General features: G+C 45.8%; 5 protein-coding genes and 1 long non-coding RNA gene across 8 annotated transcripts; 3 read left to right on the forward strand and 3 right to left on the reverse strand.

The window, feature by feature from the left end:
- Positions 1-1115: 1115 nt before the first annotated feature.
- LOC1272367 (myosin heavy chain 95F) lies at positions 1116-25245 on the reverse strand. Of its 2 annotated transcripts, XM_061661170.1 has the most exons (14): positions 24338-25245; positions 13733-13837; positions 12151-12410; positions 11943-12072; positions 10865-11854; positions 10610-10774; positions 8700-8923; positions 7957-8596; positions 7313-7775; positions 6463-6553; positions 6173-6312; positions 4302-4349; positions 3184-3422; positions 1116-3089 (listed from the first exon to the last, which is right to left on the reverse strand). In XM_061661170.1, exons 3-14 carry the CDS (start codon positions 12406-12408, stop codon positions 2698-2700), a joined length of 3780 nt encoding a protein of 1259 aa, XP_061517154.1. In that variant the 5' UTR covers positions 12409-12410; positions 13733-13837; positions 24338-25245; the 3' UTR covers positions 1116-2697. The 2 variants fall into 2 exon arrangements, with proteins under 2 accessions (XP_061517154.1, XP_061517162.1); XM_061661178.1 differs by lacking the exon at positions 4302-4349.
- Positions 25246-29529: 4284 nt separating this feature from the next.
- On the forward strand, positions 29530-31101 carry LOC3289751 (circumsporozoite protein). The gene is made up of 3 exons (XM_061651419.1): positions 29530-29914; positions 30016-30345; positions 30433-31101. The coding sequence occupies exons 1-3, from the start codon at positions 29894-29896 to the stop codon at positions 30685-30687; spliced, it is 606 nt and encodes a 201-aa protein (XP_061507403.1). The 5' UTR covers positions 29530-29893; the 3' UTR covers positions 30688-31101.
- Positions 31102-32089: 988 nt separating this feature from the next.
- On the forward strand, positions 32090-33936 carry LOC133392185 (uncharacterized). The gene is made up of 2 exons (XM_061651413.1): positions 32090-32816; positions 32927-33936. The coding sequence occupies exons 1-2, from the start codon at positions 32798-32800 to the stop codon at positions 33691-33693; spliced, it is 786 nt and encodes a 261-aa protein (XP_061507397.1). The 5' UTR covers positions 32090-32797; the 3' UTR covers positions 33694-33936.
- A 6535-nt stretch (positions 33937-40471) lies between these two features.
- On the reverse strand, positions 40472-44565 carry LOC1272368 (transmembrane protein 181). The gene is made up of 5 exons (XM_311316.5): positions 43638-44565; positions 42214-42491; positions 42006-42108; positions 41705-41929; positions 40472-41631 (listed from the first exon to the last, which is right to left on the reverse strand). The coding sequence occupies exons 1-5, from the start codon at positions 44563-44565 to the stop codon at positions 41492-41494; spliced, it is 1674 nt and encodes a 557-aa protein (XP_311316.3). The 3' UTR covers positions 40472-41491.
- Positions 41324-47458, forward strand: LOC133395041 (uncharacterized). Its single transcript, XR_009767144.1, has 3 exons — positions 41324-41449; positions 41526-42065; positions 42188-47458. It is a non-coding gene; the product is annotated as an uncharacterized LOC133395041 (long non-coding RNA).
- Positions 47459-47572: 114 nt separating this feature from the next.
- Positions 47573-74006, reverse strand: LOC1272369 (zinc finger protein 1). 2 transcript variants are annotated; one of them, XM_061663279.1, is made up of 6 exons: positions 73094-74006; positions 71041-71895; positions 66759-66868; positions 62394-63035; positions 55160-58211; positions 47573-54920 (listed from the first exon to the last, which is right to left on the reverse strand). In XM_061663279.1, exons 2-6 carry the CDS (start codon positions 71123-71125, stop codon positions 54721-54723), a joined length of 4089 nt encoding a protein of 1362 aa, XP_061519263.1. In that variant the 5' UTR covers positions 71126-71895; positions 73094-74006; the 3' UTR covers positions 47573-54720. The 2 variants fall into 2 exon arrangements, with proteins under 2 accessions (XP_061519263.1, XP_061519264.1); XM_061663280.1 differs by having other exon boundaries at positions 73105-73537.
- Between the last annotated feature and the right edge of the window lie 70173 nt (positions 74007-144179).

The raw sequence follows: 144179 nt of genomic DNA on the forward strand, positions 1-144179 counted from the left end.
TTGAATCAAACACACTTAAATGGTTTGCTGGCGGGGGGGGGGGGGGGGGGGTGCTTAGAATCCCTGTACTGGGCCCCTAGTTTATGAGTCCCTTCATCCATGGGGCCCCTAACTAGCACAGAAGCTCTTGCTGACACTACTGTACACATTGTTCTATATGCTGGAATTTCCTTACTCGGGGCCCCTACATTGACGGGGCCCCCCGCGGCCGCTCAGTTCGTTAAATCCGCCACTGACTGTAACTGATATTGAAATACTATGAAATTGGTGTTCGCAATCGTGCTGGGTACAGAGTAAAACCTTTGACAGTTGCAACTGCGCACGTTTTAAACGCAGCTATTTTCGTATTTTAAAATATTACCTCAAAACACGAAACAATTCTTTGCTAACAGTGATGCGTATGAAAATGTTATGTTATCTGTCCCAATTTATTTACAAACTTGTGAGCGGCTCCGTGGCAAAGTCGACAACTAGCACGACTTAACGAAATTACCATCGTAAATTCAAGCCCCCTATGAACCGAGAGCCTCTCCTCCCCCTCCCACGTATCGGTACTGACTGTCCTATAATGAATTAGTCCAATAAGGACCAATAAATTAAGATAGATAGTAAGCCCATCTGTAATATATAGGCAGGCTTACATAGACTAAGGGTGTTGCAGCAAAGAAAAATAAATACAAGCTACCATAAATTTAAATTTCGTTCAATTTTTTACAAGAAAATTATATTAACAATCAAGTATCATCAGCAATCAGTAGGGCAATAATAATTTTGGTGTAAACAATATTAAAAACAGAAAAGCAAATCATGTGGTTATTCTTATTTGCGAGCTCTTCAATGCCACTGTTCGTCGGCTTTATTATGGTTCTGAATTACATGTTGAAATAGATTAGTGTAAAACCGTTTTAGAACACAGACAGACCATTAAAATAAATAAGACTTCACATTAGCTTCACTCAAATGCACAAGAACTAAAAAAAACCGTTTCACAATGCTTCTTTAACTAAAATAAAACTGCACACACATTCACACCACACACAAAACCAAACAAAAAAAAAAAAAAACAAATAAAACCCCCACCGCCGGAAGGTTTGGAAATCACTTTCGCACACTCCTTCTCGCGCTCTAAATCGGTATTGTTTAGTGTTGGTTCGTTTATTTGTTTTTTAGAGTTCCGTATCTTAGACTTTGTCGGCAAGCGCCTTTCGCACGGCCGTTTTGCGTTTTGCCTCTCCCGTGTTAAATATAGGCATTCAAAATAAATTCTCCTATTACATTCTGGTTCGCATCTGCATCTTCTTCTCCCTTCGCCAAGTAAATATATGTATAGATTAATAATATAATAAAGGGTTCACATCAGCGCCTGGCAGCAACAGCAGTAGTAGTAAAAACCAGTCTCGATGGAAACGTTTGACGTTATTGGTTATAGTTTTTGTTGTTGTTTTTGTTGTTGTTTCTCTTAGTTGCTTCATTTCAATTCTCCTGCATTAACGATTTTGTTTCTACTCTACCCTTTTGCCCTACTGCAGTTCCTAGTCTTCTGTTTTGATTATCCTCACAAAACGCCAAAGTTTATGCGCGCTTTCGGTCCAGACAGAAAAAAAACAACAACACCGCATTGCACCCTACCCACGTGTTTGGGACTGTCCGTTTGGTATTGCCTGGTATTCCGGTGGTGTGCTACAGGAGTGTGTGCAAATATACTGTTTAATCTCTTCGCTGCATTCTCAGCTGCCAATAGCCAATAACGTTAGCTAACTGTATGGGTGTTATAATTATCGTTTACTGATTTTTTTTTAAAAAGGCACCAAAACCAACACACACACACACACTCCGCACGCACCTACCCGGGGATTGAACCGGGTGATGGGTGAAGAAGAGCACCTAAAGCTATCCCACACACACACACACACACAAGTAGTAAATAGGCACGCTGGCACTGGAGCGTTTATTGCGCAATTTTCGAAATGATGCCAAAATTACGATTGGCAAAAAGTGTGCCGCGCTTCAACGGGTTTTGCGTGGAAACCGCTACTAAGGTACTCTTCTTCTCCTTGTAACACACACTTTGTCCCTGGAGGGAAACGGATTGGGGATTTTTTTCTTTTATCCAGTAGCACCATTTGGTTTGGCGTTGTTAGGACCTTGGAATGAGACAAAATGCATACAGGCAATAACATATTTATGTATAATATGCGTATAAATATATGCCGGGGGCCCGGGAAAATACGTTTTGTTTTTAAACGCTCTAGCACCGCCTAAGGGCCAGAATGTTGCACGTCATTTACACAGCTTGGTCTGGGGGGGAAAACTGATATTCTGCCTGGGCAGCGCGCCAAGTAGCCGTGGTGTAATAGTAACTATAATATTAATAATACTCCATTCTTTCGTAATAAAAGTTAGTGAATGCTGGCGGAATGGAATAAAGCAATAAAGGATACTGATTAAGAATATTTAGAAGTCAACCTAGGCGCAACGTGTCTGCGACCGGGTCGGCGGATTATCATATTATTAGTCAGCCCGTGTGCCCGTGCAGCAACTTTGTTGTTTCTGCAAACGCCACCTGGGTAGGGGTTGACTTAAATTTAGCTAAAACAAAAAAAAAAGAACCTCGCAAGATGGGGTTGGCGGCACCCTGGGGGAGCAGGGGAACCGGAATCGCCCACCGGGCCAGTCCATCGAACGCCCGCCCGTCGACTACTTCCTAGCGCTCAGTCGGTTGTACGGTTTGCCGCCGTGCTGCTCCCACTCGCGGTTAAACTCGTGCTCCAGGATTTCGGCCCCGCGCTTCCGCGTCAGCGCCGTCTCCTCCAGGCTGAGCTCGCACATCTGCATGTCGTCCTTGCCGGCCACCAGCAGTATCGGTGGCTTGTCCGTGTGCAGCTCCATCTGGCGGGCCACGTACTGGCCGTCGAAGTGGGCGAACCACCAGCTGCGCTTGCTGTCGTCCGCGTTGGCCGCCGCCGTGCCGATCTCGGCCGGGCCGCCACCATTGCTCGGCCGCACGAACGGTATGCGGAAGTAGCGATGCACGCTGCCCGTCGGCACGATTTCCTGCTTCGGCGTTAGTCTCGGCGGCGAGCGGGCCGCTAGAAGAAGACAACAACACCAACGGAGAAAAAAAAACCACCCCCGTTAATGGTTGCTGGGGGGAAGAGCTCCACAGCGTCTCAATCCACTTACCGGCCTCCATGACGCTGCGCGGTGCCCGCTCGTTCTCGTCCATCGTCGTGCGCTTGCGGTTCTTTGCCTTCCAGGCGTGGTACACCTTCAGCCGGCGGTGGAACTCGTGGCGGCACGCCTCGAGCAGCTCGATGTCGCAGCTAGTGTTGATCGCGTCCCGCAGCTCCGAGTACTTCCACTTGGACAGGTCGTGCTTCTGCTTCTCAACCAGCTGCTGTTGTGCACGGATCGCTTCGGATCTGGCGTAATATCATTGGCATGGAATAGGGGGGGGAGAGGAGTGAAAAAGAAAGATATTAGCGACAATTGTTCACTACTTTGTTGCCGACAGATTGTATGGTCAGAAACAATACGGCACCCTTTTTTAATTTTGCAATAAATTAGACAAAAAAAAAAGAGATGCCGTAGTGTTTTGGGAGTGACAAAGAAAGTAAGAGATAGTGAGAGAGCGAGAAAAATGAAAGGAGATGGATTTAAAAAAAGATGAATGAATTAGATTAGGGTATGTACGTAAAAATATATCTTAAATAAATCATTTTCAAAAAGGAGCTGTATGAAAAGGAAATAAAAGAAAAACAAAAAATCAACTTATCAAACAAAAAACACTCGCTTTTTCATATTTTTTTTTGTATGTACAGCCTTGTTTTTGTACAGGAAACACATTTGCAAAGGAAACGGAAAAGATTTAAGCGCTCCTGCACTTAAAAATATTAATTTCGTACAACTGTGCAACAAAGCATCTCCAAATGGGATAGGAGACACAAAGCGTTTTATGTTTTCTTCAATCGAATGTACACAATTAAATTTCAATAAAATCAAAACAAAACCATATCGTACATTGTAAACCCTTAATAAGTAAAACAAAGTGGAAAAAATAACACAAGAATATAGAAAAATTACAAAAAATAGATAAACAATCGAACTTAAATGATACAAAAACTGTATGAAAAATATTTCTGCACAAAACAAAAACAGAGACAGGGGAAAAAGAAGAAAGACAGGAAGGAAAACACGGGACAGAGGAAAACGGGAACGATAGGTGCACATGTGTGTGTGTGTGTTTTGGTGAGATAGAGAGAGAGAGAGTGTGTGTGTAATGTAGTATTTTACAAATGTACCTTATCAATCGGTTTGCGTTGCCCAATGGCGTGACCTCTGGCGTACCGCTGGAGAAAATGGGAGTTGAAACAAACGCATTGAAACAAAACGGAGTTAAAATAGAAATTCGGGTGATTGTGATTTTTTTGTACTGGCGGGGTCGGTGCGAAGAGCTATAAATGTGTAGGTGTCGGTGTCGGTGTGTGTGTGCGTGTGTCTGTTGTTAAACTATTGCGTACAGCTAGGAGAGCATACGATACGACCCAGATGGCAGGAGCGGCGCCGAGTAGTGGAGTTAGAAACAGTATGCAGTCGTTAGGCGTCATCCAACAATTATGTAACGCTGATAGGCGGGGGGAGGGGAGGTGTCGTCAAACGTTACGATTTGTTACATGAGGGAGAGGGGGAGGGGGAGGTTTATCTTTTGTTACGTAACGCAAAATAAAATGTATGATGTTGTTTCGAATAACAAATGAGTAATAAACGAGGGATCTTCTTCGTGCCTTTACAACCTTCGCGGTTATGTCGGCCTCAAAAAGATCTCGCTACTTTTTATGTACTACGCAGCCGAATAGTCCGTCATTTGGACGGAACAACTTCAAATGAACTTGAACTTGAAACAAATTGTTTCAAACAAATTGGAGAGGGAGTTGATGCAGTCAGGCGCTTTTTTCGTCAGAGTTTATGATTGGTCGTAATTTTATAAATACATCGAAAATGAAGCCGATTCTCTTACAAACATTACCGATTTCGATCGTATTTTATATATGATGATACAACATCTAAATCCAGAGAAACATTTCTGGAAAGATGGACATATTTATGGAGGACCAGGAAGATGGCTGGGTGAAAAACGCTTCTAATGATTGTGAGGCAAGAACAATGCAAACCGTGCTGAGGATCCGATTATCAGAATCCTTTTTAATTTGATTGCTGCATGGGACAACTTTACTTTATATAAAATATAGTGCAATTTGTTTTTGCTTCATTTAAAACATTGTGAATATACCAGAAAACAGTTTTAAAAAACCTGATTTTGTTCAATAAACTAAGCTATTGGAGAGGGATAGGGTCAAGCAGTTACGTAATTATGGGGAAGGTGGGTTTCTCCAACGTTACAGTTTGTTACACCAGAGGGGGAGGGTGTCGAAAATTTGCAATTTTGCGTTACATAATTAATGGATAACGCCTTAGAGGAAACGAAACGTTGGTTAGGAGAGTGGAGCGGCTCTGCATACTCCCAAATACTAACCGGTAAACTATTGCAGATGCAAAGAGGTCTGACGGGGATTGTGAGATGGTGTGTTATTGTAACGAATAGTGGTTGGGTTAAGAGCGACAAAGGTACGGTGGTAATTACACAGCGGTTAGTGAAGAGAAGGGAGGCAGAGATAGCGGAGCAGGCAATTTAGAGTTCCTCCTAGAGCTACGCAAACGCTACATACAAGTTATCCATGGGAAGGTGGACACCAAACCCTCCAAAATCTACTACCGAATGATACGCCGTGATGGAAACCTACGTTACATACAAATGGAGCACACATTTACCCAACCAACAGACCCGAAATACCGCAACGTCAGCTACCCCACACCAATAAAATGTACAAAAAGCGGAGCTAGGCGGAAGCAATACGACCCAGGGGACAACACGCAAGTACACGCCGAAGCAGCCGTTGTTAGAGCGAAGCGAATGTTAGAACGAACTAAACGAACAATCGATTGATGCGCAAGATGGACCACCCCACCCACACCAAAATGGTTAGTGCTTTAGCGCTAAAGACACACAGACACACACACGCACGCGCAAACACGCACACACGGAGGATGGACCCGGTTCCAACCCAGCGTGGTGGTGTGGCGGCGGCGGCGGCGGCGATCGCGGTTTGCATACTTTCTCAGTGCGGGCGGGCTGTCCTCGACCTGCCCGTTCGATTCCTGCGCCAGACGGAGGGCCAGCTCGTGATCGCGACGCTCCTGCTCCAGCTGCTGCCGGTACTGTATGTCCTCCTGCGCTTCCTTTTCCAGCTGTGCCTGAGTAGGTGGTAGAACAGAGTGCCGATTAGCGTACGGTGGTGGTTCGGTGCGGTTCGTGCCGGTCAGTTGCCGTGCGCGCTCCTCCTGGTCGAGCAGCGACCGGAGCTCTTTGGCCGCCATATTAAACGCGAGGGCGGATGACAGTACCTGCAGTGCGAGGGCGGCCTTCCTGTCCTCACCCTCCTGGCGGAGGCGCTTCGCTTCCTCTTCCTTGCGGCGGGCCTCGATCTCCGTTTTGCTGTGCGGCGAAAGTGGAATAAAAAAAATGAATATTTTTTTCTACATTTATACTAAGAATCTTTAACATACAGGGTTTCCAAGTCAGTTTCAAATTCGAACATCATTATTCACCACAAGCTGATGATTTTCAACAGCTGTCATACATTGTATTCGTAACACAATAAAGTTTCAGTTCTTACACGTGATTTTTAACACATCACGAAGAATTGTCAAACTCAATCCAGCTTGAGACGTGTTGAAAATCATGTGGAAGAACTGAAACATTAGTGTGATACAAATACTAATAACAATTTACAGGATTTTTCCAAGTCAGTTTCGAATGTAACCGTTGTCATTCACCGCATGCAAGATGTTAATTCACATCAATCTTATAAGTCATTTTCATCATCATAATTTTTAATTTCCTCAGAATGACTTTCAACACGTCTCACGCTGGATTGAGTTTGACAGTTCTTTGTGATGTGTTGAAAATCATTTGTAAATTATGAAATTTCATTATGAAGCAAAAACACCATTTCACAGCTGTTGAAAAACATCTTGGAGGCGGTGAATAATTATGTGCACATTCGAATGTGACTTGGAAAACTCTGTAATAACAATACTAATAACAATGCAAATACTAATTGTCAAAACCATTTGACAGCTGTTGACAAACAATTCGCAAAGAATGAAAAATGCTGTAGACATTGGAAATTGTCTCGGCAAACCCTGTAAACCACATGCCAAAAGCAGTGACAGGCGGCTAGATTTCGCTTACCGTTTCCTGTTTTCTTCCTCCTCCCTGAGGCGCCGCTCTTCCTCCTCCTTCGCACGGCGCTCTGCCTCGAGCGCGAGCTTGATCTTGTTCAGCCGCTCCTGCTCCTCGGCATTGCGCTGCTCCTGCAGGCGGGCATTGATCAGCTTCATGTTGGTGTCGATGCTGCGCATAATGTCCGCGTACTGCTGGTCGATGGCGGCCGCCCCGATCGACGGGTTCGCCCGTATCTTTGCGACGGCAGCGGTCAGCGACGCCTGCACGTCCCGTATGTTGGCCTGCATCTTGTCCCGGTCCGCCTTCAGCTGCTCGGCGATCGCGTGCATCTTGCGCAGGTTGTCCTCGACCGCCTTGATCTTGGCGATGCCCCGGTAGCGGGGCTGGTGCTTCTTGCGCACCAGGTAGCCGCGGATCGTTTTCTGCAGCAGCACGACCGATTTGTTCCGGAAGATGATGCGATTTTTCACTGCACAGTGGTGGGGAAATGGGGGCAAACAAAAAATGCAATGTGTTAAGTGTTAGGGTTCGTACGCACGCGGTGAATGAACCGGTAGGAAAATAAAAGCACAAAAGTAAGAGCAAAAAGTAGAGATAGAAAAAAATAATAATAAACAAATCATATGCTGATGGGATGGAAGGCTGCCTACGTTTGATGACGCAGATCGCTGCGAACGCCGACTTGATCCAGCGGGAGCGGATCAGCCACTTCTTCACCTTCGCCACAATCGCCTGCAGGTTCTCCGGGTCCGAGCGCATAATGCGATCGAACTCGACGAACTTGCCGGGGCGGAAGAACACCTTCGTGATGCCGAACTTGAACTCGTTCGAGTTGAGCTTGAGCGACATCAGCATCGCCTCGCAGAAGGTGCGGGGCGCCAGCCGCGCCAGCTCCGGCGGCAGGTAGCTCTTGTACATGTTGTACAGCTCGTTGAACGGCACGCGGGACGGGTAGCCGTACTCCATCAGCTCCAGCACCGAGTTGGTGCCGGAGTACTTCAGCTGGGCCAGCGCCAGGCTGCCCTCGAACTCGTGATCGATCATGCGGCTGTTCGGCTTGATGCAGCGGATGAAGTTGGTACCGTTGTTGCGCAGCTTCTCCAGCAGCTCGCCCAGCTGCGACCGGAACTTCGACCCGACCGAGATGAACGACAGCTTGCCCACGTTCATGGGCGATTTGCCGGCGCCGCCCCCGCTGAACAGTGCGTTGAGCAGAGCGTTTTCCGACTCCTGCACCAGCCCCTCAAGGGACGCGTGCAGCGCATCGTTGTTCTTTTCGATGAATTGATTCTGGAGATGGTAGGTAGGCAAAATAGGCGAAATATAAGTGGGGTTGTGGCCATCAGAGAAAGGGGCAGAAAAGAGTGGTTTAAAAAAATATCACAATTCTTACCGTATTGTAGCACACGGCACCGGCAAAATGGCGCACCAGAAATCCTTCATCGTCGCGCAGCGACCGGTGCGCCTTCAGCCGGGACGCTCTCGGGAACGAGAGGCGGTAGTGGCCGTTCCAGGCCGAGTGTACCTCGTTCGTAAAGTGTGCGTACGACGGTCTCGGCAGCTTCGACTCTTCGTCCAGCAGCGTAAAGATGCCGTTCGACTTAGATTCAATCAGCTCTGTGAAGGTGGTGGAAAAGCGATATGCGACATTAAACCGTTGCTCTGCTTTCAATTTTAATTTTGTATTATTTATTTGCTTCAAAAATCCACATCCACATTGCTTATAGTCACATTTACATAGTTACATTTACATTTACAGTAAATTTGTAATTGCAGCATAACATTTACATTTAAAATAATCGACTCCAGTGTTATATTCTCGTTAATCATGTAGAGGAACTGAAACATTACTGTGATGAAAATACAATATTTGACAGCTTTTGAAAATATCTCGCAAGCAATGCAAAATATTGTTGACATTCTAAATTGACTCCGAAAACACTATATTACTAATGCCAGGTAATTAATTAATGAATAAATGTGTATTGATCTATATTGACGAGTGCAGTAGACTTTATGCTAATGAATTGATCGTAGTCTTTGAAATTTAAGTCGTGATTGAGCATATTTACACACATGTTTCAACTGTTAATGACTAACTGAGATAAAAAATCTAGCGGAAATGTCTAAATGAGCTGTTGCTCTCTTGAGCTCTTGCGTTTAAATGAGCTCTTCCTTGACACAAATTGATAAAATATCGTTTAACATTGTAATTGTTCTTCAATGCTAGTGGTAACTTGAAACTGTTTCCTTTTATTTCCGCAAGCATCATCTTCCCAACAATAACTATTATGAAGACATTGTTCATGTTTTCGGTTACATGTACGCCCTTGATATCAGCAGATTTGCGTGGGTAGACTAGTGTTGGTTAATTCAGATTCAGATTCATGAATCTGAATGAATCTTTGGATAATTTCAATGAATCTGAATCCCCATTGGAAAGATTCATGAATCTGCAAAGATTGATTGACGAATCTCGAAGGATTCATTAATCTCGAAAGATTCATGAATCTCGAAAGATTCATTATTCTCAAAAGATTTATGAATCTCAAAAGTTTCTTCTAGAAAGATTTACGAATCTCTAGGGATTTATGATACTCCAAGGATTCATAAGTTTCTAAATTTGTGAAGTTTGAGCTTTTTATTATTCTTCTTTTTTGCGTAACAACCTACGTGGTCATGCCAGCCTATACAGGCTTTTGGCACTTCTTGAAAAACACCACGCCGTTGAACCGACAACGGGGAAGTTGTAGGCGGGATTGGGCAAATTCAATATTTTGCAGATCATAGATCATGAATCCCAAGAGAAATATGAATTTTATTGGGTTTATGAATAAGTAGATTCATGAATCTTTAGAGATTCATGAATATTAAAAAACATGAATCTTTGAAGATTTGTGAATCTTTACAGATTCATGAATCTTTGAAGATTCGTGAATTTTTACAGATTCATGAATCTTTGAAAATTCGACTCGAGATTCGAATCACTTATCACTGAAGATTCATATGAATGAATCTCAACGAAAGATTCATGAAACCCAACACTAGGGTGGACCCATAAGTTCACTTTTCATACAAATTATATGACAAAAAGCCTCCCACATAGCGAGTGAGTCACTGGAATGGATAAACACGTTATGTGTGGTTCTACGGTATTTGCAATGTTCCGAGTTAAAATATTGGAAATCCTCATTTTCTCGAATAATGTGGAATATTTAGAGAGGTATTAACAATTTAATTTACATTAGTTAAATCATATCCATGACAATCATCGCGCCCTCAACCATCGTACCCAGTACGTACCTATGATGTCCTGATTGTCGGTGTACTTAATTTCCGGCACGTTGAGACCTTCGCGTGCGTACAGCACCTGTTCGGCCGCCAGAATGTTGTCGTCGAAGAACTTCTGCAGCTTCTCGTTACAGTAGTTGATGCAGAACTGCTCGAACGAGTTGACCGTGAAATATTCTGTTGGAAGGAAAGAAAAAGAAAAACCCCGGGAAAATCATTTAAACTGCAAAGAAAACAAAAACACGGACAGGCGGGTTCAGGCCGTACCGAAGCCGGCAATATCGAGCACGCCGATGTAGTAGCTGGACGCCTGGAACGGGATGTTCTGGTTGATCAGCGACACGATGTGGTCGAACAGCTTCGAGTAGAGCGCTTTCGCGAGCGCGTCCCGCGCATTGTTCGCCTCGTACACCTTCAGCATCACCATGATGACCGTGCCCTTGATGCCACCGCCCTTGCTCTTCATCACGCGCGACATCAGCGCCTGCCGCAGCTCGGACGGGTCGACCCCGATCAGCCGGGCGGTCACGTTCAGCGACGGTTGCGATTCCTGCGTGATGCGGCAGCCCCCGTTCGAGTCTTCCGGGTTTTCCTCGAACCGGATGTTGCCGAGGTGCAGGACGGCCGCCACCAGCGAGTAGATCTGCGTCCGCTCCGCCTCGCTCAGCCCGAGCCGGCCCAGTGCCTCGTCAAGCTGCCGGAAGTCCTCGTAGTCATCCAGGATCGGGTCCTTCAGCGGGCCCTTGGCCGCGTGCACGCGCGACTTGTGCCCGGCCGGTATGCGTGACTCGGTGTGCGGGTGCGTAAAGTACTGCGTGCACCCGCACAGATACCGGTAGTCGTCCGGCTTGGTGAGGGCCAGCCGCTCGCGCAGGGCGGGCGGGGCGCCGGCACACAGCAGATAGAACACGTGGTAGTTCCGCTCGTCCGGGCTCTGCGTGCAGATGCGGCTCTTCTCCAGCAGGTAGTGGGAGATGTGGCCGCCCACCACCTGGCACCGCTTGTCGTAGTGCACCTCGATGAACTTGCCGAACCGCGAGCTGTTGTTGTTGCGCGTCGTCTTCGCGTTGCCGAACGCCTCCAGGATCGGGTTCGCGTCCAGTATCTTCTGCTCGATCGGGCCGGCCGCCGCGACCGAGTCGCACAGGAACTTGAGCAGATACTTGGTGCTTTCCGTCTTGCCCGCGCCAGACTCACCGGACACGATGATCGACTGCGACATCTTCAACACGCGCATATCGCGAATCGCTTTGTCGGCTGGGCAAAAGCAAAAAAAAAGAAACGAAACAAACGAAGCGTGAGCGCGGACAGGCCAATGTGAACAGCGAAAGACACACGCCCTTACCGATTGCGTACACGTGCGGCGGCAGTTCACCGATCGATTTGCCGCTGTAACGCTTCAGCGTGGCCGTCGAGTACAGGTCCGGTATTTCCTTGTACGGATTGACCGCGATCAGAATGTTCGCCACATAGGTCTGTGCGGAAGTTAAACGAGAAGAAAAAAACAATATTAATCTCTGTTGCAAGTAAGAAGTAAGCATCAGCGCACTTACATAGATCTTGTCCTTGTAGTAGCGGTTCCGGATGTTATCCAGCAGTGTGGCCTCGTTCAGAAACATCAGCTCGCAGTTGTCATCGTTGTCCGAGGGCCGCTCGCACGAAGGAAAGATGTCCTCCGGGATGCAGCTTCGCTTCGGCAGCTTGCTGTCGACCGGCTGCACGTCGTACTCGGACGCACCGATCTCGGTGATGCGCCCCTGTATGTAGCCATCCTGTATGTCGCGGGCCCACACCAGCTGTGAGTCCAGCATCTCTGGAAAAGGCAACCAAACCATTTTAGAAAATTACGTATTCTACTACCTTTTCTTTCTCTCTTTTTTTGGGTTTACAAATGTTAAAACTAATTCAAAAGCATCCTAGTTTAACAATATAATAGCCATTTATGTTTTATTAAGAATTTGAAATGTAACTCTTTGCTCGTTTCAGCTTACGGGGTTTTCCAAGTCAGTTTCGAATGTAAACCTTTTTCACTGCATGCAAGATGTTAATCCATATAAATCTGACAATTCATTTCCATCATCATAATTTTTAATTTTTTCAGCATGATTTTCACCACACGTCTCAAGCTGGAGTTTTGTGATGTTTTCAAATCATGTGTAAGAACTGAAACTTTACAGGGTTTTGCAAGTCACTTTCGAATGTGCACATAATTATTCATCGCCTCCTCTTCTTCTGTTTTTTTTTTCTTTTTCCTCTGCTTCTTCTGTTAAGTTGTCTGTTAACCATTTTGAGTAATACTGTTGCTCAGTCTCTTTCGTAGGTGTCTAGATACTATACGTTTATGTTATTCACCGCTCCCAAGATGTTTTTCAACGGCTGTCAAATGGTGTATTTGCTGGGCAATGAAATTTAAGTTTTTACAGATGATTTTCAACACATCACAAAGCACTGTCAAACTCAATCCAGCTTGAGATGTGTTGAAAATCATGCTGAAGAAATTACAAATTATTATGTTGGAAATGAAATGTCAAACCCATGTGGAATAACATTTTGCACGCGGTGAATAACAATGTTTACAGTCGAAAGTGAATTGGAAAACCCTGTATTGATGTGCATATTCGAATATTACTGGGAAAACCCTGTCATTTTAATTTCTTCAGCATGGTTTTCAACGGTTCAACTGTTTGTTGCCATCGTTTTTTCACCAGATCTCATCACCAATTGAACGTTAAAGTGTTGAAAATCATGCTGAAGAAATTAAAAATTATGATGGTGGAAATGAAATATCAGAATGATGTGGATTAACATCTGGCACGTGGTGAATGAAAACGTTTACATTCGAACCTGACTTGGAAACCCCTGTATGTCTTCTGTCACTTTTTGTTTTTTTTTTTACATTGGTTTGTTCTATTAATGTGCTTTGCTCATTTCATTTACCAAATAATCTACTTCTATTATGATGGAAAGCTCTCTATTTTTTTTCAAATATTTTTTTTTATAATTATTAGTCCAGCTTTAAAGATACGACCTGACCATCAATTTTCAATTTCTAATTGGAATGTTTGTGATTTTCTGTTGCTGTACGTAGCCAGCAACTGCACGCAAGACTCGCAGTAAAGGTCACACACTACTTACTTGCAACTGCACGCTTGTTGGGCGGACCAGTTGGGCAGCTGCCTGTTTAGTCACTGTTGAACTGTAGCTACTATCTCCCCGGTCGCTTTTGGGGGGCGGTGGGCACTACACATGCGGATGAGGACGACGGCGACGACGACGGCGACGACCCGGTACACGGCGGACAGGGAGGAAAAAAGAGAAATCACACATTTGAAATTAAAACTTGATTCAAACGGTGGCGGAAAACTGGAACATACAGTTTCCCCACATGCACCCCCGCCTCCTCTCCCTTTCACAAGCGATACCCCCAATCATCCCCCTCGGTCGCTCCCGAGAGGTCGTTTGCTTGCTTTGTTGCGGGTTTTGCGGAAGTGAAAACACGTTTACACAAAAAAAAAGTCCACAGCCCGCCTCCGCCACACTCCCCCCAAACCACAACAACAAAAAAGCTTACCACAAACAAACTTTAAGCTCACACACATATACACGGAAGCATTCGCTTTTAAGGGAAATGAGCATACTTTTCCGATATTGGTTACGCTTCTTTCCTCATTTTCTCTTTCAAACCGTACAACCCCCCCCCTACCTCTATAACATCTCACCCAACAAGCCTGTAGATTGTGCTCCACACTGCCACAAATAAGCGGGAGGGGTGGGAGGGTGTGCAACCCTTGCACACCTGTGAATGGGGCAAATATTCATGCGCGTTTGGTCGCTCGCGCTTGCATCGCGCTGGACTGGGCGAGGGATCGCGCGCTCGATCTATTATCACACGCGGCGCACCAACACACACACACACACACACACACACACACACACACACACACACACACACACACACACACACACACACACACACACACACATACACAAACACACACGTATGCAATTGAATAGAAGGAGAAGGGGGCCAAAAGGCAACATCAAAAATATGAAAAAAATATGTCGAAAATATAAAGAGAAAATTTCTCTCCCCTCGCTCAATGTGTGATGAAGGTGATGGTTAGGATTGATGATAAGGCACTGAAGTGAGGGAAAAAAAGAAAAGTAAAGACTGCTTTATGCTCCAAAAATTGCTCCTTCATCGATCAAGCATTTCTAGAAGCATCCAAAGGTTACAGTGAATAAGCAGGGAAGAGGAGACCAGAGAGAGAGAGAGAGTTAGAGACCGTAAGGTATGGTGGCGGAAGAGGAGCAATGGTAAGTCTAACCTGATTAGGGCATAATGCCACAAACCGCACCACAAAAAAATATCGTAGCCCGGAACGGAACAGCGACTCTCTTCGACCGGTTTTGCACAATTAGCCCTCTGCATATAACCCCTTACATTTCTCCAGCCACACATACACACACACACATTCATGACTCATAATGATCTTCGGGGAAGCGTGTCAGCTCAGATCGTGTGAGTGAGGGCTTAATTCTATAAATTGAATGCCGTAAACTAACCCATTTTCCTATTGCGCATGCAAGCAAAAGTAATAGCGCGCTGTTCTGGCCGGGCCATGCTCGGGAGGGATCTTTTTAGCGGAGCATGATGCTGTGGACCGCAAACAAATGGGCGGTGAATCATCGCCATCATCATCATCATCGTCATCATCATTACCATTACCGGTGCTGTCGGGAAGGTGTTACAATATGGATACGGCTGCAACACTGCCAAACGGCGAGAACCAGTGAAGCAGTAGCTCTGTCACCAGTGGTTCGCAACGTTGTGGCGCAATCAGGTGGCAAATTGTGATGGTAAATAACATGTAATTTGTTTCGCAAATAATTTTAACAATGTTGTGTTCGATTTTGAAAAATACAGTTCGTCTGTATTCCGTATACGTCATACGCTTTTTTTTGGGTATACAGACTCAACTGTTTGAGGTGAGTCATTTGGAACCCGTTAGCGACGGCGGACCCTAAATCAGCTTTCGTTTTTTTTGAAACTCTTATTCATAATAATACGAAATAGAAAATACCCTACGTGCTGCCGTTCTTACGTAATTGTCATTGATCGTCCATCAATAGGTTAAAAAAGGCGGAAAAAAACTAAACAATATCCTTCCAAATACCACTTAAAATCAACAAATCAGTAAGATATTATGAAAATATAGGTGATCCCGAGATACGACTGTATTTGGGACCAACACAATGTGTCTAAGCAAGGTGTAAGTCGAATCAAAATCAAAGTCCAATATCCATCAATATATAGATTATAACGTATGCTTATAACCTAATCTATGATTTCGTTTTTTTGAACTAAAACAATGTTCGACAATGTATTCACTTTATTCCAAAAGTCGTTCACACGATATAAATATTCATGTTTGGGTAGTTGAAGAATCTTCATAAATGTGTATTTCTGACAGGTTATATGAGTTTGGTAAAGTTTGGCTGATGATCTTCTTGATTTATCTTGGCTTGCTTGTTGCCTTAAGACCCAGAAAAGAGCAAATAACAATAATAAAAAAGTAGTTACACACGGCGTGATGTATAGAACCTATAATTGTACTGACACATTCAAAGTGAAAAGCAAAACAAATTCTTTTTTGGTCGATTTAAAAAAAGTTAAGGTACTGTATTATAATCTTCAGTTGGAATAAGATCTATTAACTAATTTAGTGGCTCGGTCCATCATACTAGTAATGGGAGCTCGGAATCGGAACTACCCGATTTCGATTTCGTCTCCGAAAATGATTTCTATTCCAGTACTGAAATCAGAATAGGTTCGGAAATTAGCTCTGGAATCTGAATTGGCTCCGGAATCGGAGTTGGATCTAGAATCAGAATCGGATCCGGAATCGGAATCGACCACGAAATCGGCTCCGGAATCGGTATAGGTTCCGCAATCAGAATCGGCTCCGGAATCGGACTAGATCCCGGAATTAGAATCGGCTCTGGAATTCAGGCGCCGAAATCGGAATAGGTTCCGGTACCAGAATCGGCTCTGGAATCCTAATTGGTTCCGGAATACAAATCGGTTCCGTAATCAGAATCAGCTCCGGAATCGGAATAGATTCTGTAATCAGAATCGGCTCCAGAATCGAAATAGGTCCCGGAATCAGTGTTAAGGCCGGGGTACATTGGCCGTACTCGCTAGTGTAATTTTGAATTTCACTAGCGCATCTGGCGGCTGCTGACCGAAGCTTTTTGTGGTCATCGAGGAAATGGTCGTGCCGGATCTCAAATTTAAGTAGTTGTTTCACCGTTTTTATGCGAAAACGGCTGAGATACGTGCACAACATATATACAGTGAAATCTCTCTGAGACGAATCTTTAAGGGACCGTCAGCTTAGAGAGATATTCATACTGAAGAAAACTAATTAAGGTGTTGCTATGAAGTATCCCAGAAACCGCGGGAAAACATGGCATCCTTTGACCAATATTTCTATGAACTGTCATCCAAACATTCATCTTAGAGAATTTCGGCTACAAAATCGCATATGCAGCTTGAAGAACATTTGCTTTAATATGACGGGACCTTCAAAATGTTCATCTTATAGAAACAATTAATCTTGAAGAGACTGCATCTTAGAGAGATATTTCACTTCTTCTATTTGGCGTAACGTCCTACGCGGACATGCCGGCCTTTACAGGCTTTCAAGACTTAATTCATAACCATGCAGCCGGATAGTCAATCCTTGCTACGGGGGGACGGTCGATTCTAGGTTTGAACCCATGACGGACGTGTTATTGAGTCGTTCGAGAAGACGACTGTACAATGGGAGATTTCACTGTATCTTTCAATCAATTATAGGGCTTTTTCACCCCAGTTTAACTAAAAAAACATGTGAAAATAAAATATATTTTCTGAAACAGCTCCAAATTGTTTAGCAGAATGCATCCACCAGCCGCCGCCAGATGCGCTAGTGAAAATCAAAATTACACTAGCGTGTACGGCCAATGTACCCCGGCCTAAACACTTTTATTAATCTTAAAAAAAAAGTCGAACAAAACAATTTTCAACCTTTCTTGATACAATATTTATCCGTCAGCTAAAAAAAAAAAAAAATACAATCCTTCATGATCTCACCCGATCGCGCCCGCGACGGAATTTTGTTTGTTTACATATTTTTCAGGCTGAAATACTCAGGGTAGTTTTGCGTTTGGTTTTGTACGGAGTGTTGATATGATTTCAGTCGCGAACTGTCAAACTCCGTACCAAACAGCAGGCTGATAACGCAAAAGCCCCCATAATTGGAAGCTTAGGTATAAGTAGGATAGGTTTGGCAGGTTAATTTGATTTAGCAGCCGCCAAAACAATTCGGTCTAGCTTCAAACTAGCTTTTTTTTTTTTTTAACGGTCAATTCTTGCGCGTGTGCTCCCACGTGCTGGCGGGTAGTTGCTCACCACTGCCATTTCGGGGCGTAAGGTATAATGGCGTTAAAGTTCAGTCGCAACCAGCAGCGGCAACATCCCTCCGTGGCGAGGGACGCACGTATGCTTCCCACCTTCCTTGCCACGCTGCCCCCGCTCCCAATCGCTCATCGACCAACGCGTCGTCCGGCCGTTGCAACCGTCGGCTGCTGTTATTGCATCGCGTTTATGCCACCCGACCCCGACACGGTTGGATGGGTTTGCTGGAGCGCGGGCGCGCCCGCGGCCAAGCACAGCCATTGGAGGGGGGGGGGGGGGGGGGGGGAGGGGAGCGAGGCAAATTGAATGCGAGTGTGCGAGGAGCGAAAAAAAGAAAGAAAAAAATAACATACCCACACACACACACACACCGGTTAGGAGGGCACAATATAGGATAATAAACAATTGGCAGGCCCGGAGGAGTGCGCGTACCGGATTTGGATGTGCATTTGTATGGGCCCGAGCCACACACACACACACACACGCACGCGGACAAGACACCCATGTAAGTACATTTGGGGGTTGTGTGTGTGTGTGTGCGTATGCTTTTTTTTCTCTATTGTTGCTCTCCAGAGAGCTCATGATTGCCCCATTTTATGTAAAAAAAAGGTTTCACTGTGTCGTTCTTACCCCGCCCTCCTTCCTTCACTTTGGTGTTTGAAACCACAATATCGCCACCGCCACCGTTTCCCGCTCATTCCCCACCCGCAGCCCTGTTGTTTTATGATTTCGCTGCACCTGGTTTCGCATGTTGTTCGGGACAGCCCGCACAAAACAAAGCCGAAACTCCCACGTGAACACACCCCGGGCAAGCTAGTGGAGCCGGTGGGCCCCGCCAGTCGCCGCGATGAACAATTAGTGTAAGCAATGGCTGTGTGTCCGCGCCCGACCTGGTGTGTACGTGGTTTCCTGCCTATCGCTGTTCGGCTTCTTTCTCTTTCCCTCGCTCTCTGCCCTTTCTTCCAGCGCAGACTAGGCGCATGACGTCGATTCGGCAAAAGATAAAGGGTTACAATCATGTTACAGGAATCTCGTTTCTTTGAAATTGTGTGCCTTGTACCACGCGCCCTTCTTGTGGTGTGTTTTGCCGTTATTTGGTTTCGTTGGTGATGTGTGAAAGAAAAATTGACGGGCAAGAGATATGCTACCAGCGCCGCCAACTGTATCTTGATCACATGTTCGCAGCCGCGAGCCTGTTGGCGGCCTGCTCTGCCTTATCAACAAAGGCTGACCACCACTCGGGCTGAAAAGGAACCGGAAGCGACCGAAAAACGCAGCTCCGCTAGGCGTTTCAGTTTCTGCCCCCCCCCCCCCCCCCCCCCCCCCCACACTTTCGCATTCTGACCCAGCCACACTGGAATGGGGAAGAGAGCGGTATGGGGCGATCATCATCATCTCGGGGAGGAGCCCCAGCATTCTTCAACTTCTCGTCCGGCCGGTATATGGAGAGCCCCGTTTAAAACGGGCTTCCCTAAAAGCAAAAAGCAGAAAAAACTGGGTAAAATAATAACAAAAAAAAGATAGAAAAGAAAGTACTGAACCGGCCTGTGCGCCATACAGTCGTGCGCGGTACAAAAAACACCGCTAGGTTTTCTTGCCGTTTTCACCACCCTTCCCCCCCCCCCCCCCCCCTCAAACTCTACCGAATTTTCAGGAGGGAAATGGGCACATGGAGCAGGTTTTTGCTTTTTTTTTTTTTTGGCGGCCAATTCGGCACCCGAGCGCGTTCAGTCGATGGGGCGGAAACGATGGCACGGACGGTGGCCCAAAGTGTTTCGATTTTTCCCGATGTTGCCCTGGGCTTTTGGAAGTTGTCGATAGAGCAACGCCGCCGAACAGTGCGAGAGATAGGAAGTAATCATTTGATGGTGCGTTTTTGTTGTTTTTTGTTTTTTTCATTTTGTTAATGTGACACGTTGGGCAACGCGGTTGGCCGAAGCAGTGGGTCCCGGGCGACTTCGGCACCCCGTACCTTTACAGGGAATTTAACACAAATAGTAATAATATTTTGCACTTCAAGCAAACATTGTTTCGGCTTGATGGGTGTTTTGAACAAAGTAAATAATAACGTACAGGTCGGCTGAAAAAGTAACCGATCTCCACATATCGCCCGACCTCAAAACGAGACTTTTTTTTTGGCGAGGTTTACTAACATACAAACACAAGAAAGAAAGAAACAAACAAATAAATAAAGCTGCGTTTTGGTTTGGACAGTATAAATTCAAGCAGACAGTTTTGATAACATAGATGAGTGTGTGTTGGGTAAGTCTCATCAGAAAGGGTTGACTTGCAAATGAAAAAGGTGTACAGAAATAGCAAAGTGAACCAGTTTTGCTTCTAACTGTATCCGATATTAGGGTTGATTCTATTCTTTTACTGGATACGCGTCCAGTCGAGCAATTTGAATCGATTGCTTTTTTTTAATATGCTTATCGTGTAAGAAGTCTGGTAGATAAAATCAATCAAGACATGAAAGTCGCCTAAATTTCCAGAACACTCGGAGGTACGAAAATATGCTGAAAGAATTGAACCGTAAGCCAAAAATAAGCATTTTTAAATGGACAATCCAAACAAATAATCTATTCTAATCAAATTCCATCGAGCTATCGCTTTTATTTTCGTGTTTAAAATATCGCGTTTATGCCTTTAAATCTTTATCTTCTTTATAGTTGTGAATACTATTCGTTGGTCACTGTCAATGTCATAATTCTGACTGAAACAAAATATTTGTCACGTACTGAATTGTGATGATCAGAGGTGATACTCAAAACCAATTGGTGTGACCAATACATGTTTATGTTACCAATACGTGTACTTCGATCAACGCTTGGTCTGTCACTTTGTCGTGACTTTTTTTTATAGTGCTCAGTTCTTCAAAATATCACTGATATTGTCACTGACTAATTCCGACTGAAACAAAATCGTGTCAACGTCACGAGCTATACTGTGATGATCAGAGGCGAGGCCATCACATGCTTGGTGACATTGTGTGCAACCAACTTTTGGTCAGTCACTTAGTCGCAACATTTTCTGTCGGTGATCATCACGATAGTCATGAGAAGATATGCGGTTCCAAGAAAAAAAAAATGAGCATGCTTTTTGGCTCAAATGCTTTATCATTCAACTCAACAGACCATCGAAGCACTCAGAGCGAGACAGCACGCTCATTTTGTTGTTTGGGACCTCTCGCCAAGTATGCGCCACTGATTATCAAGGGAGAAAACGTCATGACCAAGTGAGTGAACAGGAGTTGAGTGCTACAACAAATGTCACCAAGCATGTGATTGGTCCACCAACAGTTTGAGTCTCACCCCTGATCGTCTCAGTTGTGTGCGTGAGCCGATTTGAGCTTCGCTTCAGTTATGAGTGTTGGTCACTGAAACGGTGGCATTTGGCAGCACTGTTCATAGCGATGGCAAAGTCATGATCATGCTTGCAGACGGCATTAAGCTCAGCTTGTCAGTCAGGGTATCGCGTTGGTCTCAAGCACTCGCATGCCGCACGTTCACTGAGGATCAGCAATGACCATAAAGCTACCACGGATATGTTCACTGTTTTCGTTGGTGATCGTCACGTGATGCTCATGTCCTTATGCAGCACTGACTACCAATCTGTTTGAGATCAAATTTGTTTACCTTTGCTGCCGTTTCTAGTACAAGTACAAAGGGTTCAGTTCAGTTTACCTTCAAGTTCTTTTGGTATTTTCTAAGTAAGTTTAGTGTTTGAATGTTTGAGGCTTAAGTGGTTTTTTTTATGAATTTGAATCACCAATTCAAAGAACGTTTCTTTGTTTGAGCGATGAATTGTTTCCTCATTTACCAAACTACTTTTCTTTTCTTATGCATTTCCTTCGCTTTTTGCAGAATTATCTTTGTAGATACTCATACACCAAACTATTTTTGTATAGTATCAAAGAATGCTATGTATATTAATTTCTCAGATGTAATAGAGAAATTATTACTCGTGTTTAACGACCCGCTTAACCTGATTTTGGTCATTTTGGACCTCAAACGGGGTCGTTGTACACCCATAAAATACAGTAGTTTAATTACGAGGTAAACCTTTCTTCCATAGCAACGTTCAACTCAGCGTTGAGACAAGTCAGAACTGTGGTTTGATCAAATAAAAATCAGTGTTAGCCTATACAGGCCGATACAAGCTTCGGGTTTTTGCTAAAAATATTTCACAACAGTTTACGTGGATTTTGTGACAATGAGCTCAGGGAGCATTAGTCTTGCCGGACGTCTAGATTTCATGCGCCCCGTATGCCTATTTATGTGGCAGCAACTGAACATAAAAACGTCTCGCGAAAGTGCTAAAACCCCCGACAATGTACCAGACAATTTGGCTTGAAATGTAACAATTTGCTTTGAACAGCAATAATTTGTGGTCGTAAAAACTCCCCATCGCAAGACCATCGCCGGGTGCTTCTTCCCGGTTCTCCAGTTCTTCGCCTTCGTCGCTCTGAGTCGCTCTCTTTTAGCGCTTATCTATCAAGGCGGGCAGGTGTGTAAGGGCCCCTCCTTGAGTCAGTTTGTCCTTATCAACCGTCCCACCCTTCCTTTCCCGCCGACCGATCGTTCGGTAGTATTTCGCGATTCCGCGATAAGGAAGCGCACACGGTACAATCTGTATGACGAACGTGGTGGTGATGATGATGATGATGATGATGATGTGATGTTGGCCAGTCCGCAGAAGTGTCAACCCCAGTCGGCTGCTTCCTACTCCTTTCACCCCTGCTGCCCACCAGCGGCGCGGTGGGTGGGGAGGTGGTTTGGGAAGCGATCGTACGTACCACTTTGCCACTTGACTTTCCGATTACCGGGAGTTGGTGTGTGTGTGTATGAGGACTTTGGTGTGGGATATAGTGGTGGGAGCTCGGAATCGGACCTACATGGTTCCGATTCCGTGTTTGGAATCAATTCCGGAGACGATATTGATGCTGGAATCGATTCCGATTCCGAATCTGATTCCGGGATTTACTCCGAAGCTGATTCCGGAGATGACTGTGGAACCGATTACGAGTTCCGGAGTTAGCTCCGGAATCGATTCCAGTCCGGAATCGACCTGGGAATCGAAATTTGCTCCGGTAACGGAATCAGAATTGACTCCAGAATTGGAATTAACTCCGAAATGAAAATCAGTCCATCAGTCTGAAGAAGTTTCAGAAGCGAAATCAGTCCAGGATTCTCCATGAGACTGGATCGTTCTCAAATATCATTAATTATCATTGGATCCAATCGTCTGTTCTTACATTGTTTTCCGGCTCAGTTTATAATGCGAACGGCATCATTCAACAATAGCGCGAGGTTTTGTTCACAAATAATGACAGCTGTTGAATTATATCTTACAAGTTTTGAATAATGCTGTTCGCATTGACAACTGAGCCGGAAAACAGTGTATGAGGATGCCCAAACCGAGCCGGAGCCAGTGTCGAAGTTACTTCCGGAGACGATCCCGGAACCAATTCCGGAGTCAATTCCGGAATCAACTTCGGAAACTGATTCCGGACCTACCGTCCGGAATAGATTCCAGAAAACTTCGGAGCTGTCCGGAATCGATTCCGACGAGAACTTCATTGTTCCCATCACTAGTGTGGATGAAGTGCCTCTATAGTGTCCCACTTCAATTTACGGGAACCACACACACACACACACATATGCACCATCGACGACTCTAGAACATTACCCGCCGGGCCCGCCGTCGAAGGAAATCGACCGTCTTTCTTTGAAGGGTGGCTTTGTTGCCGTCCCCCCCTCTCAGGTGTCTCAGGTCTCCCTGCGGCCGAAGAAGGGGCGCCACTCGAAAAGGGTTTCTTCAATCCGCCTACCACCTCCACCCTTCCGCTTCAACAACCACCCACCCATCCGGAGAGTTGGGTGTGGGGAACGGAATGGGAGATAATGCATCTCTCGTTTGCACTGCTGCTTCTTCCAACCGCTTTCCCCCTTCCCCGGTTGTCTCTTCAGCAATGGTGCGATACGATGGGCATATATGTGTGTGTTTGTGTGTGTGTAGTGGTTTTAAAAAGATGAAAACTGAAATGAATGAAAAGTCAGACAATCAAAAGCTACCCCAATCCCGGGGGAATAGGGGGAACACACATACAAAAGCATATATACACACAAAAACACACACGCATACAGCAAACCCTGTCATGGAGAGCACAAAAACGGTTGTAAAGAGCGGGATGGGTTGATGGCGGGCGGATTTCGGGAAAATAGGGCATTACTTTTATGATCATATGTGCTACTTGGCACGGCAATTGCTTCGCTTACCTTCTTACCGGGACGAATCGGCCGGTTTCCCGTTCCACTATCGGTTCCAGTACACACACACACACACTTGCAGCCGTACCGTTCTCTCGCCGAAGCCAGTTTAGTCATGCAGCGCAGCACCCGGGTGGATGTGGGGGGAGGCCCTGCCTGGGCCCGGTGGAAATGCAACCAGCCCTGTGTGGGCCCGGCTGTGCGTGTGTGCGTGGTGCTCGCTGTATAGCTGTGTACGTGTTGTGTGTTGGCGGTTGATTGATGGAAAATGGCTCGAAGTGGGGTGGTGTGCAGTGGACAGACACAGAATGCGGGGTCGATGGCAGCCCGGCCTTCGAGGTGGGAAGCCCTACGAGGCTGGCGCAGTTTTCGGAAAAACTCGAACCACGGCAGGAATCGGTACCGGCAGGGGCAGCAGGAAGAACACCCCTGGAAGCCGGAACGCGTCACACGACACCACCTACTTGCCCACTACCACACACACACACGCAAGCAACAAAAAAAAAACCCAAAACACAACAGAACGGCACAGAAATCACTCCGTTTTCTTGTTTTCCTTCGCGGTTCTTCTTCTCCCTCCCCGCCGCCCTCCGGTGCACCAAAAACCGGGCAGATGAGAGCAAAATACAGCAGCTGTTTCGCTCCGTGCTCCGTATATGTGTTTGTGTGTCGGGGCTGCTACTTCACATACTTCACGGACGATGGAAGCCGTGTTTTCCACCAACAAATAAGAAAGGGGCACAATTATATGGCCAGCACCAGCACCACAGTTGCCGCTGCGGGAGACACCGCGATGAGGAGACACGCACGCGTCCAACCTCCGGAAGACGAAACGTACGAATGAACGGGACGGCGAGTAAGCCAGTGAAAACTTTCCACGAAGGCATTCCCCCTCCCCGCCCTTTCTAACGAGCCAAGTGACAGCTGGGTGACAGCGCCGTCAGCACCGGCAGGTTGGGCCAGCCGCGTACCTGCTGACAGCTCTAGCAGGCGCGGCCATTTTCTTGATTCATGTTTTGAAAATCTTAACGGTTGTCGGTGATGTTTGATTTTTTTAACGTGCGCTGTTGTATTTTAATATAATAATGTTTGAAATATGAATGCATACTAGCTGCTGTATCTCCTTAAGATAACTTCAGCTAAAATTTAATCCTGTCATTGGCTACCAAAATCCCAAATAGCCAGAATTGCTTAAGCAGCTCATTTTGGCACGCTAAAGATCGCTGCTCTAATTCGCCTTTTGCAGTAGATAAACAGCATCAAAGTTCCAGGCGGTCCTTCTAAATAGCGCCTAAGCAGCTTCCTTAAGCTACGGTGCCGGGGATTATTTTTCTTTGTGTTTTATTTTCAAGCAAGCGTCATCGATGAAATAAACAACAGGATTTGTTTTGTTTGTGTACATGTGTATATTTTTCAATCCTTAATATTCATAAATTACACGAAACGTATCACAATTCCCAAATAGCCAGCTCGTACTTTATAGCTGATTTAGGGCTGTTTAACGAAAAATCGTTCCGATGTCGTACTTTGTGGCTGATTAAGAGATAGACGGTACTTTGCGGAACTATGGAGCTTTTTAACAGGCACATGGTACTCTTTGGAACTTTGCGGCTGATTAACACTATGTGTAGGGTTCATAATGGAACTTGAAGGCTTGTTAAGAAAGGGTACTGAACTTGGTGGAACTTTATAGCTTTTTAATGCATGACATCGGTTCAAGGTGGCTCTTGTCAAAGTGTCAAAGACGGACGCCGGCAATAATCTCATTGCTGCTGCACAAGTTAGATTCGTTACTTGAAGAATGAATATTGAGTGAAGCGATTGTGAATTATCAGTAAATTGTGTAAAAATTTGTGTAATTTATCAATACAAAAGATTTAAAAATATACATATGTGTTTAAACCAAACAAATTTTGTTGTTTATTTCATCGATGACGCTTGCTTGAAAATAAAACACAAAGAAAAATAATCCCTGGCATCGTGGCATAAGGAAGCTGCTTAGGCGCTGTTTGAAAGACCCACATAGAACTTTGATGCTGTTTATCTACTGCAAAAGGCGAATTAGAGCAGCGATCTTTAGCGTGCCAAAATGAGCTGCTTAAGCAATTCTGGCTATTTGGGTTTACTGTACATTAACAATCACTTCCTTCAAAATCCCTTCTTCAAAGAACTAATCTAACTTGTACAGCAGCAATGAGATGATTGGCGGCGTCTGTCTTTGACACTTTGACAAGACCCACCTTGTACCGATGTCATGCATTAAAAAGCTATAAAGTTCCACCAAGTTCGGTACACGTTCTTAACAAGCCTTAAAGTTCCATCATTAACCCTACACATAGTGTTAATCAGCCGCAAAGTTCCAAAGAGTACCATGTGCCTGTTAAAAAGCTCCATAGTTCCGCAAAGTACCGTCTATCTCTTAATCAGCCACAAAGTACGACATCGGAACGATTTTTCGTTAAACAGCCCTAAATCAGCTATAAAGTACGAGCTGGCTATTTGGGATAATATCAGGCCGAAAATACACGGACTGGAATTTCGCAGCCGCGGAATTCCGCCTGCTGAAAAATGTATGGATATGACAGTTCGGAAAAGTAGCCGTTGACCAAGGACCGTAAAGATATCAGGTCAAGTTATAAGCCCGTTTTGACAGCTAGGTGGAAGAAGAATCGACCAAGAAAACTGACAGTTAGTTTTCCGCGTTTGGCGAACGCTTCAAGTTCTCGAAGAAAAAAATCCATTTTAAATCACGGACTGTGTTCTAATAAACTAAAATATTCACCCAAATTGATCTCCAACAAATACTAAAGTGCCACAAATCCACTAAACGACCACTAAACGGCTTCTAAACGACTCAAGCACTCTACCTAAACGGAATATAGAAAGACTTCGTTTAGCAGACGGCAAACGACTCATGCATTCTAAAAATAGCAAAAAAGCTGGTGGCGCTATCTGTTGGTGGGATACCCCAACCAGCTGAGCTTCATCGCTTGGAGGAGAGCTTTCTCGTTTCCTCTGTACTGTTGTATGGTTTCGCATTGAAGTTATGCATCGCTAGAACTAGAACGGCGATACGATTGTTTAAATACTAAACTCCAACGGAAACCACCAGCACTGAAACAAGTGAGATTTGAGTAATGATCGTTGGTGTTGATACCCAGGTATCTGACCACACGACCCAAAGTGGGTTTATTATACAGGTGGGCTTATCCCGAACAATTTGACAGCCGTGCTGTAGAAAAATGAAAACGAAATGACAGGAGGGGATTCGATCATTTGTTGATGTATGCGTGAGAATTCCAATGGCTGTTTTGGTTGATGTGTCGTAGTGTGGGTGAAAAACTACGTATCACAATCGAATCCCCTCCTGTCATTCGTTCGTCCAATATGGCCTTCCCGCCAAACCTATAAGCCCACCTAGTCCATAAACCCACTTTGACACGACCATTCATATAGATTTTTGCTCAGAAAGTTAGAAGGCTATATAGGTCATGATAAGATGAAACTTGTCGAAACACATTGCAAGAAAAGGATAGCAATATAATGATGAGTTGTAATACGCCATCTATTGATCAAACCAATGAAGCTGTGGAGCTTTCATTTTTTTTATGGATATTCAATTTCCCAGTCGTTTAAGCTTAATCTGTGGCGCTTGGGTATTGACCATGCAAAACGTAAACAATCCATCAATACATATACAAGCGGAAAACCATCTGTCAAAATCGGAGCCCAGGGGGGGGATCGCCAAAAGCGCTATAACTACACCTCATTATACATTCCACCTTGCTTTTACCCTTTTTTTCAATTTCCCAAGTGACATTGGCTCGAAATTGTTTTCCCATATCTGCTCGATTAGTACTCGATACGCCTGAAATTGTGGATTTGTGTCTGATCAGGTGTGTTGAAAGCGCTAAAATTTGGTGAGTTCGTAAATTAGACTTGCTTCTATCAATTGACGATGCCGTCGAGCTCATTTTACACACATAGCTTAGATTTTTGATGAAAAACAAAAGCTAATTTTGTGTGACGTTATTTTATAAAAAATCAATATTATTTGAGTATAAAATGGCTACCTGACCAATTATAACGATAGGAAACATCATTTTCGAGCGAATCTAGAAGAAAACAACGAAACAGCCGCATCACAGTTGATTTTAAAGGCCTTTTTCTAATTTCCCTTAAACTGGTGCAGTTTAAGGGAAGTTTAAGGCTCCAGTTTAAGGGAATTTGCTCGAATTCCCGATTATTCGTGCTCGAAAATGTCAATTGGGTTGTTTCCTCAGCACGCAATGTCATCTTTGTCTTGAGCTGTCATTTCTCAATAGCACGGACCCAAATAGCCAGCTCGTACTTTATAGCTGATTTAAGGCTGTTTAACAAAAAATCGTTCCTATGTCGTACTTTGTGGCTGATTAAGAGATAGACGGTACTTTACGGAACTATGGAGCTTTTTAACAGGCACATGGTACTCTTTGGAACTTTGCGGCTGATTAGCACTATGCGTAGGGTTCATGATGGAACTTGAAGGCTTGTTAAGAAAGGGTACTGAACTTGGTGGAACTTTATAGCTTTTTAATGCATGACATCGGTACAAGGTGGCTCTTGTCAAAGTGTCAAAGACTGGTGCCGTCAATCATCTCGTTGCTGCTGCCCAAGCCAGTTAAGTTAATTGTAGGAGGAACATTATGTGAAGTGATTGTGATTGTATAGTAAATTGTGTGACATTTTGTATAATTCATGAATATTAAGGATTTAAAAATATACATATGTGTTTAAACGAAACAAATCTTGCTGTTTATTTCATCGATGACGCTTGCTTGAAAATAAAACACAAAGAAAAATAATCCCTGGCATCGTGGCATAAGGAAGCTGCTTAGGCGCTGTTTGAAAGACCCACATAGAACTTTGATGCTGTTTATCTACTGCAAAAGGCGAATTAGAGCAGCGATCTTTAGCGTGCCAAAATGAGCTGCTTAAGCAATTCTGGCTATTTGGGGATAATCGGACAGCCGGATGAACGGCCCGGGGAATGATTTTTTTTGCTACTTTGACCAGTCATTACTAATAAAATTGAAATGATAGAGTTATAATATTACTGATTTTTCTTAACTTACTATTAAAGTTGGTAATACAAAAATATTTTTTATATTTCAAAATATATTTTTTTTTACTTCCGACCGTGCTTGCCCCGCTGTGCAGTGGAAAACATGACGCCGCTGTCAAACAAATAAAACGTAAATAAAAACATAGCCTCCGATGGCGTCATATATCGCGCGCCTGGTGTTTAAATAGTTAAATAGAAATAAATAAAAACAGTAAAATAAAACTTCGATTTGTAGCTAATTTTACCAGGCCAGTGGACTTAAAAATTCTGGAAAAGGGTAGCATTTCCCAGGGGGAAAAGGTTTTCCTTTCGGGTCCGACTTGCCAACGGGCCAACAGTGCGACCGAGAACCGGGGAAGGAGTGGGCGAGAGTATGGCAACAAACCGGGGCGGTAGCACGGTGTACCTCGAAATGGACGGCCGGCGGGAGCAGCACGCCCTGCCGGAACAGGACGGCGAAAATGACGCCGATAGTGGTGAAGGCAAGCGAACCGATCGGTTATAGCAGCTGGGCCGCGTGTGGACACGTTTGTATAACACGGGTTTTTTTTTTGCATGTTCTCCTCCACCAACTTGCCGCAAGCCAACGACCAACCAGCTGACGTTTCTGCTGGAGGACAAGGAGGTGGACCACGATCTGAAGCTGATCTCGCGCAGCAAGCCGATCTCGGCGAGCCGAACGGCAGCAGCCGCGGCCGCAGCCTCCTCCACCGCCGCCGCCGCTCAACATTCCGTCAACGATGGGGCGAGCGGTAGCACCGGCGGCACGGGTGGAGGAACGCAAACGGGTGGTGGCGGAGGAGGAGGAGGAGGAGGAGGGGGCGGCGGCGGAGGAGCGAATGCTGCCGACCAGAACGGTGGATCTCAGCCGGCGGAGGGCTACGGTGGCAGTGGGGCAGCACCCACGGGAACGGTAAGTGTAGCTAGCGGATGTGTGTGTATGTGTGTGTGTGTGTGGTTTTGATTCAATTTCGGCTTGCGACGCGCTTTTTTTTTGCAGGGCGGACAATCGAACGCGCAACCGTCGACGGAAACGCGCATCGAGGATGGGAAGCTGTGGTACGAGCGGCTCTGGTTCCACCGCGGCCAGCCGGTGCACGTCGAGGGTCGGGACATACCGCGCTTTCCGGCCAACATCTCCGCGATCGGGACCGAGGCGATCTGCGTGAAGAAAACGTCCGACGGGCAGAAGGTGCGCATCTTTCTGTCGCATCTGCGCCGCGGCAAGGTGTCGATCAAGCGGCGGGCCAACTAAACTATGCGGACAATGGGAGGGAGGGAGGGAAAGAAGGGCTTTTTCGGTAGAGAGGCATGTTGGGCGTTTTTGCCGCCCGACGAGAACGAGAAGCGTTGTTTTGTGGTTTCCGAGCGCCACTGGACAAATTTGTTTGGTTAGAGATTTATAATAATTGCGTGCGTTTTTTTGTATAAGGAGATATGTGCGCTATTTGTGAGATAGGAAAAGGGCTGGGGCTGGGTGAAATAGCCAAAAACCGTACGACACTTACCCACGGGCCAAAGTCGATCTCGGATTACAGTTGAGCAATACACACACGCGCGCACACTAACAAAACCGCGAACTGCTAGGAGCTAACACGATAAAACTAAGAATTCGAGCTCGCGCTCGCTCACTCTTACCCCACGAAATACACACACGCACGCAAACACACACCAAGAGAGAAGTGTCGCCTGACTTCCTGACTGAAAAGATGTAAAAGTGCTTGAAGCCAACGGCCGGAAGTGTATAGAACCAGCGCGCGGAATTCGCAAGAAATTTCACATCCCTTGTTGTGCTCTAACGGTCTGTCGCACTACCACCAACACCATCGACACCACCACCAGCACCTCTAGCTCCACCCCCTTCGCAAATGAGATCGCACCAGCGACTAGTAATGGGCAAAACGGCTCCGACCGGCTCCAGACAATTTTGGAGCCGGCTCCGGAGCCGGCTCCGCTCCAACGGCTCCGGAGCCGGCTCCGCTCCGACGGCTCCGGAGCCGGCTCCGCTCCGAAGGCTCCGGAGCCGGCTCCGCACCAACGGCTCCAGAGCCGGTTTTAACACAAAGGACCAAAATAACTTTTTCAATGAAGTTTCAATCAAGAAACTCCGTAAATAGCGGAGTAGGTCATGTTTTAAAGAATTTACAGGGTTTATCTAGCCAATCCGGCATCGTCAAAGCGTTATCGGTCGCCGTAAATACTTTTTCGGGCGACGTAAACCCTCAATTGGGCACTGTCATCTCTATTCGAGCCTTGTGAAGTATGAATCGGGCATAGTACATATGAATGAAAGCGTCCTACTCTTGAAGGTGTCAAATCGGTCGCTCCGGTGTCCGCATTGATCCATCAAGTTGTTTAAAAATACGTATTTTGCATGTTGTTTAACTTATTATGTATTATTTTAAAATGTTTACCTAATTAAATCATCAAACATATTATATTATTAAAAAAATATAAAACTAAATTGCATTGTACGGGTTTGAAGTAAAAATTTTAAAAAAGGAATTTGAATATTTTTTTATGTGATTAAACTTAAAAATAGTGATTTTTCTTACATATCAGTTCAACTACTAGCAAAAAAGTATTGTTTTACAGCTAGAAAGCAACAAAATATAAAGTAGGCCCAATTGGTTCTGTACATTGCCCGATTCATACTTCACAAGGCCCGAATAGAAATGACAGTGCTCAATTGAGGGGTTACGTCGCCCGAAAAAGTATTTACGGCGACAGATAACGCTTTGACAATGCCGGATTGGCTAGGTAAACCCTGTATCAAAGAAGATATATTCGTTTGTTTTATTACGCTATCATACAATGATGTCTCTATTGAACCGTTAGTTCGGAGCCGTTGATCTGGAGCCGTTGAGTCGTCGCCGGCCCCGGAACGGTGGGCCTGTAGCTGGCTCCGCAGCCGTTGGAGCGGAGCCGTGAGTGCAGAGCCGTTATTCCGGAGCCGACTACGGAGCCGTTGGTGTGAAGCCGGCTCCGGAGCCGTCGGAGCAGAGCCGGCTCCGGAGCCATGGGTGCGGAGCCGGCTCCGGAGCCGTCGGAGCGGAGCCGGCTCCGGGAAAAAGTCGGAGCCGGCTCCGGAGCCGTTAGTCCGGAGCCGGCTCCGGAGCCGTTGGTGCGCTCCGAAACGCCCATCACTACCAGCGACTGTTGCCGGGAGCCGTTGGAGACGACGAAGGAGTTGAGCTTCCATTTCTGCACAGCTTCTCGAGGCGAGCGGACGTGTTTCTCCAAGCCCGTACGTGCTTTCAAGAACAAGTTCGCCAGTGTCAAGAACAAGTTGGTGTTGGTGCGTGTGTGTAGTCGCGATTGAAAAAAAATTCTTTTGATAGCGTCGCACATCTCTGTGTCCAATTATGGATCTAGGCAACAAAGGTAGGCAAAAAAGTGCACAATTTGGAAGAGTTTTCCCGCAATGATTTCCCTGCCCGGGTGGTGCGCGGTCCACTTTCCCGTCCATTTTCTAACCACACAAATTCACACAGACGCCACCGGCTCGGATTCGTCGAACGATGATTTGGCGTCGCCGAGCTTTTTTGATTTGTCATCGCCGATCTCGTCAATCTCGCCGATGGAAACGGAGGACGGGCCGGCGGCTTCGGCCTCACCCATTCCGCCGATGTCGGCGTCCCCGGAGCAGCAGCTGATGGATTTGTCGGTGGGCGGCGGGCAACCGGCGCGTCCACCGACGCGCCGACCGACGCGCAGAACGGCGATGACGACCGGGGCAGGGCCGGTGGACGCATCAGCGTCCTTTACGCGCCCGGTAGTGCTGCAGGACGAAGTGAGGTTGCGCTTGATAGAGCGTCACTACAGTGCGGTCAACTCGCGGCCCGACACGATTTTGGTGATCGTACACCCCCCGCCGATGGGTGCCGCGGGCCGCAGCGCGACACCGGCGCCCCCGCCAATGGGTGCCGCGGGCCGCAGCGCAACATCGTCGCGGCAGGCGGGGGATGGTTCGGGCGCGATCCGGCATCGTCGGCACAGTACGGTCGGCACATCGACGGCGGCAGGCGGGCAGCTGCGGCGATCCAGGCGCACGGGGCGCGAGACGGTGATGCCCCAGCTGGACGACATGGCGGCGGTGGAGTGGGAAGACACGCGCAGCGGTTTGTTCTCGCCGCGCCCGGTACGCTGGACGCCACTGCCGGCCGCTGCCGACCAGCAGGCAGAGGCGGCTAGCGACGACGAAATCATTGCGCGCAAGCAGCGCCAAGCGGACTCGGAGAAGGAGAACAAGCGCGAGTGAGCGCTTGTGTTCCGGAGGACGTTTTTTTTACTTAATGCGTTGATGAACTGCTTTCTTGCATAGAAATGAACTATCAAAAAATCGTTAATTTGAATTCAGGCCTCAATCGACACACAACCATTTTAAGATGCTAAGCGAGCCCGTTTGTGAGACACCCGATGTGCCATGACGAACAATGTGAATTACCAATAAAGATGAGTTCAACTACAAAGGTGTGTCGCTTGTGGGGCACCTGAAAAGCAACTGTTGTTTGATGATTTTTATTGAACTTTTTGTATTCTTTGCATCCCCGATCACATTCGAACGCAACATTAGGGAAATAACTATCATGTTAAATAGTCGCACATTTTTTAGCTTTTTCTAAAATCTCAACGGTAATAGGCACAAAGCACACAGGAGATAGGATGTGGGATTAAAATGATTTTTTTAAATTAAGTTTTCTCAAACAAAAGCTAAATCTCCTGAATGCATGTTGCTGCTCCATCCATCTCACATAATAAAGCTTAAAATATGAAATCTGCATGTACACGGTACTCTCCACACGCATGCCTTACCTTCGGGTCGTGATGAAAAGCAATTGGATAAGGTGTGTAACGGTTTATTTGAAATCCTATAGGTGATCCACGTGTTTTATCTCACCTGTCGAAAGCATGAGCACAAGACACGCTGAACAATGGCGCAAAGTAAGAACGGTGCCAACAGAGATACACACCTGTGGTAGTGACGATGAGAGGAGACTGAAATTGTATCGGAGACATACCCGCACCAGGTCCGAATGCCGTTCCGAATCCGAAACAGTTCCTGGTACTGTTCCAGAAAATAAATGTAACCGAGAGCTATTTCTGGATCTCTGGATCTGTGTGGATCTGTGGTTCATGATCGATTCCAGGATCGGTATGGGTTCAGAATCAGTTCCAGGTCTTTTATAGGTTTACTTTCAGTTCCAGGACCGGTATAGGACCAGTGTCAGTTCCAAATCCGATATGAATTCAGTATCAGTGTCAGGTCCGGTATAAGTTCATGATAGGTTCCAGGACCGGTATGGGTTCATGATAGGTTCCGGGACCGGTATGGGTTCATGATAGGTTCCGGAACCGGTATGGGTTCATAATCGAATCCAGGACCAGTATGGATTCATGATAAGTTCTCGGACCGGTATGGGTTCATCATCGAATCCAGGACCACCCAAGCGCCACAGATTAGGCTTAAACGACTGGAAAATTGAATATCCATAGAAAAAAAATGAAAGCTCCACAGCTTCATTGGTTTCATCAATAGATGGCGTATTACAACTCATCATTATATTGCTATCCTTTTCTTGCAATGTGTTTCGACAAGTTTCATCTAATCATGACCTATATAGCCTTCTCACTTTCTGAGCAAAAATCTACATGAATGGTCGTGTGGTCAGATACGTGGGTATCAACACCAACGACCATTACTCAAATCCAAGGTGTGTTTATTAAGGAGGTGAATTGTTAGCGCGTTTTCCGGGTGCCATCATTGAGTATTGTTATGTCAAATCGCATACAATTTTCTATACCCCCCTCCAGCCCTCCCCGATTTTAATACCGGAGCCCCCAGTATTGTTATGTCAAGTCGTGAAATGTCAATTTGCTCTGAAGCACTTCACCTCCTAATATCCATACACCTTGACTCAAATCTCACTTGCTTCAGTGCTCGTGATTTCCGTTGGAGTTTAGTATTTAAACAATCGTATCGCCGTTCTAGTTCTAGCGATGCATCCCAAATAGCCAGCTCGTACTTTATAGCTGATTTGGGGCTGTTTTACGAAAAATCGGGCCGATGTCGTACTTTGTGGCTGATTAAGAGATGAAACAGTACTTGGTGGAACCATAAAGCTTTTTAACTAGCACCCGGTACTCTTTGGAACTTTGCGGCTGATTAGCACTATGTGTAGGGTTCATGGTAGAACTTTAAGGCTTGTTAAGAATGTGTACCGAACTTGGTGGAACTTTATAGCTTTTTAATGCATGACATCGGTACAAGGTGGGTCTTGTCAAAGTGTCAAAGACAGACGCCGTCAATCATCTCATTGCTGCTGTACAAGTAAGATAAGTTAATTGAAGAAGGAATATTGAGTGAAGTGATTGTGATTTTTTAGTAAACTATGTAAAATTATGTGAAATTAAAGAGCTTTTGGAGTTTTAAAATAAACATGCACATAACAAAACACAAATCGTGTTGTTTATTTCATTGATGACGCCTTGCTTGAAAATAAAACACAAAGAAAAATAATCCCTGGCACCGTAGCATAATGAAGCTGCTTAGGCGCTGTTTGAAAGACCCGCATAGAACTTTGATGCTGTTTATCTACTGCAAAAGGCGAATTAGAGCAGCGATCTTTAGCGTGCCAAAATGAGCTGCTTAAGCAATTCTGGCTATTTGGGATAACTTCAATGCGAAACCATACAACAGTACAGCGGAAATGAGAAAGCTCTCCTCCAAGCGATGAAGCTCAACTGGTTGGGGTATCCAACCAACAGATAGCGCCACCAGCTTTTTCTCTATTTTTAGAATGCATGAGTCGTTTGCCGTCTGCTAAACGAAGTCTTTCTATATTCCGTTTAGGTAGAGAACTTGAGTCGTTTAGAAGCCGTTTAGTGGTCGTTTAGTGGATTTGTGGCACTTGGGCAGTATGGGTTGATGATAGGTTCCAAGACCAGTATGGGTTAATGATAGGTTCCTGGGCATGAATGGGTTCAGTTTCAGTTCCAGGACCGATATGGGTTGATGAAAGGTTCCAGGACCAGTATTGGTTCATGATAGGTTCTAGGGCAGGTATGGTTTCATGATAGGTTCCACGACCGGTATGAGTTCATGATAGGTTCCAGGGCAGGTATGGATTCATGATAGGTTCCAGAGCAGGTATGGATTCATGATAGGTTCCAGGGCAAGTTTGGGTTGATGATAAGTTCTAGGGCCGGTTTGGGTTCACGATTGGCTTTACAGGGTTTTTCAAGCCACTTCAATGTTGAAACTGAAAATTTCAATCACGTTAAATGTATGCTGAAGGCTGCACGGGTGAATTCAAGTCTGAAAAGCCAGTTCAATACAAAAAGTTTTGTTTTCAAAATCGTTAAACTATTTTTCAATTTCGGTATAAGCCAAGGACCGTAAAGATATCAGGTCAAGTTATAAGCCCGTTTTGACAGCTAGGTGGAAGAAGAATCGACGAAGAAAACTGACAGTTAGTTTTCCGCTTTTGGCGAACGCTTCAAGTTCTCGAAGGAAAAATTCCATTTTAAATCACGGACTGTGTTGTAGTACACTAAAATATTCACCCAAATTGATCTCCACCAAATATTGACCATGCAAAACGTAAACAATCCATCAATACATATACAAGCGGAAAACCATCTGTCAAAATCGGAGCCCTGGGGGGGGGGGGGGGGAGGATCACCAAAAGCGCTATAACTACACCTCATTATACATTCCACCTTGCCGTTGACAGTTTGTACATGGGTTTGACAGCATGCAGAATTCCGCGGCCGCGAAACTCCGGTCCTTATATTTTCGGCCTCATATTCGAAGCAGGGGCGCTACCCCCCAAATAGCCAGCTCGTACTTTATAGCTGATTTAGGGCTGTTTAACGAAAAATCGTTCCGATGTCGTACTTTGTGGCTGATTAAGAGATAGACGGTACTTTGCGGAACTATGGAGCTTTTTAACAGGCACATGGTACTCTTTGGAACTTTGCGGCTGATTAGCACTATGCGTAGGGTTCATGATGGAACTTGAAGGCTTGTTAAGAAAGGGTACTGAACTTGGTGGAACTTTATAGCTTTTTAATGCATGACATCGGTTCAAGGTGGCTCTTGTCAAAGTGTCAAAGACGGACGCCGGCAATAATCTCATTGCTGCTGCATAAGTTAGATTCGTTACTTGAAGAATGAATATTGAGTGAAGCGATTGTGAATTATCAGTAAATTGTGTAAAAATTTGTGTAATTTATCAATACAAAAGATTTAAAAATATACATATGTGTTTAAACCAAACAAATTTTGTTGTTTATTTCATCGATGACGCTTGCTTGAAAATAAAACACAAAGAAAAATAATCCCTGGCATCGTGGCATAAGGAAGCTGCTTAGGCGCTGTTTGAAAGACCCACATAGAACTTTGATGCTGTTTATCTACTGCAAAAGGCGAATTAGAGCAGCGATCTTTAGCGTGCCAAAATGAGCTGCTTAAGCAATTCTGGCTATTTGGGCCGTGTAGCCAGCGACTCAACCCTAATAGCCAAAACTGCTTAAGCAGCCAATTTTGGGATGCTAAAGATCGCTGCTTGAATTCGCCTTTTGCAGTAGATGCCCAAATAGCCAGCTCGTACTTTATAGCTGATTTGGAGCTGTTTAACAAAAAATAAAAAAAAAAATAATTTCAAAAATTAACAAAAAAATGTCGTACTTTGTGGGTGGTTAAGAGATAAACGGTACTTTGCGGAACTATGGAGCTTTAGGCCGAACAGGCACTCGGTACTCTCAGGAACCTTGTGGCTGCCCAAATAGCCAGCTCGTACTTTATAGCTGATTTAGGGCTGTTTAACGAAAAATCGTTCCAATGTCGTACTTTGTGGCTGATTAAGAGATAGACGGTACTTTGCGGAACTATGGAGCTTTTTAACAGGCACATGGTACTCTTTGGAACTTTGCGGCTGATTAATACTATGTGTAGGGTTCATGATGGAACTTTAAGGCTTGTTAAGAACGTGTACCGAACTTGGTGAAACTTCATAGCTTTTTAATGCATGACATCGGTACAAGGTGGGTCTTGTCAAAGTGTCAAAGACTGACGCCGTCAATCATCTCATTGCTGCTGTACAAGTTAGATGAGTTCTTTGAAGAAGGGATTTTGAAGGAAGTGATTGGGATTGTTCATTAAATTGTGATACGTTTCGTGTAATTTATGAATATTAAGGGTATAAAAATATACACATGTACACAAACAAAACAAATCCTGTTGTTTATTTCATCGATGACACTTGCTTGAAAATAAAACACAAAGAAAAATAATCCCCGCCACCGTAGCTTAAGGAAGCTGCTTAGGCGCTATTTAGAAGGACCGCCTGGAACTTTGATGCTGTTTATCTACTGCAAAAGGCGAATTAGAGCAGCGATCTTTAGCGTGCCAAAATGAGCTGCTTAAGCAATTCTGGCTATTTGGGTGATTAGCCTAGTGTGTATGGTTCACGAAGGAACATGAAGGCTTTTTCAGAAGGTGTGGAGAATTGACGCCCAGTCTTTGACACTTTGACAAGAGCCACCTCGTACCGATGTCACCCAAATAGCCAGCTCGTACTTTATAGCTGATTTAGGGCTGTTTAACGAAAAATCGTTCCAATGTCGTACTTTGTGGCTGATTAAGAGATAGACGGCACTTTGCGGAACTATGGAGCTTTTTAACAGGCACATGGTACTCTTTGGAACTTTGCGGCTGATTAACACTATGTGTAGGGTTCATGATGGAACTTTAAGGCTTGTTAAGAACGTGTGCCGAACTTGGTGGAACTTCATAGCTTTTTAATGCATGACATCGGTACAAGGTGGGTCTTGTCAAAGTGTCAAAGACAGACGCCGCCAATCATCTCATTGCTGCTGTACAAGTTAGATTAGTTCTTTGAAGAAGGGATTTTGAAGGAAGTGATTGTGATTGTACAGTAAATTGTGATACGTTTCGTGTAATTTATGAATTTTAAGGATTGAAAAATATACACATGTACACAAACAAAACAAATCCTGTTGTTTATTTCATCGATGACGCTTGCTTGAAAATAAAACACAAAGAAAAATAATCCCCGGCACCGTAGCTTAAGGAAGCTGCTTAGGCGCTATTTAGAAGGACCGCCTGGAACTTTGATGCTGTTTATCTACTGCAAAAGGCGAATTAGAGCAGCGATCTTTAGCGTGCCAAAATGAGCTGCTTAAGCAATTCTGGTTAATTGGGCATGCATTAAAAAGCTATGTAGTTCCACCAAGTTCGGTACGCTTTCTTAACAAGCCTTCAAGTTCCATCATGAACCATACACATCAGGCTAAACAGCCGCAAGATTCAAAAGAGTACCGAGTGCTTGTTAAAAAGCTTTATGGTTCCACCAAGTACCGTTTCATCTCTTAGACCCGTGTCTGTGCTCCATCGGATGCGATTTTATCGGAAGGCCTGTCAAAATTTTATATGGGATTTGTCAGATAACGTTGGACGTGTGATTTCGTCGTACGACAGAATCAAAAATTTTTGATTTCGTCGGACGCCGCATCCGATTTTATCTGTCAAACTAAATGTTTGGTGTTTTGTAGGAACAATCTCAACTTAATTTTTCATAATCGTTATATTATTAAAATCATCCAAATAATCGCAATATTATACGAAAAAGCGTTTGACAGCACGTGCGATAAAATCGCATGCGATGGACACAGACACGGGCCTTAATCACCCACAAAGTACGACATCGGAATGATTTTTCGTTAAACAGCCCCAAATCAGCTATGGAGTCCGAGCTGGCTATTTGGGCAGTTTCTTGGAGTAGGGTTATCTAACCTGGCGCTCTAGCAGCAATCGAACACGACATCGAACATGAAAAATGTATGGGATTTGAAATGTTCGATTTGTTGGTTAGCAATGTTTTTCATTTTCGATGTCGTGTTCGATTGCTGCTAGAGCGCTGCGTAAGTTGCAAATGACTTGAAGCAACGTTCTGCAGGGAATCAGCATAAACCATATCAATTCGGTGAGATACAAATGAACTTCCATCCACCACTTAGATTAGTCGTTATTTTATTTCATACATTATCTAATTGATGATTACATCGCAACCGTGAACCAGATATTTCTATATTACTGGACCTTGGTACGTGAGTCGGAATAATTCACATACCAGAAGTTTAATTGTTCTATTTTCCTATTTTCACTTTCTCTTTCTCTCTCTCGCTCTCTCGCTCTCTCTCTCTCCTTTCTCTCTCTCGCTCTCTCTCTCTCTCTGTATCTTTCTCTCTTACTCCTTTTCTCGCTCTCTATCTTGACTTTCTGCAAACAATTATTATCTTAGTTTCGCTAACGAACTTCATGTATTCATGCCAACCCGTGCGTACTTGAATGTTTATTCTTGCCTTAAAATTTTGGGAATGGGAGTAACCGGGTGGTTAACGTTTACTAGGCAAAAAGAAACTCAGACTCACACGCACACTCACACACGCACACGCACACACACGTACATTTACATAGTTTGTAACAACTAGACCTGCACACGCATATATCTGGCTGCAATTGGTTTAAAGATTGATTAGAATCGTTCTAGCAATGTCGAGGGAGCAAAGGGAGGAAAATGCCTGTTTTGCCAAAATTGTCGTCCGTTGGGTACACCGCTGCAAGCCGGCTGTCATTCGATGGCGCGTGAGAAACGCACCCGGGTTAAGGTAAACGGGCGCGTGCACGCCTCCGCCACGAAAACCAGCTGTCACAGAACGTAAACAAAGCGGGCTGTCCCTGTAAACAACCGCGTATCGTGGGCTGCACCAAAGCCGGAAAATGCATAAAAACGAGTGTGGTTGAAACTAATTGACGCGTTCACAACGTATTCTCTGTGGTGTCAACCTAATTAATTACCCTGCTTGAAAATGTCCTACCCTGGATGGCACCTACGCTGGCAGCGCATCAACCCGGACCGACAACGACACGAACCAAATGAACTGGGCGGCACGGACTCTTTTGCCGCCGGGTAAAGGAAGAGATGGGAATAGTAAGTTGCGCGTAATCTGCGCCAGTGGTGTCGCCAGTCGCCTTAATCGCTATCGTAATCGTTTCCCTTTCGGCAGGCGGAGTTCAGCGGCCGGCGGCTTTCCTCGTCCGAACCGTACATCACCTCCTCGTCCGAGTCGTTGATCATCGAGAACGTTGGATTATCCTTCGCTATGATCGGTTCTGCAAGGGCACCATGTGGAAAATAGAGAGAGGCGTGCTATTTTGCGTGTGAGCAAAGAGCCGACAAGCTTACCGTGCACGGCCGGACCGCTCGGCGAGTAGACGTAGGCCATCGCGTACAGATAGAAGTTCAGCAAACCGTAGAAGCACATAAACTGGGCCGAGCTTTTGTAGCTCGTGTACAGCTGCGCAATGAAGTTGTCTTCGAGCGTGTCGAAGCCGAAATGTTGCATCGTGACGATCAGCGAAATTGACAGCACGATCAGCATCAGCAGGGTGAGGATTTTTAGTCGCATATCTGCATTTGAAACAAAAAAACGAACGCGGTGAACAGTTTTGAAAATGCAGGATGAACCCCCTTCCCCCTTCCTTACCGAAATATGGCATCGATCGGAGCTCGGAGTACGCCTTCAGCATCAGCAGTCCCAGATAGAGTAAGTACATGGCGCCCGCAATCGATACGAACACCTTTAAACCCTGCGAAGCCGCCAAAGCGAGGAGAAACAGTGTTTGAAAGGCAAAATTAGTAACGTTTTTTCTCTTCTTTTGCTTTAAGGTCGGTTTCCGCTCCCGCCGACGTACGTTATAGTTTTCCGAGTCCTCGAAATGGCTGTACGTTGGGTCGTTCAGCTCATCGCACTTCTCCCAGATGCCGAGCACCACGGCGCACAGCCAGATCGGCAGCACGACGATCAGCTTCGGCAGGTAGAAGGTAAGCAGCTTGCGCTCGTTCTGCCGCAGCCCGTGGTACACGCACAGCCAGAACATGAGAATGCCGCAGAGGAAGGTGGTCTGGAGCAGGGCGTCGATCATGCCCGGCAGCCAGCTGTTCGCGATGAAGATGAGCGGAAACAGCGGATCTGTAACGGGAAAGGGAGTTTGAATGTGAATGGTAGCATCGCCGCCACCTTTTGATGCTTTTCAGTGGTTCATTTCAATAGCAAGCATGACTGCTACTACGTCCAGTTTCTTTTTAGCTACTTTAAAACATGTAAAACATGCTATCAGGCTACTAAAAGCGCAACCAATGCTGCAAAATTTCACTGTCAATGTCATAATACTGACTGAAACAAAATCTATTTTAGCGTCACGTACTCAATTGTGATAATCAGAGATAATGCTCAACAAGTTGTTGTGTTCAATACATTCTTCGTGACATTTTTGCGACCAACGCTTGGTCAGTCACTGTGTGATGACTTTTTTTTTACTGTGATCAGTTCTGCAAAATCTCACTGACATAGTCATGACTAATTCCGACTGAAACAAAATCATGTCAGCGTCACGAGGATCACACACGAGGATGTCATCATAGGAGAGGATCAGAGGTGAGACCATCACATGCTTGGTGACATTTTGTGCTCATTCAATTGGTCGCGACATTTTCTGTCGGTGTACATCACAATAGTCATGGATATGCGATGCGTGCGAGTGGTTTTAAGAAACAAAATGAGCATGGTTTCTCGCTCTGTTTGACTCGACAGTCCACCAGACAGAGACAACCAGACAGAGCGAGAAAGCAAGCATTTTGCTGTGTGGGACCGCGCGCCAAGTATATTCCAAGCTTGTCGTGATTATCATTGGGAGAAAATGTCATGACCAAGTGAGGGACCAAGAGTTAATTGCTATAAAAAATGTCACCAAGCATGTGATTGGTTCACCAGCTGTTTGAGTCTCACCACTGATCATCACAGTTTTGTACGTGAGCTGATTTGATCTTCGTTTCAGGCATGAGAGTTGGTGATTGAAGCAGTGGCATGTGACAGCACTGTTCACAGCCATAAAAAAGTAATGATTATGCTTGCGCCGGCATAGTCAGTCAGAGTATCCCGTTGGACACAAGCATTCGCATTTAGCGCTCGGCATGTCATGACGCACTTTCATGGAGTTTCGGCAACGAACATCAAGTTACCACATCAAGCTGATGGTCGTGACATTTTGCAGCAATGAGTACAACCAAGGTTACCCGAAGCAACGTACATAATCGAGACGAAAAAAAGTGTACGTACTGTTAAACAGCAGCAGCAGCGGCAACAGTATCGAGAGCCACTTCTGCTCGATCGACCAGTCGCCCATCGGGTACTTCCGCAGCGTGTGAGCAAACCAGCACGTGATGATGAACGTGAACAGCACGAAGATGAACCGGAACCAGATCTCGATCTGCGTGAACGCGGGATTGTACGACTTGAAGTAGAACTGCACGGTCCGGATGTTGTACCGCTGGTGGAACGCCTCCAGCCCGTAGAACTGCACCGTCACGATGTAGTGCGCGTAGTCGAGGAAGCCGATGTGCAGCACGGTAAACTCGTCGCACTCCTCGTAGCTGCAGGACAGGTGGCGGGTGCGGTTCCGCACGTCCGTGCCGCCATTGTGCGCGCCGCCGTACACCGGCATCGGCTTGTGGTCGACTGTCAGCCCCTCGATCTGCACGCTCAGGTGGAACTTTTTGTCCACCATCTCGTCGTCCGTGTTGTCGGTCGTCAGCTTGGCAATGATCCACAGCTGCTGCGAGTAGGTGGTCAGCAGCGGGGTGCGCATCACAAACGGGCCGCGGGCCAGGTAGGCGCCCGGTGCCCCGTCGCCGGCCGCCGCCGCCACCGTGCCGTTCGGCTGCAGCGAGCCGCCGCTCACCTTGCTCATCACCGTGATGGGCGGGCCGGCCAGCCCGATGAAGATGCCGAGCCCGAAGCAGGCGAAAAAGGCTAGGAAGACGGTCGCGAACTCGCGCTTGTTCATCGAGTACAGCCGCATGTGGACGGACCGCTCGCACCGGTCGTGATGGTACGCCGGGGCGATGTATTTGTTGAACTCGCTGAACAGATCGCTGAACTGGGCGAGACTCTGGCGCAACCGGAGGCACATCCCGGCGGGCGTGACGTACGAGTAGCCCAGCTTGGACGCATCCTCCGGCGGTTTGGACGCGCTGGAGGCAGCCATCGTACCGACCTGCCTATTGTTCGGTTGGTGGTGGTGGCGGTGGTGGTTGCTGCGGTTGATTGGGTTTGAGCCCGGTGGTGCCCGATTCCGATGCCGTCTGGCGCACTTTGGGGCAGCTACTGCGGGCAGCGCAAGGTACGAGCGACACCGTACCGTGTTGACATATGTTAAATATGTTGATGTTGAGCCGTGCCAGCCCGCACTGCCGCCTCGGCTCGCACTCGGCTCTCAAAAATAATGATTTGCGCCTCCTTACACGTATGCCATCGGTCGAGGCTGTGAAAACAGTGCCGTTTTTTGGGGTTTCGGGCGCGTGTTACACTTCACTTCACGTTGCAGTATTCTACCTTTTTCGTGGGCTAATGATTTTCGACGTCGCAATTAGTTCACATTATCTGCCTAGAAAGGGAGAGGGTGCACAATCACACACACACACACATACAGATGCACACGCGGGATGAGAGCCACTGTTTTGTGTTGCACTGTGTCCTCTGTCCGAGCGAAACCCCGTGGTCGCTTCGGATACTCCTAACGCGGAGCATGCGCATTCCCTATAGAGCCCACAGAAGAGGGGAAAAAATCGAGGAACGCTTGCATGCGTGTGACAAGCGAAAATGTAAACTTGCTGTAACACTGTTGTTGTGGAATTATGTGGAATGTACGTTACATGGTATCAAGAAGCGATGGATGATTTGTAAAATTATAAGAACAGCTTGTAAGTCTACCATTAATTTATTATAAATGAAACAAAATGTACAACACACAGACAGGCGACACACTGCAGTGGCATTTATTTATCGATTTAGTGTTTGAATTGATCATTTTCGAGCAGTCAGTGCAAACTTTAGTATCTCAAAGCACAAGCGGGCGAACAGTGAAAGCTTGCAGTAGACTGCTCGAAATCAATTTTTGAATTGAAGCTTTTGGCTTCTCACTGTTGAAGCTTAAAAAAAACTAGAAGAAAACTTGAAAAAGCGAATGTGAAAAAACAGATGATATTTCCTTTTCTTTCTGTATTATGTATAGCGCAACGTCAATAGTAAACAGTAAAGAAAAAAGCTCTTAGTATCTGCTGATGTATGAAAGGATACATAGACACAGGGGTTGAAATTGAAATACAATCTAGCAAGTAATCAAAACTGGCAAAAATGTGGCTGTGTTGAAAACAATCAACTAAAATGATGATGCTAGAGAAAGGTAAAACTGGAAGCTATTCTGCAAAATTGTAGAAGGGCTTGAAATTTATGTAAAGCCGTTCGAAAGTTTAGTAAAAGCAAAAGTTTAAATACACAACTATCAGGGGTTAAAATTCTCTCTCTCTCTTTCTCTCTCTCTCTCTCTCTCTCTCTTTCTCTCTCTCTCTCTCTTGTTGTTCTGCTCACTATGGAGCATGTCGCCGTGACATGCCCGGCCAAGGTCTCGCTTCACACCTTCTTGGAGGGGCATGAGTCCGGCATCCTCATGGCATGCCCTAGCCATCGTATCCTGCCAGCGTTCGCCACCGTCAGGATGCTTGGTTCGCCGTATATCTCAGCAAGATTGTGGTTTATCCTTCTCCTTCAAACTCTATGCTAGAACACACCGCCAAGGATGGCCCGGATGATGCGTCGCTCAAACACGTCCAGAGCATTTGCATCCTCCGCTCGAATAGTCCAAGACTTGTATCCATAGAGGAACACCGGATGAATCAATGTGCGATATATCTCAGATTTCGTGCGGGCTCAAAGTCTTTTGGATGTCAGCAGTCGGTGAAGCCCATAGTATGCACGATTCTCCTGCATAATGCGTCTCCGGATTTCGCTGCTGATGTCGTTGTCTGAAGTAACGACCGTCCCAAGATAGCAGAACTCTTCTATCATTTCCAGGGTAGTCGCCATCAACTAATACACTACGTTCCAGTTGGGCCTTATCACGGACTGAGTCTCCGCCAAGCAGATACTTCGTCATTGATTCTCAAATCCAATTCTTGCTACTTCGCGTTTGAGTCGGGTGTACGCCTCACAAACAGTCGCTGTCGTCGAATTACACCTTCCAGGGCGATGAAGAGCAGACAGGAGAGTCCGCCACCAGTGCCTCAGACCCCTGTGAGATTTGAACGATTCCGACGTCTAGTTCGATACTCTCACCTTGCACTGTACCCCGGTCATGGTAGTGTTGGTCATGAATATTTCGTTGAGATTCATTCATATGAATTTTCAGTGATGAGTGATTCGAATCTTGAGTCGCATCTTCAAAGATTCATGAATCTCTAAAGATTCACGAATCTTCAAAGATTACGAATTTGTAGCAAGGGTCGCAAGTCTGCAAAACAGGATATGGCACAGTATCTTGTAGACGGCATTGAGGACTGTGATGGCACTAAAATTCGAGAGTACCAGCCTGTAACCCTTTTTGTAGACTGAATGAATGACACCCAGCTTCCACTCCTCCGGTAGTTCCTCCTGCTCCCAGATTTTCATGATCAGCTGATGCATTTCGAAAAATCCTCCGGTCCCATTTTGAAGAGCTCGGCCGCCAGTCCATCACTGCCAGCAGACTTATTACTTTGAAGCTGGTTGATGGCGCTGGAAATCTCATCCAGAGATGGCGAAGGCATCTCGTCATCTGCATCATTGATGTCGCTGTTGTTGCTGCTATCCTGCTGTTGCAGTGGTGGTTGCCTATTCTGGTTGTTATTCTGCCACTTGCACCAGCCTTGAAAGCCTGGCGTTTGCTTTTTGTTGTTACCTGTTTCTATAATGCAATTTGATTGATCATGAAATGTATGTTTGAATTGTTTCTGAAAGTAGTGAAACGCCCTTTACATCATTAAGTTAAGAGTTGACTGGTCAATACTAAATTGTTAAATTTTGCGTTGCGTATTAAACAGACATTCTCAGCTAATAAAAAAAAACAACAATTCGGATGCTTTTCTGCAGCGCGGCAACAAATATCACAAAATAATGCGCCAGTGGAGTGAAAACGAGCAGCGACCCAGAACGCAAAAGTAAGCAAAACACGGTACATCGGGATGTTATTTAATTTTAGATTTTAACTTATATTGGTAAGTTTTGTTTTCATTTTTATTGTCTGACTTGGTACTTCTGTGTATTTTTCTAACGAATAGCATAGAAAAAATCTCTGGTCGTTTGGTTTCCACATTTGGTTGTGTTTGCTGTGTTATGTTTACGCTTCTCGCCTGTCCGCTCCTGTGCTACTACTGGGTCTACCTCATTCGCATTCTTTATCGTTTTTTTGCTTCATTTTCTCTTTCTCTTTTTCCACGATTCTTTTCTTATTTATTTTGTTTTCTTCTCTAACTGAGGATGTAACAAGTCAAATCAGTAAATATAACACATGTGTACGAGAGCTGACTGCGCTGGTAATATCTTATGTGTGACTGTGTGTGTATGGGTGTGGGCGTTTTTCCGTTTGTTTGTTTGCCTGTTTACTTCTGCTTCCCGTTGTATATATATTTTGTATATATAAGTATGTATATATATATATACTTTTCGGTATTTCGCCATTTTTATCTCTTCATTTTCTTCTTTTAGCTATATCTACTTTTCTCCTTTTCGTTTCCTTCCTTCCTTAGGTTGTCTTGTTTGGAATGATTAATTGTGTGCTTTTTGCTTGTGTCTGTTTTTTTCCATATGTATGTTCTGGTGTGTGTGTGTGTGTTTGTGTGCTTGGGATTGTTTTTTAAAGGGGGGGGGGGGGGGGGGCTGGGGATAAGGAGTTATGGTTGTTCCTTGCTCGATTGGATGGGTGTCTTTCTTGTTATTATTATTATTATTGTTTTACTTTGGCAATAACTCTCGAAAGCATGGATCGCACCCTTTTGCGATACGTATAATTTAGCATTCATAGTTCGTTGTTTTAATTATTTCTTTACTTTAATTTTTTTTCTCCCCTCCAGGCATTTCTTTTCCTTCGTACGAATGTGTATGTGTGTGTGTGTGTGAGTGTTCTGTTTTCAATAGAAATATTTAACAATAGTCACGATTCCTTACTGTTCCGTTTCGTTATGTTGCCCCGTATGCGCTTGGCATCTGCTTTTGCTGCTATTAGTGTGTGTCTCCGGCGTTACTTTTAACGCTGTTACTTCTTAACTACATTACCCTTTTCTGCCTATAGGGGCACATTTTGGGGGTGGTCAATCGACCACGTGTACCATTCACAAAAATAAACAGACAGACAGATTAGAGCGCTTGCTACTTAACGATCCGTTCCGATTTACACTAAGCCGCTTCATTACTTCAACATACTAACGCGTCCTACACATTTTCGCTCTTTATCTCTTGCTATCTTTCTCTCTTTCTTTTACTTTTTTTTATCTCTCTGTCTCTTTCTCTCTTTGTTCAATGGCACGATTCAATAATTTGTTGTCCTCTTACAAGAATTCCAATAGCTAAATTATTCCGGTTTTCCATAAATCACTAATTAATAGGCGTTTGCAATTAATGTAAATTCAATTAAAGACACTTTTTGTTCGTTTGTTATTATAATATTAATGTATAGTATATGTATATATATATAATATGTATATATAAACGATTTGCTTTTTTTTTTGGTTTGCAACAAAGACCACTCATGAACGAGGGGGGGGGCTTCGCATTTTGGCTTTTCGTTGTCTCTTCGTCCACATCCGCTTGCAACTTAGTAAGGTAAAGGAGAAGTAGTAAAGAATGTTAGTGCCGCACTTAGTGGTTCAACTTTTGGCTCAACCTCTGGCTGCACTGGCGCGGTGTGGCGACGTTTCTCGTATTGGGATTGTTTGGTTTGTTGTTTTGTTTTGCACGATTCAATAAGATTTGCCTTTGTTTTCACTTTCAACTAGAATGTTTGTTTCGCTTGTCAACAGTTTTGTTAGCCGGTTTGGTTTTGCTTTCTTTTCACTTGCTCTTTCCCTTTGTTTTCTTCTCTGGTGGTGTACGGTTACAGTGTGTGTGTGTGTGTGTGTTTGTATATAGATATAAAAAAAAACTCATCCTCTGCTGTATTGTAACACAAACGCGTGGTTTAATTGATGCTATACTCTCTGCTAGAAACTGTCCAGCTCTTTTTCCCATTGCTACTATTCCTTGCTCAATGCGTTTGCTGCTGTTTTTGTTTTAGCTTATTTGATCGCCTTTTCCATTTGGACGTGCTATGGATTATATTTTTCATCCGCCTGGCTGTGTTTTACATTTTTTGCCTGTTTTTGTTTTGCTCAAATGGCAACATTCCTATTGATTGTTTGTTTTATGTGCTTTTGATGTAAAAGTTGAATTCCAATTTACCAGTTTTCCGAAAAACAGATAATGGGGAAGGTTGGGAAGGCGGTCCCGAGGTAGGGATAGAGACAAGGGATCGGGGTGTTCCTTAACATGGAAAGTGCAACGTCTTTATTACTGGTATGTACAAGTGTTACTAACAACGTATCTCCTCATCGTTACTGCACCCGCCGCTCTCTCGATCGACTCCAGGGGCGGCCATAAAACAAATGAGCAAAACAGCAAAAGGGTAGCCGCGACCAGCAAACGGAGAGATTTGTAAATCTCGGGCATAGGTGTATGTGTGTGTGTGTGTGTGTGGAGGCATGGAAAAGAAAAAGGAGTAAAATCTCGTTGCTCGTATTTTTGGCTGGTTTTGGCACGTGTTCGTCTTAAATTTGTTGGCCTGTTTTGCTTGATTTACAAAGGATTATGTTTTTTTTCTTCTTCTTCGTAAAGAACTGTTTTTTTTTTGGGAATAGGAAGCGAGGAAGAAAGCTTTCGATTTATATAGCTGACGTTTAACCAATTTAATTTGTCGATATCGATATAGTTTACTGCGCAGTAGTTATGTTATTTTCTAATTCATGCGTGGCCTCTCACGCCTCTCCGCCCTATACATTTGCCCTAGCGTTGTGTTTGCTTGCCTGTTTGTTTGTTTGTTTTTTTTTTGTCTAGTGATTTTTTGTTTCTTTTCGTTTTCTCCTTCCCTTTTTTACCGTTACATCCTTCTCTAGCGCTTCCGCCTTTTGCTACCTCTTTGTGTGTTTTTAGTTTTTAGGTTTTAGTTTTGTTTTAGTAGTTATCTCATTTCTAGTTTTTAAGTCCACCATGAAACCTTGCTATAAAGTGTGTATGTGTTTTGTCTCTTTGCCGCTTCGTGATGCATTTTTAAAACCCACCATTGTTGATCCGCCCCACTACTGCGTTGCGTTGTTTGGGCTTAAGTCTTACAACGTTCTAGCTAAAAAGAAACTAAAAACCAACACAGTCTGCCTTTTTTGTTTAAAGGGGATTTTCCACCACCACCACCCTATATAGATGTTGAGAAAATAGTCCAATACCATTTGTTTGTTTAACCATTCGCTTGTGTTTGGAGTAGTCCCTTTAGAGAAATGTTCGCAGTAATTTTCCTGGGGTTCTCTCTCTCTCTCTCTCTCTCTCTCTCTCTCTCTCTCTCTCTTTCTTGCTTTCGTTTTCATTTAATAATATTTGATTTATATAAATGTGTAACAGTGAAGTAGGGATATTATTGAAGCTTTTTTTGTTCTTTTTTTCTCCTGTTCCATTCCTTTAGCATCGCTCGTTCATGCTCCATGTTATGCCTAATAGATGGTTTTCTTTGTGTGTAAATGTTTTTTTTTGTCATCTTTAGTAAGTGTTGGTTGTTTTTTCTTAAATTGTGTATTACTTTTTGTTGCTGGGGTTGTTGTAGTTGTAGGCAACCTCCAATGATGCAGATTTTATAGTGTTTTTATGATGAGAATGCAGAAACTTTGATACAATAATTTGGGTTAAAGTTTAGTGTACACATGCTTTTGTATGCTTTCTTCCTTATTTTTTTATCAACATATGTGTGTGTGTGTGTGTTTGACTTTTTTTTACGAACGATGTGGAATCCTGTGGCACAATAGTGACTGCTTTCCGTATTACAATCCCACTGTTTTAGCCTGTGTATTGTCTAAGTTAACACTTTCTGGTCCAAACAGACAGAAAAAAAACAAAAAAAAAACAAAAACCGAAACAAACGAACGCACCAACATGTCAAGCCACAGTTGCTAGCTTACGGAGCGTTTCGAAAGAGGCGCTCAGTAACTGTCAATATCACTTTTCAAAAATTGTGGGAGTGGTATAACCGGATTGGGAGAGGCGCGGCTTCACTAAGCGATTGTGTGTTACCGAGTCTTGGGGCCAGCTTGGGCCCCATACTGGACGACATTTACTATCAGGCCATGCAAAACCCCCGATTGGGAGGAAGGGAGGAGCAAAAGGAGGCTAACAATAATTACACGAAGGAGTGCAGTAAAAGATTTGGTTTGGTCCTAGCCTGTATGAGTGCGCCCTTGAGTGGTGTGCGCGATGGCACGGGCGGAACGTAACCTATAGGTATAGGTAAAGGAAGGTGCACGGTAGCTCTCAATGGGGAGGGGGCTATAATAATAATAAGGCAACTAAGACGAATAGTAGACACATCGAACATATCGGGTACAATTTTTAATAGCTACATCGTTAAACCTAATGGCTATGCGTTGACAGAATCGATGTCCCTTTGACCGCTTTATACATTTAGAGCTAGGCTTGTAGGTTTGCCCGTGAAGTGTTTCCGAGAATGCCCGGCTAATTTAACCTAGGTAGAATGGGAATAGTAAGTAACTGAATACACCTTTCCTCGGGCTCGTCTGTGCATTTTGTCGAGTTCTTTTTGTTGTTGCTTTTTTCCCCAAGGGAAAGAACGAGCTCTTCTTGTGTGTGTGAGTGTTTCGTTTTTTTTGTGTTTTTGGAAAATAGTCTCTAGATACACTAGACTTAATAGGAATGAGATACAATGTTTCGGGATTAAGAATAAAGGCGCCGGTGTACTGTGTGTCTCTAGCGTTGAGTACGCTTTTCACCCTACTCCGTACACTTTCTTTAGTAGTAGGTGAGTAGTAGATGGAGTAGAACTTTTTGGAGACATTGGAGAGAAGAAACAATCTGCGAATGCCCGACAGCTTTAGCTATCAATTGGCTTCCTCTCTTTCCAGAAAATAATGTAAAAAAATATATATATTATATAACTAATTGTATTCGTAGTATAAAAAAAAAACAATTTTAATATACAGTGCCCTCATCTTGTTCGAGGCTGACGCTAAAGAAGTAGTTTTGAATCGTTTCCCTCGTAAAATAGTCGTAAATTAATAGTAATAATAATAATAAATGCATTTCGTGTGGCACTTCCGTATGGCAAACTTCCCATCCTCTGTCTTCTGTCCGCTCTGTTAGTGAGCGCATGTTCCGATCGGACACCCAAGCGTTCCCACCCCGAGCTTCGAGATGGCCCAATTCTTAACCAAGGGAGAAAAAAAAGTTCATTTGCGATGCGTTAAGTACGACTTTAGGGAGGGAGACGCGAGGAAAGTGCGATACTACTGCTGCTTGCAAGCGGCGGCGGATCTAACGGTGCGGCGGACCAGGAGACCTCCAATCGATTTGATCCGCCACTGCTTCGGAAGAGAGCTCGATTTTGGGTACTGTTTCTTTTTAATTCAAGCAGTTTTCGAGCACTGGTTGAGTACGGGCCGAAACGCTTGGCTTCATATCCCAGCTCCGGTTTGCTTTTGTTTGGTTTCGGGAAATACTAAACAAGTGAAAAGTTAAGAACAGCTAACCACCACCAATTTGGACTCAAGTGTCCTCATTTCTGTCTCGTGTTTGCGCGATTGACAAAGAGAAAGAGAGAAAGATAGAGCGAGAGATACATTTTTAAACGCAATAAAAACAAAGAAACAGAAACAAAGGTTGATAAAAAATGAACCAAAATTCAAACGAACAATAAACTGCGATGCCTCTTGGGCAATGATAATAATACTAATCGTCTTACCCGACGCTCACGTCAGACCGAGGGATATTTTTCATTCTCTCTATCCTTTACTCTTTCTGGCGAATAAGCGATTTGTTTTAAAAGAGTAAGTGAATTGTGGCACGTTATTCACAGGTACTTTGGGCGGATACTGAACTCTCCTGTCACCAGACACCTCCGCTGAAAGCTAGCGCACCGCCCAAGCACAAAATATAATAATAATAATGATAATAATAATAGTAGAAGTATTGGAGATTAATCTTTACGGGTGTGTTATACGTTACAGGAGCGTAACGGGCTGTTTTAAGAGGGGCAATAATAAAATCTATCATAGAAAACTAGCATTAAAATATCGAAAAAATAATAACTTGAGTCCCTTCGAGGGCGCATTACTTGCATCCTTCCCCTAGCAGTGCATTCCATTCCATTCTATCCATTGCTGTGTCATGTTTTCGCTTGCAAATAAGTTTTGTGTTCTTCCTCTTACTTCCTCTCATTTTCTGCGTTCCGCGTTCCGCAACTTCTACCGATTATTGAGCAGCTCTTCTGCACACAGCCCGCTTTCCTACAACAAATGTGTCAAGTCTTTACCTTGGCTTTAAGTAAACACTGCATTACGCACTGCACTGGTTGAGTGTGTTTCTGTGTGTGAGTGTGTGTGTGTGTGTGTGTTGGGCGAATCTCCCAAACGACTCAGTGTAAACTGCTGGCAGCTTCACTGGCAACACTGCTACTACTACTATTGCTGGCCAGCGCCATCGGGTGTGGCTCGGACAGGAATGGCACACCGGACCCGGCCGACTTCAGGTACCGGTCGACGAACAGCCGCCGGCTGAGGTACGGTGCGGTGGGCGGACCGTCCGCCGGGGCGAGCAGCCGGTGCGGAGGTAGCAGTATGGCGGCGTCGGGCGCTACTACTGGTGTGCTGACTGATTGTAAGATCGGTGGGCCTGCTGGTACGCTATGGTGATGATGGTGGTGGTGATGGTTGTGAAGGTGCTGCTGGTGGTGACCGTGCTGGCTGTGGTGATGGAAGATGGGCTGATTACTACTGGCGGCCGCCATCTCGTTGACAGCTAGATGCGGTGACGTCTGCACTACACCTGGTAGTGTAACAGGTGGCAATGGTTGTGTTGGTGTTGGTGGTGGTGGTCCAGCGTACGGTTGTTGCTTCTGCTCAGCTGCGCGGGACCGTGCGTAGCCGTGGGCAACCGCTGCCAGGGCAAGTCGGCCACCACGTCCGCGCCGCAGTCGCTGGGTGGGCGGTGGGGCGCCGGCGGGCAGGGCGGTAGCAGGGTCGCGATCGTATGGAGCGGCGTGGCCGGCCCCGGGGGACGGAACATCCCGCCCCAGGCCGTTGCCTTATTTGCCCTCCCTGTAGGGCTTGCAGTAGGAGTAGCGATGGTTCATGTGCTGGCTGTAGGAGCCGGAGTGCGAGAAGCGCTTCAGACACTTGCAGCACTGGAACGGCTTCTCCCCACTGTGCAGCCGCTTGTGCTCGGTCAGATGGTGCTTGTGCTTGAACGCCTTCGGACATTCCATGCACTTGTAAGGACGTTGACCTGCAAGACGTTTACAAATGGGATTAGGATGTAACGCAAAGTAACGCACGTTTAACGTAAAATACCGGTATAGTAACGCTTGCGTAACGTAATCGTAACGCTAGCTTATCGGTGGTATAGTGAAGACGTACATACCGTAATGTTAACGTAACGTTAACGTAACGCTAAAGTGTCTTTTATCTGTATGTTAGGTAACGTAACCACTAACATAGCTACAATGTAACGGAACGGTGACTCACCTGAGTGTTCGTACTTGTGTCGCTGCAGGGAGCTATGCTTGCTGAACGTCTTGTCGCACTGATCACAGACGTACTGTCCTTCGGCATCCGGGGCAGGGTGGGCCAGCGAACCGGCATCCTTGCCGCCGGCACCGGTCGCTGCCCCATTGCCAGCACCTCCACCGAGCCCGTACCCGGCGCCCATCCGCTTGGGCACGTTCAGCATCGACTGCAGCAGGTGCTTCTTGTCCGGGAAGGCGCCGTAGTAGCTCGCGCCGGTCTCGTCCGGCATCATGTCGAGCGCGCCCGGGCTAAGGCTGGCCCGGCCAACCATGGTACCGGTGGTGGCCGCGGTCGACACCGCGGCTGATAGCTTCGGCGAGAACTTCCGGAACAGCTGGTCCATGCCGGCCAGGCTGGCGGGATGGTGCGGCGGATGGAGCCCGTGCATCGGCGGATACTTGCCGTACGCGTGCGGCGACGGCTGGGACGGCAGCGACGGCGCTGCCGTGTGCTGACCCCGACCGTCCTGGGGCGAGGGTGTGTCCCGCGGCAGCCCGGTCCCGAGGCCAAGCATGGCGTGCGCCTGCGGTCCGGCCGTAACGCCGTGGATCGGGTGTATGTCGTGGTAGAAGTAGGCGGTCGGTGAACAGGACGCCTTGATGCTGAGGTTGATCGCTTCGTTCAGCGCGGACATGGTGTCGGCCTGGAGCAGCACGGCCGGAAGCGAGCCGGCGGCTAGCGCCGTGGCGGCGGCCTGCGAGTTGGTGGCGGCACTCAGCAGCGCCTCACCGACCGTGAGCAGCCCCTTCTTGACGGATAGGTCGAGCGGCTGGTCGCCGGTTGCGTCCTGCCCGGTTACGACCGACGGTGCGCGGTCGGCGTGCAGCGGCGAGTTCGGCGTCCCTGCCGGGGCGACCGTCTGGCCGCCGGCCTGACCACCACCAGCTGCATACTGGCGACCGACACCGACACCACCACTGCCACCGGTTACGCCCATCTTGCGCTCCCGGGATCGGTTGTTCTGGAACCACACCTGCACAACGCGCGCCTCCATCTTGACGTGCTGGGCGATCGCCTGGAACTCGTCCCGGCTCGGCTTGCTGTTGCGGGCGTAGTACTTTTTCAGCTCGTTCTGCTGCTCTTCTGAGATGGAGGTGCGGACGCGCACCTTGCCACTGCCACCCGGTCCACCGTGCGCTCCTCCGACACCGAGTGCACCGCCGGCCATGCCACCGTGCAGTCCGTACGCACCGCCGCAGTCGCCCTTGAGTGCGACCGTATCGTAGTCGGTGTCGTCGTCGCTGCAGCTGCTGTTGCTGCTGTTGCCACTGCTACTGCTGCTGATGCCGCCGCCTCCGGCGATCGTACCCGGTGGCACACCGTTGCCCGTTTGTGCCAGCGCACCCGACGCGCTCATGAACGGGTTGAGTAACAGGGAGCGCTTGCAGAACATCCGCGCGTGCTGCAGCATCTCCGGCTCGGTCGCAAACTCCTCGCTGCAGTAGATGCAGTGCAGCAGGGCAGTGGACACCGAGGGCGAGAGGGAGGATGCGGCCGAGGGCGACGAGTAGTGCGCCCGTTCCATGTCTCGCTCGTTCAGTTTGGGCTCGTCGGACAGCTCCAGCGATGGGTCGATGGCAGTCTCCTCGGACGGTTCATCTTTCACGACGGACAGCGTGTCATGGCTGACAGATGACGTCAGCTGTTCTTGTGTCTGCTGTTGCTGCTGCTGTTGCTGCTGCTGGTGCTGCTGCGACTCCATCGAGTTGGTAGACTCCATCGCTGGTTCGTCTAGTGGTTCCTGCTTGGGAAGCAGTGGCAAAATCAGCTTGCTCTCAGCAGATTGCTGCTCCTCGGGATATTCGCTCTTTTGTGGTTGGTGCGACGACTCCTCCCCATTCTGCTCCTCTACAGCGGAGCCATTGTCGGTGATTTTCTGGAGTGCATCCTCGTGAAAGGCGGCCGGAGACTGCCGACTACCGGCTGTGCTCGAGCCCATCACGACCTCAACCTTCTCCTCCGCGCAGCTTTCGTCCTCCTCGTGCTCCTCCTCCTCTTCGTCGATCTCCATGCGTTCGGACGGGTTCTGTTGGGCGACACCTTCCGGCATCGTGACGACATCGATCGACGAAACAGGCCGCCGGGCCGATTCCGGCCGCTGCTCATCCTCGTCGCCAAGCAGCGAGGTTGTGGCTGGCGGCGGTGGTGGTGGCTGTGGCGGTCCCTGCTGGTGCTGCTGCTGGTGCTGCTGCTGGTGCAGGCCATCCTCCATAGGCTCGTGCGTTTCACTGTCAGTAGACGACGACGTCGACTGTGGCTGCTGCTGGAATTGGTCAAACAGGCGCAGCACGTTCGGATCCCACATGGCCTGCATGTTGTGCATGGCGACGGCGAGCCAGGACGCCTGCTGTATCTTGGTGAGCAGCAGCGGGTCCACACCGCCTGGCTGCGGACCGATCGCGTCCAGCTCGTGCTTGGTCGCGGAGGAACAGGAGGAGGTGGGCGACGGTGACGTCACTAGGCGGAGTCGTCCGGCAATGTCCAGATCGCGATGGAGGGCCGCCTGCGGTCGCAGACCGATCGGCGAACGGCCAAGCCCACCAGCGCCTATCGCACCGGGATGCCCGTTCGGGATGCCGGTGAACCCGTTGCCACCGTGGAACGGGTACTGGGGCGATCGGTGGTTACTGTCACTGCCGCTACCGCTGTTGTTGGAGCTGTTGTTATTGTGGCTGGTGCTGTTGTTGTTATTGTTGTTGTGGCTGCTACTGTTGTTGTTGTTGTTGTTGTTGTTGTGGTTGAGCCTGATGCCCATATTGATGCACTTTTTCGAGGTCATGTGGCTCGAGTAGGAACCGGAGTGCGAGAAGCGCTTGCCGCAGTTCGGGCAGACGAACGGCTTCTCGCCGGAGTGGATGCGCTTGTGCTCCTTCAGATGGTGCTTGAATTTGAACGCTTTATCACATTCGTTGCATTTGAATTTCCGCCGCTGCGACGATTCGTCGTGGGAGATCATGTGGCGCTGCAGTCTGTACACGTTGGCGAACGGTTTGTTGCACACCTTGCAGCTCTGTTTGAGAGACGGGGAGATAGAGAGACGGAGAGAGTCATTTGAGGAGGGTTCTGCCATGGCAACGAATAGTTTGAGTAGTTCCAAAAGGGGCGTCAAAAGCAGTGATTGCACATCTGTTTTGTACCATTACCCGTGTGGTGGTTCGGGTGACGAAGATGAAATAGAAGGCAAGAGGAATGGAATTTATTGACTCAACAAAGGAATGGATTTCCAATATGACTAGCGTTATATAATTAGAAAAAGAAACATCGGTAGTTAACAATTGCAAGGTTCATGAATAATAGCGATTTTGGTCATTGTGGTAATATAAAATACTGTCGAAGGCTTCGGAACTCTAGATATACAACAGCACACATATTTGATCAACTAATAGGAAACAAACGCGAGTGTTACTTTGATACGATATTATCTTCAGATATCAAGAGTAGTGACTAAGTCTGGAAGCTGTCAAATTGTTAGACTTAATTTCCAGAATAAATTGTTGGCTGAGGTTCGACCAAGATGATCTGTTTGGCTAACTGAGCAGTTGCAATAGGATTGAAATTATGAGACTCGCAACAAGGTTCTTTTGGCTTTTCCTTCCAAAAACTGGGAGACACTCAAGAAGAACTCCACGAAAGATGAATCGGAACGGAAATATCCAGAGATGTATGCAGGTAATTACTCAATATAGCCTACTGGCACAGTTTTGCCAGCGAAGTTTCGATGCTGCATTAGGAACACCGAAAGACCCGAAGACGCCTAACGACGCCTAAAACAAGGTATGCAGTGTGAGGCACGCGACGCGATGCTCGCACTGCGCAAACCACCTCATTGTCTGTCGGACCTGATTGACAGGGCACGTTGCGAGCTGTATTGGCTGGATCGTGCTGGGTAGGACCTGTCGCAGCCTGTGTCACTTTGTGAGCGGGCCAATGAGGAAGGTGTCATAGCGCAGTGACCGCCAGACGTTTAGAATGACCGATAATGCGTAACGCGGGAAGCAACCGGAGCGCATAAATAGATCTTCATGCGTGTGCATCATTCGGAAGCATATTTGGCCGTTACCTAACCTAACCTTCCCGGGCAGCAAAACTTTCCCCGAAGCGGCACGGAAAGCACCGTGGCCTTTCCCCTCCCCGAGGGCTTCTCATTGCCCGTGCAAGTGCGGTAAACAAATTTGTATTCAATCACAAAAAAAGAAGAGTGAAGAATACGACTGGCAATAAGAAAAGGGGAAGGCGAACACCAACTGACGACGACGGCGACAACGGTTGAACAAAACAGACCGGATTGATCCCAAAATTAGTGCTTCCACTTCGGGGCGCTTCGTTCTTCAACGGCATTCGGTTTCCACACATGTGTGCCGGCAGTAGTCGACGCTGCCTCCACAGCCAGAGGACGGCGAAGCGCGCAAACCGGCGGCCTAGCAGAATACCGCACCGAGACAGCGAGTTGTATGCGTGCGGAGGGGAGTAGAGAAAATATATTGCAGTCATTTCTTTAGCGGAGGCTACTACACGGCCGTAAGGTAAAAATATCATCACGTGGTTGCGACTCGGCTTTGCTGCTAAACACAGCACAGCAACCTCTGGTGTGATTACCACATGTGAGTGTGTGTGTGTGCCGGAGAGTGTACTGCCAGCTTCCGGTGTGTAATTGAAGATGCATCTCTGATTGGTGTTCGCACTTAGGGCTCTCTAATGGAGAGCCATAAAATCTGTGGTTTCCTCCAAGCATTTCTCTCACCCAAGAATTGGCGAAGTGATGCTTGGTGCGGATTTTAATCGCTGTGTTTTGTTTATGCCGCAGCGCGACGCTTCTGCTGGCTTGTTGGTGTATTACATTTTAGAGGACTGCTGTAGAAGAAGCCCACCGAGTGGTCATCCCGAGAGAGAGAGAGATAGAGAGAGAGAGGAAGGGAAAAACAAATGACGTGGGCGATACATACTAAAGCCGGGTTAACGGCGGATGTCACGTAGAAGGAAGATGTCATTTTTCATCACAAGCATCAAGGTGGGAGGCGCACGATCGACGAAAAAGAATGATAAATACGCCGAGTGACCCTGCCCTCCAAGCAGAGGGCGCCTTGACGATGCCAACGGGGGCTTTCGCTGTGTCGCCACATCGCTCGTAACTCATCTCAAGGCGGCTAGAGGGTATCGCCATTCGATGTCGCGTTGCAAAAATATGCTTTTCGACAACAGCTTAGAGAGCACATATGTAAGGGGGGTTGGCTTTCTGTTGTTGGGTGGATTGGGACCTCCGAATCTTCCCCAAAGAAAGGAAATGCGATAGATATCCCGGCAGCTGCGTCTGGCGACGACGCCACCGAAGTACGCGTTCAGAATTCGGATCCATGTGTTTGTGTGTGTTGTTCAAGAAGTGAAGAGTTGAGCAGCACGGAAATTCCCCCGCACTGTTCCCGCGCACAAAGAGAAGGCGACTGGCTGCCGTACGCTCGGTTAAGATCGCATCGTCAAGGTAGGGAAAACACCGGTGTACGCGCCCAACAATCGGTAGCAGACATGTACACGCGGTTGCAGAGTTGCCGCAGGCTGGTGGGAAAGCAGATGTTCACGTTTTTCCATTTTTGGAGGACACATGGCCACATTATGGTTTTCGGGTGGGGCGTGCAAGAGCCGCGGCGACGCGAAAACAAAAAACAGAAGAAAAAAAAAAACAAAACACCCCGCGAGAGGAGCGCCCGAAACGGTTTAAAAATAAAAACCTCCGCATGCTCCGGAGGAGCCACTGTCGCGCGTACGCTTGTGCGGGGACGCGTGAGGACTTGTATGCGCACCGCGCAACACGCAAGGTATAATTGCACCCCGGTGCGCTGGGGCCTGTCAGCACCCGGTGCATGAAGTTTCGATCGAGTTGAAGGGATTTCTGTGCTCGCTGCTACCTTTGTTTTGGGGATGTTTAGAAGCGTTTTTTTTGGTTGTGCCACACACACACATCACAAAAGAACTGGCGACAGTTGCCTCTTTGTGTGACAATTATTGCTGAGCATGTGTGTGTGTGAGATGCGACTGGGAGGAACAGAGTGTATCTTTGTTAACCTGCGCCAGGCACGGAGGTCTTGGGCGGCGGTGTCCGAACTGGAGGTATGACGCGCTGGTGGACGCGAGTCAGGAAATGTGCGGCCATACGGCGGCTGCTTCAATTGCCGATTCACGGTTAATCAAGATGTTCGCTCGCTTGGCAAAGAAAGGCAAAGAGAACCCCCGGTTCCTGGACGCATCTGTTTTTGCTTGGAGCTTAAGAACCCGGACTCTTGGTTGGCTTGCCGAGTGGACTGAGCAGGCGAACGGGACAAAGAAACGGAAAACGCCATCGGGAGGGGAAACGCGCCGAACATTGAGGGCTGGAGATGAAGGGTGTTCACTGCGTGACGGCTTAAGGTGATAGCAGAACACAGCCAGCCAGACAGCTCGTGAGTGTGTGTGTGTGTGTGTGTGTGTGTGTGTACAAGGTAACGGCTTGAACGGGGAAGGATGGGGGTACGGTTGCACGAACTGGCGAAGGTTGCGCTCGTGAATCACAGGGAGGGGGGGGGGGGGGGGTAGCTGAGTGGACAGTGCAAGGAGTCACCAGGGGCTGGGGAGGAAAATCAAAGATGCCCGCGTAACGGGGCGGCTGAAGTGCTCGTTGAGACTTCGTGCGAGACTTCGACTTCGATCGGTTCAACCTTTTCGAGCGTTCAAGCGTTCTAAGCGCGCCATAGCGGTGTTGGAATTCGTGGAAAAGGCGTAGTTTGAGCAGCAACTAACGTGATAATTTAAAAGTAGCAGCAGACGCAACAACACAAAAAATATGGGCATAATCTACGAAGTGCTCGAATTCTTTGTGTAACGGATGAGACCGAGGGTCGTGGACCGAGGGTAGTGCACCGTCTGGCGGTTGAAGCACGGGAGGAATTAGAAGAGACATTGGGGAGACATTCAGAAGGGGCATAAGAGGCAGTCCATAATCCGGGATCGATTTCAGTGCATTATGAGAAGTTATAGCTAGCGCGCGGTAGTGCCCGGGCTATAGATGTACATCTTGGTCGTATGTTAAGCACATTCACATCTACGACAGGTACCGGCAGCTCCTATCTTAGCACTGCTTCGCTACACTTCAGGAATGCCTAGACTGGATACGAGTAGTTGGGATATGCCCACCCGTAAAGTAGAGTGCGTGAACAGAACTTACCGCATCGGCCGACGGTGCGTGATGCATCTCGTGCCGCTCCAGCTGATCCCGACTGGCGAACGTGGTCGGACACTGGGCACACTCGTACACGGCCAGCTCGGCACCGCCCTCCTTCGCGGTGGTGCCACCGGTCGGCAGGCTCGGCCCGCTGCTCGAGTTGCTGCTGCCGTCCTGCGCCGGGCTGATCACCATCGATCGCGGCCCGTATGACCGGTCGGCCGCCGGTACGGTTTGCGGGGCCAGCCCCGCCATCAGCAGATCCCGCGGCGAGCTGCCTCCCTGGGCCACCTCTAGCTCCTCCTCCTCGTCCTCCCGGTCGTCGACTAGCTGGGCCAGCTGGTGCTTCTGCTGCTGGAGCTGCAGCAGGCTGCCACACTTGGCCTGGAGCCGGCTGCCGACCAGATCGCCGGTGGCCCGTGCGCCCGCCACCGCGCTGGCCGCGAGCGAATCGAGCGGGGCCGGCAGGGGCGACACGGCCTCCGGATCGACGTGATGTTCGTCCTCCTCCGCCATGCGCTCGTCGTCCTCGTCCTCTACGTCGTCTTCGTCGTCGTCGTCCGGTGCGCTAGTATCGGTCGGGAACTTTGCCCTCCGGCCGTTCGGGCAGCCGCTGTGATTAAGCTGAATGTGTTCTTTCAGTGCCTGAACGATGAACCGAGCCGGGGCCATGGGTGGGAGGGTGGATGAAGCAACCAAAGAGAGAAAACAGAAAGGAAAAACCATAAGTTGAGTGAGTGCGTTTGTGCTATGGGGAGAGTGTTGTAAATGGAGTTGTGCGCCAGTCACCACGTTGGACCACGTTCACGGGGGGCAATATTGCTTGTAAATGTGGGCATTAGTCATGGAAATTATGACTCATCGGGCATTTCGCTCGTGTCCACAGTGTAGATGTGTGCATGTGTGTGTCTCAATTTGATAGGTTCCTTTGATCGAACCATGAGTCATGATTCGTATCTAGTACAATCGATGATTGACGTTGCCGAGATGTACTACGCTGGAGATCTCTTGGGTGCCTGTCTTGTCCCTGTAGACCTTTGCTTTGCGCCATCCACTGACAGATTACTTCAGTAAACGTTGGCAGATGAACGGAAGGTAGCGCAATACCTCTTGAACAGTGACAACAGTTTTGGCAGCTCTCGCATTCACACAAACTGAGCGTCTTCTGTCGATGATTAAACGCGCTCGAATGTCAAACCCGCGCACAACAGTTTAATGTACGCCCTGTATACTCCTGGACAATGTCCATACCTCTCAAACTTTATTTCTACCTCTATCTCCCACTATCTCGCTCTGCCAGAATGCCTGGATGGAACAACCCCGCGTGTCTGTTGATGTCCCCGGTGCTGTCATCAATTGCAATCAATTGCTCTCGTTTCCCTCGAGTCCTCGAGAGTCGCCACAATCAGCCGTTCCCCATCCACCATCAGATCGCCATCGGCAAAGGGGGTCGAGGTGAAAAAATAAACGTACAAATCCCTACGCTCAATACGCCCGGCCGCAACACATCCGCAGGCGGGTGCGTGATCCCTGACGTACTCATCCTTCACCCTTTTTTTCCTTCCTCAGCCCTCTTGTGGATTTACCCGTGGCCCTAAGTCGGCGAGCCAGAGCCCCCATAGCATGTTATCAGCCGGGTCTTGTGATGTGTGCTCTGTTGTTGTTGTTGTTTTGTTGCTTCGCCGCAAAACGTCAACCTGTGGTAGCGCGCCCGCGAGCTTTAATCACGATCGGACGCGAACGGGGGCCATCACAAAACTCATCGCGGCTCATCGACTGCCAAGCTTTCTAGGCCGGGCTCAATCATTTACACAGTGCCGCTCGTTGCGCTCTCTCCCGCCGGGCGAAGGGTACCTTTGCGCGTTAATAGCCGGCCGCAACACACAAAACCTTGCAAGCCTTCATTGAGACGACATAATGGTAATGCCGCTGGTGCTCCGCTTTCTGGCTGACTGACTTGGCTTGGCCAGACCTGTGATGAGGTTTGCTACCCCTTATCAAACCTCTACCTTCAGAGCGCGCACATGTGAGTGTGTATGTGTGTGCGTGTTTGTGTTTGCTCTCTTTTAATCATGCCTTCAGTATTTGCATTTCCTTCCCTTCCCTCCCGTGCTTCTCCCAAACCCCCAAACCACATCCCGTCCATCCATTTGCCTCGCGTGACGTGCAAACGACAATTGTAAATTGTTTATTGAGACTGAGATTTTATTAGGTTTTTTCTTCCTCTTCTCGTGCGTCGTCAGACGTCGCTACTTCCTGCCGCGGTGCCTGGATGCTGGGAAGATTGCGCTACGGAGATGCCTGACGAGGCAGGAGTTTTCGGGCAAAGGCTTTTATGGCAAATCACATCTCAAAATAAACTCCGCGGATGTTGCGGATGCCCCAAGCGGATGGTTTGAGAGAAAAAAAAATACCACTCACACACTCACACATGCGGGGAATGACTTGTATTTTCAGTCATCAATTGTGTGTTGAAACGCAGTCGAAGATTGGAGTCGGAGTTACTGGCTTTTGCGTGTTTGCTTTGCGTACCGGTGGGGCGAAACTGGGGCGAGCAGTAGCTAGCAGCTACTGCTGCCCGTTCATTCCATCTGGTTTTGCGATCTGCTGCCTGGCACAGCGGTAAGTGTGTCGCTCTGCGTACGCGCTAATAACGCGTAACGATTATTTGACAGTTGTACGAGCTGTCAGGTAAACTAAGTATCGAAGCGAGTGGGCACTAAGGCTGGGAGTTGGATGTCACTCTGATGGGACCGTTTGGAAAATCAGAGTAGCTGCAGATATACGTGGCAGGTCTATTGCTCTATACTCGGACCTTAAAGTCTGCGACGCGTTTCTGTCGCGCCGTCAAAAATCAATATCTGCGTTTGATATTTGCACGAGCTGTCACGGAACACGTATCAAAATCACTGGAATTGAGATATCTTTGTTGTTGGATATCATTTGGAGCAAATGTTTGGGATGTGCAGTAATTTTTTGGATTTAAAATTCAATTCATGTCATACTAAATAACAGCAAACTAGTAACTCTTTGTGTTTGGGACATCATTTTGATCCAATGCTTAGTGATGCAAGGCTGCTAAATCTACAGGATATTACGAATTCTTAGTTCAGTTCATTCCGGTTTTGCAATTGTTCTAAATTCCTCAAGGTAGTTAGGAAGCATTTTCGTGCAAAACAATCCTTATGACAGCACGACCGGCAGCTTGCTGGATGCCACTAAAAACTCCCACCCACCCGTGTAGTGTTTCATGTGGCCATGTGTGTTTCTCCGCTGTCACATTCCTGCCTCGTCGAGGATCACCCGCGGCGAGGATCGTTGGCTGACGCTGTCCACTAATTAGCCCAGGCAACTCAGCAGCCGCTTATCTACTTCCTAGTAAAACATCCGCTTTATCAATGGCTTTTTTTTTTTGTTCGGTATTCCCTGGGGTAGGTTTTAGTCGCTTCCAGCTAAAAATATCGTGGCCCCACGAGCGGCAGATTGACGTACGACGTCGCTTTCGTGCGCTCTCTGCGATCATGACTGGCAGACACATACGCAGTACAGCGCCGCCGTTTAGTACGATATGGGGTTTCCCGTACCGCGTCAGCAGCACAACGCTGCACATTAAAGATAAGAAAATGGTAGCAGCTAAGGCTAAGGAAAGCAGCAGCAAAAATGAAGGAAAAAAAACGAGCATTCGAGTACTAAAAACAACCTGGACTAGATTTATTTTTCCTGCTCTATTTCTCGCGGTATCTGGCCCGCAGCCTGGACCCGGACCGACCCGGCCACCGGCCAGCTCGTCGCGTCTCGAAAGGTGGCGTAATGCGAGAAAACCTACCGGCGGTTGAGAGCGTACGGCGAGACGAAAAAAATAGCACCAATCGATCAACCGTACATTGAACATTTTGGAAATTCTGGGCCCGGGGGCGCCGGCCGAGCACATGCACCCCCTTCCCTTTACCGTTATCCACCCAGCAGTTTATCGAAATGAAATTCTTCGATCGACTTCGAGCACACGGAGCTGGGGGTTTAGTGTTTTTTACTTCTTCCCTTCTTCGATGGGAATTGCCAAATGTATATGACCTCGTGCGTTGGCGTCCTCCTGCTCTGGCCGAAATGAATCTGGTCAGAATATAGCACAGACACACACACGCACACACACACGCTCACAAGGGGCGCGCTGTTCCCAGTGCAGGACTGACCCGAAACGGATATGTGACCGGAATGCAGTTCGAAAGCTATTACCGGGTGGCGTTTTTTTTTGTGTTGTTGCCAGAGCGCCATCAAAGTGACCGGACCGGAGAGAATGGCATTGATGCTACCGAAGTGGCGGGTGGGGTTTTTTTTTGTTGTATGTTGCTAGGACTCACAAATGCTTACCTCGATTCCCTGAACCGTCTGGTGGCACTGAGGGCACTGAACGCAGCAATCGCTGTCCGCTAGTGCATCGTTTTCACTGTCCTTCGGTAGTCCGGATGGCAAGGAAGGAACTGCAAATAGAGGGATGAACACACAATCGAACGGTTAGTGACTTTCTCGTGCCGATTCGAGCCACGCGGTAAGTGCTCGGTTACCTAGAAATTGGAAAAAAGATTGAACAAAAAAAACTCTCTCTTTTTGTGTGTGTGTGTGTGTGCGAGAGAGAAAAGTAGGAAATGAAACCGCCCTTCCCGATTGAACAAAACACCCGAACCCTAGTCGGATCCAACCGGACACTAACTGCTCCTTCGCTTTGGGCTATATATAGCGATTTAGATCAGCTACTAGGCGACCGGTTTCATGCCGGACCATTGCGAGCGAAATGGTGAAGCACGCGCACAGCTATAGCTGCTGCTTTTTTTGCCCTCCCCAAAGCGCCCGATGAAACCCGCCCATTTGTCTCGGTGTATATGCGTGTGTGTGTGTGTGTGTGTGTGTGTGTGTGTGTGTGTGTGTGTGTGTGTGTGTGTGTGTGTGTGTGTGTGTGTGTGTGTGTGTGTGTTTTTGGAGCGCTTTTGTGGTGATGTGCGCGATAAGGGGTTTTTCTGTTTGTTCGCACCTGCTCTCCCGGTAATTGAGTTGGTAACACATGCGGTCGGATCGCCGCTCGACCAATGAAAGCCCCGGACAGGGTAGATCCATAATCGGCAATCCCACCATTTTGTACTCTACCATCACCGCTGAGTCATCTGATTTGTGCTGCCACAACGAGGGGGGAGTGTAATGGAGGTAATGATAAGGGCATTCTAGTAGACGACATGGAGCACTCGATAATGTGTGAAGTTTTTTTTTTGGTATGGAGGAGCTACTGGTTGAAATATTAAAAGAGCTGCAATAAAAGAATACTTCAAGCTAGAGTACAACGTGAAGATGTCACCAAAACCCAAAACTGTTTGGAAAGATGTTATTGAAGTGTTTTTTTTTTGTCTTTTATGTTACGGTTCCCGACGGAAGATCGTAATCTCTGGACGAGAACTCCAATGTGAAAATCCCTGAACGCTTCAACAACACTACGGTACACTAAAACCTGTGACGATGTCACCAGACACCAACGCCCTCTTAAAAGTGATATTAGAAACCGCAGTCCTCTTGTTACAGATAAGAGCATCATCAAGAGGGTAGAAGAGTTCGTCCGGAGCCAATTAGCCCGACTGAGGCAAAAGCCCGAATGCTCTTTAGGGAATTAAACTCTAAACCCACCCGGAGCAACCTGCGTGCGCTGTGAGAAACCTGGAGATGTGTGTCAAGTCCGGGCTCTGAGGATCGTTTCAGCTATCAATTTACGTTCAATAAATTCTGAGCCATGGTGTGTGTGTGCGCGGCCGAACCGACCAACTGTAGGGACCAGCGCAACACACATCCCAATGACTTATCGCTAAACTCCGAAGGCCCGCGCGCGCTGCTCGGGCACTGGTACCTAGCGGCATTATCACCGTGTTCCCCGGAACCATCTCCTCGTTCTTCAGGCCAGGGTGTACGGCTGCAGTAATGGGTGCGTGTGAAGCGGGACGGCGAAGGCCACTCGGGGCCACTACACGCTTCCCTCCCTGCGTACCTTTGGGCTTTTCGGTACCCTTTCGTGCACATTCCTTTCCCGGTTGTGCTGATAATTGCCCGTTCATAACCACACAAACACACATACACACATACACAAACACAGACACGCGCGCGATCGCTTAGAGTCTGGGCAGCAGAGAAGGAGCATCCCCCTGGCACTGTGGAGGCTTTATCGCAGCCCCGGGGCACTCTACTCCGTACGATGATCTTGCTGCCAGCAGAATCCACGGGAAGCGTCCCACTACCCGATCACACATTGCTTGATTAAGACACAGGGAAAGCGGGGTAGGAAGAGGGAGAATGATTCCACTCAAGCTTGATAACGGCGTGAGCACGCAACGCCCTACTCCCTCGGACACAAAACACCGCGGTCCGGTGATTGCGGTTTTTTTTTTTTCAGTTACACGCTCTGTACTGACCAACAAGCGGAAGTCTAATTTCCGAACAGTACGGCCCTGAGCAGTAGGTGGCGAGGGCTGGTTGGGTTACCGATTATTCGGAATTTCCAGCAGCAGCAGCCTCCCGACCACGTTACGATTTGTCGACGCAAACAGGTCACCCCCAGAGCCCCCAAGCAAAAAAGGCAGGGAAGCTGTATGGCACAGCACCTAGGGGGGGGGGGGGGGGGGACCAGGTCCAGGTTCGATTTATACTGCAACGCGCTGCACTCTTGGGCTAGGCGGTGGATTTGGTGTTTTGATGCAACCAGCACGTTTTGTTGATTGTTTTGCGTCGGCCGGGGCCGGGATCGAAGGGTACCATCACCGCCGACGCCGCCGCCACCGCCGCAAGTTGTTGATGCTTCCGCAATTGTTGGCTGTGATTGTGGCGGCGGTGTGGTTTCGGACTATACCTGCACCAATGTGCGGGAGGAGTTGGGAGTTGGGTTGCGGGGGGGTGTTATTTTCCTAGACAACTAATCTGCAGTCCCGAACGTGGTTAAGAAGTCACCGGAGTTGGAATAGGAGGCACAAAGGCACTGTACAACTGACACTGCAACTATAACGAAATTAAAGAAGAGCCGTGACGTGATCGATAGCACTGCCGGGGCTTGGTAGTATTGAAATCAGTACATGTAACACAAACACAATAGGAGCTAACACTTACAGCAGAGTTTAAGAAGAACTGAACAGTCGCGGATTAGAAAATGTTAGACGTTGAAACTAAAATCTGTAACTTTGTACTTCAGGATCAACTTTCAGGTTCCATTGTGTACAAATCCCTTCAAGCTGGAGGTCAGGGTTAGTACCTCGAGCTATTACTGCAAGAGCTTTATGCCACACCACTGGGTATTTCACACCAGATACATCAGTTGCGTAGGAGATTCTAAAAGCGTTCAATGATGATCTGAAAAGCACTAGACGTGGTCCTTTCCCTCGGATCTAAAACGTTTGCAGCTAGTACATGGAAGCATCAATTGCAAGATCTTCTGTCAGCTTCTATATGTAAGTTACAAGTAGAGTAGTAAAAACTAATCCAAGACATCAACGAAGCTTTCACAGCACAGCCACCATCGCGCAACACTTTGGATCGTTACGTCTAATCTCGTACCAGCATCGTGTTCAAACCCGCAAAACCACTTATCGCTCAGGTAAAGGGCAAGAAAGGCTCACACACACACACACACACACACTCATACACACACATATATATATACACACACATAAACACATGCTTACACGGGTTCGACAGTCAAAGTGCGTCATAACCGACACCGTGCTGAGGGATGTTTCCCTATCGCTGATTAAGGGTTAAGGGATGTCACACCGTCGTTTTCTTGATAATCTCACGGGCACGCGCGGGGGAAATGACTCAAAAGGATGTGGACGAGAGCACTGTTTGGAAGATCCAATCTTCGTGAAGCACACACACACACACGCACACAAACACCCAGCAGGGGTCCTTAATGGAGGATGCGAAGAACTACTCAGGAACTAACCAAGGCAAAGGTAAGGCAAGGGCATGCAATAAAGAACCGGAAAGGTAAGGATGGTCTGCTGCGCACCTCTGTGTTCAACCATTTCCCGAGCACACGTACAACCACACACACACACAGACACGTACACAAGATGGGAGGAGCGAAAAGGTGTGTATCACCGTGTGTACGGGAGCGAGAAGGCTCCCGGTTCGGTTACCGCTCGTGCAAAAGGATAAGCGCGGCATCCGGACGCAAGGAGAAGGGCACACACCGCTGGCGATGGCGAAGGTGAACGCGTCGGGCACCAAAAATGGATACCGAACGGAGCGGGAAAGAGATAAATCAAGCGAACGGGGAAGCAAAAAAGGAAGACAGAGCAGAGAAAAAAAGGGGAAGGATAGCCCATGCTCGCACAGGTTGGACCATTCGGGCGTTCGGGTTGTTCCCGTGTATGTGTGTGTGTGTGTGTTTGCTTGCACTGTTAAGGGGCGGAGTGCTGTAGCTGTAACTGTACATCAGCGACACGGTCGGGCAACCCCAGCAGAGAGCCTCATCGCGATCGTTTCTGCATGGACTTTGAATGTAGCAACAAAATAGATACAAAACAAACAAATAAATACACCTACACAATCTGTACACACACATACACATGCACACACACACACACATTCACACTGTTAGTTCGAAGATGAGGTCGGGCACACTTACATTGCAGGGAAAACTTGGTCGAAGATGGCATGATACTTCCTTCCGCGTTGTAGTACGTCGACACAGCAACGCTGCAGGACACCATTGATTGGGATTTGAAGGGAACTGGGCGGGTTTTTTTCTTCTTCTTTTGCTGTTGCAGATGTTATGCTCGATTCTCGCTCGGGCCGACGCTCCTTGCTCGCCTGATTGATGCACCCACCACACACTGTTGTGCACTTTTTTCTTTTCTTCTTTTCTTTTGCTTCCGCACACTAACACTTCCTTTTCGCTGCACACAGAACTGCACAATTGGTGGCTGTTTTTTATGCTTCTTCTTCTTTTTTTTTTGATGGGTTGGGCCTCGTTTTCTTTTTGGTGTTTGTTTTCTCTCTCTCGCGCGCTCTCTCGCTCTCTCTCTCTCTCTGTTTGATTGTAGCTCACTCACCCGGCCCGTTGATAGAAGAAGAGTCGGTTCGTCGGTGTGCTGCTGCGGCCCGTGGCCACCAGTGGAGGGAAGGAAGGTGTGCGTACGCCGCGCACCACACTCGCCCTCGGCTGCCGGCCGCCACACATCCCGCAGGGGACGGGCAGGTTGGCCGTGAAACGGGGGGCAATCGCGCGTTTAACCCGCTTTGACCGGCGACCCCTGCACCCGTTGCACCGCGCCACCAGCACGCGTTACACACCAACACCGCACGGCGCACATAGATGCGGGAAAGATGGGGGGGGGGGGGGGAGAGCGCGGGGCAAACACGTGAAATTTGCCCAATTGTTCTATCACACAACACACGCACGCACGCACGCACAAACACACAAACTCGCCTTTTTGCTTCCGCTACAAGGACGCACTTGCCATATCACCTCGCGAACTCACTGGATGGAGGTAAACCATGAAACACGGAGGGGGGAACAGGCGGAGGAGAAAAGAAAAGAGATTGCATTAAAGATTGATTTTGGGTAAAAAAAAACTGAAGCATAACATATTTTAAAACGTGAAAATTGTAAGCCAACGAAAGATGAGGGGAAAAAACGGCACCGACACCGAGCGCCCGCGGCCCGTAATGAGCCGTTAACGAGCCGCGCTGGCTAACTACTGGCTGCCCTAACATTGATTTTGATCGAGGATTTCCGTTGCTGGTTGCAGGTACGAAGAGAGTGGAGGAAGGAGACGGGAGATTGATTAAAACTTCAAACTTAAATTAAACAAAGAAAATCAGTTCTTTTGTTGCTGCTGGCTGGAGCGAAGCGCACACACACCGTTCTCCTACACAGAGGAACTACTAACATCGCTTTTGGTTGTCTCTAGTAGACAGTAGAATGCAATGCCGCATTCGCCAAATGTCTCTCCTTCTTTCTCTGTGTTTGTCCTGCTGACGCAATGGTTGATGGTGATTGTTTGATAATAGGTTGCCGTTTTTTGTTTACTTTTGAAACGCACAAAAACACACACACACACAAGTACACACACATTGGCACAAAACACGGTCCACCCGTTTTATTGTTTCCCCGCAGGCATCCTCTAGCTGCGTGGGCACCTGTGGGTACACTCCACAGACACACTTGTTTTGCTAACGAAATTTCTTGTGAAACGCACATCCGTTGGTCTCTGGAGTGTGTCTGTGTGTATCTGTATGTCTGTCCAAATCACTTCCTTTCACCAAAAAGCTCGCCACCGTTCCACCACACAAGCTGGAGCGATCGATGACGCATTTTCTTTTTGAATGGGTGCACACACGTGCCCAGCCAGACAAAGCACACAGACAAAGCGCGATCGTGTTTGAATTGACTTTTTGTCTCCCGTTTGTGAAGGTATGGCTGGGATTTTTTTTGTTTTTATTTTATGCTTTCTTTCTGTTTTCTGGCGAAGGTTTTTGTTTTTTTTGTTTGCTCTTTGGTGTTTTACATCAACTCCACGTAGCACGTGTGTGTGTGTGTCTGGGTCCTAGATCCTCTTTGTTTGTGTGCCTTTGAAGGACTGTAACAAACACTGATCCTGCGAAAAACAAAAACTGGATATTCTCCCACACGCACACGCACACACACACACATATTCACAAAAACACGCACGCACCTCGTCGTCACCGTTTTTCGTTGTCGTCGTTCGTCTTTTTCTTTTGTTGTTGTTGTTGCTGGGCGGGAGGGAGGGTAGGATATTCTCAGTCGTCGTCGGGAAGCGTCGACGCCGGCTGGCACATGTTTACACTACGAACTCTTCTGCTAGACTAACAATCGTATGCAACGCGTTCCGGCGCTGCTGCTGCTGCCTGCGCTTGCCGTTTCGATGTGCGTTCGGGCTTGTGAGTGTCCCCTGGTCCGCGCGGCTTTTTACTTCCCCTTGCAGCATCCCGTGCGCAGGGTGCGGTGGCGCGAGCGAGACGGAGCGTGCGAGTGAGCGCGACGGCACACGGGGTCCGTTTTTACAACACGGGCGAAGGGTAGCTGCGAATGAACCTTTGCTCGGATGAACCCTATTTTTCCTTGCGTGAGTGCCGCGGCGCTGTGCAACTGTGAGCGCAAGGGAGAAAGAGTGAGTTAGAGCGAGAGAGCGTTAAAGAGAGAGAGAGAGAGAGAGAGAGAGAGAGCAGAAGGGAACGAAACGATGGGATTGAACTAAGGGAGCACGCAGGAACGATCGGGTAACAGGGCGCGGACGATTGCGGTGAATGATCGTGTTTCGAGAGTTCTGCGGTGATAATCCACTTGTGTGTGTGGGCCACAGGCAGGGCGAAACAAAGCGATCCGATCGCAATATTATACTGCCGTACTGCCTGCTTCTCCCGGTTGCCGTTTTTTGCTTCTTCTTCTTCTTCTTCTTCTTTTATGTTTGTGTGCTTCTTGCCCCTTTGGAAGGGTTTTCATTTGCTTTAACGCGTACGGTGTGCAGGGCCCGGTGGAAGGGTGGAGCGCACGATTCCATCGGTGAGTGACCGATAATGCCCGTGGCCGCAGGGAGCGCTGGAGTGGGGAGCGTTTCTTTTCTCAGGACGCACTTTATGGAGGAAAAGAAAAGAAAAGAAAAGAAGAGAAAAAAAAGACAAACCATGCAGCATAAAGAATAAGTCAAACATGAGGGCGAACGGACATGTAAGTGTGTTTGTCTCTGGGTGGGCGTGTGTGTGTGTGTGCACACACACCCTGTAAAAGGAGATGGACTGTTGTGTAGGTGAAATAGCAAGTGGCTGTGTGTGTGTGTGTGTCCATCAAGGATACTGTTGGAGGGGGGAGCGATGGTGTAAAATGGAAAACTAAAATGCAAAAGTGAAGCCAAAACAAAAAAAAAATAGCTACTCATCACACAAAGATGCTCCGCGTGCATTGCTTCTTTGCTTCCTTTCCCTACCCTCGCGCGCTTGCCGTCAACCATTTCCGGTGAATGTGCGTGTGCATGGGGAACCTTTTTTTCTGCTTTCTGCAAGTTTGTTGCCCGCTGTACCCTGTCTTGCGCTTCCGTTTCGTTCCGCTGAGGTGGACGCTGGCAGCAGGAAGTAGAGTCAGAGCTTACAGCGGCCTTCCTAGCGGGTTTTCCTAGAACTTGCCGCCTTACCGCAACCCCTTGCAAGCTGGCGGTCCCGGGAATCACATCCATCGGTGGTCGGTGGTCTATTGGATGGATTGCACCCCGCTCCAACTGGGTGCGCTATAGTTTGATTCTCCTCCAGGAGAAATCCAGAATGGAAATTTTTGACAGTTCAATTACAATTCAAGGTACAAATATGTTTTGAATCCTTTTTGTTAAGATTTCGGATTGATTGATTGATAAAGCATTGATTGTTGCATATTGTTGCATATTGTTTTACGCAAATAAAATTGACGGGAAAACTTACTTACTTGGATGATAACAAGGCACAAGAGAAAATCTAAACATTTCACCTCGCGGGCCGCAACATTCTGATATAACAGTTTGAGTTACGGATTGAAATGGATTTTTGTTTACGTATAAAAATATCCCAACATTACTAATTATTTACTTTTACATTCAAAAAGTCATCGCTGGTCAAATGATATGCTCTCAAGGATCTCTGCTCTATGAGGTTGAATGCAAGTCGACAAGTTCTCTTAGAAGTCTAATCCCTGTGATAATAAAATAAGGGGCGTTTGGTGCAAGTGGTTGAATATTATTGGTAATTTTTATTTAGTTTTATAAATTCGTTTATAAATTTCATGCACGGAATAAATGGAATACTAATAACCGAAAACTAATCAAACTAAGCACAATAACTCATAAATTAACCACTTGACCACTTTGGTGTCTAGAAGGCCTTTCTCATTAATCATTTTAGTAACTAAACTAAGCCAGACATAAGAGCCGGTTTGGTGGTACAATCGTCAACTCGAACGACTTAACAAAGAAGAATAACTATACATAGTCTGTTGCTTTATGTGAAGAGTGTCTGAGTGTGTTTACCACATCAACACGTTCTTTGAAGTCTTCAACGCTATGTGACAACGGATCGATCAAGAGTGTCACACATCAATTCGATATGTGTCTATAAATCGTATGGGAAAGTACACCGCATTAGTTTATCGTAAAGACTTAATTTAGACAAACTTTGTTGACATGAACCAACTTTAGATGATGATACCCTGTTTGTCTTCTTCTTACCTGTTATTCTTCATTACTTTAATTCGCTCTTCCGGCGACTTTAACAAGGATTTTCAGTCAATAAGATTAAGGAAAGCCGATCTCCAGATGGGAATTGATATTCTCCAGTCTTTGTAGAATCCGGTTTATATATCAATTACACCATCGGTTCCGTTTGTTAGAGCTAAGATGAGCGAGCTATAGGTATGATGCTCAACCAAAACGGACGAACAAATGTTTCATTTCGGTTCATTCCATAAAAGCTCTAAAACGCCCTTTTTCTTAGACGATTGTAAAATTTTCTCACGTTCATTCAGATTCAGTTCTAGTTCACAGCTTTCAGTGCAATTCACATATCTGCTCCAAACTTGCGCCATCGCACCGTAGTTTATTGCTCACGATTCGCACACCGTGACCTAAACGGGCATTTAAAACGATGACTCAAAATAGGTCAGCAATTGTAGCATCGCATCGACACGCAGCGGCACAAACACACGGTCAAATACAAATTACCAATTTTTTGCACCTTGTTTCCCGGCCGGCATGGTTCGTGGAAATAAATCCATCATGATTTCACAAGTGTGTGTTGGGGGGGTGGTGAGAGGGTTAGAAGGGAGGAGACGAACTTAGCTCGAATGCAGCGGTTTCAAAGCGTTCTAACGTCAAAAAATATTATTGTGAATGGCACATAAAATTAGCTACGAACACTCCCTACGAACAGTCGCGTATGTGTGTGTGTGTGTGTGCGTGTGTTTCAGTGTTGGGTGTTTGATTATTATTTTAACTGGTCTCGGAACTGACCGTGCCATTTTGCGTTTCAGTTGAAGTAAAAGAGAAATACAGCGAGAGTGAGAGACAGAGGGGGAGATCGAGGAGAGTAAACCGGACGACTTTCCCGTGTGCGTTTATTATTTGTTGTTTACTAAGCAAGACGGTAGAGAGGGGAAGCTGCAGCAGGCTGGTGGTGCTTATTAGTACTGGCCGAGGATACTAAAAAGGCCAAACGGCGTTCCGTAGTGAAACGTTTGCACCGGGACGGTACCCGTCCAACATTAGGCAAATAAATTACCGTTCCAGCCAGTGTTCGGGTCGCGGCAAACGGTTGTGCGCGGTATTTGCCTAGCTGCTGTCAAACTTTGATCACGCTGTCGCTCACATCTGGGCCGCCGAGGTGACCGAGACGTGGTAAGTGTAGAAGGACTTCAATCGGGCCAGCTTTTGGGACACCGTTTGTGAGCCGCCTGTTGGAATGTTTATTATCGCGAAGCCGATGTACGCGGTACGACGGAACCGTTCGTTTGCCCGTTCGGGAGTCCTTGGGCATGAATCATAGGTTGTACGTACAGTACAGTACACTTTGAAGTGCCTTTTCAGCTTCTTATCGCAAACCCAGCGGGCCCCGGGTGCGTCTTATCTTACAGTTTTCAGCTAACAGTTTGGATGATGGCCGTGTGAAACCATTTCCCGATAAGCACTTATCCTCCCGCAATTCCACAGTTCACAGAACGCCCACATTGGACGTACGTGTCATTTGCGGGTGTGCGGCTTATCGTTAACGCGTACCATTGGAAGCTATCTGACATTACTGTTAACGAGTTTGTCACCGGGCTCGACACCTTTGTGTGGAGAAACGGTCACCTGTTTGACGAATCTTCGAGATTGGAGAGGTATAAAGACATCTTCTGGAAGCTGTATGACTCATGTTGGCAGTGCAGTATTTGGCAAAGAACGGCAACGAAAAAACCACGATCCCGGGATCATCCGGAGCTGCTCAAGATCCACTTAAAATAAAATGGGTTTTGTAGGAGGCAGGAGCAATATAACCTTCCGAAATTGAAAAAAAAAACCACCCAAGGTAGGCAAAGTAGCAACAGCATCAGCAGCAGCAGCAGCAGCAACAGCAGCATGAAGTGTATCGGAAACAAAACAAACTAACAAAGCGGCATACGCATAAGGGCAGGGTCGAGAAAACTACATTTGGCCAGCAAATGTTTTTGCCGCTCTCGGTAACCCGCCCGCCTGCCAGTGCTACCCCTCCCAGGGAGACACGGCATAATGCGTAATCGGGACTCGCAATCGTATGCGTGTGTTTGTTATTCTCTTGTCTTTGCGTGTGTGTGTATGTCTGTGAGGTATAGATTGGCCCGATACCGGATGCAGATCAGTACGCCGGGCGCTATGGTACTGTGCGAGATCTTCGGCCTTCTTTTTCACCCGTTCTGCTTCTTCGTTTCGTTCTCGTTTTCGGTCGAAATTTGGCCGTTTCTTTTTGGCTGTTGGTTTCGTTCCTTTCGTACCATGAGTTTCAAATAGGAAGCAACCCCCGGGGGCCAACGTGATCTTGGAGGGTGGAAATGGGAAGCAGCGGCAGCAGCGACGCACATGTGGGTTTCGAGGGTGAATTCTTTTATTACCCCTGGCGTTTTGTGGACGATGAGGGCAAAACAAAGCATCATGAGTGTTTCCACACCGGGCAGGAGTGTAGTGGGAAGGGGGTGTTCGGTGCTATATGAGTGTGTGTGTGTATGGGTGTGGGTGCCTACAGAGATCGTACCGGACCTTGGAATGGTCCAGGCTGGTGATCGCTTTGTGTGTGTGTATGTGTTTTTTTTTTTGGTGGGCAAATTTCCTTCTCGCCACTGCTGTTTTGCTGTTGCCACTCGCTTCTGCTCGCCCTGTTGCGCATGCAAACAATTCGAATCCATCGATCCGAGTACGATAACGTGTGCTCGAGTGATGGTCACACGATCGCACGTATACATGTTCGACTTTCCGCGTGCGGTAAATTTGCCGCACCGTGGTTGGTGGCCCATGCGAGCGCGCGGGAAACCAACGATGGTGCGGATGAAGGAAGGGGAGGGGGGGGGGTAGTGTTGAGCAGGGTGTTTGGTTTGCGCGCGCTCGGACAATGTGTGTGGCCAATTGGAGGCGTTTTGCAGAATGCTGCGCCGAATGACAGCGGTTTGAAAGGTAGGATCCTGGTCACGGCATCAGCGATTTAGACGCAGAAATGAAGCGAGCTGGAGGCCAGTAGTGCGGAAATTGTCGACTTAAAGTTAGCACAATGCGTGTCATGAGTTGCCAGCACACACACACACACACACACACACGCACAAAGCTCTCCATTGTTGAGCTGATAATGATGCAGTAGCGGTAGGATATGCTCGGCAAAGAGTGTGCTTTACTTGTCCACCAAACAAACAAGCCCTTTCAACGGCCCCGAAGCGCACAGAACAAAAAAAAAAAGAATAAAACAAAATAAAAACATAACAAACAACCACTCCACGTATCGCCACCTACTCGTTTTGCATCCATTTGCCTTCATTCTCACCTCCCACCTCCCGCCCGGGGTTGGGGGTTTTTAGCCCTGGTACGGTTCGCTATCGGTGTCGCATTTCCGTTCCTGTTAATACGGCGCGGTCATCGTCGCACCACAGCCGGACCGAGAGCGTGCGTGTGTGTGTGTGTGTGTATGATAAGCGGGAACCTCTACGGGAGGTGCCGAAGGTTCCACGGCACAAGAGGTACACGCATACACGCCATACAGCATCATGGTATCACCATTCACAGCTTCCTGATAAGCGGGACGGGTTTCGACGTCCTCCAGTGCACGGGTTACAGTCCCTGACGGGTTTTTTTTTGTTCCATTCTCATCCTCCTCCTCCCCTCGCCCTACCCTCACGTACAGGGCGACCGGCGAGGCCGCTCGCGCTATCATCTTTGCTGCACTTCTTTTAACAGGGCTGCCGTGCCCTGGTTGTCCCTGTTTCCTCGAACTGCTCCGGGGGCCTTTGGAAGGAATGGCGTGCGTGTGTGCGTCCCCATGGAGCGCTCCGCCATTGCTGATAGTGCGTTGTCCGAGCACATTGAAAACGCGGGACAGTGTAATGGCTTACTCACCCGCACGATCGTCCCGTAGCGGAATCAATGATTCAAGCCTGCGCTTATCGCCGGAGCTTGAAAGTTGAAGGTTTTATTTTATTGCGGCTACTTCTAGTTGCTCCTCTCGGGTGATTCTAGCCGGTGTTCGGGTACTACCTGGTTCAGGCGGAAGCCAACCAGCGTCCGCACAAACAGCCGTGCGCTAATAATGGTCTCATCACTCCACTGCACAGCACGAGCGAGAGAGAGATGCTGTTGATAGAACTCGATAACCCTGGACGTTCGCCTCCCTTACAGTCATCCAGCTCAGTCACTGAAAGGCAAACACACACACGCGCGCGCGCGCACGCACACCACCACGGTTCGGGTGTGACCTCACCGATGGCTGGACCACGCTCTCGGGCGGACCGCCGTGCCGCCGTCACCGTAGTACCATCATATCTCATCTCGCAACGCGCTAAATTAGTTTTAATTGAATTTAATTTGCGTCAGTCTCGGTCGCACAAACACACACACACACGCGTGCATCCCCCTTGGAAGAAGAAAGAATCGAACCGACAGGAGGGATGCAGAGTCGCCGGGAGGATACGGCGTATGGAACTGGGTGCCGGGCACTGATGGGCTCATGCTGGTCAGCAGCAGCAGCAGCACCAGCAGCACCTGCAACATTTCCCATCATGCGCTCATAAAGGCTTCCTTTCGTTAATCTCATCGCCGTCTCATGTTCACGCTCGGCCGAGCTCGTTGATTTCTTCGCGGTGGTATACGCGGTGGATGATGTCAACATCTAGCCGGTCTATCCGCAGCGTGGCAGAGAGGCTCGCACCGCAGAACGGTCAGGGATGCTCAAGTGCTTGCGGTGTATCATAAGATCCTATTCCAGCGACACTCGTTCCAGCAATAAGCTCGACTCCAGAGTCTGAAGACGATGTCAGGATTTAGTTCATCATATATAAATAAATTTTTGAAAAAATACTGTGTGGGCTATCAGCTAATTATCCCGAGCATCGGGAGTCGCCGAAATACAAACATCTAGAAGCACAATTCTAGTGTGCTAATCGCTCATGGTTCCCTTTCCGGATGCACGAGAAGTTGAAGAACTCTGTCCATCACTGAGGTCATTAATTTCTTCGGGAATATCAAGTAACCGCGGTTTGTGCTGAAGGTACTGGAGCAGAGACGGGACTGCAGAAGAGTTGGTTGAACAACAGTTTGGGAAAATGAAGAGAAACAAAATTAGTTGAAACAGTCAACACATAAACACACACACACACATACACAGACACGCCACAAACGCAAGAACCTACTCATGTGTGTTATGGATCATGCGGTGGATCGTCTCGGCGGACGATCGATGAAATAAAAAGTTTAGCAAAAAATATGCTGCCGCTCTGTTGCTGGAGGTACAATCTTCACACCATTAAGCCCCTCTCGCTGCGCCCCATCCGCACGCGGAATGTAGGCGGCGTTAGAGACACATCTGTCCTTTCGCTTAAGCATCTCCACCAGTCAGTTTGGGTGTGCGGCAAGAAGTCTAGAGTTTTTTTTTTAGTGTATGTTCATTTCCTCTGAATTTTGGAAAGGTTTCGGCGTCACAGCTAGCGCATGCCACAAGTAGGGACATGGAGCTAGCACGTACCTTTTCGATGCTTTTCGAACTGTGCAACCCAATCCCCGATCGTTTGCGGCACTACGCACGAATTCCGGCTGACCTCACCGTGGCAGTATTTCATCACTCCAATAGTAAGCTTCAGTTGCCTTCCTGGGCCACGGCGAATGGATGGACATTTCCGAAGCGACGGACAGATTAGGGAAATGTGTTCCAGCAGCAGTGCCGCTCTGCAATTGCATCTGACAAGCGAGCGATTTGCAATTCCGAACCAGCGCTCCGGAAAGTGGCCGGCCAGGTCCCGGTTTCAAGACCCCCCCCCCCCAACTCTTGCAACATTCTGCCTATCCCGTGCTGGAGTAGCAGTTGCCCGGTTGCTTTGTGATGCGGGACAATTGACGGGACCCAACGTTCACCGTTTGCCGCTGTGGGGTAAGTTGCTGTTGTTGGGCAAAAACCCCGCCGTTTACCCGGTAAAGGACCTGAACGCGCTTCCAGCGGGATGCGATGGTCGCTTCTGCACAGCCGAAAGCCGGGCTAGGATGAGCTGCACGCGTGTATCCTTAGGCCCAAAAACCGCGATTCCACACCCGCCGGGATTGCCGGGACCGAAATGGACGATGATTTATTTTTCCCCTCTTCCCGTTCTCGCCCTCTCCGATGTCGCCGGTTGCCTTCCTAACGGTGCACGCGGTATTGTTCGGCTTCGTGGTGCCTCCGTCCTGTTGTGTTGTGAAAAACGGACACTTTGTTACCGTACCCGCTGTAACGTTCCCTCCTGGATTGCATACACAAACACACACACACACACACACACACACACACGCAAAGAGATGAAGTACAGTGGTGTGTGTGCTTTTTAAATTCCTCCTACTTGGGCAAAAAACACTACGTTTTCCAGCTTCACCAAACGTGTGTTTGCGTTAGGCACAGTAGGCAACCGTCAATTTCTAGGTGAAGGTGAATCTAGCGCTTTCCCCCTTCGGTTCGGTTAGCAAAATGCACACAGGATGGGATTATGGACCCACGCCTCACTTGTGCACACACACACACACATAAAGGGACGACTTTCACTTGCAATCTCAATCTCATCCGTTTCCGTTTATGCCGTCGCCGTTGAGCTAGGTGCCTGGCGCACCAAAAAACGGGATGGGGTGAAACCTCGGCTCTCTGTGTCTCTGTGTGTATATGTGTGTGTGTGTGTGCATTTGAAAAAGGGGGTGAAAAACAAAGGTAAAGGTTAATCGGATCGTGGTTGGGGTGGGAAAAGAGGATGCGTTTCACGGTGTCTGTGTGTGTGCGCGAGCGAAGGTAAAAAGGTAACAAATTCGGCGTACGTTGCGCTATTGGGGTTGCCGGGCAGAGCAAGGCGGGCATTCAATTGACGATAAATCGTGCGCCTGCTATTCAACCTTCCCTGCCCTTTTTCCTGTGGTGCTCCGGCGGCGGGGAGGAAAAGGACACGCAGCGGTAATGTGCATGCACGGTGTGACGAGCGTCGGCGGCACGGAACATTGTCTGGAGGGGTTGATTTTGCCGCACCAGGATCAGCCCATGGTCCTGCGCTACTGTTGCTCGCACCGTCGTCCTCGTCGTGCACGCCAAAACGTTGTACCAAGCCGGGTGCCGGGCAAAACGGAGCTAATGATGGGTGGAGGGTGTTAAAATCATAGCCGGCACACTTTACGCAACCGCGCATCGCGTTGTGTGCGAGCGCGCGAAAGAGATTACCCCGGCATTGTGTCTGCGATGTGACTGCGATGGACGGACCCGCTCCGAAAGGTAAGCGGCCGCTCGGATATGCACCTTTTGGGCTTTCGGCTTTGCGTGAGGAGAGGGTCGCGTCCCTCTTTTTGTGCGCCGCGGGCGTCGGTGGCTCGTGCCGTTGAAGCGTGGCTTGCCTTTGGCAATTGTTTCTTTTTCGGCTCTCCCTGTGTGTGTGTGTGTGTGCGTTCCCTTTTGTTACCTTGTTACGATCGTGTTTCACACGCCAGTAAAGGCGACCGAGATGCATCCGCGGGTGAACCTCTTCCTGCCAGCATTTAAACCGTTTAGCACCGCTAATGTGCTTGCGTGTGTTGGTGTGAACGGTTGCGGGCTGTGTATGGGTTGTAGTTTTTCTTCTTTTTTTCTTGTTGTTGGCTTGCCCAAGAGCAGTTGAGATTGAATCGAGGAGGGTTTTTTTTTCTCCTCCGCCGGTTTAAATTTCGGTATGTTTGCTTTGTAGATGGCACAAGTAAACGTTGTTGAACATGGAAAACGTTTTATTCCTTTTCCATTTTTAACTGGACAGTTGTGGCCCATGTTGAAGCTGTTTGGAACGTGTGTTCTCTTGCGCGTGCGGCACAAAATAACATTTTACATCCGACTTAATGACGTGCTTTTCCAGTCCATTTTGTTGCAATTTCTGCGCACACTAAAATATTGTCAGCATCGAATAAATAATAACCAGAACCGTTCAATATGTCCACAGTCTCAATGTCCAAAAAAACACACACCAAAGCCCTACCTTTGCGTGGTCGGTTACAGTGTCGGCCGACAAGCAAATGGTGCTGTGTGTGGCATCCTCGGTACGGTGGGTGGCATTTTACAATGAAGATTGTTCACCTAATCTGCACACACATTCATCACACTTGCAGGCTCCCCCGTGCGCGAAGCGGGCCGAACAAAGCAAAAGGTGTGCAGCTTGGCACGGTAGCGAATGGGCGGAAGATGGGCAAACGGCAATAAAATGCACGCCCGAGCGTGTTGCAACTGGAGATTGGATATTTATGGACAAATTGCAGGGTCGGCGTTAGCGCGCTGCACTGTTTGGTTCCGTGACGACAGATCGAACAGTCCCGCTGCGTAAATGGGCTCCACGGAAAATGGGGGCCGGACGCACTCGTTCGTGCAGGCACCGGTTGCAGCTCGGCCGGGTGCGGGAGATTCTAACGACGCCCGGTTACAAGCTAGGGCAAGTGAGGCAGCCGCCGAGGTAAATATTTAATGTGCTCCCGGCTAAACACGCGCACCGCGCGACAGATGCAAGCGAATGCAGACGCGAATGTGGGATGCACTGTGGTTGGGTGGTAATATGTTGTTTCGGGTGCTCGTTTGGTCTAAATATTGTGTAAATTTATTGTCATTTGCTTTTGCCGTGCACCTTGTGTGCACTATGTTGAGGTTTTTTTCTCTCTCGTTCTGGTACTCAAGTTAGTTGATAGTTTTGTCTGTTTTAGTTAGCCTTTTTACCTTTCTGTTTGCTTCGTTCGATGTCATCCCTCCGAAGGGTTTGATCAAAACCAAGGATGAGCAGCCTTTTTTCATGTTGCAGGACACGTTTGTATCAAAATCGTGTTGAAGGGCGACATGAAAATTCTTCTTCTCCTTCTCCTTTTCATGAATTTTGAGCATTTTGACTAGTTCATATATGTGAACGCTATACAGATATGGCTACAGCTCTGCTAAAGAAAAGTTTATGATCTATCTTGTTTATTGTTTATTGTTTATTGTTTATTGTATTTAAGTGATTTGCCAAACTCACTGAATTAAAACTAGAACTTAAATAACTATCACAAAGAGCAGGTTAAACGCAGTGTACAATGTCAAGACGGATCAACAAATCTTGTAGGTTGGCGCCAGTCAAATAAAGTGTAACGCTGATTAAATTTACGGGCCATCGCAGCCTTATAAGGTCAGTTCTTATTAGTCTGTAGTTACGGAACACTCTAGACAATAGTTGACTCTAGACAATAGTTGCCGGTCTGGTGGTACAGTCGTCAATTCGTACGACTTAACAACATGCCCGTCATGGGTTCAAGCCCCGAATATACCGTGCCCCCATAAGTAGGACTGACTATCCTGCTATGGCAACAATAAGTCATTGAAAGCCAAGGTCATTTCACTAGTGGGTACATGGCAGGCCTTGACCGACAACGGTTGTTGTGCCAAAGAAGAAGAAAACAATAGTTCTGACGAATCTATCTCATCGACAGTAAGTTTGGACATAAACGTACATTGGGCATTATCACGGCATTATCTTTGCGAAATTTTCTCGTAAGCCCACTAACTACCTTAAGGACTTGACCAACATTAACTTGAGCTGTTTGCGCCGACTAATTATCCTTTAATCGATATTACTTGTCTGGTGTTGTACTACACGTGCTTATCTGATGAAGATCGATTTTTATTCGCATTGCGCATGATTGACATTTTGATTCATCTTTAAAAAAAAACAAAATCTCATACAAATGTCCTACGATGCGTTGCTTTGCGCCTTACAATTGGGCCGCTGTTTTTCATTATTATTTTTTCATGCCGGCAAAGGCTACTCTTCGAATGATATATGACATTCAATTAACTATTAGTGCTTTCATTCAGCAGCCCACTATCACCAAACAGCAACACAAGGCTTCCTTCACTGAATTCCAAACATATTTTGCAGGTATTTTCATTTGGGAATCCATCGGCAGCTTTTTTTCCCCAGACCGTTTTTATTTTCCATTAAATTTTAATCAGTGACAAATCTATGAATGTAAATCAACATTAAAATCTTGACAGATTCATAAAATCAACTACCCAATGATTGTTCAATGATTTTGAGCGATGGATTGAATGTTTTTGGCAGTGAATGTCTTGTTGTTTGTCTGTGTTAGATTTTTCATTCGAAAACTCCAGTTCGATTTCGAAAACTTTTAAATTGTTCAACGCGCTGCATACATGAAGTTCGCCGACCGCATGTCTGTCCGAAACTGTTTCAGAATTCTTTTTGATTCAGTAGTTTTTTAATAGTATTGCAGCAATATTTTTCGTATTTTAACCATCCAAATTTTACGTCGTGACAACAATCACAGGATGCTCGGTCCCTGACTGCAGCCTCTCATCCATCCCCACAGCCGATCTCCAACAGCTCTCGCTTCACCTGATCCAGCCATCGAGTTAGCTGTGCTCTCCTGCGCCTCGTTCCGAACTAGGGGTCGCTATCGAACACCTTCTTGGAGGGGCATGAGTCTGGTATCTTCATGCCATGCCCCAGCCATCGTATCCTGCCAGCCTTAGCCACCATCAGGATGCTCGGTCCGCCGTACAGCTCAGCAAGCTCGAGGTTAATCCTTCTCCTCCACGCTCCATCCTCGAACATACCGCCAAAGATGGTCCGGAGCATGCGTCGCTCAAACACGCCCAGAGCGTGTACATCCTCCGCTCGGATGGTAAAAGACTCGTGTCCATAGAGGACCACCGGGCGCATCCATGTGCGATATATCTCACATTTCGTGCTGTCTCGAAGTCTGCTGGATCTCAGCAGTCGATGAAGCCCATAGCATGCACAATTCCGATGCACAATGCGTCTCTGGATTTGCTACTTATGTCGGTTTCCGAAGATCGATCGTCCCAATGTAGCAGAACTACCTATTATTACTACCTTGAGATTGTCGCCGTCAACCAATACACTGCTTCACAGATGATCTGAGTCACCGGCAAGCAGTTACTTCGTTTTCGTCACACTGATTCTCAATCTTATTCTTGCTGCTTCGCGTTTGAGTCGAGTGTGCGGCTCACACACCTTCGCTATTATCCTGCCGATGATGTCGGTGTCATCCGCGAAGCCAAGAAATTGGTGAAACCGGCAGAGGATCGTGCCACGGATGTCGTTGTCTAGTCCCGTGCGTCGAATGATACCTTCCAGGGCGATGTTGAAGAGCAGACAGGAGAGTCCGTCACCAGTGCCTCAGATCCCTGTGAGATTCGAACGATTCCGACATTAAGTTTGATAGTCTCACCTTGCACTGCACCCCGTTCATGGTGGCCTCTAACAGCCGGATCAACTTCCCAGCGAAGTGGTGCCGCTGCAAGATGCTCCATAGCTCATTCCGATCTAAAGTGTAGTAGCCCACCTTCAAGTCGATGAACACTTCTGGAGGATCTGCCGAAGCGTAAAAGTTTGGTCGGTGGTGGATTCGCCTCCAACAAACACAGCTTGTTAGTTTTAGGCAACAACTTGGTAATGGTAGATTTTAATTTTTTTTTAATTTTTACGTTTCATTTTTGTGTTTGTATTCATTATTGAGGTCCTTGTTGTAATTTCTTTCCTTTCCTTTATTAAGTTTTTGTTATTATTTGTCTTCCTCTTCTTTTCGTTACCGTGAAGTTGTTTCATTTTTTTATCTTGTCGAATTTGACGAATATTTATATGTTACTTTTTCAAAAACTATCCCTTCTAATGTATCCTTTCACATCTGTTCATTCCGTTGTCTTATATGTTTTTCTTTTCTTTCATTTTTAAATTATATTATAACCTTCTTAAATTTGTTGTGTGTTGTTTCTCATGTTTCTGTTGTTTGTGGAGCCGTTTGCCGCTTCCAATCTCGAAGCAAGTCCTTTTCGTCAAAACAAAATCTTTCTTGTGGCTATTGTATTTTGCAATTGTATTTTCTTACAGCTTGAAGTTATTTATGTGGCTCTTTTCTTGCCATCCGCCTATCGCGTCTCGTCTCGAATTCGTTTTGTTTAGCATCTTGCTTTTATTTACTTACCCATTAATATTACCGTTATTATTTATTCCACAATTACTATTACTGTCATCGTGCGCTATTAATGTGCAAACCCCAGCCGTTTGAAATCGTCACATTCTGTACGACGGCTTTCCCCCACCCTCGCACAGGAAAGGATGCTACTTACTCCGCCGTACCAGCGCCATTACACGACAAGAAAGTCAAGCTCCTTGCTATCCATGCCTCTTGACCGGCCTTATGCTGCGCTCGGTTGATGTCACTCCAGCACACGGCAAGGCAAGGCGGTGGGCACAGCACAGAGCTGACAACGAGCGTGTTGGCGCAAACGGCATCCGGGAAAGAGCAGCAAAACCGGTCCAGCCGCCAACGAACGCCAGTCAATAAAAAGGCTAAATGCGTTTATCTCGGGTTTGCAATTATGTTTTTCACTCTGCTTTCGCCGCTTTTATTTATGAGCCCTTGTTTTGTGGCAGACAATGGGTGTGCGCGTATTGCGCGCCCGCGCTCGTGAGTGTATCGCTGAAGTAGTGCTGCGGTGGTTGGGTGTAATGCACACTTCCTACTTCCCTCCCACCGGTCAGCTCTTGTGGCTAGCTCGGTTTTCCAGCCGTTTTCCTTGAACTCTCATAATCACCAACAAAATACCAAAAAAAAAAAAAAAAACCCCTGGCCAACGATATTAAGAACACACATCGTGATGAAATGGTTGTTTCGGTCAGATGATTGCGCCCCTGCCCCAACCATCTTCTTTATTTCACCCACCCGAACAGAAAGTGCAGCTGCACATTACTCTTGACGATTATGGAGCTGAAACCCCGGTTTTGGGAGGAGGCGATGCATTTTCGGTGACAAAAAGGAATCGTCCGCTCTTGGCGAACGCCAGCGCGCACCATTCCAGAAACTACCCAATAACCATCCCACTAATGGGCATCCTCAATTATCTTGCCCCCCCCCCCCTTTTTACACCCTTTATCTACCACTACCACCTCCCCCTCCCCCACCTCAACCCAATCCAGAACCACCCGTTTCTCGGAATTCGACATTCGTGGTGTGTAAATTCGATTTTCAAGAAAGTAAAGCACCATAAACACTCGTCACGTTGCTGTGCGCTGTGTTTGGACGTGGAGCGTGGAAACCTCCATTGCACTGTACACAGTGATGAAAATGATTGCCCTGCTCTATTCGTAATCGTTTTCATCACACACATACACACACACACACAGTTACGCGTGCTTAAGAGACGGATAAATGAGCAATAATAAATGAGAAGAGGAAATAAAATGGGTTCCTCTGCTGCTTGCTGGCCGGAAAACGCGCGAGTCCTTCAAATCGAAGGGTTGGGAGGGGGGGGGGGAATTGTAGTAGTACAGCCCGTTCCCATTTCCCACTCCTCTACTCTCCCCGCAACGCCGTTCCGCCGGGTGCAATTGATGGGCCGATAAATTTCATTAGTTGCACACAGTGAAAACTGCCAAAAATCGCGTCATTGCGTTGTGCTTTACCCCATTGCCAGTGCATTTGGGGCGCGGGTGGGGTTGGGTGGGTTGAAATTGACTCGGAAAAAGTCGAACGTTTGTTCTGCAGCAGCCGTAGTGACCCCTTACCCACCCACCGCACCCCCCCCCCCCCCTCCCCCCATTCTTGGCCAGCTCACATAAAACAGATTTTTATCGCGTCGAGGAAAAATCCCATTCTTGACGGTTTCGGATCGGAAAACTGTCGCAAGAAGTTCGAGTTTTTGCTGTGGGTGAATGGGAGGCTGAAGAGAGGGAGTGTAGAAGAGCGTAGCGGGACGAGACGAAGCGGAAGAGTTTTATTCCTCATTTGACACATGGCCCCCGGGGCCGATACAGCGCAGCGATGGGGTTCTGCCGCGCGCTAACTTGCGGCCCTGGAAGGGTGACTTTGCAAGGCGCTGGAAGGGGTAGAAGGAGGGGAAGGGTTTTTATTTCGGTGGCCGGATCCGTCCCGGGATAATAAAATAATCCCAGGCGCGCCTTCGGATGTTGATTATAAGTAATAGTTTTCTTCAACCATCGAAACCCGACCTCCCTTTCCTTCCCTTTCTGAACCCTTGCTCGTGTTCTAGCCGCGCTTCCACTGTCGGGCCCGTGCTGTTTACGTCTTATTGCAAATCTTCACTTTTTGGCCAACCGTTTTGCGCCAGCCCGGAGTCGGCATCATGTCAGCCGACGCCATTTCCGAGAGGTCGGCCTCATCGTTGGCCGCGGCGCTATCTTTGGAGGCTATTAAAATAATGATTTATTTTCATATGTTTACATGCAATGGCGCGCTTTGCCCCGAGCTCTCTTACTCTTTCTCTCTCTCTCTCTCCTGAGTTTTTGCTTTGTGTGTGTGTGTGGCGCTTTTGGGAGACATCTAGCGTGTGGTATAATTTTTATTTGCCTCTAACTCCTCCCGGATCTCGACAACCCCAGTAATAAAGTCGGTGCAATTATGAGCTTAATTTTGTTGTTATAGAGAGTGTGTGTGTATGGGGGAAAGGGGTGGAGTGGGGAAATTTAGGAAACTGGGAGATGATTTGTTTCGCGATCGGCACACCGCGCCAGTCTACCTTGCTCTGCCTTGCTGGCTTCGTTTCTAAGGCCTCGTTGGATTGGATGAATTTTAATGCTTTATTTCATCTGCCACACCCGGGGGAACGTGTGGGAGAGGGAAAGGAAAATGGGTGCCCCCCACCCCCGCAGATTGAATAAATGGAGATATTTTTACTACCTTGACTCTTGGTGCCGGCTGCTGGGCCTTTGAGAGATCGCTAAACGTACGTCTAACATTTGTAGTGATCAGTAAGTATGTAAGCCAGTGCTGTCGCTTTGACGTTAGTGCATGGTGTTTACACGTTAGTATTCGGCGTTTCTGTGCGAAAATTCTGTTTATTGAGATATTTAATTCCCTTTTTGCTTTCGGATTGGTTGTGTCTATGGAATATCAAAGAGGTACAAGGTGAATAGATTGCTCCACAATACTACAATACTAAAATTCAAATGGATGATGTACGTGGCCCATTTGTCCCATTTTGGTAAAACATGGCTTGTTAGGAGATTACTTGTATGAGATTGTACAATGTGATTTAATTTTAGTTTATTTAGCGACGCTCATTGATACAATTTCACAAATTTGTACCTGTAAACCTGTTTAATGACATCATATTACAACAATATCTGGTGGGTATACCAAATTTTCAATCAGGCAAAGTCTACCAATTCTGGCTAAAGCACAAATTATGTCTATAATTATCAATATTTTCGTTATAAAACAGTCAATTTGCGTACTGTGAGAACAGTTTGTGGGTTTTTATTCCTCAAAAATGATCAATTGAACACATTTTTCCTCATTAGTTCCGTGCAGGCCACTTCCGTTTGTTAAATATTCTTCTTCTTCTTCTTTGGCTCAACAACCGTTGACGGTCAAGGCCTGCCTTGTACCACTACTTGTGGGGTTGGCTTTTAGTGACTTATGGATAACCCCCCATAGCAGGATAGTCAGTCCTACGTATGGCGGCATGGTCAATTTGGGGCTTGAACCCATGATGGGCATGTTGTTAAGTCGTACGAGTTGACGACTGTACTATGAGACCAGCCAAATGCCTGATAAATATTAGCCTTTTAAAATGTGTTGCCTAGATGTTTGGAATCTCTTACGATTTCGCTAACAGCAGCAGTGGATGATATTAGAGATTTTCAATTGAATAACCTTTGTATTCCTTAAAATCATCATTGGAGTAAAACGTTAATAGTTTAACGACTTCACACCAAAATCAATAACCAAAATGTGTCTTTTTCCGTATGTCCTTAATTGGTACAACTAAACATCGGTGCACCCTTCATCGCAGTACACCATGGATGTCACCATGGAGGTGATAATGTGCATTTTAGGCATCAGCTACTTATAAAATATAATCAATTCCATTAAAATAACGCAACCTTGAATGACTTTTACACGAAAAAAGGGCAATTTGAACGCCACTCGTATCGCCCTACAGTTAAGTGCGCTCTTGTTCTTCCCTGATCGATAGTTAGGGCAAGTGTTGGCCAGAAGTATCTTCAAGATTATTGGGCAATGGCTACGATGCTTCATTTCAGCCAATTCAAGCATACCACTCTGATTTGTGCTCCACTGCGTCTCGTGCTGAAACGGTAGCTGGCGTTGGTATAGCTTCCAGGCGATATGAAGGATTGTCCGGAGATATGAAGTGTGTCCTGATACGGTGTTATCAATAGAATAAGAAAGTAAAAATTTACAACGATTAGCCCTTTCAATAGAGCGATTAAATGAGTGTGGCTATCAAAACAACCGGTGATAGAAAACAGATAACTATTATTGAAACTTTTGAGCATTTGATTATTGAATCCTAATCTGACGAAAGAACAAAAATAAATTAACACAGTGCCTGTACTAAGGAGAAGGAGAGAAAGAAGATTGAATTGAATGCAAGGAACAGAATGTAGAGAACGGAAAGAGGTCTAGGAAGAGTTGAAGTCAAGAAAGGCATCGTTTGAGCCATAATGCGTGCGCCTGGGTAGACCAGCTAGGAACGGACAGGAGCGAAGGGAACGGGAAGGGACATAAAAAAGGAGGCGGTATAAGAGGGAAGGCAATAAATTCAATGGAGTTTACATACTCATTTACCCGCAGTGAACTTATGATTACTTGATTTGAGTTAAAACAATGTCACAAAATGACTTTTGGTGTAAATATGCTGGAGTTTTGGCCAACAGCATCAATTGGTACGACTATGGCGAAATGCTGAGAACAATATAGCCATAATTGGTAACTTGAGATGCATTTCTCTATTGAAATTTTCTACGATTTCGATAATCATTGGGTCAAAATGAAAAATACTCTCGTATTCTACATATTTTAGGCTTCTATAAAAGATAAAAACATTTTATCCAACAATTATTTTTGCAGGAGTGACATCGGTATCTTTATGACATATAGCTATAATTGCTACACTTTCCCTAAAACTAACAAGTAAGACTAGTCAAGAATGAGGCAAGAATAGAAATAAATATATTTTTGAAATATTTAGATCAGAATCGGAAAGAGTTAAGAATGCAAAAAATCAAGAATCAAAAAAAATAGAAGGAGAGAATAGGATAAAATACAGTAGAATAGCGTACAAAAGAATAAAATAGAATGATAGAATGGTTGGTTTCGAGTTTTGCGAAAAGTCTCTTTGTTTCTTTCCTTTTTTTTCCTTCTTTCAATGAATCTTTCACCCCTGTACAACTTTAGAGGTTTGTAAATTTCCTATAGATTGCTTTATGGACCTAACATCATTGTTTCGCTGTATTGATCGTTTCATTGTGACTCCATTTATGTATTTTTAATACCTACTCAGTTGCCTTATTTGTTACTGGTGCTTGCTTTTGTATGAAACTATATACATGTGTGTTCCCGCTGAAATGTTTTGGTACGTATACAATTATTCCTTTTTGGATGGTTTTTTATTTTATTATCTTCTTTTTATAATAATAGTTCTTATTATTGTCCTTTACATTTCCTGTGCTGGACTTAAAAAACTAAAAATATTCTAAAGTTGAAAACAGTTCACTTATAGATATTGCCATTCTTTAGCACAGCACAGGCCCTACAAACGCCAGGCGCTCTGCTTCGATGGGGGATACTTTTCTCACGTTAATTTAATCTGTTTCGTTTCGAGGATGTTCCCTTAAAAACGTCGCACACCAACCGTCTGACACTGACAAAAGTGTGTTTGTAAGTCATTTAAAGAAACAACAGGACTTTGCTAGAGCAAGGCTAAGACCTTGGCTAACGTGTGAGACACTCTTCGCACCCGGTACAGCCAGATGCTGACAAAACAAACACATTGAAAATATATACCGAGGGAGCGAGCGAGAGCGGACAACACAGCGGAGCGGTGACACAAGGACTGTGTGTAAGTCATGAAGGGCAGGAAAACGAAAAAAAAAACTGTCCAGATGAGTGGGATTAAATTTGCAAATTTGCAAATGAAGCAAGAAACAACAGGCATCAGGGGGCGCTCACCCGTACCTGAGACAAAAGGCGGAACAAGCAATAAGAAATGTTCGAAGCAGTGTGTTGGTGTGATAATGATTTCACACGTGTGCTGCAAAAGCCGGAAGGTCATCTCGAAGCTCACCCTACCCCCGGGGGTTGCTCATCTGCTGGCGGTTTCAGGCTTAGGAGGGTATCAAATCGAAGAAGAAAAAAAAAAGGTCCAAACCGGGCTACCTGCCCGGGGGTCTGCCGTAATGCTTCGTTCACAAACCGTTGGATGTGGAATTGGTCAAGACGAGAGGACGGCACGGCAAAAAAGACCATTGCACGTACAGGAAGTGCACATTTCAATCCTTGAGTTTGCTATTTTTAAAAGCAATATAAGTGCGGAAAAAGGCGCCGCAAGCGCCCACACTCTCCGGTTGGCCGCTCTGACAGCAACCCCTAAGCGCCAGGTAGGCTTGCCATCGACGTACCAGGGGGCAGGGTGTGCACAAGCGCCCGAAAATCTGTTTGCAAGATGTTTTGTTTTTCTTTAATTTCCTCTTTGGCCTGATAATTAGATTTCCTCCTGTAGCGCAGGGAAGTTTGGGCCGCGTTCTTTTTTGTGGCTCGACGGAAGCGGAGGAAGTTGTTTTCGGTACCGCCGGTAAAAGTCAAGACACCGGTGAGTGTGTGTGTGTGTGTGAGTCTGTGTGCGCCTTTGCGGGATGAGGTGGTAATACCGGAACAGTGTGCTTTGAAATGAAAGAAAAATACAACAACCTTTGGGCTGGTGAAGAAAGTGGGAGCAAAAAAGTGGAAGCGGGAAGCTGGGGGGGGGGGGAGTGTAACGGGTAAAAAGACAAACAGAAACGGCAGCAGAGTTTGGCAGTTTTGCTTTCCCTCCGTTGCGGAACCCGCCACCGTCACTGTGGGCGACTTTCGAGCGCCTTGATGATGTTGCTGATGATTATTATTATTGGGCGATGTGCTTTCATATTGCGGGCGCTATCTCTGGAAGACGAAATAATAATGGTAATAAAAAATCCCCCCTCACACACACACACACACACACACACACACACACACACACACAAAGAAGCAGTTCCCTGCAAACTCTAGCTTAATCCTTTTTTGTGCCGTCCCGGTGCCTGTGCTATCTTAATAAACTCCACTGAGACTTGTCAGTTTTTCTCCCGAGCTAGCCGGTCTTCTTTGTCAACTTCTTACAAAATGTTTCATCCACAGTCACGGGACACTCGCAACATTTGCGTGCGGTGATGATGAAGGTGGTGTGGCACTATGGCGCGTCGTAATACAATTAGATTGACAAATGTATTTCAGCGTCCCTGGGCGTTTGCTTTGTTTTTTGTCTTTTTTTTATCTTTCGTTTAGCCTTTTTTTGTTAGCTAGCGCAAAACGAATCCTTTCGTTTCGCACGTTTTTGCTTTCTTTGCGCTCTGCAGGGATGGGCAAGCCGAAGAAGAAAACAAAAAAGTTTATATACGTATGTTAATTTAAAAAATGGCTTCAAAGCTTTTCAATATTAATTACATCATGTTAATTTCTTCATCCTTAGTGCCAAACATTGATGTCATAGATTTTGGCATAAAAAATAAACCTCAAATTTCGTAGCGATGTACGGATTTTAGGTATTTTTGTTATCATCAATACAGTATTCAAAACTCGCTAGAAGTATTCACTTCGAATGATCTTCTTCTTTTATTTGACGTAATGTCTTACGTCATCTTGCCTGATGACTCTATATTCTTAAATAAATAAAAAAATAAATAATATAAAAAAATAATGAATAAATAAATGAATATTGTGAATAGGGCCGGTCTGGTGGTACAGTCGTCAACTCGAACAACTTAACAACATGCCCGTCATGGGTCCAAGCCCCGAACAGACCGTGCCCCCATACGTAGGAATGACTATCCTGCTTATGGTAACAATAAGTCACTGAAAGAAGAAATGAATAGGTAAATCTATGAAAATAAATAAATAAATAAATAAATAAATAAATCGATAAATAAATAAATAAATGAATAAATAAATAAATAAATAAATAACTACATAAACAAATAAATAAACGTATACTATCATCATGAACAAATAAATTAATCAATCAATAAATCAATCAATCCATAAAAAATAAATAAATAAATAAATAAATAAACAAATAAATAAATAAATAAATAATAAATGAAAAAAAATAAACAAATCAATCAATCAATAAAAATTAAATAATGAACAGAGAAATAAGTCAATGTATAGAACCATTTCAAATGGTATAAAAATATAAAAAAACGTACTGATATAAGAGATCTTCCATCATTTCATCCCTGTTTAGTGCCAATAAGAACTGAATTAAACTATTTAAATGATAGATATAAAAATAACCCGTCAGCTAAAGAAATCTGTAAAACAAGTGATGGATTTGGATTACGGGAACTACCACATATTCAATCCACAACAATCACAATCACTGAAATAGAACGTGATATGTCGTAATATTATCAATAATTAAATGAATTCAAAACATCGAAGCTCTTATAATCTTTTGCGCATGAAAAAACTAGTGACTGAAATTTTTAAATTTAAATTCGGAATGAAAACAAACCCAAACTGTGCGAAATGTGGAATTAGCGACGATCTTACATTTATATAGTGCATAAATTTATATAAGGTAAAATGATTAAAAACATGTGGATATTGTTTACACAAATAGTCAAAGACGAAATGCATATTACACCTACATTTCATGAACTCATCAATCCATATATGAATAAAATATTCATTTAGAACAAAGAAAGAAAGAACTAAAACAAATGTAGTTGTTCCGTTACTTTCGTTACTTAATTTTACATTTTAAAGAGGTTTTAACCAGTTGTATGGGTAAAAACCAATTAAAAAGCATACTATATAAAGCAAGAAGTAAAATAGATTTTATCAAGTAAATAAGACACCCTTGTTATGAGTGTCAATAAACTGTTCTTTGCTTTACGTAAAAAAATGCAAAAGTGAAATAAGAAAATTGTTTATAATTTAAACTTGTTTTTAGATTTTTGTTCGCTCGCTGAAGCTGCTTGAATTTAATATACTTTAAAACAAAATAACTTGAACAATTAAAACTTCACTGTTTACAGCATCGACATTGTTTGGCCAATGACACCACAGGTTGCGTATCCCTGGCTAACCGGGTGGGGGGGGGGGAGGGGGGGGGCGAAAGTACTGTGGGGAAAGTAGTAAGCCTTTCCCGTGCTGCTGGACTGGCCGAAAGGCACCGTCACTCAATTAGTCATTAGTTTGTTTATAGAAATGCAAATTTTTAGATTCCATTTCGTTTGCTGTTGTTTCTTCTTCCCTCCCTCCCCTTCCCGTCCCCATCACCATCCGTTGCCCGGTTGGCGAAAAGCGCGCAGTCCGGTTTGCTCGGTGCCGCTGATCGCCGATCTGTAGCAGTGAATGGCGAATGATTTAAAGCCCTTTCAAAATGGCTCTACATTGCCGCCCGCCGTTGCCGGTTGGTAATTTATTGAATCGGAAGAAAATCTCCAAGCCGAACATCACATCTCACATGCGAGCACACCGACGCGGTGGTGTGCGGCCGACAACCGGCGGAACTTTATCCTCTTTATGTTCCGGGCTTCACGCTCGAGCGGAAGTGCGATGACTTCGGTTCGGGGGAGAAACTCCGCCGTGCTGCACGATGCCCGGGCGACTTTGAGACTTTTGTGGCCTATCGAAGGGACGTAGGGGAGATCCGGGGGAGGAGGGGAGGTGGCGAGCAAGGCCGGGATATGAAGATGAGACGCGTTCCGTGCACACGCACACGTGAAAGGTGAAACGGAAGTTAAGCCGAAAAATCGCATCCCACCCATGCCCGACTGAAAAAAAGGGTGCCCAGGGTTTTCCCTCCGATCCGGAGTTGCTGTTCCCGGGGAACAAAGGGGATGGAAAAACTGTAGCGGGAGAGTTGGGCCACATCCCCTCTTCCTCTTCCATCCCCTTGTGGTGCACTTCGAATTCGCCCTTGTCGCTGGGATGGTTCGCAGGGAGGGAGAAAAGTTGAATCACCTTTCCGGGGTCGGAGAAATCGAAATCGGTACAGTTGTACGGTCACTACACACACACACGCACACGCACCTTCCGGCGTGCTGCTCATCAGCATAACACCACCTCTTCCTTCTTCATCATCGCTCTCGCCCCTCTAGGACGCTGATTTTCGTACGAAAGGGAAAATTTGTCTCCGTCCCCTCAGGTGTTGAGCGGACCACCACTATTCCCCCTTGTGCTGGACGCTTTAGACGTGCAGAGCAGCAAAAAAAGCAGAGAGAAGACAAATAACAAACGCACCATGTGCACCATTATCCCAGCCGCTCAGGTTACACACCGGGCACAAAAAGGGGGCGAGAATGCGCTCAGGTTGTGAAGCACATTAAAATTATTACTATATATATGTGTGTGTGTGTGTACGTGCTTGAGGTGTCCCGTATGATTAGGGCAGACTTTTCACTTGCCCAGGTTTTGCCGACGTGTAAAAGTGAGTCGCAGCAAGGGGAGAGGGCACAATCCGAACGAAACCGTGCTTGATCGAACGATTGATGCTGGCGGGCGAAATCAGGTTTATCAGAGGTGGAGAGGGAGAGCGCGCGCGTAAGGCAGGGGCCGGCGGAGGGGCTAAAGCGTGGCCGCACATGGCGTGCTGCCAACAATGCCGTTCATAATTGAACAAATCCCTCACTCATGCTTGCTTGCCAATTCTGCTTTGCCGAGCGATAGCGAGGGGATGAGCTAAAACGGTGGTCCCTAGGAGGGAAGGGCCCGGGGATTGTGCGGGCAGGCGGAAAGTTTTTGTTTCTTTCTCTCTATCTCTCCCTATCTCTCTTTCTCTCTCTCTCTCTCTTCGTCGTCTGTGGCTGCTGCTGCTCCTGTCAGGCCGGTCCGGCAATCGGTGCACACCTTTGGCGTAAAGTGTTTTCCCTAAATCTATCGCTTTTCGGCCGAGCGAACTGCGGCGATTGATTGCGGCGCGTTGAAAAGTGTGTAGAACGTGCGGTTTAATTAATCGATTGCCATATTTTGTTGTCTAGAGTTTTAGATTCATGCTGGATGAGCAAGCATCATAGCTTTTGACACTTTATTGCTTATTCATGAGCATTGTGTAATTTTAGCGCTTCATACTCGTTCTATAAAGCGCCTATTCAAAAATCTCTGCTGTGTAAATACCATTGGTGTATATTAAAATCGGTTTAGCGCACAATGTTCCAGCAATAAGCTAACAATGAAATAATTTACTCGTTTTAGTGGTAGAGCCAGGATGCACTTTTTCTTTCTTTTTCTAATGAATTTTCGTTGGCAACACTTCTAGCTTTTTCTAGCATTATCCTTGTGAAAACCCATGCACCAGACTTTGTGTATAATCGAATGCAATGTCTCAGAGATAATCTAAAAGATTCTACCCGTGTATAACAACCCTCTTAATCTGATTTTGGTATTTTTTTTTATCGAAAAAGGAATCTAAAAGTGAGTTAAAATACGGTACATCGTATATAGTGAAATTAAGAGATATGGCAAAAAACGTAAAAATTTAAAAACTATAAGTAAACAAACACATAACGCAAAACATAAAAACAGTCAAATGGTTACTAATCAATACAAAACACCCAATCAATCAAATATGCCATATAAACACACTTTGACAAGACACTTAGACAAAAAACTTTGACACAAAACAAATATTTGTATTATGCACGTTTTCAATGATACATTACTGACAAATCTTTAAATGAAATTTAAAACCACCCTAAGCCATTCTTCATTAAATAAATAAAATTATTGGTGTTTAGAATTTTTGAAATCAAGCAAAAGCCCTTAAATAGCAATTTAAAGCCGTTAGTTTATTTTGTCTTGAGGTTAAATTAATCCACCTTCTATTTGTTGCTCTGCATGAAATTTTATAATATATACAGTTTTAAGGTTTATCTGTGCTTCATAAGAGTGTTGCTTGTAGATGATCATTGACTTTTAGCGCCTGTTTGCTTATCGGTAAGCATGGTGAACTGCAAGCGTTTAAGATTCGTGCACGAAAGGTCGCGTACTGAAATCTCACATTGGCTTCGTGGCAGTTGTTCGAAAAAAAAATTTCTGTGGCAGAATATCTCAGCTCCTACTACCGTATGGGGAGATTTCACACTCACAAAAAAGCACAATCCATCACCCATTTCCAAACACTTTTCCTCTCACAGTCAGCCGCTCCCGGTGCTGGCACGGGGTTTTTGTGTATTATTGTATCATTGTTTTATTTAGCTGCGGGCATCAAACCGATCCCAGGGTGGGATCGCCCGCGGTTCTGGCCACGCTCCCTGCCGCACCGAGCAACGAAAAGCCACCTTTCCTCCCATCGCGCTATTCCTCACCCATCATCCCATTGCTGGCCCGGTAAACCTGCACCCGCATTACCTTTCCTGTGAACGAAACTGGAAATTAAAGGGACCGCCACTACCACCATCGCCCGTTCATGCGGCCCCTTTAAAAACCCCGACCTGTCCGGGAGTTAAAGGGACAGAAGCTGCAATGTTTTGTGGAGGGTGAGAGCCAAATCCCGTCGCCCGTCGGAGATGCGAAGATGATGCGTGCACCATCATCACCACCACCACCACCACCACCATCGAACCCCGGCCAGAACCGCTCAGGTAGCGAGTATCGGGCACTTCATGGGAGGGGGAACCGACTGACGGTGAGAGTGTAACGGCCGAAAAAAGGTGAGGGTTCACAGATGTGCACAGATGTGCAGTTCGTGGCCGGACCCGGCATTGTGCCATGGGGAGGGGTGGCGGCGGCCTACTGCATTTAAAAAAACAGCCCCGCTGTGCGCTAATACATGCAACGGGGCAAAACCCGGCGAGAAAAAGTTTCCCGCTTTCGGCACTGAAACTGGCGAGCGAAATGAGCGAACAATTACATCGCACAAAAACGAGCTTATCTAACGTGTGCGTGTGTGTGTGTGTGGCATGCTGCGGGAGTGGAAAAGAATGAATCGAGCGAAACAAATCAAACCAACAAAAAAAAGGTGAGCTACTCTAGCGAGCGCCGATTGAAATTAGAAGGACGAAAAGAAGATAAAATGAGACAGTGAAAAGAGAACCAAAAAAAGGCAAAAAAGATGAAGCAGTGTCAATACGGAAGCCAACCAACTCGATAGCAAAAAAAAAAAAACGCACCTTCCCAATCTCGTTCACACACGCCGTAGTGGATTTTTGCAGGAGCCAAACTGCCAAAAGGGGTCCGATATGTAAGCAGATTCGTTTCGGTTTGTGATTTTTCCCGTGGTCCTGTGGCGGTTGTGCCGGGGTGGAAATGGGAGATAAAAAACGGTCCTCTCGAGTAGATTCGGAAGGATGATCTGTAACGGGCGGAAGGGTAAAAGAACGAAACAAAAAAAAATCTCACTCCGTTGGCCGAACGAAATTCGTGAAGGAAAGGATACACCGTATGTGGGGTGGATACAAAAAATACGGTGGAAAATCGTTCCGGTGGAACAAGTCAAACTGTAAATGGTTTGGCACAAAGCCCCCTGCGCTGCGGGAATGCGGGAGCTGGATGAAAATCCAACAAGCGGATCTCGCGGATCATCGTCCTGCTATCGGTGTCCTGCTTCCTTCCGTTGCGCCGTACCGCGGCTGCCTCCAGTGAGCCACAAAACACGCGAGCGAATGGGATTTTAATACGTCGAATATTAGAGTGACGTCAATTTGGAAGGCGGAATGGTAGTGCGGACGGGCGGATCGTAACAAAAAAAGGGGCGAAGGGCCAACCTTGCGCGCACGGTATTTGTCACTACTGACTTTTTCACACGAGCGCGAAAGGATATTTGTCGCTTCTGGCTCCGTGCGCTGTGTGGAATGTTCCTTCCCCAAGGCGCGATGTTCGCGAGCCGCGTGAGTGTGAGAAAGCACACACAAGTGATTTAATAAAATCCATACCGTGTGTTTATGGATGGGAAGAGTTTTGGTTGGAGCGGCACCCCCGGTTCGACAAATGGGTGGATTTTGGGTGCGAATAGCATGATACGGTTTTCCATCGTAACCGTTTCGGGCGTGTGCGCGGGCCGGTGGCGATGCTGGCCAGATTAATGGGAAAACAATGGATTGACTAATCGACACACTCACACAGTCACATCGAGAGGAAATTCCAAAGTTTTTTTTTGTTTTGGAATCAAACTGGCCGTTGTGTGGTGAAAATGGGATTTTAATTTATTTTTTGTACTGTACGCTCCAGCGTTGGTTTGAGGTGGACGAGGTGTTTGAAGCACAGTTGGAGGAGCTGGAAAATATTGCCTATCAAATAGATATTTTTAACGAATAATTTTATACACAAATGTTTTCCATGGGCTTGTTTGTGCGGGTCGATTCTTAGAAACCCGCTTTTTAACTGGATTTTTTTTCTTTATTTTTATAGAGACTTTGAGTCAATTGGCCTCATTCGCCTCTATTTTACTGGAAAGTTTGCGGCTAACCATACAATGATGAAGCAGTATAGTTTTTCACAGCCTTAGTTATCTATAATTCTTTTTTCTACCAATCCGCTAAGGTCATATTATACAATTGTGTTAGTTACGACTGGAACTGAATAGTGAAGTTATAAGCAGTTTGGGGAAGGATCTTGATTTTTGTGTGGAAAAGTTCACCTCTACAAATCACTGATTACACTACACTTTGATTTCTGATCGTCTATGCTGTTTCTTGACAATTAAGGACAAATTGAAAGGCTGCACAGGTTACAAAACCGACTTATGAGGTTAATTCTGAGCTGCAGTCGACGCCGTACGCTGTTATGCTGGACATTATTCAGTGGATATCAGTCGGGCAGAGCATTCTTGTAGAGTATGATTTTCATTTTTAATGTTAAAAGGTCTGTTGCCAGGGTATCTGATATATCGCACAGTTCGAGGAGTTCAACGTTCAGCGGTACTGCACATACATGGCAGTAGATGAGTCCAGGGTTTCCAATTTGCATTCTCAAAGTGTCCAAAACTCCTTGTTTTTTTCAAAGGTATTCAGTGGTACAACAGATTGCGGGAAGAAATAAAAAATGCGAGAATCTTGCCATATTTCAAACGTAAGTACGTCATTTATGTCATGCAAACTGTGTAATTTGAAATATGTGTAGACGTCCCATGTCACTAGGTAAGGCGTAACTGCACTTGCCATCATGATCTTGATGATGATGATAAGATTGTTTTTGACATATTTGAATTAAAATGAGTTAAAACAAATATATAGGAAAAATAAAATATAGGGTAGTGTACACGAGCGCTTACAAGTGGACATTTGCATTCTATTTGGGCGAATTTACTGTCTGCGCACGGTCTGGGAGGGCTCAACGAGATTCAGCTATTGATGATTGTTAGTGGCGAATTTCAGTTAGGCTAGGTTATCCTGCTTGGGAAGGTAATACCCTGGAGCCAGCTGTTGATATCAGTGGATCTGGCCATATGCAAGTTGCAGTTGCGTAGTGACGAGTAGTAAGCCAGATCTATATGTTGGGTCTTGGCGAGCTATGAAAAGGATGCTAAGGAGTTCCATCGTGTTCGATGGAGTTAGACCCGTTTTTACTTAGTTCGACATACCTCATATGTTAATACCTACATATGTTAATCATCTTCAGTGTGTGTAAGAATCGGTAGGTTCCGCTGAGTGTTATCCAATGCCACTACTTACTCTAATTATACTTCTTTTCACCAACCTTAAGAGTAACATGGATAATTTCGTCGTTCTTAAACCTGTATTGTGGTAAGCGGTGGAACTTGTCATAATTATCTTTATTATCATCAACATCATCATCATCATAAAAGATGCTACGAGTGCCTCAATGTTGATTCGATCGAGTAGTGTAATCGGTAGCCGCACTCCTTGTCACGCTGTTCGTTGTGAGATCAAATCCCGCACATGGTATCATTATTATTTCAACGTTCATCGTTCAAATATCGTCTAAGCAAATGTAAATAACCTTGTTTGTGGGGCTTATAAAAACAAATAAAGTTTTAAAATAACAGGCATTCTCATCTCTCTGTGCCTTGAAGGTGACATCAGAAGTAAAAAATCCCTTTGAAACAATATAATCCCTTTTATTTCGGCGACGGGAGGCTTCCTCCTCCGGCACGGTAATTGTGAGCAAAAACGAATACCCTTTTAAATACAACCAACCCGTATGAATGGCACTGTTATACACCCTTTTAGACGTGTATCTGTGTGTATGTGAAAAATGTTCTCAAAATTGAATAATGATCATCGTCGTGCCGATCTGCATGAGTGCAATACGTTTTGCCGGGCGGTACCGATGGTTGGATGGGGGTAAAGATTTAACCAGTACCACCAGCCGGCTCCCTACCCGTTTTCCGGGCATGGGTGGGGCGAGCCAGTTGGCGAACCTTTAGTGCAACGTTTGGTAGCTGTTAAAACTTTTAATTCAACTCTCCCCGGTTCCCCTCCTGGAATCCATCCGATAACATCCGAAACAGACGGAGGCACAATTTATTGTGGGACTCTCCCTTCGTGCTACCCTCGGACGCTCTCAGAGCAGTTGGTCTGTGCTGGTGTGCTGGTCAGAAGGCATGGACACGATGGGTAAATGGATCACGTACACACGCACGCCCGCACCTGAGAGAGTTGATCTTAATTTGGCTCGACTGTCCGGTCACAGGATTCAATATCGTCCGACCGCGCTTTCGTCCACTGTCATCCTGCCGACCCATCGGCATCTCCCGTAGTCAATCCGATCGGCTTCTGGTCATGCGGGTTTCGGGGTTCTTTTTTTCTCGCCCGCTTCCCTCCCCAGCGCACCTCAGTATGTTTTATTGGGTGACTTTTATTCGACGCAAAAGCAAAAGGTAGCGCCCGCTCTCCACCAGCCCAGTGGAAAAGCCTGGAACGATCCCTAGCCAAACTCTTGCGCGACACCACAGCCGAACGGCCCAACACACGCATAGGTACATTAAATTGAACCAAATTAAGTGCCACCAGCAACACTGTGTGTGTGTGGTTGAGTTTTTCATCCACCGAGATGAAGCTAAATTGAGATCCCTTTTTTGAGTGTTGGCGGGGGGTGTCGGGCGCGCGATGGCAAACAGGGAAGATCGGACAAAGCGAACCTGAGCGAACGCTGGGACGATGCGGGAAGCTGGCCCGCCTGAACCAGCCAACCGACCTGGGGACGTGCGATCAGCCCAACTGCGGAAAGCAGAAGAAGAGGAAGAAAAAACGAAGCACAAGAACTAAAAGTTGAGCAGCGCCCTCAGAAAAATGGGCCCCCTGGGAAAGGGACAGGAGTGTCCACTTGCACTCTCTGCTGACAGGACGATGCTGGTCTTCCCGGAATGGGGAGGACGGGGAGAGGACGGGGAGGAAAGGGCAGCCTTATTCTTTGCCTCATGCTGCTTCGATTCGTCATCCCAGGCTGTGCACGATGCAAGAGGCACGGGGTGGAAGAGGGCGTGAGTGCGCGCTTCTTAAATGCGTTCAATTGGACTCAATTGGGTTGGAACGGAGCGCGCGATACGGCTTTCGCCCGTGTGATATATGTGGGTTTTTTCTCTCACCCATTTGTGGCTGACTGTGTGTGTGTGTTTTACAGTCGAGGTACCAGTAGCAATCCGATTGCTAGGTGCCGATGGGTGTCGTCCGCCTGATGATGTTCCCTTCCCGGCTCGCGGAGAGTGACGGGGAATTAAAAGCAAACAAATAAAACCAGCACGAATCCCCGTTCCGCTGCTCAAAGCTGTCCGTGGGAAGGCCGAAGGAAGAGAGGGGGGGGGGGGGGGATCTGAGTTTGAAAGAAAAGGGAAGTTAAGGTAGTGGCAGATGATTTAGATGCTTGACATCGGGCTTAAGGCATTGCACGCTCGTACATTTCTGAGGAGGACCCGTAGCTCTGAGGAGGTTGTGATTATGGGCATGATCACTTGTTGAGTCTTGGAGAAATAGTGAATGAGAGAGACATCTTCACCAGGTAACAAGCTTAAATCAAAAGAATAAATAGTAAATCAAAAGGTAACATGCCTCCAAGGTTATCTGATATAATAAAAGTAAAATAAAAAATAAGATTAGATTTTATAAATAAGAGTGTTTAAAATGCTTTTATTTCACAAATGAGAAATTATCAGTAGGGTCCTAACGATGCCCTAAAAAGTTGTGATGTTTCAAAAAGAGAGTATATATTCTTGCTGTAAAAAGATGAGAGGAGCGCGTGAGACTTGATATAAGCCCGTTCAGTTCGTTGACGTACAATACAACGAACTACATTTCTCACATTTTTATTGCGTAATTGCCCGTTGGAGAGGTTTTTGTGCATTCATTCGCTGATTAAACGAACGAATGATCGAAGTTGCAAAACTTAGGCTTGAAAATGAAGCAACTTTGAACTTGTGCGAAACGTTTTGCCGAAATAGGTAGAACTGAGATGGATACTGGTTCGTGGTGGACTTATCGACACTTGATCCTCCAGGTGATCATAAAAAAAAACTCTGAAAGGATTTACGTTACTGGAAGCGTTGGAGTTTAGAGGCCTTGCCTTGGGCATGGGTGACAAATCCAAACTCTTTAAATGAGAAGTCGATAGATGTAGGATGGACATGGTCATATCCTCACAGTCCGAACAAATCTGACCATGATCGGTGGTGGTTTTATTTACACTCTAAATAAGTTATGGATTTAGTTCTGACTGAGCGTTATTGTTTTCATTTAGTTAGATTTGTTGCTCTTTTGTTGACAAAAAACGTTAGTTCTTGTCGTTTTGAAGCTGTTGCGGGTTATAAGTTATAAGTATAAGTTGTTCCTGCGTTAGGTTACGATGCGCAAATTGTTCCAATTGTTCAGAGAGCCTACCTTTGCCTACGCTGGGCTTTTGGCGATCAGTTGCTATGCGTTCTCGATTCACCAACTTGTCTATAAGTGTATCTCAATTGTTTTTGTATGAATGGTGTGGTCTGAATTTTTCCGGGTGTGATGTAATGAATGTGTTATGATGGTGCGACATGGTTTTCGTAAATGGAAATGTTAGTGTGTGTTATGTATAGCAGGCATGTTACAAGAAAAATGTTCCTTTTTTGGTGAACTTGAACGGCAAGTGAGATAGCCAACCGTTCTTACGAAAATAAACTTTAACCACTCAGATTGTTCTTTTAAAGCACTGAACGTAAATGACAGTTCTTTCAAGCATTTATTTATTCATGTTTACCAATGTTAAGCGTATCATAGAACATTTTCATCTCTCTCGTTCCCAGAAGTTCATCGTTCACCTGTTAATGTTCTCCAATCCTGTTAATGCCAGCTCGGATGTAGTTCTTCGTTCAACCATTCGTCCGCAGATCAGCAGACAATTTTCGATATTTTTAGACGAACGTACTTAAACAATTGTGGTCCGATCATCCGCACTGAAAGAACTGAACGATATGATCAGTTTTCGATCGTTTTGTGCTCATCTACGCTCCAAAGGCTGGGTAGAAGAACGTCAGCCGCTCTCATTCAGTTCTTGTGGAAGACTTGTTCTAGATCTTCTAAAAAGAACTCTTCCCCCTTCCGCCGGCATGCAACGAATGAATAGCATCCAAACTATTCAACCACTTTGGCCGAGCAAACTAATCGAAGCAATTGTGCCAGTTCGGAACGATTTCTGGCCATCAACGAAAATGTGAAGCTGTGAGAGCGGCAACCTCCGGCGTTAATATATAAATCTTTCTCTCTCTCGCTCACTCTTTCTCTCGCTTTGCCAACGGTGTGATATACGGGTTATGTTAAGCGTATTAAAACCTACCGAACTGTGTCCACAATTCATTTCCCTGCGCCCGTGCCCCGTTTGGGTGCAATTTTCTTCCCGTGCTGCCGTTGGCAGCGTGCTGCCGGTACGCATCTTATTAGCCGGCCAGCGTATTCCTTACGGCGCTTCCCTCGTGGATTGTTTGGTACCGTATTAAGTTGTAAAGACATTTTCACCCCCCCCCCCCGTTTTTTTTTGCTTTCGTTTGCCAAAAAGGGGTCGCTGGGGGTGAGGTGAGAGGGTGAAGAAGGTCCTTCATTTTTTTTTACGTACGTTCATATCAAACGGGTCGGGCGGGTGGCGGTGCCTCCGAAAGCATTCAATTTGCTAAATGGAGCAACGAGCTTCATTGATTACACTCACTCGACATTACATTACCAGCGTGTGCGAATGTAGCCTCTTTCCTTCCCCTTTCTAGTGTCACAGTTGATCTCGAGAGATGCATGGGAAACAATAAAGAAGGACGTGGGTGTGGAGTGAAGCAAAACGACGGTGAGGAGGAGGCCCAGAAGGGAAGGGTAAAAAGTGAAAGTGCTTTATTTACGTGACAACAACAAAAATGCTCCCTAAAACGATCCATAAGGCACGCGAAAGGGAAGGGGTTGGAGTTGGCTTGGCAGGAAAATGGTATGTTTATGTAAATTATTTCCAATCACTTTTCCACCAGTCAAGAAGTAGCAAAGTTCGTGTTCGTGTGTGTGTGTGTGTGCTTTGTGATTTCTTTTTCCAACATTTCAGCAGCATTTATGGATTTCCTTCTTCATGGTTGGTAGACGTTTTGATAGTTTGTCGCTCTTGTCCATTTGTCCCTCTGCCTAACCCCTCCCCACCCTCGCCTCTACGGGTGGGTGTATGGGGCAGAGGTTTCAGCGGGTGGGCAAACAGTGCCAGCTGCAGGGAGGCCGGACGACGGGCAGAGTTGTTGGTGAATGCCGAAAATAAAACAAATTTCATTACGCATGCATATGTAAAATGATGCGCGACGGCAGCACGGAACTCGGTAAACAGCGTACTGAATAAAACACTTCTCCATTTGTACACTTTGCCCTTACGCATCGGAAGGATTACACTCGGGGCAGCACTTATGGTAGCGCAGCATTAGAGAAGCAAAAAAAAAAAAAGTGCAGTAAAAAGGGAAGCAATTTGGCATTTTGCAAGAAATTTATCTTCACCGCTCCACGGACGAAAATTGGAAAATTGCCTTTCATGCATAAAAATGTACTTCAATTTTGCTGCAAATTTGGTAGCAGGAAATTAGCTTTGCATAGGCGACAAGTTCGCAAACGATCCTGTCGATCGTCGCCGATCGGCATAATATGCAAACAAAGCCAAATAGCAAGTCCAAAGCAAGGCGCCAAAGTGTGCTTGATGGTTGAGCTTCCTGTGGCGTGTTTGTATGTTCGTACAGCTGTACTGTTAACCCTTGGTACCTCGCTTGGAGTAAGGAAGTCCCGCTCCACCGCTTCGAAATTAACTTCGAATCGAGAGCGTGCACGAAGGGATGAGTCTGATTTGGCACTGGCGAAATGTATGCTGCGCCTATTCGCCCACCCCACGGTGAAGCAAAAACGATGAAGAGATTGTAGATGAGGTTGACAAATTCGATACCCTCCGTGCCCGGGCCGGAGTATCCGGAAGTGTGTGATGTTGCGCGGGGAACGCTTCGCCAGGATTCGCCAGGAAGCAGTGGAGTGTGTCGCTGCTTGGTCCTTCTTTTGTCTGTTCCGGTCGGTCGGTCGGGTTGCAAGGAGACGTACACATTTTATGGCTTTGACATAAACACTTCACAGACGAGCGAATCCACAAGACGTGCGATGGTTGTTGCTCTGTTTTTGCAACATTTTTATACAATTTTGTTTCGGGCATGGTTTTAATTCCAACTGGATAGTTTTATTCCAGCATTTTTTATTTTTTTTATTTTTGGTTTTTGTACTGACTGGAAAGCGAGAGAGAGAGAGAGAGAGAGAGAGAGAGAGAGAGAGAGCGAGAGAGAGAGAGAGAGATAGAGAGAGAGAGAGAGAGAGAGAGAGAGAGAGAGAGAGAGAGAGAGAGAGAGAGAGAAGAAATGAAGCGAGGGAGACCACATTTCAAGACTGCCATCATAATCAGTAAGTATAAATTAAAGACGGTAGAGGGAGAATTGCCCATCATCAACGGACTCACTTCGCCTGTGTGTGATCTCGGCAGATAAAGTTTTGGCGCTGTCCATTTTGTATCTTCAGAGCAGTGGAACACGGGCTACGGCTGGGTTCGATTGTCTTCCAGTGGCTCCCACTGCCGCTTTTCACTGCTAATCTTGTTCGCTTCGCTTCGCGTCGCATTTGTGCCTGAACATTTGTGCTACCGTTCCGGATGTTTTGTGCGTCGCTCGGGGTTGGCCTGGGCACTGGCCGGGTGTGCTATAGACGCTACTTTACATGATGTATAGCGTGCGACTTGCATCCGGTCGGTGTTAAAAAAAAACCCCTTTTCTTTTGGGCCACGCGCTCCGTCTGCATAATGGCTGATTTATGGCGCGGACAAGGTATTTTGTACGCTGAGCCTCTCGCTCGCCAACAACCAACCAGCGAACTAAAGATGATGAAAGCAATCGGTGTGTGTGTGTGTTATTATTATTTGTTTATTTATTGCTTGTTTGTACGCATAATATGCCCGAGAAGACACCGACTGGCGCAGGCGGTTTTTGCTTTTTATCGGTGTTTTGATACCCCCCACTATTCCCGGCAAGCTGTACGATCACCTGCTCACCTGCTCTTTCGTGCACAAGAAAAGGTAAAAAAAAAGCGTAGCAAACGCTCAGCTCTCCCGCTCTTGGGCAGCGGTCGCTGCACGCATCACGACCGAGTCCATGCGGAGCCGAAGCCGAAGCGAGGGCCCCGAGCGCGAGCCAATCAGCTACACCTGCCAAGGTGCGAGCGAAGCGAACGTGCGCTATATACCTTTGGCACTCTCTTTCACTCTGGTTCAGCATGGGCTCGCTCGCACACTTGCTCCACCCACCCGAAAAAGGCGGGTGCTGTGGTTTCAGCAAGCGAAGGTGTACGATGGGATAAAGGTGTTGTGGATGATAGGGGAAAGAGCAGAAGTTAGAGGGAAAAAAATGAAAGCATAACGGAAAAGGGCCAGATAAGATTTCATTTTCTCCACACACAACAACAAGCTACAAGGGTACGGGAATGGACCGGCTACACTCTTTGAATGGACCCCGAGAGGCCAAGAAAGGAAGACGTAGTTAATGGTGGTGGTGTGTAGTGGTTTTGACGAAGAACAATATGTTGGTTTCCGATGAAGGATGTTATATTTATGGAATTAGGGCGTTAGTGATCGAGAGAGTATTATTATCCATGAATTATTTTATGATATTTAAATTTTCATTTCTTTTGTCTTTTTGTAGTGTTTTGATTGAGCTAACTCTCATTTCCATTTATTTTTATACAAATACAAAAATGCAATAAAAATGGTATAATTTTTATACAAATACAAAAATGCAATAAAAATGGTATAAAACACGGTGAAATAAATTCCGAATGGAACTTTTACTCTACACAGCCACCAAAAACCACCTTTGAAACCACGCGAGATTCGATCAAGCAATCTGACGTGCGCTTATACCGAGCGCTTTCCAACGTCGCTATCGGACCGCCACTGAGTACTGTGCGCTTAATGTCAACCACAATCTGCACCGAACGAAATGATATCTTTTGTTGATCGATCGAACAGCGAGGAGATGTGTGTGTGTGCGTTTTTGGTCTCATTGTTATAGAAACAGTCGGTGATAGAAACGATAGATTAGCATTATATTTACTCAGTAATGGGAAAGGCGATCTTTATATAGTTGAAAGTTCACATGCAATAGTGCTTCAAACTCGTTCGTTCGCCCGGCAAAACATGCACTGTTAATTCATTAGTTTAGTATTTCCAAGATGCGCTGTCAAAACAATGCACTGGGCACGGGGTGAGGCCACGGCAGCAGTTCCTCGCCTCACCCCGTGCTCCATCCGCCGGAGGGCCACATTAACGGCGAAGAACAAGAAGGTCGATTTATGCGCCGATTGACGGGCGGTTTGGCATGATCGGGGCTGCTGCGAGCCATGGATTTAATGTAAATAAAGACACACATACACACATTCACAATGGTACGATTGTTGGGAGTAGTAAAAACGCCGCACTGACACCGATCAGTGGCCGATCGGTAAAGCGTAAATAATGTTGTGCCTTTTGCCATCTCTTCTCGCTCACCCTTCTGCCCGTTCGTTCACGATTGTGAATATTGTTTGAAAAGGTTTTGAATTGTTATCTATAAACCCCGCCGGGTGGAGTGAGGGGGAAGGAAATGATGCAGTGGATGTGTGTGTGTATGTATCTGGGTAGAGGATGAGGCTTTGTTGTTGTTGTTGTTGCTACTGCTTTCAGCGGCACGTAATTCATGTGGGAGGCGAACGCAAACACAAACGATCGGCATTGTTGGGGCTGTAGGGCGCGTCAAAGCGTGCAACCGACTCAAGCCAGCGTGCAAGCAATTGAAACATTTCGTGCGAGTGCATGTGTGTGTGTGTTGTGTGACGCAAAATTGTCACACCATCGTTTTTCTATGCCCTCTGTGTGTGTGTGTGTGTGTGTGTGTGTGTGTGTGTGTGTGTGTGTGTGTGTGTGTGTGTGTGTGTGTGTGTGTGTGTGTGTGTGTGTGTGTGTGTGTGTGTGTGTGTGTGTGTGTGTGTGTTTGAGTGTGCCTGTTTTCATGTTGCTCTAGGTGCCTGATGGGGACAAATATTTCCCACAAAATTCATATCACCCTGCGCTTCTCCCGATTCGGCCTAAAAACCTCAAACGAGAATAACGAATCGATCGTCCCATTTCATCTACAGCTCATGGCGGGAGTTTTCCGTTTATCCGCCTTTCTCGTGATTTCGTGAACGTTAAAGTGGGGGACCCGCCGACCTCTGCGCGCTGCACTGCCTTGCACGACTTTTATGTCGTGTGCGATCGGGCAGCAATTGAGTGTCAATTTTTCTGACGGCATCTTATGTTTTTCTTTTGGTGCGTGCATGTGGTGCAGGCAAAACGGGGGAAACCCTGCGTGTAGTGAAGCAGAGATCAGGCCAAGCCAGATGGAAAAATAAAATCGATCACGCAGCTCTAGAGAGGTCGTTAAAGCGCTGCCAGCCGTCTTTCGGCGAGCCGTTGCTCCAAGCCCGTTGCACGGGAATGCGCGGGCGAAGAAAAGGTACGATCAAAAGGGAAAGTGGGAAAAGGTTTCTACTCCACTGTTCCTCAATGTTCAACACACCACCGTTTTCCTGCGTACACCCTATCCAGCAATGATCAGATAAAGAGAGGCATACACAGCAGAAGAGCAGAAAGAGGGGAACAAGTGTGACTTACAGCAGCGGAACTATTTGTTCTGCAACGAGTTCGGTGGGAAAAGTCCCCTTTATTTCCTTCCAACTCGCATCTTTCTATTCCCCTCCGCACCTGCAAACATGTGTGTGTGTGTGTGTCGCATTTCCTTTTCATCAATTAGAAATTTCTCACTGCATAGGCCTGTGCACTTCGCCGTTGCCACGGAACACAAGAGAGCAAAACGTGAGAATTAGGTACTCGAGGCGCGTAAAGTGGTAAACTCTGCGCATCAACATTGTCGTCACTTGTCGCGCAACCCCATGCGGCCATGTGGTGCTCCGTCTGCCAGCGTGTCAATGCGTGTGTGTGTGTGTGTAATTTCCTCCCACTGCGCTTGGGCGGACGCGGCGGGCATGTGTTTTAACGTGCCCGCCTCAAGTCGTCCACCCCGTGGGAATGTGGCCGCGACGCGATCATTTTTCCAAGCAAATAGCTATTATTAATTGGGGCCGACCTTAAAACCCGTTCTGCAGCGGAGGGAAAACCATAAGCGGGGGAGGGAGGAGGGCGGAAGGAAAAAAAATCATAATTAAGTCCACACATGGTAATGAGTGGCTTAGCGGGCGAAACCAGAACGCTGGGCTGGAGAACAAAAGCACCAGAAGCAGCAACTTCTGGTTTCCGGCACAGCTCTTAAGCAGCGGCTGCATACACTTTTCTTTGTTCAATTTTTCACCTCCACCATCACCACGGTAGCAATTATGGCGGAATGTATGTGTGTGTGTGTGTGTGTGTGTGTGTGTGTTGGGTGCTTGTTCATCGGTATGCATTCCTTCACAATTTAATCACAATCTTTATTGCGAACGGCCCGGCACTGGACCGGGCCAGAATCTTTGGGATGGGCATTAGAACCTTCTCGCCTTGCCCGCTCCGGCCAAATTGTCGTAAACTTTTCACACACTTGATTGCTAAACATCACTTGAGCGGGGAAGAAAACACGAAACAAAGTATTGAATTTTCTCTCCAGCATCCAGTGCGTCCAAACGCGTCCAGCTGCTCGGTGCCGGGGCCGTTTTATTTTACGCGCCCCGGTCTGCCTTTGGTTCAATTATAATCCCCCACCTCCTGGTACCGACACGACCGTTTCCTCCCGAACCCGGTGGGTCATCAAAACAAAACCCTTCTGCCTGCCATTCCCATTTTTTTTTGCTGGCAAAAGAAGAAGCATTCCGAAATCGCCCCCGACCGAAGCGCTACATTATCGTTGCCAGCAAATGATGAGCATTTTAATTTTCAAATTGTTGACCTCACTGCAAGGGGTTCTCCCCGACGGGTTTTTTTGTGCCCTACCCCCCCCCCCCCCTCTCTCTCTCTCTCGCTTCTCAATAACGTCTTTTAAGATTGCAATGATCCAATTTTGAGCGGCACACATAAACAAATCGACACGAAGCCCGTAGTCGGACGTAGTGGCTTTGCCGGAATGTCACATGCGGACTGCCCCGGGGTGCCATTTCCTTTCATTACTTGACCGTGGTTGTGAAGGGTGCTGTCTTAACGCTGTGCCGTGCTGTTTGAAGAAAGTTCGGCTACCCTGGTGGTAGCAATTATGGCGCTACGGGGTAGAACGGTTCGCCCTTTTATCGCCATTATAAGGTGCTTGATTGACCTCTCCAAGGTTTCCGATGGCCCCGGGGAAAAGGTTTGATCCAAAATATTGTGCACTTTACGGTTGGAAATTACTTTTATGTAAAGTTAAAAGAGATTTACAATCGTTGCTGCTTAATTTTCCCTCCTAAAGCACTCGTTTTTGATAGCGTGTTACAGTTTTTGTCTTAGACGCACCAGTTGATGCCTCGTTGTAATTATGTGTTGTCTCTAAAGCATTATGATTTATCATTATGCAATTATTTATCATGATTTCTTCTAAAGTAACGCAAAAATGTGTGTACAAGATGATACTATTTGGAGCGTTTTATGACTGAGAAAATCGTATCTAAAGTTTCAGCTTAAAAATACAAAAAATAGCCTTTTTGACAACGAAATCAACAAGACAAAAATTCGGACTAGTTTTGTTAGCAAATTTTCTTCGCAACATTGGTGCGAGGCAATACCGTGCTTTTTATGTTAATTCAATTAATAAGTTTTTATGTGTACTGGTTGAAGTGCATTCTTCATAATATTTATGTTTTTATTTATTTTTTATCGATATATTTATTTATTTTTGTATGTATTAATTCCTAATTTATTTATTTTGATATTTAGGTGTAAAAATGCACCGGCTAACGACTCAACTTGGTTTAGTGCGTAAAATACAAATATCGATCGTTATAAATACACGGATAAGACAATTTATAAAAAAAATCCATGTGTTACGCTACAAAGCGCAAATGTTCCCTAAAAGCTGTTTCGTTTGTGATAAGTTCAATCGTACAGGGTGTTAAATGTCCTAGACATCAATAATATTGGATAATTTGCAGCATATTGCCCATTGGCTTCTTATTTCTAAATATATTAAGCGTAGGTTTCGTGTTGTTATTCGTGTAACACTTATGCTAAACTTCACCAATATATCGGGAGCGTCAACTAAGGGGCATTCTAGTAGATCTGACACAAATAATTTTGAAGTATTTATTAGCCTGCCTTCAAGAATTTCCAGTTCAAGCAGATTTATTTATTCGTATTTTTTTATTTTCTTTTTACATATTCTATTTAATTTTATGTATATCTATTTATCTAATCTATCTAATTGAATAATTACAATTAGTTTTTATTATTTTTTATTTACTTAGCTCTTTATTTTATTGTTGTCGAATTATTTATTTATTTACGAATGTGTTTATTTATTTGGTTATGGATTAATTAATTGATTGATTATTTATTCATTTATTTATTTATTTACTTATTTTCGTAAGCAAAATCCGATGGTACTGTACTTGTTCTTGACTTTCAGATAATTACCATACAAAAGATTGGAAGGAACGAATAATTTATTTTCAAACTTTGTTGAACGCCTTAGCCAGGACATTTATCTTTATGTTCAATTGATACAACGAATTTCTATACTTGATGCATAATAAGTTGCTTACTAAGTACATTTTTATTTTAAATACTTTCTTTGCTGGCTTGTTTTTATAAATATGTTTTGCTTTTGTATTGCCCTCACTTCTATTAAACTTAAAACGTGTGTGCAATCATTCGTTTAATTAAAAAGAATAGCCAAATTAATTTTATTTCAATTACCCTACCTCGCCCAGACCGGGGCACCGTAATCGGTGAAATATATGAAACGCACTTTCACCCCCAACAGCTCAAGAAACGGGCGAGCGCGCGCACGGGAGGAGCTGAAGGGAAAAGGATCACAAAATATCAAAGAAACTGATACGTGCAACTTGGCCCTACCTCCGATGCCCCGTGCCGCTAAAAGACACTTTTATCCCGCTCGCCGCACGAAGAAAGTTCACACCGAGCCAAACTCCGTCACAAATTAGGAATCCGGCATCTCCTCCCCCTCCTCCCGGACACAAACCGCAACTGACCGGTGGTCCGAAAACCCGAAAACCATTTTCGTCTTTTATTCACTATCATCTCCCCCCCCCCAACCGTTCGCATTCGACCACCTCTTCCACCCGGTGCCGTCCGGTTTGTTTGGAATGGCAGTTGAATCTAATTTCAATTGCCTCGGCTCGCTTGTCACTTTTCCCCGCCCGTTTGCACCACAGTGCCGCCGCCGGCGACGTTCGTGCAAGATGTAATAATGGTAACAAATTTTCACTGCTAAGCGGAAGGATACCATTTTAGGAGAGTATATATATATATGTGTGTGTGTGTGTGTGTGTGTGTGTGTGTGTGTGTGTGTGTGTGTGTGTGTGTTTGTGTGCGTGCCTTCTTCTATTGCATGCTCATCGGTCAGCAGTGCTCAAGGGCTGGCGAAAATCGTCACTTTGGTCAGAGTAATTAAATTTACTTTCGGCTGACGGGAGATGTTTGGTAGGAAAAGCAAAAAAAAAAAGGCGCAAAAAAGGGTTCCAATTGAAGATTTGGAAGATAACAGATTTTACTTATACGCATTCTTGAAGAAACCGGGATACCACCCGGAGAGAAACGGGAGTGTTGGGAGGGAGAGAAAGAGTGGTGTAGAGTGAAGCGGAAGCATGTGAAGCAAATCGCATAAACATTGGTGAATTATTTCCTACAATTAAATCCGGCCGTTGGATCTTTTTATTTTTGTTTTTTTTTTTGTAGCTTCCACTGTCGGGTTCGTTTCCTTCGGCGGTCGTATTTCGCTGGAGTGGTGGGGCGTTCTGAAGTGTTCTATCTTAATTTTTGTGGACTGCGCCACAAAGTGTTGATGTTTGTCGCCTTGACCCTCTCGGACAAGGGGCGAACAGTGCGAGGATGAGGGTGTCCGCAACAAAGATTCGTTTGGTCTGGCGTTCAAAAGAATGAAATTAATTCTTGTTCCACTGCCACTCATATCGTATCATCTTGCGGCGCCTAGCGGCATCGAGTGCCTGGGGTGCGGTTCTTCTTTTTTCCTTTCGCTGCTGTTTTGTTTTGTCCCACTGTTTCAATCCTTTGCCGAGCGCAGCAAAATTTTGGATGAATATTCATTCCCCGGGCGCGAGGGCCCAGCGATGGTCACTTTTTTCCCGGTTTTGCTCCCTAATTTATCAATCTTTTGCCAGCTTAGGGAAGGGGGGGGGGGTCAAAACAGGGACACCCTTGAGCGGGAGCAATGCGAACGAATAGAAAGGACGAAGGGGCAAGGGTGTGAAAATCTTTTTTATTTCGTTTAAAATTTTTCTTTTCGCGTTTTGCTCTATTCTCTTCTTTTCATCTCGGTCCAAATCCTGGGTCCCATTCCGGTGCTTGCCAAACATTTTACTTTCCACATAAATGAAAGAAATGGCAATATTATGGGGATGATTATCATAATGCAGCGCCGGTCCCCCCCCCCCCCCACCTATAAATAGAAGGGTAAATCCGGGCAAATAAGATCAAACGAACTGAGGGGTTTGGGACGGGGTTTTTTTTCCTCCTTCAAGAATGCGTTCCTCCACTAAAGGAGGCAATACAAATTAAATAATAAAATAAGTTGAGAAACATTAAATTTAATTAGGTCCGTCAGATGCGTGTTTTTTCTTTTACCGAAGCAAAAAAAAGGTCTTTGTCACCCCTGTTGGCGTACCGTACCGTGCACCTTCTTTATCTGCCGGTGTGCAGGAGCGTGTTGAAGCGAGGAGGATAAGAAATATCGTCCCATTTTCACTGCCACTGATTAGTGCTGACACTTCCGTTTGGTTTGGTCGGGGTTTTTTTTTTTGCTTCTTCGCTTCCGTCACCTCTCAACATTCAAAAAAAGATTTGTTATGCTTACTTGCGCAGATTTTGTGATGCTGTTGTTATCGTTGTAACAATTGATTTGTCTGGTCTGGGAGTCCGCTAACGAAGTGTTCCGGGAACGAAGCGAGCGAAAGAGTTATGCTTTTTGTATTTATGCTCGAGCAAATTAAATTAGCGTTTCGAAATTATTCGCCTCTCGGTTGTTTGGTGTGTTTGTGCCGACAGTGCTTGAATTTTAATTCTTTCTAACGGGTCTTTGGCTGTAGAAAGTCGTATTGGTTATTCGAATGGTCTGTCTTTAATTGCTACCTTAACGTTCTGTCAAACAAAACAAAACTAAATAAACAAAACACTTTACCCTGGGTTCGTGGGCGGATGATATATGTTGCAGTGATCTGCGATACCTGCCAACAACAAAAAGGCAAACATTAGCCTCAAAGCCAACACACTCAGAAGGAGACGATGTTTTTTTGTGTGCTGGGTAGAATGCTGTTTTACCCTTTAAAATCCTAACAAAAAGCGTGACGCGGATAGAAAAGAATAAAATTACCAACGAACAAAAAAGAACCCTCAGCTAATGGAACAGTAACAAAAAAAAAGCACAAACGGCGACGGATGGCAACGTGACAAATACCTCAATTTGTTAGAATAATTGCATCATTTCGCTTCACTTTTCACTACGCAGGTCCCGTAGGTTCCGAGTTTCCGTTGGAGCTACTCGCAAGGCTCTAGATGGGCCGTTTCCACCCATTATTTGGTTTAATTTTACCACTCAAAGTTGGCCCCTATTCCCGCCGCACGTTTCGTTTTTCATTAATTTAAAAGAAAATTCTTTGGCTGCTTCAAAACCGTTCGGAAGCGGTGAGGTGGACACGAAGCGGTAGGAATAAATTATCCAATCTTTCCGTTCGAACCTCGACTACCAAAAAGCGGGCTCATTTGCATTTCAATCACTTATGCTGGCTTGAACGTTACCTGCCTGGAACGTTTGCCCCCTCCCCCTCCTCCCCGCCCCCGCTGGGGTTGTGCTTCCTTCCTTCTGGGTGGTTTTAATTTATGATGGACAGCTAAACCAAACATTGCCAAATCGCAATCAATCGTTTTTTGTTTGTGTGGGCCGGGAAGGGGGGTGGGTTCCAAGAAACATGCGCCAAGCGTTTTGAAATGGATTGTTATGACATTTTGATTGCTGAAAGGTAGCGTGTTTTTATCAACAGCCAGCTTACCGAGCCGCACGAATGGCTGCTTGATGTTTGGTTTGGAATACATCGGGGGCACGCCGGAATTCTGCCGAACATCAACAACTGACCAACAACTTATTTTGATCAGGAAGTTTAAAACATGCTTGAAGCAGAACTTGATTTCAATTACAATGAATTCTGGGCCTTGGCTTTTGTAATGGAGTCGTTGCAATCTCCGTATAAGAGGTTCAAAAAATGTCCCTAGATTCTTATCGTTCGATGTCCTGTATGATGTCCTATATTCAGTGGTTGGAGTGTGAAGTCTTTGGTCTATAGCAGACGTACTGGATCCTATATAGCAGGACGTGTCTGGATTACAGTCATAAAGTATTTCTTTGGCTTCTTCTTCTGGGATCATTTATTATTCTCAATAGGAGATCGCATTTCCAAAAACACATTCAGTGCGTCTTCATAAAGAGGTTCATTGGGCATCAGATTTCAAATCCCGAGCGTTTCTGCAGTCTTATGGATCTGTGCATTTTGTCCAGTCTACAGTAAGCGTAATGTCATTGTCTACAGGGCGTCCAGAGAATGTAGAATATCTTTTGTTAACTCAAAGCTAATGCCACCATTATTCTGGGTCCCATGGTACAGTCGTCATCTCGCAAGACCTAACAACAACAACAACTCATAGACAAAGATACTAGAGACCAGAGTTCTAGTGCTAGTAGTTCTAGCCTCATTTCGTTTGTCTAACTTCGATGTTTATGTAGATCCTAAAAGACACGATGTCTCCCTACCTACCATACCCAGGGCTGATCGCAATCATATTATTTGTACCTTGCTGGATCTAAATTTGAAATCTTACATGTAAACCATGTGACAGATCTTTATCCGATGTTCGTTCCGTTATTGGGTAATTTAGGTAATTCGTCGAATGTTTCAAAAGTGGCATAGGCAAAATCCATGAAGCGTTTCGCTACGCAGAGTAGCTGAATTGCGAAGAGGAGCGTTTCTTTGTTTCGCTAATGCTTGTTGATCTTTTCAAATGCTCTTGACGTTGTGGACGGTAATAAGAAATTCAAGATTGCGAAAGCTGCAACCTTCTCTAGCCGACGTTAAATGCTTTCATCACGAAATGTTTTCATTGATCAAAATCGATCTTGCTTAGCTGACAGACACGGGTGCTAGCTAGTGTATTCTAGCCCCGGTGTGTCACCACCGCAGCTCCGACATCTCAAAGATGATCCGCACACGTTTTGCTGGATCAAAGACTCATCTTCTCACACGTGTGTCTGCGCGTCATCTTGCAGGTGACAGGGCCCGCAGGTCCCAATCTAGCCGCGCGTGATATTCTTCGGCTCGTCTCGGCTATTCAAAACAAAGACTTCCGCCCGGTGTACCTTGCCGCGTGTTTACTTACACCAACCAGTTTCCAGTGCAAAGAAGGTGCAAAGAAGCGACAATCGGATGCATCGAACGTGAGGCAATACCTTTTTCGGAAAATCGCGACTCGAACAGAACAGCCGCGCACGGCTGAGGGGAACGAGAGCCGTGTTATAAAAAGCATGCATACAGCTGCACACAAGGGCTTTGTTGTTGTTGCTGCTGCAGCGTTCAGTTTCGCTGCCGGTAAACGTCTCGGGAACGTCTCATCTCGTAAGCGAACGAGCTACGTGGAAAGGTGCTGGTGTTTCCCCCCCCCCCCCTCAATTCTTCTCTTCTGTAGGAACATAAATATCTATTTTCTGGTGAGGTGTTGTGATTTGCTGGCAGCTAGTGGGAAGGAGCCGGCGGGAGCACGGAGCACGGTGATAGGTTACTAAGAATGGTAAGGCAAGCCAACGCTAAGCAGCACAAAGGGGGGAAAAACCTCCCAAGAAACGTGCGCTCGTGCGCAAAGTCAAGGGAAAGGCAATCGAACCACACACGGTCGCGGAGGTGTGATGGGTGGGTGCGGGGCGGAACTGCAAAGGTGCGAAGGGAACACGTACGAGCGTTCGATTTCCGCGTACGGGCTCGCCTTACGGGCTGACGCATACGTACGCCGCTCAAGCTGGTGAACTGGCTGGAGAGACGCTGGGCGGGCTGGTGTGTGGGCCCCCTTTTTTGCGCAGCAGTGTAGAGCCCAATCGAGCAGTCTCGAATTCATTCTGTTAACATTCCCCACCCTCCCTTTCGTTCCAGCAACCCTGAAGACGTCCAAACAAAGAGCACAGCTAAGGCACACACTGCCACTCGAGATGCCAATCGGCTGCGTTGCGAAGAGAGGGCCAGCAGCAGCAAGATCTTGGAACATCAGCATTTGGACGTGGTGATTGCTGATGTGGTTGGTGTTGTTGTGGTTGCTGTTGTTGCTGTTGTTGTTTAGAAAGCGGACAGGTCAAATAAGATCGTGCCGGGCGGGCGGGGAATGCATCTTGGGCGTAGCATCTTGGTACCCTCCCTCCCCCCTGGGAGAGTGGTCGGATCGGATTGCTTCGGGAGTTTGCTACAATGATTGCCCAGGCAGCTGTGCGGCAAAGGGTTGCTGAAGGCGAAGGTACACAGCACAGCTCGCATCGCAACATCTGCATGCATATGGGGCCACTGCTCTGCCACCCGTGCCACTGGGACGTACGTGACTCACCGTTGCTGCATTGGGCAAGGTGCATTTCCTGTTTACAGTTTCGAGCCGTTTCGAGCTAATTTTGAAACCGTGCCCGTGGCTCACTACTACTTGCGCTCCAGTCCAGTCCACCAAGTCGCCGGTAGCTTTGTTTTATTCACCGCAGTACCTTGGGTATGTCTGTCTCGAAGGGGTAAGAGTTAGGTTTAAGATCATTCATAATCTTTAGTTGCTGCTGTTGTTGTTGTTGTTGTTGTTGTTGTTGTTGTTGTTCGTCTCTATGTTGTTAGATGTTAAACGAGTTGGCGAAGGCGAACGTTAGAAGACAATTAAGACCGGCAGCTACGAGAGCTACGGTGCGAGATTTGCAGCAGTGAAATAGCTATGAGGATCTTGCCTGCGTGTGATCTTGTTTTGCTTATGTTCTCCTTTATTGTTGAAAAAGAAGGTCCAAATGGAACTGCTCCGTTTTAGTATAAATACTTTCATTTCAAGACATAAACGTTAAATGTCTGTCAGGTACGTAAACCATCGCTCTCACACTGCACATTAATCCTTGCGGGCTCGTAAATTCCGCGTCAAATGAGCAGTCCGCCCGCGCATGTAAACATACAACCGTAACAGTGACACTTTGTTTGTAGTGTTTTGCTTTGAATATTGTGTGTGTGTGCGTGCGTGAAGCAAGCTACGATCTAGTAGCAGCAGTAGCGTGGAGGAATTTAAAGAATGTCATTTTGCGTTATAGTGCCGCGATCGAAAATCGATAACGTTGTTTACATTCCTGCTATGATTTTCTCCCTCTTTCTCTCTCTCAGCCTGTCTGACTTTGCACTAGTCCCACGGGGAACGAAACAATAAACACAGAGCAGCTGTCAAACTTGTGGCTGCCCGGTCCCCCATCGCAAACGAGTTAACGTCGAATCGTCTACTTCGCTTTTCACTTAGCTGTCGCTCCGCCATTCACTTGTTGCTCGCACCTCGTTTACTCTCTCTCTCTCTCTCTCTCTCTCTCTCTTACTCTCTCTATCTCTCTTCTATCCTGCCCCGTCTGACAAGTCATAATTTCGGGCCCAAACGTTGCTCCGGTTTGTCGTCTAATTTATGGCCAAGTGCAAGCGATCAAACGGCAAAGGGATGGGGCATAGTTGGTGTATGTTTTACTTTCCGCTCACAAAGTGTCGTACGTGATAACCTGTGTTTTAATTTGCTGGCCCTTGTTGCCTGCCCTTCCCATTTTCCCCCTGTGCCGCACCGCGGCCGTTACGCATTACATCCAGTGTAATAAAATCTAATTTTAAAATACTGGCCGCGGCGCGCGCGTTCGATTGCCTCGCCATTGCTGCCTGTGTCCAAAATCGAAAATCGAGTTCGTGTTTTATTTGGCTGAAAATTGGGTTTTATGCGCGGGCCGTGCTTCGGGTGCCCGGGTGCCCTAATGCCGATTCTTGAGCTCGCTGCGGTGGTGGTGGCGGCGCAATCGTCCGCCTGCCTGTAACGGATTTGTCGTTTGCGTTTGGTAGCAAACTGCTGGAGTGTCACGGCAGCATCGTTACGGTTCGCCAGTCGCGCGCACACTCGCCCGCTCGCGTTGCAATCATATTTTTATGTAGTTGTTCAAACCCCGTGCCTGCCCGTGCGTCATCCGACCCCGGGCGACCTACACGTTAGCGGTAGGTAGTAATAATTTTAACATTTACTGCCGACAGCGCAACAGCTTTCCGGCTCGCCCTGCCGTGATCGGTGGTAAAAGTGTCCACAATTCGGTTAAATTGTAAAATGCCAGGCCACAGGGACAACAATGCACGCTTGTTTTTGGTACGGTTATGCCGGGGGGAGCAAGCAATCGGGGGTTTTCTGAGGCTTTTCCATCATTTTCACCCTGCGCCGTCATCGCGTCTCCGAAAGATTTTGTTCTCGGGGCCCGCCTCCAATTTGTGTTTTCGTTCTGTTGCGTCCGTTTTCCTTCTTCTGCTTCTGCACCGAAACAGTGCACTGGATTGTAGTGTCTCCGCTACCCTGCTCTTGAGCTGTGCACCGATTATTACGTCACAGCACCCTGCTTCAGTGCAGCAAGCGATAAGTCATGCAAGCGACCGGATGACTCAACCGTGCACGAGTTTTACGATCCGCTTTGCTGGGGGTGCCGAAGCGTTCGATTTCGTGCGCGGCCGAATTTTCCCACCGCGCTTTTCCTGTTAATTTTAAAAGGTTTCGTATGCTGTGCGTGTCCGTTTTCTCATTTCACGCATCGGCGTTGGAAAATTTAACTGTTTTCAACTTATTAGAGCCGGCTGTAAAGGGTACGTGATTAATTTCAGTACGTTACTGTGACACAAGCGCACTTGCTTTGGGCCGCGCTTGCACTTTTATTACCCAGAAAGTCAAGTGGTAAGTGATCGTAAAATGGGTGGAAAATGGGTCCACTTTCGAACGGTACGGTCAAACAGTTTCTTTCATAGCTTTGTTTTTTTGTTTATTTTTTCTGTTTTCGAGCCACATTCTTTTGGCAGCAAATTGTTCAACACTCGGGATGACGTCAATTTATCAAGAATTTCCTGTACCCATCAGCGCATACTTCACCACGGCACTCAACGCCCTCGGTGCAGAGATTTCGCACAGTGCTGTCCAGTGACCTATCAGGGCCACGCGACCACCGTCGCACTCACAGGCACATCCGACCGGACGACCGGAAACGCGCCAAACGTCCATCTGCAGCACGCACCGGGTAAGGTAACCGGTTCGAACTGGGCGAAACGAATGCATCCCGCATGCACACGCTTTTGCGCTCGCCTTGAAGCGTGAACAGAAAATGGTGGAAGCGAACATGGCAGCCGGAAGCACTTGGCCCCTGCCAAGCCAAGGGGAGAGGATTAGCAGATCTCTGTCTTAGCGCGCGCGTGTGTGTGTGTGTGTTCATTGGTGTATCAATTAAAATTATAGTACCCGTCTGGCTGGGTGTTGCAGGATTGGCAACCCTGCACAGTTACGACAATCAAAACATTCATGCCTACTGATATGCCGATAGTTTTGCATGGCATAGTGAGTGGACACGGGGTAAGTGTGAAGGGAGAGGAGGGTGAAGATGTCTTCCGTTAGCTCACGGGTGCGGACGAATGACGGGGAGGGTGCGCTTATCAATAACGGCGGGATAGTTTGCGGTAGTGATGGGCGGGTCGACCTGAACCTGCCAGGTCGGAGCCATCCAAACGCGACCCGGAGCGCTTTGGGTCGTAATTTTGGCTTCAGTAAGCTCGGTAGCTTCAGTAGGTTCAGCAATGCTTATGCTTTCCGACCCGTAGGTGCAACGAGTCCAATAGGCTCATACAAGTTCAGTTACAATGACTTTTTTTATTAAAACAATACAAAATATTGTTCTTAACTACTAATTAATCGATTAAAGATTTCAATTCAAGTTTATCTGATAGCTGGAGTATCTGTTTGTTTTCTAATAGTTCTATATAATTTACGAGCTATATATATTAGTTCTATATAATAAGCTTCGCACGTTTTGTTGCATTCAAGTTTTTTAATTCTGTTCTTAACATTTCATTCAATGCAGGGAGCCTTATGTTATGCAATGTTACTATTTCTGAAAACATCCTCCAATGATTGATGAATAAGAATATGGGTTTTCCAGAAGGAACGGTCCGCGAAGGCCGTATTGCTTAAGGAGAATGTGTATTAGAATTAGTTAAAATCATGAATAAAATTAAACCAATCAAAATTACGGGTCTTTTAACAAATGTTGGTTTCGATAGAAAAGGAATTGTACATTGCTAATCTATTGTGATAGTCGTAATTGTTTCCCCCATACAAGAATCGATATCTTTTCGATGCCACATTTTGCACGATGCCGGTTTGAATTTCGAAGAACACAAGGAATTGAGAATGGTTAGCAATTCCGTTTGATGCCGCTTTAGTTACATCAATAATCAAGATTGTTGTTATAATAATGGGTGGTTCACTCAGAAATACTCAGATGGGTCAATCGTCGCACAACACGCATCGCCAGTTCTAACTTCTGAGGCTAAGCAATACTTTTTGGCTGTTGTTAAATTTCACAAAATAATTTACGGCAAACGTTTTTACCTCGAAACATAACATCGCACATATTAAGAATATTCGTTTCAACGAAAGGTATTCCTACGTATAGAGCCTAACATAAGGAAGGTTGAAATGTGACGTAAGGAAGGTGGAAATATATACACGACATACCCTTTTTTAACGGTGAAAACTAAAATTAACTTTATTAAAAAAAAAATAGTTAATTATAATAATAAACACATCGAGATTAAATTAAAAATATTTTTCGTAGTTTACTTCAAAGATGATTTTCCATCAAATTGAAGGGTTCCACAAACCAAGTCTTAAACTTACTTAACTCGTATGAACCTATCGTATGCACGTGCCGAACTCGTTGCACCCACCAAACCTACTGATCTCGTAAGAACCTACCGAACTCGTTGCACCCATGGGTGGGAATCGATTCCGTCCTAGCCGCACCCGACTTCGAGTCGATCCGCTAATGGAGTCGTAGGGCCCAACACTAGTTTGCAGCACCACGCTGTGCGCTTGTTACTGCGCTGGAAGCAAGGTTTTGGTCCTTCGAGCCGGATTGCTCTACGCGCACTCGCGTTCATTGTGTGTTTGTGTATCGTTTGATAATGCATTGCTGTTTCGTTCCATGTTCATTTTGTTTGTGGCATTTTCTTACAATGTTTTATCGCTGCAGAGAGAAAACGACAAAGAAAGAAAGAAAGAAAGAATAGAGAGTGAGCAAGACAAAAAAAGAGAGAAAGAGAGAATACCAGTGTGCGAGGGATGATCTTGAAAGGTGGTGGGGGAGGTTAGTTGTAGCAAGCATAGTATAAAAACAAAGATACCCCTCAATCCCTCAGAAAACCCATTCCAAGCGGACGTGTTGCAAGCGAGCGTATTATTTGTTTTTATTTTTTTGTTTTTTGCTTTACCCCGCTTCCGCTTTTTGGCAAACGACAACTGCTCCGGAGACATAGGCGGGTGTACCGGACATACACACCGGTGTTGCACTCGGATTCCGTTTTCAACGTCGCGGCGAACCCCGTTTCCAGCTAATGACAGCGTTTCCTGTCCCTGTCAAGTTCAAGCATCCCCCGCTCCACCGCGTTACGGCCGCGGCCGTAAACAATGGGCGCAGCGGGTGGATGGGTTGGGTGGGCGATAGCCCAGGCACCAGGCAGCGTGGAGCTGTCAAAAGATGACAACCCCAAAACGCGGCACGGGAGTTGGACAGCGGCAGGAGCGCGCAACCAACCGAACCGTGAAGATGACAACAGCATGAACTGCGTGTAACAGGCGTGTAAGTCAACGTGCCGGGTACAAAAAGTTTCTCTGCTATCACTCCACTTCCACGCAACCCCCCCTCCCCTCCCTTTTCGCCATCCCCTTGGGTTTGTCCTGTTTTTAAAGGCTCGCTTCTTCTTGCAGTGCTGGCCCGGCGTGTGCGTTCGTCGGGCAGCGGCCGTCACTTGCCAAAGTTCAAAGATTGCTCCAAACCCCAGCTAGTTGGATTGCCCGATTCGAGGTGGAATAATTTATGAGCAAATGTAAAAAAAAGTAACTGAAAAAGGGTGCCTGCACGCACGGAATGATAAATCAGCTGCCAGAGGGGGGCTGGCCTACGACTCTTCCAAAACCCAATCGGATGTGCTCGGTCGATCATTTTCCTAACCTCATCTTTGGGTGCGTTGTTTTTATTTTTATTTGCGTTTGTTGTTAATATATTTTTGGCTCCTCTTTAAGCGGTAATTTTGAACTGCGATAAATCAATGGTGTGGAAATGTCGGCCATCCTCTCCCCAGACAGCACTGGTCCAGATGTTGCTCCAGCTGCTGGTCCGGACCCGGAACGGTCGGTCGGGGCCAGCGGACAGGCCGTGCGGGCGAGGGTTTGCCGTTTTATGCTTATTGCACTCGCCAGAAGCACACGGCCATTGGCCGGTAGCCCGGTAGTTTACAGCGATCGACGTACAAATAATAATAAAACCCCACCACCGTGCGCAATAAATCGATTATCGTCACAAATAGTCGCTCTACCGTTCACACACACTCACTTTTCGTGATTGAATATTCATTTTATAGTTTGCGATGTGTAGTATGTGTTGCCAATATACAACCCTGATGATGGCGGTACTGTTTGCCTGTATCATTACGATTCGTCGCCATTTAATGACTCATGATGATGAACCACGCACACACAAAGGGAAGTGTTGGTGTGAGTGTGTACTCGCACATTTGCTGCTAAGTGCAGCATAAATTGAAAATTAATTCAATTATCACCTTCTCGGTGCGTTCATTGACGCCCGTTCGTCCTCATCGCCGTGGCTGACGTCGCCCCGGGAGTGCCGACATGTGCCCGGGCTATTAATATTAATTTGCTGCCAGGGAGTCCCTGTGCCGCTCCGTGGCACCACCACTGTGCCCTAATAAAGGGCAGCGAGTACGGTGGCAGGGGAAGCAAAGCAGCAGGAGCAGGAGATACGAGCAAAAAAAAAAAGAACAGAAAAAAGACGAATCCTTCCCTTTTTCGCAGCGCGATCCAGTCACACGCAGCACGGCGCAGTCCCTTTATGGCGGCTCTTGTTCGGCAAAGTGGACCACTAATGAAATGAAGAGTAAGGTGAATGAGATGATGAGTGGTGCGGCCTGTCACTGTGCGGCGGTGGGTGAGAAAAACTCCCGCCCCGGAGGGCGACCGACGCTGGCGGGCGAGGGAAAAAAGCAGGTGTATCGTAATTACATTTTCCCGGGCGAGTGGTGCCGGCACCAAGCACTCTTCTAGCCGCGAGAGACATGGACGGCGCGCAGGCCGTTTCCTTCGCTCGGTGCGGGTTCCCTCTGGCGGCCCATCGCTGTAATTACGCACCATCTCTTAAGTTTTTCCTGTGGCTTTTTTCTCTCTTCCGCTGCTTGTTGTTTGGTGGCTGTTCTTCATTCCTCATTCAGCGGAATATCCTCCCCCCCCCGCCTTCCTCCCTTCCAGCAAAGGGGAGAGCAATGCCGATCCTTTGCTTTGCATAGGCCGGGTGTGGTTGCCACTCCACAGTGCAGCTTTCATCGGTGCGGGGCGAAAATGGGTGGCAATGATTTAATCATGCGTTTACAAGCCTGGCACTCTGGTGCTCACGGTGGGATGCATGTGGGTGAGGGTTAGAGGTTGAAACTTCTTTTCTTTTATCGGGTGGGCTACGGTTGTGCAGTGTGCGGAGCATTTTGCCCGTGCATGAGTTTTATGATGTGTGCTGGCGTAATAAAAGTGAATTAAGTAAACGCGTTGCTTTGCTGTGAGTGTTTTTGGAGCGGGAGTGTAAGTGTGTATACATACATGCGGTTGATTAAAAGTGTCGTTTAGCGGGAGCCGTTCCGTTGCGGTAGTTTTGGAACAATGTAACACATTTTAATTGTGTTGCGTTGGTGTTATTCTTTTCCTATTGGTAGTTGTAGTTACTGTAGTAATGACAACGAGTGTTAATCATCAGTTTGTTATTTATTATTTAATTTTTTTTTTGTATATTTTTTATCCCCTTGGCAGTTACTAACATTGGCAAATGTCAAGCTTCTCAAATTATCAACTGCAATTAAGAGTTTCGTGACTATTTTTAATCTTGCTTACCAACTCCCGGTTACTAAAAAACCCTGGGCGAATAACGTAAACGTAACGTTTAGAAAGGTGACGATCCTGAAATCAATTAATGTACCTCTTGTTTTGCAATCTGCTTTCGTCGCTTTGGCCTGTTAAATGCATTTCTGAGCTTATTTTCTTCCTTTCCCGGGGTTTTGCTCCTTCTGTATGTAACAAACAACACATTGTGTAACCTATGGAAATAATTAATTATAAAATAATACGTAAACAATAACAGATTAAATGTTAGTGTATTTCAATATGCCACATAATGCCACCTTGAGCACCCCGTGGCACAATTGTTGAACTCGTACGCTTTATTACCATACCTGTCTTGGGTTCCGTATGAACGGAGTCCCCCTCACGTCAGACTAACTATCCTGCTATGGGTCTATCAATAAGTAATTGATAAACGTTATTTCCACATTTAAAACGTTTTAAAAGATGGAATTCTAATGTAATATGTTATGTCACTGAATAATCACATGGTCACGACCAAAATCAAACAAGATAACAAGAACATGTTTTGATCAAAAATACATTCCACATTCAAATGTTTTATGGCGTTGAAATGTTTGCACTTTTCAGTAGAAAACCGTAATTTAACTAATCAAACTGAACCAAATAGCTGTATGATAGATTCCTTGCATACCAGGCTTTAGAAGTTCAGTCTAGGGACTAATCTTAAAACAATCGTGTTATAAAATATGCTTCCAAAACTAAATAATTACCATAACAACTTATGATCCCATCGTAAACAGATACCGAACTGATCTTGAATCTATTCCAACTCTTGGATTCTTCTCATTCTGCAACTGTTCCAAAAACTGTTGTGGGCCTGAAAATGCACAAGGAACCTATTTCTCTCCATAGAGCCCATTTTATTAAACAAATAACTCTGAGTGATCTTCTTCTTCTTTGGCTCAACAACCGTTGTCGGTCAAGGCCTGCCTTTACCTCTTGTGGGTTTGGCTTTCAGTGACTAATTGATTTCCCCCCATAGCAGGATAGTCAATCCTACGTCTGGCGGCACGGTCTATTTGGGGCTTGAACCCATGACGGGCATGTTGTTAAGTCGTACGAGTTGACGACTATACTACGAGACCGGACTCTGAGTGATATCTAAGAAAAAAAGCATAGCATGAGTTCTGATCATTTATGGTCTGTTAAAATATATATTTTTTGGGGTAAATGTACCAATGGTAGTGCAATTAGTAGCGAAACAAATTGGTTTTCAATAAAATGTCGATGAAGTAAATAATTTGAATATTTTAACATAAAACAATTGAAACACGCTTTATCTTCCCAAACACAATCATTGCTGACTGTTCCGTTGTACCCATTATTGTAGTATGATTCCTATAGTTGTATAATGATGTTAGTCAAAGAAACATAAAAAATAACTGTACATAACTGAATGGAACAGAGTGTTAAAGCTTGTTTCATATTTATAACTAGGATTTTACTGTTATAATATCGTGTGTTGGCGGTATTCAACCAACAGAAATGTATTGTTTTCAATTATGAAAATATTGAATGTATTATTGTACAAAAACTGTAGTCGATCCCCTGGCCTTGTGTGCTTGATGCGAAGTCGATTTTTCACTCTGCTAGATATGCGAATATCTGTCTTTTTCTTTGTCAATAATTAACGTTTATTTTATTTTCAGAGCTTATTTTCACGAAAACGAGTACGAGTAGTAACAAATCTCCTGATTTTGTGGTTATTTTTACTGATTGTATGAATAGAACCACTATAGAAGCATGATTGCTTTTTGTTCCTACAATTGCACCATAGTAACCAAATACAAAAAAAAAATGAGAAAAAACGGATCAAAAGGCAATTCATCTGAGCAAATCAAAAGGTTAAGAGTGAAGGTAAAAAATCAGCAATATCGTAGTTTTGTGATCATATACAGTCTTTAAAAATCATGAGTTTCCTAAGGCTAAGGATTCCGGAATAGTGTAGACATTGTTACTGTGAAATAATGAATTCCTTTGCTATTACGTAAAATAATTTCTTTATTTTACTTGTAGACCCTTTGCAAAAAGATCAGAAAACATTTCATGTTATCGTAAATAAAGTAATGCCTTCTAAATTATCAATTAAAACATATTTTAGTGTACTACAACCACTATAGGGACTATCACCACTATTGGTACATTTATCCTATTGCTTTCACGCACTTCCATTACCATTAGAAATATAAACCAATGTTTAAATGTCAAAATATTTAAATTGTGAAAAAGCACCACTTAAAAGGAAGTGTAATAAAATTAAAACTATGCATAATATCTACTACAACTCACGCTCTCCTACCAATCATGTCTGGCAGCACCTTTCACCGCCACAAGCAACCGTCCCGAACCGGTTGGAAAGATGGAAAATCCTCCAGCCCGGGCCGGAAGCGAAAGATTTAGCGTCGATTGATTGATGGATGGATTTACAATGTTTCCAATGCTGGAACACGTGGAACCGTTTCTCACGGCGCTTTACCTCCGATGCTTTGATGTACCTATTATGGTCCCGCCCACGCCCACCCTTCCTCAACACCAGGTGCTCAAGACGAAAGATCCAGTGGCAAAATAATATTTAAAAAAAAATCCCGACTAGCCCGGCAACTGGCGACGGTTAAGGGCAGCGCATCTCGCGGCTTCTCATTTAATTCACTTAATAATGGAGACCTCCTCCGCTGTGCCTCCAGTCGCCTCCAGCTGGGGATGGGGGGTGTTGTTTTGTTTATCTTTCAACCCCACTTCCTCGCCGGTGCCGCTACGACTGCTACGGTTGAGGTTGATGACGTCGTTACACTCATGAATACAACCTGCCCTTCCCCTCCTCCCCCCCCCGCTGCCTGTACACCGTGTGTGCGAGTTTTTCCTCTCCCTCTGTTTACTTACTTTACGGCACACTTACCCTTCGGTTTGCCCGCACTGCCCGGCCCGGATCGGGGGCAATCCTGCACCAACCGGAACCGCCAGCTCAGTTCGTCAGTTTAATTCAATTTAAGCCGTCCCGCCGGGCCGACCTCCCCTCCCCCCCCACTCCGAAATATGGCGAGGTGGCACCACTTTCCAGCAATCCATTTCGCCAAATTTGATCCCTTTCACTGCCATTTGCGAAAAACTTTCACCACCGGCGCCCTCGTTCCGCTGGTACCAGTGACGGCGCTAATCCTCCGGAACTTTGACGGTTGTCGACTTGTCGTTGACAGATAGAACCCCTTCCCCTTCTCCGGCTGCTCCGCTCCGCGCACTGTAATCGAAAAGTTTCCGGCCGCTGGCCGGGTTGACGGGAAATTGGCTATTGGAAAAATGGCTATTGCTGTTCCGCTGTACTGTAACGCACGGCTCACGTGCCTGTGCTCTTGCGCACAGTTTCGATTGAACGATGAAAACGATCATAACGGTAGGGGTGACAATCATAACCTCTCTGCGGCTTTGCTGGCAGGACTGGGCACCGTCATTGCCTTGCCTTGTTGTCGCGCCAGCACCGAACGAAAACTAAACGAAGCGCCCGAAACACGGGCACGGAGGGAAGAACGCCACTACCCACTGGCGAAAATGCTGGGAAAAGGGCAATCGAACAACAACAAAAAAAAGACAAGATTCTATCTGAGGGTGGAAAGATACACACACACACACACACACACACACATATATATATATGCCCACACCCGCTACTCCGTGGCTCGTATGCAGTGATGCATGCCTTCGGTGTCAAGCGCGCGGTTGTCGTGAACACGCTCCAAAGCATGGGTAGGGGGGAGGCGCCAAGGCGTAGGTTAAAGGAGGCGACCGACGGGAAGATTTACGCGAATTGTGCGTGCGTTCGCGCGTGCTGTACCGGGATTTTTTTTGCTTTCTTCCGTGGGTGGGATTGGATGAACAATCTTCTCTCCCCGTTCCCCCACCTGGTAGCATTATTTTCTCCCTACAGCGCTAACATAATGCTGCCGGCGGGGACGGTGCGGAGCAAGAAAATATGGAAAGTAATAAATTTACAATCTACGTGAGCATATCGACCCCCGGATTGGATCTCCAACACACACACACACACACTCACTTACCGTTCTGCAGAGATTTTTCTCTGCTTCAAGATTGAGTGAGTTTTTTTCCACAGAGCGTGGGTGAGGGAAGTGGCACCCTCACATTTTTTTTCCTTTTACTTCTCAGCAAATGATGGAATTGAGCAAAACAGATTCATTAGCAAATTGACAGGTTGGCATGGGCATGGAGAGCGGATTTGGTCCCGGCCAGAATTGCTCTTGCCTGCCCTCTGCCAGCTGGCCGTAATGAGCCCGACAGTGCACACGGAAAGGTTTTTTTCCCAATCTTGAGAGGGATTTCAGCAATCTCCTTCGATCTGCTTTGCTGCAGCAGCAGCAGCAGCAGCAGCAGAATCCACCCCCTTCTAGGCATGCCGCCGACGCATCAATCGAACTTAATCGCTTGTAACGGAGCGTTACGGCGCGTCGAGGTGGAGGAGAGTAATGTAACAACTGTTCGCATACTCGAAACCGTGGTGGTGCAGGTAGTAGTAATAATGCACAGGGAAATCTATGCACACCGTCCCCGGCGCGCTCGGTGAATGCACGCGCGATTTCATCGGCGCCGGGGGGGAGGGAGATAAATGTCGATTGCAATTGCGATTGAATTTAGGAGTGGTTGGATTGGAGGTGGCATGGGACGGATTTGTTGTTAATCGAAGATGGGTTTCCCCTGGCTTGTGATGAGAGGAGGGCTATCAGAGTTTTCAATCGCACGATTGATAAAGCTTTAATTAAATTCTAACACAACCACGTGATTCAGTGTCTAATTTTCGACCAACAAACGCGCTTGGGAAATATAGATTTAAGCGAGGGGAAAGTAATGGGTATTTCTTCTTAGTTCTTTTCTTTGTGTCTGGTGCTAAACAATGTGAGTTGTTGGATCGAAATGGTTTGGATATATAAATTATTATTTATCTCAACTACTACTTACTTACTTACTTACTGACTTATCCGATGCTACAATCGCTTTGCGGTCTTGGAGGAGAACTCATTCCTCAGGCTTCCGGTTGACAACCCAGCATCCTTGTGCGCAACTCAGCTACCATGCTGTTGCCGTTGCTGTTAAACGAAGAACTTCAGCAGCATGTAAAAAACTTTCACCGTTGGTGCACACGCAATCATCTGCAGTTATGTGTCGAAAATTGCCGAGTCCTATCATTTAGTACAGCTCGCGAGCCTTCTCGGTACCGCTACAACATTGACGGAAACTGACCTTTAACCAACAACCAGAGGAAAATACAAACCTTGGAAACCAGCTTCTAGGATTGGATCAACGAGTGGTTAAAGATTTTAGGGACACAATGTGTGTAAAGGCTGTGTATTGCAGTAAAGTCCGTTCGGTGATTGAACATGCGCAGGTTGTTTGGAAGCCATCTTCTCAGCGCTTATCTGACCGCATCGAGGCAATACAGCGCAAACTCCCGGTTATGTGTGGCTCAGGAGACCCTCAGGAGAATTTCTATGTGCAGGGTTATTATTCACAGTTATTATTATTCACAGTAATATTAACAGTAATAATAATAATAATAATAATAATATTAATAATAATAATAATAATAATAATAATAATAATAATAATAATAATAATAATAATAATAATAATAATAATAATAATAATAATAATAATAATAATAATAATAATAATAATAATAATAATAATAATAATAATAATAATAATAATAATAATAATAATAATAATAATAATAATAATAATAATAATAATAATAATAATAATAATAATAATAATAATAATAATAATAATAATAATAATAATAATAATAATAATAATAATAATAATAATAATAATAATAATAATAATAATAATAATAATAATAATAATAATAATAATAACATTAATAATAATAATAATAATAATAATAATTATTATTATAATAATAATAATAATAATAATAATAATAATAATAATAATAATAATAATAATAATATTAATAATAATAATAATAATGATAATAATAATAATAATAATGATAATAATAATAATAATAATGATAATAACCCGATATATGTTAGTAATTTGGATGACTTGAATAAAGCATGCACTCATCTGTATGTCACGCTTACGTCACTTTGGATTATTTATTGGTAGAGCTGTTCTAGGTCTCGAAAGCCTGTATAGGCCAGCATGTCCGCTTAGTACGTTACGCCAAATAGACGAAGAAGTAGAAGACCTGCTGATGCTACCACCATCAATTTGGTCTTTGCCTCCTTTATCTGCAATCCGAGGTTCTCTGCCGCCTGCACGATCCCTTGGCAAGCTTCAGCTATATAGGAGATGAATGCCCCTATATTATAGAATGTATAGAGAAAATTGTGTCTGTATTATACCATCTTCTCCAAGATCTGCCGCATGGTGAAGATGTGATCAGTGGTTGAGACAATCCTGAAGGATCAGGGAGAATATTTCGTTTTATCAGGCTCTCAAAACCGTGATACCCCTGTAGTTGTTGCAATCCAACATGTCTCCCTTCTTGTATATGGGGTAGAGGAGATCACAGGGCATCGACGCTATCCCACACCTGGGTAACAATTTGATAAATCGTCTATGCTAGATGGTAAATGCATGACACTGTCTGCTAGTGGAGCCTCTACCTTTTCGTTAAACTGGTCGTTGAGTGATTCGTCAAAGTACTGAACCCACCGCGAGAGGACCTCTGGCTGGTTACTAACCAGATCTTCATCCTTGTTGCGACAGCAGGTTACCTTAGGTACAACGTTGTTTCGGTGACCTGTAATCGCTTGCTAAAACTTTCGTGTTGATCTGTATCTATCTCAACTAGTGTTATTAATATAGAAAAATGTCTTCGAAAGAATTGACACCGAGATTTGTATTCATTACTTCCCCTATACAAGGATGAGCATTTACCACGGCACCGTGAGTCCATCACTAATAATGTTCTGCCAATTACCGATATAAACGTAACCAACTCCCTATTGACACTTGCCATTGTGTTTTTTGCTTTTCATTTTTGAAGTGTTGCAACATTAAAAACACTTCTAGTGCAATGTAAATCACACTAATTTAGATCGAATCACGGCTAGAAACAGGAAATTGTGTTTCTATTTTGTGTAGCATTACCCACTCACAGAGACTCCTCCTGCTGCGCTCTGTATTGTTAGTAATTAAAACTCTCTGCTCGTCATTTTCTATCACGGAAGGAAGCAACAACAAAAATACAATAAGAAAACGCAACACAAAGGACACTTCCGCCCGAAAGGACATTCCCAAACACACACACCCAGTTCCTTGTGTTGAGGGAGCTGCCATCAACCGATAAGCTGGCGTTCGAGGTCGCGGACTCGTCGAAGTGTCCGGAACTGGGGGGAAAAACACACTCAAACGGGCAAATGGAAGGAAAGCAAAGAAAAAAGAATACAAACCCGCTTAAGAAAACAGTGACTTGGCGCGACTTTTCGCCAACTTACCGTCACGCCAAGCGGAAGGTTTTTTTTGTTCCACCCCCTAGTCCCCGGTGGTGATGATGCTCATTTGATTCCTGTTTAATTGGTTTTCCATCGCACTCCAGCGCGCTACTTGCCCGCAGTACCTTCCACGTAAGCTCAAACACTCTCAATTAAGTCCTCCGGCTGTCACGGGAATCACGTACCGTTTCTTTGCTTTATTAATTACTTGCCCCCATCCTTCCCGTGTCTTTCTCGTGGCCCTTTTGTCGTTTATGTCCTGGCGGAGCGCTGTGTGTGTATTTATTTTAGCAACGGCTTTTTTTCCGCCACACTTTTTCCGTTTGCTGCTGTCTGGTGGGCTTCGTGCCTGTTTCTCGCTTCGTGGCGGCATTCCCTATTGCGCGCGATATTTCGCGCGCGTCATCTCCCGCCTAGCCTCTTTGTTGTCTTTGCTAATCGACGCAAGAGGTCATTTACGATCTTCCAATCTTCGTTCGAAGGTCGACCGCGGCTCGATTGGGGCATGGGATGTTGACAGACTGATTTGCTCGTGAAGAATGTTTTCCATTGCTTGTGATTGTTTTTGCCCGCTGGGTACCGCAAGATGCTTTATTAGTGTAGGGGATTTTGTCAAGAAAAATGCAAAATTGCTCGCGGTTTCATACAATCTTAAAATTTTGATGATTTTGATAGTGTTTGCTTGCAGGCTGAGCTAATGCTAATGCTGTACACATTGCCTGTAATTGTATTGCAGTGCAAGTTCAATCAACCTTTTAAGAAGTCAACCCCTTAGTAAGTAAACGTATCCTCCTTAGCTCCTTACCTCCTTAGCTTAGTTGTCACATTATTTTCTAAAGTAGAGCAATTTGGGATGAAGCAAGTGTTTTGTGAGATACAAAAAAAAAGGTGACCACACGCCGCACAAATGACACTGTGTGGTGGCAGGCCTTATCGGGCAAGAAAGTTTACGTGGTCCTTCCCCTCCGTGGTAGCCGTGGATGTCAAGATTTAGTGTCCCGGTCCGATAGAGATTGGAGCAGGTTTGGGGTGTAGCGGCACGAGGAAAAAGCAGGATAGTTTTACCGTACTGAAACTGTCAAACCACTGACGAACCGTTGAGCTGAGCGGACGGACCGGCGCTGGCAGTGCGTTATCAATCGGAACGAACTTTTTTTCCCCCTGCATGGCTCTCCAGCCTAGCCTCTTCCCTTGCCATCTGCTTCATCCTGATCTTCCTGACTGGGTGGAAAAACGCAACGCAACTGATTTTCCAATTCCAACGATGCGTTACTTTATCGCTTCGCCCGGTTCCTGTCCTCGCATGCGTGTGTGTGAGTATGTGTGTGTGTGCGTGTGTGGCGATCCCTTGGCAAAGGTAATTTATGTGCTTATCGTTATCTTTATTGCCTTGTCGAACGGTTTTTCTTTCCCTTTCCGCCTTCTTTATTTTTTTTTTGCTCTTTGCCGAAGGTTGGGGTAAAATGCCCCGTTGGCCCATTTTGTGGACATTTGGTGTGTCTGCGCCTTTCCGCACCCGGCGCGCCTCGCCTCGTTCGATGACTTTGGATAATCATAATTCATGCTCAGCGTTTGACTCCGTCCGTTTCTTTTACACCCACTGAAGCGTGTTTTGGCAATGTGTTTTATTATTTCCTATTTCGTCGTTCGGTTCGATACAACGTAGCCGGTGCCTTGTTACGGGGGTTTTCGCTTGATTTTTCTCCGAGCTTCGAAAAACCCCATCGCAAAACGGGAGAGCAAGGAAACGAAGGGAACGATGATGGACTTACACACACACACACACACATACGCAGCATGCCTGACTTCGTGTATGGGGAGAACAGTTTTATCGCGCTCGACGTCCTGTCCAGCCACGTGTTTCGTTTGCACAGATTTCCCTTTTTTTGCCCGAGGGAAACTCACATATCTTCAAACAATCTCGACAAGCCCCACACCCTTACGGCCTTCGTTTCTTCGAGATAAAAGGTGCACAGGCGGGAAAATTATTGACCCTTACCTTTTTTTTCTTTCGCCATTCATTCCTCGCGTCCTAGGTGATGCTTTCTTTCTCATGCTTTGTACAGCCGATCGAGTTTGATTTGCTTTGTCCGGTTTTATCACCAGCATTGCGTGCGGTTTTTGAATCGATTTCGATTTGGGTTGGAGAAACACAAAAGGCGATTTTGGGCACCGTGTCCTAGAGAAATGAACGCTTACTCTCAATTAGTATGATTTCCGGAACTGATTAGCACCTCAGAACCGTTAGGAAGGTAAAAAATACACAACCTTTACCATGTGTACTCACCTGGCGACTTGTTCAACGCTTTGGTTGATGATTTATTGATTGTTATGTATGTTGGACGTTCCGAAGACCTATTCCAAATGCATTATGTAGTGACGAATTATGTGCCAAATCAGGATTTAAGCGATAGTATGGATGAGCTATTTGAAATTACATGATTATACATAAAATTATATTTTATCTCAAAATTTGTTTGTTCAGTCATGCTTCATCTGAAACAATTTTATTTTTTTATCTTTTACTTCAGAATGAATATTTCTATTTGTTTTCTTCATTCATGTTTTATTCAATTTTTAATCTCAAATAATTTGTAAACTATAATCCATTTTGGAAGGGAAGCAAAACTTTAATATACTACAGGAATATAAATAAGAACTTAAAACCATCAAATATTAATAAATACCACGATTTTGTTCACAAAGTTTTAAATTTGTTAAAAATCATTTTTATTTTATTTCGATTTGAAGGTTTTTTTCATTTGTAATGCTTTGTTAAATATTACTTATTCTAAACTGAACTTTACTATCGGTGAGGTATCTTCATGAGATGGCCTTATTTAAAAAAAATATTTATAATGAAATGTCATCATCATTGATCAAGATTAAATCCAATTCAGCTTTGAAAACCTTTGCATAAAGATTCAATGAATCAAGAATATTCCTTATGACAAAGTGGCTCTATGTTCGGACTATTGACTTTTAGAATATTCCATAAACTTTCGGAACTATTTGTAATACAGTTACAAGTAGCAAAAAAAGGACTTTCTCATAAGTACTTATGCCTGAATATATTTCACTGGTATGATACAGTTTTATTCCGATTGTTCTCTTTCAATTCGTACTATCATCTTGCAGTGTCCAGGCATTTGAAAGTTTGGTGCGACTGACACCACGAGGCGTACAGAATATTGCTAAAAAAATTTAGGTATAATTTTCACCAACTCTCTAAGATAACCAATCAAGTTAAACTGTGATAGAACCGCAAAAACCCTTGCGCAACCAATAATGCACCACAAACATAAAGATATTAACCTGCATCAGAGGGCCATATTACCAAAATCATTTCTAACATCTAAGCTTTATCATAGGATCAATAATATCAGCGAACAAAAAACATATAGCTACGCTTACTTCATTGCTTGGTAACTTCATGTGACCAAAATGTGAATTAACCAACTTGGCCTATCCAAAGCTAAAAATGATCTAAATATTTATTTACCAAGCTTAAAGCTACCATCAAAAGACACCCCTAAGAAAAAGAAAAAGTTGTTTGCTTTTAACATCAAAATTTATTTCAAAAATAGAAAACCCTCCCAACATTCAATTAGTTCCCAAATTCAATTCATGTTTGGAAGCTATAACGAGAGAAGGTGCTTAGTTAACAGATTCAATAATGCAAAAGCCTACAGCAAAAGGAAGTCATTAAACTTTATTCTACTCCCTCCAATCCAAATTATTGTATGGAATTAACCGCCTATCAATTAAATAGAGCAAAGCATGGCGAAATTTGAACTGTAATAAGCTTATTTCAAAACGACAAAGAAAACTATATTACCTATAAATAAATGAAAAAAAAAAGATTAGTCAAGTACTAAAATTCAAGCAACAATTAAAAAAAAACTGTATCTAAAAAATTGTAATTAACAAATTACACTTTTACGTTACTTATGAACATAAATTTAAAACGTGCAAATTAACTGAAAAATACTGGCGGATGTTTGCAGAAATAGTGGCATAACATAACATAAGGCCTCTCGCATTCAATTGACTGGTAAGACTAGAATTAAATAACTTGAATTTAACAAAATCTTTTAAAATCTTTAAAAATTCTTCCAAATCTTCTATCTTAAATCTTTAAGTCTTAAAACCATAAGAAGATTCCATTGTATTATTTAACAAAAAAGGAAATGAATTTTGCTTCTTGTTCATTTTATTAATACAAAACTTCAAAATCTACTCTTTCATTCAAAGGACCTAAAGTCAAAGGTCCAAAGCAAAATGTAGCGCCGCTCTACACGGTGGCTTAGTCTTACAGTGTCCGTCTCAATTAGCTCAGAATTGTTCCAGTTCAGCAACACAACTATTTATAAAAATTTACGTAATAATTCAAGGTAGACGATGTTCTAGGAATACCTTCAGAAAGTGCTCTCATCAGATTGCGCATCATTGCTAAGCATCCAAACCTTGCTTAGCTTTGTCTCCAGTATAAACATAAACATCTAATGCTTTGTTGGATCTGCATAAAATGGTTCTTTGTTGCCTGTTTGATGACTAAATTCAGGAAAACTTTATCGTTAGCAGATTATAATGGCACCACCAAAGACTAGGTTAACACATCTCTACGAGAGTACATAAAACTTTACTTTAGAAGATATTAGTATAATCTTCCTTCGTATGCTGCGCGGGGCCGTCTTCTAGGCCTTGAACCTCTTTCGGTTAAAAGACGCAATGCACAGTGCTCTTTCATCGCTGGTTTGCTAAATGGCTCTATCGACTCATCGCCTTTGTTGCATTTAGTCGATATCTACCCACCATCCCGCACACTTAGGTCTAGAGCAGTAATGTCAAACTTGTTTTGGTTCGCGGGCCGCAACTGAGCGGTGTTGGGTAGGTGGGGAGGAGATTATGTGGTGGATAACTTTTTATACCAAAATATATCATTTAGATATTTTAAGTATTTGGTCCAGGCTTTGTTATCTCCATCATCCACTGTACCATATGGTGCTTTCGATAGGCGAAAATCATTACGGAATTTTTCTTTGACATATAATCGTATCTAGATTCTTGAATCGTAGAAATAAGAAATGTTGAAATACAAATATAATGTATAATATAATACGCAAAGCAGTTTACATTTACTCATACTTTACTTTAGCGGTGGTCGCTCTAACCTGGAAATTTTATCATTCTTTAGCAATGTTCCAGATATAAGCCATCTTTGAGCCAGCCTGACCAGTTCTTTAAACCTCGTATATCACCTCAACATATCGACACACGAAGAACAAATGCTACATTTTCACAACGCCAATGACTAACAACGATAACTCATAATTTTAGCACTATTTCGGCAAATATCCGCAAGTTATGTGGCTTTTTTTAAGAAAATATACTACCATCTTCAAATAGGCCGCATTCAATTTACGCCTTTTTGAAGTGCTTGGATTTTCAAGATTTTCAAAGATATCGGCCTGATTTTTGCAGAAGTATAGCTAAAGAGTACCCTCACCAATTAAGTGAAAAGAATGGTATTCCGAGTAGTATACATGATTTCTGAAGTTTTTGGAAAGTCTCAAAGTCAGAAAATGGGCAAAAATATGGGAAAACATGAGTCCGACTTTTAGAAATCGCCAGCAAACAAGAACTAGAACACATGCTGCATGCCATCTTCGAGGAAACCTTCCCAAAAACAGTCACTGTTAGTAACTTACTGCTCCCTTCGTTAGTCTAACTATTAAGGCGGAATGTTGAAAAAAAAATTCTCAGTTGATAAAAATTAATACACCCATTTTTCCTGTTTCGTACCCTACTATCTATTTCAGTTTTATTCCAATAATTGAGAACAGTTCTTGGCGGGCCGGATTCAAAGGGTTCGCGGGCCGTATGTTTGACATGTCTGGTCTAGAGAGACTCTATGGTTCGCTCAACCTCGTTCCAGCGCTGGTCGGTCTGACCCTATGTTGCGCTTGTTTGCTGTTTTCAACACTGTTTCGAATTGCTTCGACTTCAACATCTCAACTCAGTGCTTCAAGAAACATCTCTGGCTTCTGCCGTGGCCGCAATGGATTGCGATACAAAACTTGATTTTGCTATGTAATTTTTTTGTGTACTGTGTGCTTATCTTAATTTGGCCATTAGATTGAAGATTAAACAATAAATAATAAAAATAATAAATAATATTAGCATAGTTAATCGAAAAATAATGCGAACATCTTGTATGAAATAATATTATAAGGAATTTATAAGCTTAGGTTAAGTTGTACAGTTAGATTAAATCTTTAGTATGGAAACAACCATTAGAATAAGTTATGATTAGATAAAACAAAACATGCAATTGAATCCTTAAAACTCCCACATACAAAAACTTAACGGTCTCAAGACTAACTATAATAGATTAAGCGTTGAAAAGCAAAACTGCTGTAACTCGCGGACCCCCACTACCAGTAATGTAAACATACAAATAAAATGAACTAAAAGAAGAAGAAGAATATCGTTAGCAGATGTGCATCTATGTTATCAGTGTACGGTTAACTGCGTATAGAGGATTTCTAAGGTTTCCACTCTAAAGTTACGGATAGCTATCGGTACCATCAAAAGTGACAAGTAAATACAACAGTAGACGTATATTCCCGTTTCGCAATACATGTTCAACAACGAACAAAATAACTAGAGAGTATTCAAATCACTTCCATCTCACAGTCCATATCAATTGCATTCTAAACCAGCCTGCTCGATGTACCAAAAAACGTTGTTCTGCTTCTCCAAATCTTCAAAGATTCTCTTTTTTTCAGTCAAAACTGTAATCTCTTGCAAACATTGATCCCGTCCCCAACCGATGGCTTTTGCAAGCGCTTGCCAAACAGATACAAAACACCAAAGAGACGCCCGCACCTAGCTCCTAGGGGCTCAATGTCAATGCGAAAACGTCACCCCACCGCGCGGGTGAAATTCGCACATTTCCGTTCCGACGGCCGCACGGTATCATCCGTCGCTGCCGAAACCGGCTCCCGGCACCGATCCGTGGATGCACCCGAGCGATGCAAGCTAATCCTTCTCACGGCATCTAATTTCTCCCCGCGGCAGCAAGGCAGGAACGCTGGGTGAAGGATGAGGGGGCGGGCTGTGTGCAACATCGGTAGCGCGAGATTTCGTCGGCGTGT

Source organism: Anopheles gambiae, chromosome X (genome assembly GCF_943734735.2).
Source record: "Anopheles gambiae chromosome X, idAnoGambNW_F1_1, whole genome shotgun sequence".
In the NCBI taxonomy this organism is placed as follows: Eukaryota; Metazoa; Arthropoda; class Insecta; order Diptera; family Culicidae; genus Anopheles; species Anopheles gambiae.

Excerpts from the sequence above, each read along its gene's own strand:
- LOC1272368 (XM_311316.5), bottom strand. The coding sequence starts at position 44,565 with ATGGCTGCCTCCAGCGCGTCCAAACCGCCGGAGGATGCGTCCAAGCTG. Across the intron at positions 42,492-43,637 it reads GCTGCTGCTGCTGTTTAACA|ATCCGCTGTTTCCGCTCATC; the intron begins GTACGTACACTT and ends TTCCCGTTACAG. Across the intron at positions 41,632-41,704 it reads GAGCGGTCCGGCCGTGCACG|AACCGATCATAGCGAAGGAT; the intron begins GTAAGCTTGTCG and ends GTGCCCTTGCAG.
- LOC1272369 (XM_061663279.1), bottom strand. The coding sequence starts at position 71,125 with ATGGTGTCCTGCAGCGTTGCTGTGTCGACGTACTACAACGCGGAAGGA. Across the intron at positions 63,036-66,758 it reads AGACGGTTCAGGGAATCGAG|GCACTGAAAGAACACATTCA; the intron begins GTAAGCATTTGT and ends TTCATCGTTCAG. Across the intron at positions 54,921-55,159 it reads ACACAAGTACGAACACTCAG|GTCAACGTCCTTACAAGTGC; the intron begins GTGAGTCACCGT and ends AACGTCTTGCAG.
- LOC3289751 (XM_061651419.1), top strand. The coding sequence starts at position 29,894 with ATGACGCCGATAGTGGTGAAG. Across the intron at positions 29,915-30,015 it reads TGACGCCGATAGTGGTGAAG|CCAACGACCAACCAGCTGAC; the intron begins GCAAGCGAACCG and ends ACTTGCCGCAAG. Across the intron at positions 30,346-30,432 it reads GGGCAGCACCCACGGGAACG|GGCGGACAATCGAACGCGCA; the intron begins GTAAGTGTAGCT and ends TTTTTTTTGCAG.
- LOC1272367 (XM_061661170.1), bottom strand. The coding sequence starts at position 12,408 with ATGCTGGACTCACAGCTGGTGTGGGCCCGCGACATACAGGATGGCTAC. Across the intron at positions 12,073-12,150 it reads ACTACAAGGACAAGATCTAT|ACCTATGTGGCGAACATTCT; the intron begins GTAAGTGCGCTG and ends ACTTCCGCACAG. Across the intron at positions 4,350-6,172 it reads AGCCCGCCCGCACTGAGAAA|CGGTACGCCAGAGGTCACGC; the intron begins GTATGCAAACCG and ends CATTTTCTCCAG.